Raw genomic sequence first — 144,179 nt, 5'->3', positions numbered from 1 at the left:
ACAGAGAGAGACTGACTAACAGAGAGAGAGAGACTGACTGACAGAGAGAGAGACTGACTGACAGAGAGAGTCACTGACTGACAGAGAGAGTCACTGACTGACAGAGAGAGAGACTGACTGAGAGAGACTGACAGAGGGAGAGAGAGACTGTCTGGAAGACTGACTGACAGAGAGAGAGAGACTGGGAGAGAGAGGCTGAGAGTGAGAGCCTGACAGAGAGACTGAGAGAGAGAGGGACTGACAGAGAGAGGGACTGACAGGGAGAGGGACTGACAGGGAGAGAGACTGACTCAGAGAGACTGCCAGAGAGAGGGACTAAAAGAGAGAGAGACTGACTAAGAGAGAGACTGACTGACTGAGAGAGACTGATTGAGAGAGAGAGACTGACTCAGAGAGAGACTGACTGATAGAGAGACTGACAGACAGAGGGACTGACAGACAGAGGGACTGACAGACAGAGGGACTGACAGACAGAGGGACTGACAGACAGAGGGACTGACAGGGAGAGAGACTGACAGAGAGAGACTGACTGAGAGAGAGACTGACTGAGAGAGACTGACTGAGAGACTGACAGAGAGAGGGACTGATAGAGCGAGAGAGACCGACTGACTGACGGAGAGAGAGAGAGAGAGACTGACTGACTGACAGACTGACTGACTGAGAGAGAGAGACTGACTGAATGAGAGAGACTAAATGACAGAGAGAGATAGACTGACTGACTGAGAGAGAGACTGACTGACAGACTGACAGAGAGAGAGAGACTGACTGACAGACTGACAGAGAGACTGAATGACAGAGAGAGATAGACTGACTGACTAAGAGTGAGACTAAGAGAGAGAGACTGACAGACTGACTGAGTGACTGACAGACTGACTGACAGAGAGACTGAATGACAGAGAGAGAGAGAGACTGACTCACTGAGCGAGAGAGAGACTGTGATGGAATTGGGGTCAAAGTGTGTATGAAGCTATGCAATGCCTCTTAAGATTGCTATTGTCTACTAATAAAAATGTATTATGAAAATGTGCTCTTTGTAGTTACATCTGCTTTTGAAATACTGCATTGTCGCATTGTCTAATGTTTTAAAACGAAAACGAGAAGGAGCAGTCGATGCACTTTTGTCAAAATGAGTTGGCCCGATGTTGTATATCATGGCAGGAGTCTGCATCAGGAAACCCACCTAACATTGGGCAAACTTCCCCGGTCTACCGATGGCAGGGACCCTGTAATGAATGGACCACCACCTATGATAGCCTGCGGGCAGACTAAGCCCAACCTTTGACTTCACCATCCAGTGTTACTTATAACGGGTGCATTGGTGACAGTGGCTTAACAATCGCCCCGCACCCCCTGCAGTATGGCGGGTCGCTGGCCTGTGAGCTCTAGACTGGCACGGAGGATGGGAGGGGGGCCCCGTCCATGTAGTTTGGAGGGGGGCCCCCTCAAGTTTCGTTACGCCACTGAGATAACCTTCAGCCGTCCAAGTTGAATCGAGGCAAGTGATAACATTGTCCCTTTAAGCTGCACACAAGGCAGAAACTAAAACTTGGTTGGATGTCAGCCTCAGTAAAACTCAGGAGTGCCTAAAAACCCTTCCCAGCTGGGGGATACAGGCATTAAACAGACCGACTGCCAACTTCCTTTCTGCATGTGTGTGGGGAGGGGGTATTTTGTGCTACCCAACCTGCCTGTCATCAGTTCGAAGGGCTGTGTTGAGAAAAAGAGTGTTATCAGCGCTCTGAAGTGTTGGTAGGACACAGGAATCCAGGCACACCTAGAACAGATCGTTCCCGGGTTCATATTTATATTAAACTTGCCTCAGAGAAGCAGAGTAAAGGCATAAAGCAATCACCTCATAAACTAGCTAACGCCTCATTTTCGCAACTCAGTTTATAAGCACAGGCTAAAAAAGGAGCACACTTTCATGTAAAAAGTGTCTTTAACATTAGATTGGGGTGAGGAAAAATACAGTAGTGTGAATGTTTTATTTCGGTGTAGCTGGTGCGCTGTGCTGTTTTGTAAAGTCGTCACTAGCAGACGTAATCATAGGCGAGAGTGGAAACATCGAGGTTTCTGTCCGAGTACTGAAGGGCATCTCGAGGTGAGGGCCACAACAATAAACCGCAATTTGATCTAGTTAACCAACAAACAAGAGGATTACAATTCTGATTCTGGCGTCCCTGCTTGACAAAAAGGAGTGACCCTGCCCATGCCGATTTATTTTCTATCCTCCGTGTCTTTATTCTGGCACCAGAAGGAGCCACTGGAAATAGTTTGTGCATTTATTTGGACCATTGATAAGCATGCACCTAGAAACACACTGAGCGAATGTTGAAGTGCTTAGAGCCGCTTTCTGGTGAATGTTTTCTCACTCACTTTTTAGGTCTTGGCCTGCGTAGGCTGCGCTTGCGTAGTCTTGCCGGCGACATCTTATGTTTTTCAGTGTGGGACTTGAACCCGCCGCTCTTCTCCATTGGCTGGCTTCCTAAACGGAGGCCAGCCATTGGAGAAGAGGGGCGTCTGTTCATTTAAGCCCCGTGTTTTTGGGATGGAGGGGCATGTTTCTTTAGGTTCTTTCTCTCCTCTTCCCAGTGGCTGGAATTTTACATTCCAGCCAATGGGAAGAGGAGAGAAAGAAAAATATGCCCCCGAATTCGAAAATGACGGGGCGTTTTGGAGATCCATTTCTGGCCTGCGAGCGGAGAGGGCGGTGCAGAGACTGCTGGCTCCGACTTTCCCCAGCTCGTGTACGTCCCTCCACCCTCACATTCCCGGACCCGCCATGGAGCGCTTGCATTTTTTATAATTGACTTCCCTTGCCGCTGCCGTCAGCCCCCCGAGGCCCGGGACCCGTCCTTGGCCTCTGCAGTGTCGCATGTGTACTGTAGCGTATCCCAGGGCTTTCAGTGCTCCCTCGCCGCCTCTAGATGCGCATGCTTCGCCCATTCCTCGGTGGCCACCCGAGAGCCCTGCCCTCCCCCTGGGCTCGGCACACACTGGCTTCAGAGCGAGGGCCGCCCGCCCATTGTGCCGCTCCGAGCCGTATTAAGGTCAGCGCTCCCCCCGCTGAGCGCTCCGAGCTGGGGCCGTCAGGGAGCAGCACACACCAGCGCCAGGAAGTGGAATCCCGCGGGAGGGGCAGGTGGGGGCGTCTGAAGGCCGGCCGACTCCGCTGTGTGCGAGGGAAGGTGCTGCTCACCCCAGCCCGCCTCCGAGCCGCCCTCCCCTCCGCTGGCACCTGGAGGTGAGAGGCTGCGGGGCTGGAGCGTGCGGGGTGCACCGCAACAACGGGGTCTGTCACTGGCAGGGCTCTGCTGCACTCCCGTGAACACCTGGCTTGCAAGTGACGCGCTTGGACCTAGTTTGGGTGATGTGTGGAGTTTCCTGTGAGCAGGAGGGCAGAGGGGCGCTCTGGATCCGTGACTGGCTCTACCAGGATGCTGCTTGTGTTCAACACCCGAGGGCACCGTCAATAACCCGCGCTCTCTCTTTGCCCAGATCTTCCAATGGCGACAGCTAGAAAACCTCTACTTCAGGGAAAAGAAGTTTTCGGTGGAAGTTCATGAACCGCGCAGATAAGAGATGCTGGAATTCCCATGCCGTGCGATGTTTGAGGGCTGGGGGAGGGGGTGCTGAGTGAGGTGAGGGGGTGCTGTGTGGGGTGAGGGGTGCTGTGTGAGGTGAGGGGGTGCTGTGTGGGGTGAGGGGGTGCTGTGTGGGGTGAGGGGTGCTCAGTGAGGTGAGGGGTTGCTGTGTGGGGTGAGGTGTGGGGGTGTTGTGTGGGGTGAGGTGAGGGGGTGCTGTGTTGGGTGAGGGGGTGCTGGTTGAGGTGAGCGGGTGCTGTGTGGGGTGGGGTGAGGTGAGGGGGTGCTGTATGGGGTGAGGGGGTGCTGTGTGAGGTGAGTCTGCATGTTTCCTGGTTGATGTATTCTGCACCGTGCGCTTCTGCGACAGAGTATGGAGAACAAACCGCCTCCGCCATTCATCCTTCTGGGGAGGATACTGAGTGTAGAGTGGGCAGTAATTACATTCCTCGAGTCCATTCTTCCTCGTTAATTCGTGGCTGGAAGAATGGAGCGAGGAAGTGAAGTTAGCATTTCCCACTTTTCACCAAGACACTGAGCCGCGATGGATGGTCCCACGGCTCCCAGATCTGGCCAGGCGTCCTGCTGTCTGTTCAGTGGGGCACTATGCTAAAGTGAGGAGCCTTGGAGTGATGAACAGACCCACAAAGTCTCAGTGGAACAGGAGTTCGAACACTTTGACTGCTTTGGGCGAGTCATTACAGGATGAGGATGTGACTGTCGTGGAGGTGAGGGATCTGGTGCAGGCCATCCTCTTGGAGGAAACGCGCAGACCCCGAGCCCTGGGCCGTGGAAGTTTTTGGATATCTCTCAGACGAGGGAGACACGTGAGTATATGGTGCCTTTTTAATATGGTGTTGTGTAACGCTTGCCTGTCCTCTCACTCACAGCGCAAGCTTCAACTTGGCACCCTCTGCTGCTACGATGGTTTCTGAGAAACAGTGGTGCGGGTGACACTATAGATAGTGGTGTTACTTATCTTGCGTGACTTAATACAGCTGTTATGGGCCGCATCTGTGCTATGGGCTGTACTTTCCTGTAGCACTGTACATATTGTTAGTTTAGAAACTTGCAAAGTGCACCCCCCCTCACAGACCCCTGCGATACTCCGGGTGAGGGCAGAAGAGGAGAGCCGCCACTCTTAACACCGGGAAGGTGAAACCGAAACTGTAGTAGAGCAGTGGAGGCCGCCATTTTAAGGAAAAATACATTAAAACTGAGGATGGGAGACTGTCCGTGCATCAGACAGAGACTACGCCCCTGAGCCGGTAAGTTTTCTTGCCTCTGTTCCCTGGCTGTGCTCGTGTTTTATTCGTCCCTCTGTTCCCTGGCTGTGCTCGTGTTTTCTTCTTGCCTCTGTTCCCTGGATGTGCTCTGTGTGTGTGTGTGGCTCTGTGTGTGTGTGTGTGGCTCTGTGTCTGTGTGTGTGTGTGGCTCTGTGTGTGTGTGTGGCTCTGTGTGTGTGTGTGGCTGTGTGTGTGTGTGTGTGTGTGTGTGGCTCTGTGTGTGTGGGTATGTGTGTTGCTCTCTCTGTGTGTGGCTCTGTGTGTGTGTATGTGTGTGTGTGGCTCTGTGTGTGTGGCTCTGTGTGTGTGTGTGTGTGTGTGGCTCTGTGTGTGTGTGTGTGTGGCTCTCTGTGTGTGTGGCTCTGTGTCCGCTAATACTCTCTACTACTCTCTAATGATCACCTATTGCCGTTGTAAATGACAATACCATTTATTTACGTTTTTTTAAAAACAAAAAATGAAAAAAATGGCTTTTGCAATGCCAATAGCTCTAACTTTAACAAAGCCGAGGCCATTGCATTGTAAATGCTTGTTATTGTTTACTTCTGTTTGGGGAAGAAGACAGCGTGTGGTCCCCCCTCCAAAAAGTCTGAACTGTCTGAGTAGTCACAGAATAACAGACCCTCCCTGTCCTCGGACACACAAGGGCTGCCCACACCTATAAAGTTGAAGAATGACAGCACACTTGGGGCCAGATGTAGGTAATTCCAATTTACCTACTCTTAAATACCGAATCATACCGAATCGGTATGTAAGAGTAGGTAAATTGGAAGGAGGCAGATGTAGGTAATTTTAATTTTACAATTACCGATTCTGTAAGAGTCGGTATTTACCGATTCTGTAAATACCGAATCGGTATTTCCCATTGATTCCTATGGGCCTTGTTAAAGATTACCGGGGACTGCTCACCCCTTGCTGCCAGCCAATGACTGAAAATGTTTTGATATCTGCTCACGACATACGTCTGACTATTGTTGCCTATATATTCAGAATATCACGTGCATAAAGTCTGCAGGATCACACATACTTTGGGTCTGGGGGCTCATTGGACTAGATCATCCACAACAGGATGCCCTGATGCAGGGGTTCGGTTACAGTGCTAAGCGGCTCCAGGCAGAAATATGGCTTCATTAAGGCAGGGCCGGAAGATCTATGTGAAGCGATGTGCACGCTAATCAAAACGTGTAAACTCGGCACTGCGGGGAGGCGCAAAAAGCAATCTTCACCTCGCTTTGATGTGGGAATTCTGAGGCCTGGATATGATTCCTGCTCGTTTCTTCTGTATTGCAGCTGCGAGAAACTGATCTCTATGAGGCCTCCGCGGCTTCCCTGTAATGAGTTCCAGCTAGAGTGCGTCCTCGTACAAGTATACACTGAGGCTATTTTTAGTGCAACTCTCAAACACGTGATATAGATCCACCCTCCTGTGGCAAGCGATTTGTGGTGGAATTGTGCCAAATCCCATGATTCAGTGGTCACTCCAGCTGTAGGTAAAGTAGGTGGAAGGAGGTAGGCTGGCCTACAAAGCAGCCACAGCACTAGCTATCAGACAAAGTGATTCCATAGTCTTAGGACATACCTTGACAGTACAAGTTCCACATTCCGTGGAATTTCTTTTAAACCGAACACAAACTCAGCACTTGACAATTGCACGTTTAACAGGTTATGAATTGACACTGTTCCAGCCACACATAGAAATCAGACGCTGCAACATCCTGAACCCTGCTACACTGTTACCATCAGTTACTCCGAATTCTGCCACACATGACTGTGTGGAAGTAGTTAACATTATGACCAAGCCAAGACAAGATCTGACAGATATTCCGTTACCAGACCCCGACCTGACACTTTATGTGGATGGTTCATGTATGAGAACAAGTACAGGAGAACTAGTCGCCGCGTATGCAGTGACTACTGACACTGAAGTTATTGAAACACACCGTATTGACACCCTGTCCGCTCAAGCAGCAGAGCTAGTTGCTCTGACACAAGCCTGCATACACGCCAAGAACTTGAAAGTTAATGTTTACACAGATTCACGCTACGCATTTGGAGTTGTACACGACTTCGGAGTGCTCTGGCAGGAGAGAGGTTTCATGACTTCTCATGGAACCAAGATTCAGCATGGTCTCCTTATTCAAGCTCTGTTAGATGCCATACATTTACCGACATCTATCGCTATCATGAAGTGCAAAGCACATACGAAAGTTACTGACACCATTTCTCAAGGTAACGATCTAGCAGATCGCACAGCCAAGCTTACAGCACAGACTCTAGACATTCCAGTTAACATGACACACACTCCAGATCCGATTACATGTATGACAGTTAAGGACCCTACACAAGATGTCATAGATATCCAGTTACATGCTACTCCCGAAGAAATCAAGAAATGGTCCGAACAAGGAGGGGTCCAGACAGATCAAGGATGGTTAACGAAGGGTAGAGCCACATGGTTTCTCCCCGACTCTATGGTTCAAGTCATTATTAATACCGCACATAGTCCAGCACATTTAGGAGAAAAAGCTATGTTAGACAGTATCCAGAACATTTGGTTCAACAAGCATTTACAAGCTGCAGCCAAACAGAAAGTCCGTACCTGTATGATATGTTGTCAGTTTAATCCAGGTAAATGTGTCCCGGTGGAACAAGGTGGATTCCAGCCCCCTGACCACCCTTTCGAAGTCCTCCAGATGGATTATATTCAGATGGAGCGATGTCGAGGTTTCAAGTATGTCCTTGTAGTTGTATGCGCTTTGTCCAGGTGGACAGAAGCATATCCAGTCCCAGATTACACCGCCGCGACCACTGCCAAGCAGTTGGTTCGTGAGTTCTTCCCCCGTTATGGACTCCCTAGAGTCGTATATTCTGACAACGGCCAGCCATTCTCATCTGAGTTGATGAAGCATGTTTCCCTTTTGTTGGGGTACCAGTGGAAGTTTCATTGTGTACGCCATCCTGAAGCAGCCGGTCTCGTAGAGAGACATAACCAGACTCTGAAAATCCGCATCGCCAAAGTGTGTAAAGAGAAAGGTGTGGACTGGCTAGTAGCTCTGCCAGTCGCTTTATTTTATATGCGCATGGTCGCACATTCCAGATCAGGTCTGTCCCCGTATGAGGTCGTTTTCGGCCGCCCCCCTAACATGTGGGGTACTCCTAGACCCCGAAGTATTACCGATGTTTCAAGTAATATGCTGACAGATTACCTAGCTTCCTTGATGTCTGCCCTCAACTCTTGTCGTTCACAGGTTGCCGCCGCATTTCCAGACAATACCGAGGTGGCACCGCATGAAATCGTTCCAGGATCCATGGTTCTTGTCCGCAATTTTGACCGCTCAAGTCCGCTGGAGCCACGCTGGAAGGAGCCCCGACAGGTCCTCCTCGCCACCCGTACAGCCGTGAAGTTGGAGGGTCGCAAAGGCTGGGTGCACCTTTCACATATAAAGAAGTTTTATGGACTGAAACCCGTCTCAAAGAACATTTCCCAGGATTTGAAGGATTGCCAAAATATTGTTCTCAAGGACTGTCCCGCAAAAGACATTGCTACAAACCCTCCCCTGTTAGAGAAAACTCCGCAACAGGAGTATAAGTTGAAACTTCGGTCTAGTAAAATAAGTCAGCCAGTTTGATTGTCTAAGTCCTCCCCTAGGTGAAACGGTTAGACTGTTTCTGACATGTATAAAATAGACCCCCATAGTGAGAGAGTTAGTCAAAACTCAATTCGATGTATCGTTTTTCTATGTTTCATATTGTTTCTCAGCATTATGATTTCCTGCACCAGTTATGCATTTTTCTTGTATTTCCCAGTTCTTCATGTAAATAAGTCTGCTAATGCTACAGTAGAGCACACGTTTAGTGATCTGCCTCCTCATGAACTCTCTTACCGCCTCGCTATGAAAAATAATTCTTTCATCCGCATGTTACATTACTCACATCAGACCAGCAATGCCACTAATTGTTGGGTGTGTGGTCGACTCCCCCCTTTCCAGATACCGAAGGGAGTTCTGCCACTTTTTCCTTATCCATTTTCACATAATGGTTCGTGTGGAGCATGGTCCACGTTAACGTCATCCTCAACAGATATGTCTTTTCTTAACAGTACATGTTTTCCAGACAAGCAAGGTCTCCCCCACAGAACCGGGTTAGATCTAGAAAATGAAGTGTATAATTTAGGTAACTATTCTTCGAATTTCATGGTCCTGAATGTTCAGTGTGATACTACTCCAGACTTACCTGCTATTTCAGTACTACCAGTTAAAGGCGAATTATGTGTCCGAAATAATGGTTCCGTACATGTAGGACATAGTGATTGTACTACTATTGTCAAGTATAGTGACAGTGGGAAATCCATTTTCAAAGCTTCACGTCATTCTTATTTTATTTGTGGTCAAACTGCATATGTTCGTCTGCCCCTCGATTGGGAGGGAACCTGTTACATTGCCTTCCTACTGCCACCAGTTTTCCTAGCCCCACCTGATTATCATAGAAACACACATCTAGTACACATTAGACATAGAAGGGAGTCCCCCATTGTCGATTATACTGAAACTGCTCTAGAACAGTATACAGATTTCAACAGAGGTTTCTTTTTCTTTATAGGACCTATCCAGAATAGTAAGCTAATCCGTAGGTTAACCAGAACCCTCGAAGCTGTAGTAAATGAGACTGCCTCTGCTTTAGGTAACTTAACCGAAGAGCAATCTGCTATGAGATTTGTCGTTTTACAGAATCGTCTCGTCCTTGACGTCATACTGGCCGATAGGGGCGGGGCCTGTAGAGTCATCGGATCTAGTTGCTGCATTTTCATTCCAAATAACGCACCGTCTGTTTATTCAGCTATAACCAGACTCCATAAAATTGCCCATCTGTTACACCAAGATCCAGGCACCTGGACATGGTCCGGTTGGTTCTGGAATATAATTTCCGCCTGGGGATGGAAAGTCTTGTCCTTTCTAGGTATTGCAGTAGCGATCATATTCAGCTGCTGCCTCTGTATACAATGTGGCCCTGCGATTTGCGGCATTTGTGCTACCTCTTGTATTCCTAGTCCCAAGCCCCGTTCTAAATCCCGTTCCAGGATAATTCGAGACGAGCAAATGATACTGTATGAAATGATAGATGGTATCATGAATATTGATGTTTCCTGATGGAAACGTAGTGACAAGGAGGGAATGTGGAAAAGTAAATTTTGCCATGTTCTGTGTCCCTACGTGTCATCCATCATATGTTATGTGTGCATGATTAAATATGCATATGCATTCCCTATGTTCGATTAATGACGCAATTACAGTTGTGTCCACCTCTAGTATGCCAGTTTCCAGTTCTCGTGAATACTACGAATATCAGGCCTATGTAAAGCTACGTTGCCACGTTTCTCAGTGTGCACGTTATTCTATTGAAAAGTCCCCGTTTCTAGGCCTCAAAAGGGCCTGGACACCAGATTCCGCTCCTGTCTCCTGAAGCCTCGCTGAGGAGCGATACAGCCCCCACCTGTATCCTCGACCCTTCACTTACTTCCTGCCTCGCAGTGCCCGGCTCACCCTGGCTCTGCCTCTGAGTCTGCCAAGAGTATGTTATGATTCCAGTTATCAGTTCAGTCCTCCTTCTCTGCATTCCTAAAGCTACTGAATCGCATCGATAGTTTTCGTCATTGTCTAGCCTTCACGTCTCCACGTTAGAGAAATACTGCATTTAATGGTCATTTAATATTCTTCATCACGCACTACATGTAGAATAATGCATGGTCCAGTCTTAGAATCAAGTTAGCCTTTCCCCTCCTGACTTCTAGTTTATATCAACATGTTCTCTAAACATCAGATACTAGATACTGTTTAGGTACATGTCGCCCTGACTCTCCAGACTTCAGTCTCTGCTCCTAGCACAGAGTTCATAGCCCCCAGCTTCTCCTAGTAACACGTCATTGCTAGTTTGCGCGCACCATCAGGTTAGAGGTCCCGGCTCCTCAGGTAGCCCCCTCCATGGTTTCCGCCCCATTCATGACATATTCTGTTACGTTTGCATCACATGTCTATGTATACGCCCTGTTACACCTCTTTTCACCCTTATCTTTCGCGACTGCTACGCGTCACGCCTTTTGCTCCACCCACTGCTACGCCTATTGCAATGTAATGCTATGTGTTTGCGTTATGTATATATGCTCATGCACTGTTATTAAAAAGTTATTCCCCTTGTCCCGATCCTGACCCCGGCAGCGCTGCTGGGCCTTGCCATCCTGTTCCTGTCCTTTATGCTGTAATAAACCTGCAAACTCCTACTACCTCGAATCTTGACTCTTATTTATTGAGCTATCTGTTATTCATTTATGCATTCAAAAATAGGGTATTATTTATTTATTTACCACAACAGCCAAAGAGAGCAGTCGCAAACAAGAAGAGTACAGCTTCACCTCGGTGAAAAACAAACCAACAGTGATATCTACTGGCATAAAAAGGTAATTAAATTCAAACCTAATATATCAACAGTGTTAGTTGTAGAAGAAAATGAACAAATTAATTTGAAAAGTAATATTTATAAATATATTGTATACTATTAGATTCCGACTATATACCCTAATAAGTCATGAATAATAAGCATCAACAAAAATAATTAAAAATATCTATTAAATATTAGAACATAAATCTTTTTAAAGGAATAAAATGTGTATGTTAGTCTGAATTTAAGAATAAATAAACAGAGGTAGATCACTGATTCGCTCTCAGCTACTTCATTCCCTTCATCCTCTTCCAAAAACAAAATCATTTTTTTAATTGTCAAAAATTAATATGTGTTAAAACATTAATGAATATTTTTTCATAAAAGAAAATGAGATATACTTCTGAGATAAACATTTGTTTGGATTAGCCAAAGAGTATAGAGACGTCCATACACAACAAAAATATTCCCTATTTTTTTTTTTATTCTTAACATATAATAAAACAAGTTTAAAAAAAATATCATCTTTTAAATTATTAATAAGAGAAAAAGGTATATTTTAACAATAGAAAATAATCATTTGAAAAATGAGGTGGTGGGTAATGAAACATGTATAAGATTTTTTTTTTTAAATATTGCAGAAATATTCCTCACTCTAACAAAACTGACAAGAAAATTGCACACCTTCAAAAAAAGAGATAAAACCCAGAGGAAAAAAAGGCACGGTAAGTTCTTTTAAATTACATTTCTCTTTTAAGTATAAAGGACAACACCAATCTGAAAACAATTCTCAATCAAAGAATATGGGCAGCAAGTCAAAAAACAATCCCCCATAAAAAATTTCATAGAGACAAAAGGTTGAACAAAGACTATGAACCAATCATATGAACCCGTAGCGGGCCCCCAGGGAATCTGGGGGGTGAGGGTTGCACGTGGAAGTACCTATGGTACCCCCCCTGCATTGTCATGGACATGGTGGCAGGCACCTCGCGGTGCCTGTCACCTTGTGCATGACAATGCAGGCAGTAAATTCCCAGCATTGTCGCAACAATGCTGAAATGGATGATGCCACCGCCACGGTGGCATCCTAATTGCCGGTACGGGTCCTCCGTACTTTTAAAATCCTTTCTTTTCAATTTACAGAAAACGAATCCTACAAAAAAAATGTTTTTCCTTCATTGAAACAACCAAGCAGCGGCCTATAGGAATCTTTAAAAAAAAACATATTACACAGTAAGGGGTCCATTAGGATGTCGGGCGGTGGCACCACCACGGTGGTGGCGGGGCAGAAAAACATATTTTTCCGCCCGCAAGCAGCAGAACTCACGTCCGCCACATTAGGATAGGTAAACATAGGTCATTTCCGTCCACCGCGGAGTGACGCGCACCGCCATCAAAGTGCGCCCGCCACCGCGGCGGCGGGAGCCAATCGAGACTCTCCGCCGTGCAGAATGACGTCCGCCCCGCTCGACAAATTAGGATGGCCAATACAAGCTGACGCACCGCAGCGGAGACACCGCCCAGCCTGAGCAGGCGGAAACTCGACAGCGGAGCGCGAACGCCGAGACCCGGTCCTGACCGCCATGAACCCAGCCCTCCATATGCATCCGGTGATGTTCCTCCTACAACACTATCGTCAGATGGGCCGCCGCGGACGCCGTCGCAGGTACGCAAATACACAAATGCAACACACAACACACAGGCAGACACAGGGTCCAATCACCACACAGACACCCTGCTGGGGTACACAACACATCCACACGGGCACCCACACATCACCCACCTCACAACAAGGCAACCCTCAGCATCCGGGACACACAGCGACCGACAACCAGCAGCAACGTCCCGGTGCCGGTCACGTCACCGCCGCGGTCAACACATGCGCACTATGTAGAAGGCAGGGCCACTCCAAGGCATGGGCAGGCCACAAACACCACAGGGACACACAGCCCCCAAACACACAGCAACACAGCCCACCAACCCACAGGCCATGTGCCCATCCCGTGCCCCCAAGCACACCAACAAGCACTGCAACAACAAGCACAATACACACCCTGCACCACACAACACACAACCAGGGAGACAGCCACTGCAGGAGTGGCTGACAAGGAACACACAACACCACTCTGCCACACACACTCAAGGCTCACAATACTTGCCAACACACACACACACACACACACCCTGGGTGTAGCCACAAACACCACACACAAACAGGGATGCCTCAACCGATGCCTGCACAAGAACAACACACAAACAATACAGGAACACATACAGAACTCAAACACAAACACACATACCCTGTCATCCAAAATGGCGAAAATCAATGGGAGCACAGAAACAATAGGAGTACACAACAACATCATCCAGGAAATAAACACACACACCATAACAGTAAACACACAAGAAGTGCATCTAGACCAACACACACAGCCACATCAAACCCATCACAGATGCACATGAAACCGCAATCAACAAACACCACAAGACAACAGGGGATGTACATTAGGCAATGCCAAGGCCACATACACACAGCACACAGCACCGCCTGCACGACAAGCATTGTCTGCATAACAGGCATGATTGACGCAACCGCATCACACACCACAAATCAGCATTGCACAAATACAACACCACACCCAGGAACTGCAGCTATACCACACCCTACATCCACACATCCAACACAACAACTACACAGGCATCACTCTGGGATACAACAGCAAAGCCACCTCCACCACAGCACTAGCCAGCACACACAGCTGAAGTGCACATGACCACCACAGAATGACCATTAGCACAAGGACAGCACACATAAACCTTTGGGGCAATGTCCAGAGCGGAACAACACATATGGCCCAAGAACAGCACCCCAAAGCACAAGCCCACATATGAAGTGATGGGGAGGCACACACATGGAAACCAAGGGGAAAGCTGACATCTAAGTTAAACAGCCTGCATGTCAGTTGCAGACATGTAAGGGGTGTACCACACATAAATAGAGGGACGGAACACCCACAATGGCCAAGCACAAGTGGCACACATTGGGGATGGCCTAAAACCACTCACACCATGCCATACATGAGTAGAAAAACCAACATATGCCTGCAATGCATGACAAACACAAACACAATGCCAGTGTGGAGCAGCAGGGCCACACAGTTCACACAAGAACACCCAAGACACATTGAGGACCAATCAAACACAACACTCACGTGCAACTCAAACACTTCGTACACTCCAAAGTGACAAACACAACAAGGAGGTGTCTCACATAACACCATGGATACACCTGCACACAGCACAGTGCACTACAAACAGCTCACACAACGGCATACAATCCTCTACCCCGGGCAAGACAAAAAAAACAACAGGCATACAACTCCTGGGTGACACATGTGTGTCTCACACAATACAGGGGTGCACACACCCCCGCTACAAACTGACACCCTTCACATTGCACACCTCTGCTACACCCAACACCGCGCATCTCATGTAGGCCATGGCACCAGGACCAAGGCCCAACACAAGATGACCATACACATACAAGGCTGGGCACACAGAAAGCAATCCACACTCATACTACATTACATATCACATCCAGCTTCGAAACATCTGCACAGCATCACACCCTGTGCTGGCAGTTTCCCCCAACCACATATGTGAACAGTGTAGGCAACAACAGCAAATCACTAACAAGATGACTGCATGCCAGGTAAAATAGCCATCACAGATCACACAATTTGCAAGCTCTGAATGGACTTAAGACCCTGTCACCCCTGCCCAAAATTATGATGGCTGCAAAGAGCCTTGCAATGTTGAAGTGATACATGGAGCATGGTGCACAGGCAATCAAATGCGAACACAAACAGAACTTTAATCAGCAAGGACACCGACAAAACACACACCAGAAGTAACTGTTTTTATTCACATATTGCACAGATGCAGCGGTGCAACAATAGTAGACAACAGCAAGGCTCAAAATGATGCAAACATGCTATATACCATGCACAGGTGAAACACAAACAGGAAGGCCAGTGTCCAAGGCAGTGGAGAGTACAGCAGAGCAACAGGCCCAGTGTCCAATACAGGGGAGAGTACAGCAGAGCAACAGGCCCAGTGTCCATGGCAGGGGAGAGTACCGCAGAGCAACAGGACAAGTGTCCAAGGCACAGGTGAGAGCATGACACAGCAGAGCAACAGGCCCAGTGTCCATGGCAGGGGAGAGTACAGCAGAGCAACAGGTCCAGTGTCCATGGCAGGGGAGAGTACAGCAGAGCAACAGGCCCAGTGTCCATGGCAGGGGAGAGTACAGCAGAGCAACAGGCCCAGTGTCCAAGGCACAGGTGAGAGCACGACACAGCAGAGCAACAGGCCCAGTGTCCATGGCAGGGGAGAGTACAGCAGAGCAACAGGCCCAGTGTCCAAGGCACAGGTGAGAGCACGACACAGCAGAGCAACAGGCCCAGTGTCCATGGTTGTAAACAATGGTCAGGACTAGCACACCTGTATGAGGCACAGGCGCATTAGGGGGATGTCACCTCACTCCTGGAAGTCATTCAGACTTGAACCTGGCTGTGTATTGGTGACAGCAGGCCCACTTAACTGGGGTGACAGAGCACCAGGTGCTGTGGGGCTAACAGTGGCTTGGCAAGCTGGAGGGCTGTGTGGACCAGGTGGCATAGTGGCACGTGGAGGTGGAGTCATGCAGACTTCTGACACAGTGTGGGTGGGAGAGGTTGGAGGGGTGCCCTTCCACTTTTTGGAAATATGAATTGGCTTCCCTGTCTTGGGGTTGATGGGAAGTGTTGATGGGCCAACAGGCACACACACCAACTGTCCCACATCAGGTGCAGACACTGGCACTACCTCTGGTGATGTGCTGGGTCCTGCGGAACGCTTGGTCTGGCTACGCCTCAGGTCCTCCTTCCCCTCTTTTCCTGGTGTACCCCCTACAGTGCCCTGCTTTGCCTTTTTCACAGGGGTGGTCTCCACAGTGCCCTGCTTTGCCTTTGTGCCAGGAGTGGTGTCTACAGTGCCCTGCTTTGCCTTTTTCACAGGGGTGGTCTCCACAGTGCCCTGCTTTGCCTTTGTGCCAGGAGTGGTGTCTACAGTGCCCTGCTTTGCCTTTGTGCTAGGAGTGGTGTCTACAGTGCCCTCCTCCACCTGCTTCTATGGACTCGGAATTGGGGTAGATGTGGTGGGTGGATGTGTCCCTGTGCTCTTCCAAGGTGTACCCCGGATATGCAACACCTCCTCAGTGGCCACAGACACTGCATGTGTAGGTTTGTGTGATATACTACGGACAGGAGAGTCTTGTGCTGGTGATGCCATTGCAGCATGTGAGGCTGATGTCTGCCTCATTGCTCTTCTGGCCTTGCTCGTCCCTGACTGGCTCTTGTCTGTGCATTCTGGGGTGGCCATGCTCTTCAGTGGGGATGGTGTCTGTGGGCGGGAGTGTTTGGGTTGTGTCTGTTGTGTGCTCCTGGTGCTGTACCTTTTCGCTGACGCAGGCGAACCGTGCACACTGTCATCTGATATGGCCACTGACTGGGGGGTGGACAAAGGCACCTGAGCTGCAATGGGAGCATGTGCTTGTTGAAGGGCTGACGTGACTGTGGATGACAATGCCTGGACGGTCCAGTGTAGCCCATCCACGTCTGAGTGTATGCCCTCCATGTATGCAACCACCTGGCCCAATTTCTTTTCATGGTACTGAAGGCATTGAGCAGGACGGTCTCACCCACACAAAGCTGGTGCAGGAGCTCAACACACTCTGCACTGAGGGCAGCAGGGGGGACAGGTGTAGGGGCAGCGGTGCCAGGTGTGAATGTGACTCGTCCCCTCTTAGTGACACGGATACGGGCAGCACCAGAGGAAGTGGATGGCAGGCTGGGCACTGGCCGCTGGGTGGTAGATGATGATGCAGACTCCCCATCCCCTGTCCCTGCCATCATGGATGCATCCCCGCTGGCATCTGATGATGTGTCTCTGGCACAGATTCCTCCTGCATACTTCTGTCCCCCTCAGATGCGCTGGTGGGCTCTGTGTCACTGGCCTCCGGTGCAGCTGTAGTGCTACTCTCGCCACCACTGGTGTCTGGCTCATGCTCCTCCGTGGTCTCTTGCGAATCAGCATGAGAGAGAGATACAGGGTTGTGTGAGTGTCATCATCTGGTCACACGTATTACAATCAATGCAGTATAGGAGATGCCCAAATCTACATGGTGACCGCCGCACCCTGCAATCACTGTGCAGCAACATACTACATAGACCACAACAGTGCCTGTAACGCACAAATTATGCCATGAATTAGCCATGTTCATGCAACACAGCACTACTCCCTGCCCGTAGATGGAGTGCCCCACCCCCCAACTTTCCCTGCCCTAGGGACATGATGTGGATACAACACTTATTACCAATGTCAGACCTTCAGGGAACAGGAGGGGACACCACACACATCTATTAGGTCATTACAGTCCACAATGCCAAGTAGGCCATAGAAAGCACCATGTGGTAACCTGGGGCACATTGTTGTCTGATGTGTGGGCCTCAATGATCATGGTGCATGCAAAGTAGGCATACCTGAAGTGACACTCATACCAATGAAGAATGACCATGTGGAGCCTAACCCATCTGGCAATGCGAAAGTACATCAGGGATTATCAGCTCAGTAAGGCCAGGGTGGGCCAATGCCTGATAGAACGACACATCACAGCAGCCACTCACATTACACAGCACATCACAGCACCGCAGCACATCACATGGGTCTCCGGTGCCACAGGCCCAGTACACATGCATCCACTCCACGCAAATGTCACCCTCCCCAGATACTCAACACCCCTGCCTTGCTGCCGATGCTCCCTCAGACATGCATCCAGGTCTGGATGAGTCACTGCCAAGATGCAGCCCATCAGTGGAGTCATGCTGCGCCGTGCCAAACGCCCTGTGCGTGGTAGCAACCCCAAGATCATCTCTGCCACTTGCTTTGCCAGCCGGCTGATGTCGTCCCACCTCTTGTGACAGTGGGTGCGTCGTCTGTTGGAAACCCCCAGGGCTCGCACCTTTTCTGCAACGCCCTCCACAAGGCCTTACGCTGGTGTACCTTGAGCTGCAGGTATGAGAGAAAAGAAGGGTAAATGTCCAGTTACACAATGTCATAGACCAACATCTATCAGAACAGTAGCAAGACAAAGACTCATGACTAATTGTAACCTCCCTCCCTACAAAACCGGGGGAACCCCTCACAAGGGCACTATGCATGGCCCAGACATTTGTGATTGCATGCACACATTGGGGCGTATATGCTCCATGATATTCCCACAAATGCATGATGCCACTACACAATATGCATAGACAGAAGTGTGTAGGTCTGCAGTAATCCAGGGCATAGATGGTGCATATCTATTATTCAGTGTGAAGGAACTGGAGCAAGGAGCATGTAAGTTTGGTGATGTATAATCGTTTTGGTGGGCAGGCACTGAATCTACTCTCTGGGTCACACTGACTCAGACTACAGGTGCACACAGAAATATTCAGACATGCAAATTCTGTCCTACATGCACCTACATGGCTATCAACTGTTGGCTCTGTATGTCTTACAACATAACACACAACACACACACATTCAAGTCCAGGCATATAAAAGAGTGACATTGTGACACACACACTCCCTTGCCCTGGAGACAGCTTTTCTGTCAGTGTTTCACACGACACCATGCCACCAGGCATATACTGCAGCTGCGCAACTACACGTCTGACACCCCCCTGCCCTGCAGCTACCTTCATGGTGACTTACCACTACATTGGGACCACCAAACAGCCTTGGGTACTGTGCCAGCACCTCGTCCACAAGGACCTCCAGCTCCTCACTTGTGAATGGACTGGCACGGATCTTCTCTGTCCTTGCCATCCCTGTGGACATGTAACACCTGTGGTGGTAGTGAGTGGTGAGGGGTCCCAGGCAGCAGGCTCTTCAGGCAGCAGCAGGAGAGGGTCCCAGGCAGCAGGCTCTTCAGGCAACAGCAGGAGAGGGTCCCAGGCAGCAGGCTCTTCAGGCAGCAGCAGGAGAGGGTCCCAGGCAGCAGGCTCTGTGAGCAGTGGAAATGCGAGGCTCACTCCCACAGATTTATAGCCCCCTGGGGTCGTGTGGAAGCTGCAAAGCAGCAACAATTGGTTGTCCAGGTCTGCCTCTTTCAAAAGTATCCAATGACTGCCTCCGCGGTGGCGGAGCACACCTTCCGTGACTTTCAAATCTGCATCATGCCACCGCGATCATCGCTCCCATTGGCTGTAGGCAATGCTCCATGGCGGTGATGCACCGCGGGTGCCCGGGTGCGCTACCGCGAAGGTGCATCATTCAAAAGTATCCAATGACTGCCTCTGCGGTGGCGGAGCACACCTTCCGCAACTTTCAAATCTGCATCATGCCACCGCGATCATCGCTCCCATTGGCTGTAGGCAATGCTTCATGACGGTGACGCACCGTGGTTGCCCGGGGTGTGCTACCGCGATGGTGCATCATTCAAAAGTATCCAATGACCGCCTCTGCGGTGGCAGAGCATGCCGATCACCATGTACACATGCCCATATGCCAATGGGTACCGCACTTGTGAAGGGGGTGGTGCTGGGGCACACCGCCGGGGACAGGCGGTAGGTACCACGATGTATGCAGCGGAGCATGCCCACTGCCATGTACACATACCCATATGCCAATGGCTACCGCACTTGTGAAGGGGGTGGTGCTGGGGCACACCGCCGGGGACAGACGGTAGGTACCGCGATGCATGCGGCGGAGCATGCCCACCGCCATGTACACATGCCCATATGCCAATGGCTACCGCACTTGTGAAGGGGTGGTGCTGGCGTCACACCGCCGGGGTCAGGCGGTAGGTACCACTATTTTCATGACCATTAATGGCTATGTCAATCCTGAAGAGTGTATCAATACACAGCAGCAACATGGTGAAGGGCACATCATTGTACACACAATGCCATACTTCCATGTCATCCACAGGTGGACGCACGTTCAATGTGACACACTTTGGTGTGTGGTCCCTGCCATGTTAGTTATGCATTTGATGGCTGATGATGCATGACACTCTTGAGCTGGTGTTAATGATGTAGTACAAATCAATTTGTTGTGGGTCAGTGAGGACCTTGACTAGGCTTGTGTCACTGCATTGTATCATATCAGACTGGTGCATTCACAACAGCTCATGCACACAACTGAAAGTTTTCCTGATATTGTGATCATTGTGTTGATGGATGTGTGCAGAGTTTACATGATGCATTGAGGTGTGACAGGTACAGCAGATGGGTATGATACAGACATGGTAATTTCAAAGACATTGGCGGATGTTGCAGCACCTTGCCTGCACATGTAAATTGTGTTCTCCAGTATGTGCGCATTCACATTCCCCAATGTGTTTGCGGCACTTGTGTATTGTCAGTGGAGAGGTGTGCCCTCTGTGTGTATCAAAAGGCCACCCATGTAACCTGGTGTGCCATGCATCTCTCAGGCAGTCTTTGTTTTCCCATGACCTCATTGATGGTATGTGCTGTGGCCATCTCATGATGGTTCTCACTGACATTTTCAATTTTACATCTCAACTAGGAGGATGCCAAATCTCCTACGTCACCTGACAGTGCTGGAGGACATGGAGAATGAGGCAATAATACGTAAATTCCGCCTGGATAGACCAACACTGAAGATCCTGTATGATCTATTGGAGCCCCACCTGCAGCCACGCCGTCACTATCCAATGGCATTCACACCCACATACAAGGTGATGGCAGCACTCCACTTTTTTGCAACAGGTTCCTTCCAGGAGACCGTGGCTAGCGCTGGAGGGATGTCGCAGCCCATGTTCAGCATGATGCTGAGGGATGTTCTTGCAGCCATGATACTGTATCGGAATCGCTACATCCATTTCCCTAGGGGAGGAGAATTGGCTGCTGTAAAGTGGGACTTCTATCCCCTTGGGCGCATCCCACATGTTGTTGGTGCCATCGATTGCACCCATGTAGGTATGGTGGCACCACAGGCGACGGAGCACATTTATCGGAACCGCAAACATTATCATTCCATCAATGTGCAGGTGGTGTGCCTTGCGGACATGACCATGTCTCATGTGTGTGCGAAGTATCCGGGCTCTGCGCATGATTCATACATCATGAGGAACAGCATGGTGCCACGGATGATGGAGAATCTGCATCCTGAGCGTGCTTGGATTGTGGGTGATTATGCCTACTGATATGGTGTGCTGTGTGTTACCTCATGCCTCTGGCTGTGCAACATTGCAATGGGTGTTTGTCATTCACAGGTAACTCAGCATATCCCAGTAGGCCATGGCTGTTGAGCCCCCTCAGGAATCCCAGAACACCGGCTGACATCCGCTACAATGAGGCCCATGGCAGGCCCCCAGACGGGTAATCAAACGGACTTTTGGTCTGCTGAAGTCAAGATTCCGCTGCCTTGACAGGACCGGAGGTGCACTGGCATACTCGCCTGGGAAGGTGTGCAAGATCGTTGTGGCATGCTGTATGCTGCACAACCTGGCCTTCCACAAGGGGGTCCCCCTGCTCCTGGACGATGGTGAGGAACCAAGGCCACCATCTGCTCAAGGACCTGAGTCCAGTGATGACAGTGGATAGGAGGAAGGAGTAGACCTGCGCCAGCAGCTCATCGACCGCTACTTCACTTGAAGGTGGGTGTCGAGGTACAACGTGTACATTGTCTGGTGTGGTTGCTGTTGTTGTGAAGGGCTATGCGCGGATGTAACTGACAGGCACACGTTCAGTCACCTGTGTGTGGTAAATGTGACATTGACGTTCCATATGGGGACATATGCTGGACCCTATTTGTTCACACCTGCAGCCCATTGTCTAGTATGCCTGTTGTGTGTTGTGTCTTGTGTATGTTTAGTGTAGTGTTCTGCCTGTGATGCCACAACAATGAGACCAGTGACTGTTGTTCTGTTGTGTCTCCCTAGGTGCTACAGAAGAATACTGCCCTATATACTGTACATCATTTGGACACATCATGGACATTGTCAACACTGTAAATATTGCACTAAAAATGATAATGCACAAAATCAGGTGCGTCAGGTATTTTTTTGGGGAAGTGGACATGTGAATTGTGCGGGAATATTTACATGAAGATGGGGAATGAGCAGTGAGTTGACAGTCATGGTCGATGAGATGCAAGAGTAGACACCACATGGATGTGGTGACCCAGTCCAACAGATAGGTGCCATTGCCAAGGCAATGTGGGAAAAGACAGTCCAAACAGTGTATGCAGTGGGGAAGAGGGTTGTCTTCACGGCTGGCTCCGTGACTGGCGTGTGGCAGGTGCTTTGCCTCCAGAGACTCCCAGGCTCTTCTTTGGACGCCCCTAGATCTTTTTGGTAGTGGGGGGCCTGCTGAATGGCCAGCGGCGTCAGAGGACTCGCTCCTCTCTGTTGGCGCAGGGGAGGATGGTGCACTGTTATCCTGCGGCACAACAGGAGTGGACGGAGGTGGTGGTTGGGACACAGGCCTGTCCCTCTGCAACGCCACTTGCTGGCCCATGAGGTCTACCATCTGTCCACGGCGGTTATCGATGGACCTCATCAGCAGGATGAGCTCCCTTAATAGTTCATCGGCCGGCCACTTTGTCCCTGGACCTCTTGGTAGGCCTGCACAACTCTGGTGAAGTAGTCCAGGGATGGTGTCCACTCCTCCCGAGGTTAGGTGGTGACCCTGGCCCTCCCACCTGCTCTGTTGCAACGGACCTCTTGCCTCGCCACTGTGGGTCCACGCACTCTCTCCCTGCCCTCCACAGTCGTTGCTGTGGGCTGGTCATCCCCTGGGACAGGGATGGTGCTGCAGGTGGTACTGGTGGTACTAGTGGTGGTGGTGGTGGCTGCGTTGGTGGCAGAGGCCGTGACAGCAGGGGTCTGCTGCGCTGTTGTTGCAGCAGACGTGGTGGTGGGGAGGATGGGGGCCTGGGACCTCTGGGTGTGTGGCACACCAAATGGGCTGGGCCGGAGCTCATCGTCCATATTGTCCTGGGAGTCCACATCTGAGAGTCCATGTGCCGGGGGTGGAGACTGGCTCTACTGGTCATTGGGGTGGTCCTCAGCAGTGAGTTCTTCATCACCTGTGGAGTAGATGGGGAATGGTCAGTGTTGGGCACTGTGCAAGTATTGTCTCATCTGCGTATCATCGACAGTCTGTACACTACACAATTATGAAGTCACCAGTAGTACAATTCATGGCAACACTGTGTGTAATATCATAGTGCAGAGGAACATCATTTACTCATACATGTTGAATGTCAATGCAATGCATGCAATTGTTGTTGCGTTTAGGGATTCAGGTCTACCACACACACACACATCAGGAAGAGTTAAGATAGCTACCTACCTGTTAGGTGAGGGTGAAGAGTGCAATGGCTGACACATGCTCCTGGGTGGGGAGGCCTCCATGCTGCTAGAGTGTGGGCCAGGGGGCATGCTGGGAGTAGTGATACAGGCCTCCCACCCCCAAACAGTGCTCCAATACAAGATGGCTACCTACCTGTAGGTCTGTATGGTGAAGAGTGCAATGGCTGGCACTTGCTCCTGGGTGGGCCAGGGGGCATGCAGGGGGTAGTGATACAGGCCTCCCACCCCAAACAGTGCTCCAATACAAGATGGCTACCTACCTGTACGTCTGTTTGGTGAAGAGTGCAATGGCTGACACTTGCTCCTAGGTGGGGGAGGCCTCCATGCTGCTGGAGTGTGGGCCAGGGGGCATGCTGGGAGTAGTGATACAGGCCTCCCACCCCCAAACAGTGCTCCAATACAAGATGGCTACCTACCTTTAAGTCTGTTTGGTGAAGAGTGCAATGGCTGACACTTGCTCCTGGGTGGGTGAGGCCTCCATGCTGCTGGAGTGTGGGCCAGGTGGCATGCAGGGTGTAGTGATACAGGCCTCCCACCCCCAAACAGTGCTCTAATACAAGATGGCTACCTACCTGTAAGTCTGTTTGGTGAAGAGTGCAATGGCTGACACTTGCTCCTGGGTGGGGGAGGCCACCATGCTGCTGGAGTGTGGGCCAGGGGGCATGCTGTGAGTAGTGATACAGGCCTCCCACCCCCAAACAGTGCTCCAATACAAGATGGCTACCTACCTGTAAGTCTGTTTGGTGAAGAGTGCAATGGCTGACACTTGCTCCTGGGTGGGTGAGGCCTCCATGCTGCTGGAGTGTGGGCCAGGGGGCATGCAGGGAGTAGTGATACAGGCCTCCTACCCCCAAACAGTGCTCCAATACAAGATGGCTACCTACCTGTAAGTCTGATTGATGAAGAGTGCAATGGCTGACACTTGCTCCTGGGTGGGGGAGGCCTCCATGCTGCTGGAGTGTGGGCCTGGGGGCATGCTGGGAGTAGTGATACAGGCCTCCCACCCCCAAACAGTGCTCCAATACAAGATGGCTACCTACCTGTAAGTCTGTTTGGTGAAGAGTGCAATGGCTGACACTTGCTCCTGGGTGGGTGAGGCCTCCATGCTGCTGGAGTTTAGGCCAGGGGGCATGCAGGGAGTAGTGATACAGGCCTCCCACCCCCAAACAGTGCTCCAATACAAGATGGCTACCTACCTGTAAGTCTGTTTGGTGAAGAGTGCAATGGCTGACACTTGCTCCTGGGTGGGGGAGGCCTCCATGCTGCTGGAGTGTGGGCCTGGGGGCATGCTGGGAGTAGTGATACAGGCCTCCCACCCCCAAACAGTGCTCCAATACAAGATGGCTACCTACCTGTAAGTCTGTTTGGTGAAGAGTGCAATGGCTGACACTTGCTCCTGGGTGGGGGAGGCCTGTATCCTGCTCAGCTTTAGGCCAGGGGGCATGGTGGGAGTGGTAGTGCAGGCCTCCCTCCCTCCCTCCCCCAAACAGGCCTCCTAAGCAAGATTGCTAGCTACCTGTTGGGTGAGGGTGAACAGTGTAATGGTGTTTAGGTATTGTAAGGAAGTACTTGTCAGTGTGTTGTTTGGCATTTGTTTGTACTTACCAGCCTCCGCTCCCCAGGCTACTCCTGTGAGACTCTCAGGAAGCAGTATGGCAAGCACCTTCTCCTCCCATGGTGTGAATGTTTTCGGTGGGATGGGAGGGCCACTGCCAGTCACATTCGCCAGCGCCAGTTCTTGCTCCTCCTCCTCCAACCCTCTTGAGATCATGCCACCGCTTCATGATCTCCTTCTTGGTTCTTGGGGTGGTCCCTACTGCATTCACACTTTGGACTATCCTTTCCCACATTTGTGTCCGCGTTGCTAATGGTGTCTGTTGGACCAGGCTACCAAACAGTTGTGGCTCTACTCTCACAATCTCATTGACCATGACTGTCAACTCATTCTCGGTGAATTTGGGCATTTTTTGTGCTGTCATGGTGTGTGGTGGTTGAGGTGTTTTTGGGTGCAGGGATGTGAGTGCAGGGGTGTGGTGTAGAGGTGTGAGGTGTTGTGTGCTGGGGGATTGTCTGTGCTGGTATAATGGTGATGGTGCTGGTAGTGGTGGATGTGTGTGTGTGCTGTGCTCTTTTGCCTCTCCTGTTAGATGTGGTGTATGGCCTTCTCTTCTGGAGTGTAGCAAATGATTGTGGTTAGTGAAGGGGGTGGCTTTATACTCAGCTGTGTGGGTGTGTCCAAGTGGAATTTTGGTGTCAGGTGTGTTGTGGGAGTTGTCCTGTGCTGTTTTATTTTTATTTGCATTTATTTGTTTAATTTGTATGTGTATTATGTATTTGGGGGGCATGGCTAATTTTATTTGTGCAATGTTTGGCATCACTGCGGTGTTTTGGCATCGTCCGCCATGTTTTTCATGTTCTGTCCGCTGTGGTGGCTATGCTGCAGCTCTTCCGCTATTTCTCCCATTCACTCCTATGTACGTCAGCTGCAGTCGGTAACAGCGGTTCCTACCACGACATCCTCGGGGATATCCTAATTTCCCGTGCGGTGTGTCCGCTGTCCTTGCGACGGGTTGTTGCTTTTCCGCAGCTTTTCCGACCGCTGCGGTCGGTTTTTGACCATCACCGCCCGCGTCGGACGGCTTTGCTTGGCCTGCTACTGCCGCGGTCGGTCTTTAGTGGCGGTTGATCCTAATGTGGCCGCCGGGGTATCTGCGGTAAAGGCGGGCGGTTGGTTTCCGCCTCCATGGCGGTCAGGGTGGTTTTACGCCCGCTATCCTAATGACCCCCTAAGTGTTATCTACTAAACCTCTCTAGGAGTTGTAGTCAGGGCCTTTGCTCTACAACAACTAAGTTCAGTAGAACTTAAGTATTTAAGACTTGATTTATATGTACCTCTAGGTACCTTAATGTGATCTTTCAAATGATATCTCAAGATAGTATGGTAAAACAATCAGCCAGCTCTGATCCCAACCGCTGCACACCAATGTGAGAAGTTGGCCTGGTATATGATGTCCACTATTCTAGTGGGCACCTTGCACCAGTCCAAACAACCCTTATGGTGATGGTTGTAAAGTCAACCTTATAGACCAGCTATCCTAGTAGTAGAATGGACAAAGCAGACTTAGGCTAAAACTTCAGAGAGCATGTGAAGTCAGCTGTTTTACCAATAATAATCCCTTGAATATCAAATGAAAGGACACCACACAAGGTATATATAAAATATATATGTATCTATTACGAACACAACCCCCCTGCACTCTTTATGAGGTCAGAGTTCGAGATACAGCACAAGTTACTCAATAAGCATACTATAAGTTACACAAATACAATTCTGCCCTAGGGGCCTCACGAACCATATACTGAGTAAGTGGTATAAGAACCACTTCAGGAAAGGTGAGTAGGCCTAGGGCCTAGGAAATCGCTGGGGCTACACTGAACAACCAAGGGATTGGAAGTATGAGGCCCACGGGAAGCGTGTGCAGTGTCTAATCACACACGCAAGTTACCATAGAGTTTCAATGGGAACGTAAAAGTCACAAAGTAATAGATTTCGGACACTTCCGGATGAACTACGGGAAAACCCTGTTAAACTAGGACACTTGGATAGTTAATACCCACGGGAGCACCTCACCCAGGGAAGCCGGGTGCATAGGTGTTCTTTCATGTCGGGTTTCGTCGCTGTTTCCTATGGAGAGCTGCCAAGAAAGTGCTGCAGGCGACCAGGAGAAAAGTGTCCGGGTGGATCCAAGGGTGGATTGGAGTAGTGAAGAACCTGAAAGCAGAGGGGACAGAGTCTGGGTCAAGAGGTGAAGCTTGTCTCTGCAGCCACAGGGACCAGGAGGTGTCGACGACAACCAGGAGCTGGAGTCGAGCTGTCCCACAACGGATCTAGCTGTTGGCGGTGTCGGTATCCGGATTGGACCCAACAAACCTTGGCAAATGCAATCCACGCAGAATGGGAAGATTGGCTTCAGGGGGTGTGGCTTGGACGCCGATGGAGCTGGCCGCTTGAGCGCCGAGCTCCGTGGTGACCCCACAATGATCCTGTTATATTGAGGCCCTTCAGAACCCCGAGGGTCCCAGAAGTCATGACCGATTGATGTACCTGTTTTGGTGCCTCCCCAGCGCTGCTCGTGGTGCGGTATGAGGGCTGCGGGAGGTTTCCTGGGTTGAGAACTTGCTGCGAGGTCGCTGCACAAACCGGCGGCGGTGCCGAGCTGAGGCGCCTGGATCCCCTTACTGAGGGGCAGCGGCGCTCGCTGAGGTGCGGACGATCGGCCGCCGGTGCTGCGGTGCGGCACGACGAACCGGACGGTTGGAGGAGTCTGGCTGGGCTGCATCGGAGCGCGACTGGTGGAGCGTTGGGCGATGGCGCGCCGCCCGGCTCTGGTGGGTTGGCGCCTTTGAGGGGAGAGTGCTTGGCAGATCAGGGCCCCCGCTGCGGCCTACTGCACATCGGGCCCAGCGCAGCGGTGGAGACCTACGGAGTGTGGAGCTACGGGACCTGACCCATTCCTACTTGTACCGGTGAGTGGGGCGCGGGCTGCTCTGCGGCCTTGGGCCGCAGAGGTGGTTGCGGGGCAGGGGGCAGCTGTGCCTTGCGAGCTGGGGCAGGGGGAGTGGGAGGTGCGACCGAGGAGTGAGGCCCTGGGATGGGTGATGGAACGGAGACCAATTGCCATATATTACCAAGGGGGCCCTGGAGCCCCGCCAGCCCACTGCGGAGGAGGAGTGGTCAAGAGACCGGGGAGCAGGAGGAAGGAGAGTGCAGTACCCCAAGGAGGCTGCCGGTGATACTGCAGAGCACGGTGTGGATGGTGAGCTGCGGGGCTGAAGCAGGGGGCAGCAATGCTGATAATGAAATCGCAATTGAACTGGTGCTCAAGGAGAAATGACCCCCAGGACTGGACTTTGCCCAGATGCTGAGTGGTGGAGTGCTGCTGGGTGTGGTGCACGGGGCGGCACAGCCAACCTAGCTCCCAGACGGGCGGGGCGGGGTTGTGTAGTGTTGGCACTTCGGCAGCTGGGATCCGCTGGTGCGAACTGGAAACTGAGGAGATCCGGCTCCAGGTGCACCACTGGCCAGTGTGGAGTCAACAGGGATGACCGGTTGGTAGGCTGACAGTCTGAGGCGTCAAAAGGGAGTCTTTTCTGGCTGGTGAGACTCCGGAACTATAGCTAGGCAGCGGAAGCCATGGGAGTGAACCTGGGAGTTTGAGCGCTAGCGGAAAGGACACCTGCATCTTATTGTTCATACTGCGCTTCAAATATGGGGAAGCCGAGAGGAAAGCCGGGGGGCACGGCCCAGCAGCCGGAGGGCTAGCAACAATTGCACGTGAAATCGGATGGAGTGGAGGAGGCCCAGGATCCTCAATTGCAAAGACAGTTCGACCATATACTAACAGCTATTGCGGATTCACGCACGGCTCTGCAGCAGGACATCGCGCAGGTGGCGATGGGACTGGGGCTGCTGAAGGCGGACCACTCTAAACTGGTGGATAGAGTGAAGCAGGCGGAAATGACTATCCAGGAAATAGCGCCGGCCCAAAAAGTGTTGGAGACAAAAGTGGTGGATGCGCTAGACCGCATACAAGCATTGGAGAAGTGGGCTGAAGATGCTGAAAGCCGCAACAGACGCAATAACATTTGTGTGGTGGGCCTACCGGAAAAAGTGGAAGGGCCAGATATGGTACAATACCTTGAACAATGGCTGAGGACTGTGGTTGCACCGGAGGGTCTCTATGTCTTCTCTTATATTGGAGCAGGCGCACAGGGTGCCTGCCAAGCCGCCGCAACCGGGTCGTCCGCCGCGACCGGTGGTAGTTAGGCTCTTGCATTACAAGGATAGGGACTTGCTGTTGCAAAGAGCGCGAACGGATGGGCCGTATCAGGTCAACAACGGAAAGGTAGCCATATTAACGGATTATACACTGGAAATTCAGCGCTGCCGTACCTCATTCCTAGCTGTGAAACGGGAGCTGAGATCAGAAGGCATCCAGTACTCGCTACTGTTCCCTGTGAAACTGAAAATAATGCTGGACGGTGGCACTCACTTCCATGTCACCCCGGACGATGCATTGGCATGGCTGGAAACATACAGAGCTGGTGCGGATCGGAAAGAACGGCGGTTGCAGGAGATGTCTGGTGGACTCCCCCAGCGCCAATCGCAATGCCTTCGACGCGGGAGGCGGGGTATGCAGAGGCCATCGCAGCCCCAGACAGAGTTAGAGAGACAGAATGCGCTGGAGGCAGTATCAGCGCTGTCTGGCAGTCAGACTCTATGGTCTCCGGGGAGCACGGAGGTGGAAAAGAACAAGTCACAGTCGGAATCGGAGATATCGGAAGTCGACAGTGTTCAGATGCCGCACGTCACCCCAGACACAGCAGATGGACTCATGGATGTGTGATGGTTTGTGTGGTTGAGTGCTTGGGGATGGGGGTCGGCTGGAGGACTATGTGCGGGCTGTGTATGGCGCGGTAGTGGTGCAATCGTACAACGTTGCGGATGGAGAATTTAATCTGGGGAGTGACTCTGGGGGAGGGTAACATCTTAATGTACAAAGCTTTGTTGGCTGGGGCAAGAGTGGAAGAGGTGGCTGTGTTTTCTTGGGGATCGGCGCTGGGTAACTGCATGAGCAGGAGCGGTCGCCGTTGGCGCTAAGCCCCCCCGTTGCCCTTAAGGCATGTCTGCAGTGGCTACTGCTGGGCTTAGGTATGTGTGGAGAGTTGGATTGGTTTGGATGGGGACTAACAATGTTGTTTTAGGACCTTTTCTGGAGAGGGTGGGGGGATGGGGGTGTTGGGAGATGGGTTGGGATTCGGGATTCACCGGTGTGTTCTTTGCTGCAAATGGGAGGGGAAAGTGGGCGCTTTGTTGTGATGGGGACTGCACCTGATTTACGATGTATTACCTGGAATGTGAGGGGACTGCACACGATGACGAGACGCCACAAGGTTCATGCGTATCTGGTTAGGAGGGGAGTGCACATAGCGTTACTCCAAGAAACACACCTTAACAAATCAGAGGGCCTAGCGCTGCAGCGTAGATGGAGGGGGCAGGTATTTAGCACATCATACTCGGCGTTTGCGAGGGGGGCATTGATTTGGATTAGGGCTGGGTCCCTTTTCAGATGCTTAAACAGACAATTGATGGAGAGGGCAGATTTGTAGCAGTTGAAGGGCGCCTATATTGCAGGGAGGTGACAATCTGTAGTATTTATGCCCCTAATGTAGATCAGGTGCGATTTCTGGACCGAATGTCTGGTACCTTGGCACAATTCCCAGCAGGCCCGATCATAGTGGGAGGGGATTTTAATTCCATTACAGAATCAATAATGGAAAGGTCTCACCCCCCCCCCCTTTGCCAGATTCCAATGTTCATCGATTATCCAAGCATAGGCTGGATTGGCAGGCTAGGTGGCATTTGATTGATGTATGGCGATCACATCACCCGAAGGTTAGGGATTACTCCTACTTCTCAGCGCTACATGAATTGCATGTTCAACTAGACACTGTGTTGTGTTCCCCACTAGTGGCGTCTGCTGTGACCTGTTCTGAATATCTCACTAGGACTTTGTCTGACCATAACCCACTGTTGCTCACCTTGGACGAAGGAAAGGGCGGAAATTTCCACATGGCGATTGCGCCCCGAAACCTTAGAGGATCCGGTATTTCGTCGGGAGGTGGAAGAAGGGATAGCACATTACTTTAGTGAGAATGCGGGATCTACACCTTCTAGGGCAGTGAAATGGGACGCCTTACAGGTGGTAATACGGGGACTATGTATAGGCAAATTTGCTGGAGTACGTAAGTCCCTGATGCAGGATGTGGAAAAGGCGGACAAACGATTGAGGGTGGCAGAACAAGCACGGCCTGAACATCTGGAGCATCAGAGGGAAGTGCTAGAGGCCAAGGAGATGCTGGCCACGGAAGTGGAGAGGTTGTGCTGCTTCGATTATCGGAAGTATGTCGAGAAGACACACGCAGAGGGAGACAAGGCAGGGACGTTGCTAGCTTGGCTGGCCAACCCTATACCGCGTAGCTCCCCGATCCTGGCACTAAGGCCGGCTGGGGGTCCAAGAGTATATACCCAAAGTGAGATCATGCATGGGTTCAGAGAATATTATGAGAGGCTTTACGGGAGTACGCTGACTGTGGACGAACCTGCTATTGGACCCTTGTTGGGGACTGTGAGGCTCCCACAGTTGGAAGAAGAACAGGCGCGACATCTTGGTCGCCCCATTTCCCTTGAAGAAATTAGGGGCGCCATCAAACAGATGGCAAGGAATAAGACGCTGGGGGTGGACGGATTGCCTGTGGAATTCTACATGCATTATGTAGACATATTAGCGCCACAGTTGCTGGAGGTCTATAGTGAAGCGCGGGAACTGGGGCAGCTGCCGGAATCTATGCGTGAGGCCCTCATTGTTCCACTTCTGAAACCAGGCCATGATAGTACGGATATAGCGGCGTATCGCCCATTGTCAATGCTCACCACTGACTATAAGATTCTTAGCAGGATCCTGGCATCGCGCTTGCAACAGCATATGCCCACCCTGATACATGAAGATCAGGCGGGATTTATCCCTACCATGAATACTTCCACCAATGTGCGCAGGTTAGTGAGGATCATGGGGGAGGCGGATATGGACTCACCTACGGCTGCAATTCTATCGGTGGATATAGAAAAGGCCTTTGATAGCCTGGAATGGCCATATTTGTACGCAATGATGGGGCAGTTTGGTCTGGCCGACGACTTCGTGGAGTGGACGACGGCGTTGTATACTTCGGCAGTGGCAAGAGTTCGAGTAGGGCAGATGATCTCTCCCCGGTATGTGGTGGCCCGTGGGACGCGACAGGGTTGTCCGCTCTCCCCATTGCTCTTTGCGCTTGCAATAGAGCCGTTGGCTGCGCGAGCTCGGCTGGGTCAATGGTATGAGGGCCTGGCCTTCAGGGGAGAGCAACAATATATATCATTATACGCAGATGATTTACTGTTATTCTTGGCGGACACGGGTGACGCATTGGCGGGGGCCGCGCGATTGTTGTCAGAGTTTAGAACGGTCTTGGGGCTAAAGGTCAATTGGAATAAAACCTGCCTGTTCCCAGGGCAGCCGGGGAGGGTAGCACCTAGGACACTGATGACTGTGAGGTGGGAACACTCTTGCTTAACGTACCTCGGAGTGCATATTTATCATGGAGCCGGCGACTTACTAGAGGGGAACATAGGGAGATGTATACGTGCCCTTAGGGGGAGTATGGCCTTTTGGAGTACCCTGCCACTCTCGGTGCTGGGCAGGATAGCTTTACTGAAGATGGTGGCGCTGCCTAGACTGCTGTACTTTTTTAGAGCGCTGCCTAAATGGGTGCCGTGCTCAGTGTTCACCAGCCTGAAATCTATGATTGTAGGATTTATCTGGGGATCGGGGAGGCGCAGAGTGGCGCTTAAGACATTAATGAGGCCTAAGGTGGAGGGAGGCTTGGCAGTCCCTGACCTAGAGTTGTATTATATAGCAGCGCAGTTGCAGGTCCTTACGCAGGCAGTGGCAAAGGAATTCAGGGGTCCGGAACAAGCAAGAGGAGGCAGGATCCCGAGGCATGTCCTATCTTTCATAGTGTTGCAACAAAAACTGGACCTGCGGAAAAGACTCTAAGGTTATGTTGGAATAGGAGCCAGCGAAGAGTTGGGGCAAGACGCCCTTATGCACCTGAGATCCCGCTGGGGATGTTGACAGCATTGCCGCATGGAGGAGATTGGTCGTCTTTGTGGGAGTGGGAGCAAGCGGGAGTCCAAATGATGGGGAACTTGTATGAGGATGGAGCACTGTTATCTTATCAGATATTACGAGAGGTTTGATCTTTTCTGATGCATGCGGCCCTGGTGCGAGCAATCCAAAAGCATTGGAAAGGGGGACTGCTGGAACCGGAAATGTCGCAAGCATGTCAATATGTGGTAATGGCAGCCGGTACCTTCAAAGCAGTTACATGCCTCTACTCACGAATGTTGAATGAAGGTCTGACACAGTTAGATACACTACGTCTGAAATGGGAAGTGAGCATCGGGACGCCCATCCCAGAGACCACATGGGGACACATCCTACGTAGGGTGTGGAAGGGCACCAGGAATGCACGATTCCAACTAGTACATTTCTTTATACTACATAGGGCGTATTTGACTCCAAGTAAAATTATGGAGTATTACATTGCTGAAGATGTGATGTGCCTTAGGTGCAATACAGTGGGCGCTGACTTAGACCATATGTTGTGAGGGTGCCAGACGTTGGGGAGATATTGGGGGGAAGTGGGAGACCTTCTAAACTTGGTTACGGAGCGCCAGGTGACCTTTGAGATGGCTACATGCATACTGCACTGGTTCCCTCACACTTCCAGAACGAAGATGACCAGCAAGTTTATAGATATGGGTCTAGTATTGGCGAAAAGGGAAATTACGATGCGCTGGAAGGCGAAGGAGGGTCCCAGTAGTAAACGGTGGAGAGATGAGTTGCTTAAGTGGGCTAGTGGGGAGGGGGACATTCGCTTGCGTCAGGCACAACGCCAGAACAACGAAAAGGCATTAGACACGGCAAGGATATGGGGAGAACTAGTTCAGACGCTGAAAAGCCAATCGACTGAAGAAAATGGGGACTAATGTGCTGTGGTGAGATGTGGTGCTGGGGCACCCATTACAATAACGTGTATACTGACTGTCGGTCCACTCAAGCTCTATACATTGCATTGTTGTACATAGTTTGAACACACCGGTGGGAGGGAGGGGGGTTGGAGGGAGGAGGGGGGGCTTCTTAAGGGTTAGGTTAATAGAAGGTACTGGACCACCAATGTTAGTTGTTTACCATGTATGTTGGTTAATACTATGGCGTGACTCCTCATTACACATGGGGAACACAAGACGTGAACATTATTTGTCAATAATGTGGGCATAAGTATAGTGTTGTGGATAACATTTGATGGGAAGAGGGATTTTTGATTATTGTGATGGCGATAGTTGATGGCTGTACTGAAAATCAATAAAAATATGTTTTTAAAAAAATGGGAAGATTGGCTTCAGTTCAGACCAGCAAGGTCTGGGGAGCTTCTCCTTCGCAGGGAAGCTGGAGCAAGCCGGGAGTAACCAGGCAAGTGGTGTAGTTTCACAAAGAAGTCTTCAGAGGGCTAACTAGCCATTGGGCTAGCAACCGCGAAGACGCGTTGAGCTGAAATGCAGGCGCAGGCCCCACGCAGCACTCGTGGAGTGTGGAGGGCTGTGCTTCTTTGCAAATGCTGCTCGGGTCTGGGGCTTCTCAAACCCCAATGCACAACTTCGAGGGTACCTCAGGAGTTACACAGGTAGCAAAAAGCAGGTAGTCCAGGATGTCCGGTCTCACGTCTCTCGTGTCCGCCACGGGTCTCAGCTTTGCTGTGGATGTGGGTCGGAGTCAGAGAAGTCTGGAAGTCCAGTTCTTGCATCGCTAAGTTTTCGGGTTCCAGCGGGAGCGTCGACAAAGCAAACTGGCAAGTTACTGATGGTGACTGTTTGCACAGGGTGGTCACTCCTTGACCACAAGGGAGATGTCTTCAGTCTTCCAGTCGATATGGAACGTCGAAGGTCCAAGAGTTTCATTTCAGAGTTTCTTTCCAGGATAATCTAATGTCTCTAGACACAGCTCCTATCTTTATACTAAACTAAGGGGCTGGATTACCTGCTAGGTCCCTCCTATGGGTGGAACATGAGAAGGGGGTGGTTACACCCCTTTCTCTTTGTCCAGTTTCACGCCAGAGCTGGTGCTGGAGTGCCCCAGCAACTGGTTTGAACTGGGCTATGCATGGAGCACCTTGTGTGCCCCAGGCAGTGTCTGGAAAAGCATCTTTTCATTGAACCCACCTAGCCCCAATCCACTACAGGCTGTCTGGGGAGGTGCTAGCACCTCCTTCGACAGGAAACCTATTGTCCAGGCCTCCCCTGCCGGAGTTCAGTCCAACAGCAGGAGGTCAGACTTGTGTCTGTGGCAGCAGCATCCATTTTGTGATGCTGAGACTCTGTTTAACTTTAACCGGGTAAAGCAGTAACTACATGTCTCCTCCCTCTAGAAGGGTGGAATGCTACCCCCCCCCCACCAGGACTGGCGGGGGGGTAGTATTCCAAAGTGTTTGACACCTTACACGACATGTTTTGATAAAGCCAAACCAAAGTTAGCATTAACCGCAAGGATTATAATGCACTTAAGAGTATATGTTATGTTATGTGATGTTCAATTCTCTTCTATAGCGCACGGCTGCCCCGAAGGGCGTCCCGGCGCTTTGGCAAACAGACATACAGCTAAGAGACACAACACAGCAGCTCTGGAGGTCCCATAAAGAAAAATTATACCGAGAAGAGCCAGGTCTTCAGCTCCTTTCTGAAAGCAAGAAGATTGTTTGACTTTCTTAAGGAGACAGGTAGCTCATTCCAGCAACGCGGGACCAGGTATCGAAAGGCACGCCCTCCGATCCGGGCCAATTTATTTGGATGAACGACAGCTTTGGCCAACAAAGCCGACCAAAGCGACCTCCTAGGAACATAAAAAGCCAGGCGCTTCTCCATATACTTAGGGCCAATTGAATGGAGGGCCTTGAATGCCAAGGTCAGCACCTTAAAGGTGATTCTTTTGGCGATGCGCAGCCAATGCAATCTCCTAAGAAGTTCAGAGGCTTTCGCCCTGCGTGGGAGACCAAAAATGGCTCTTGCAGCCGAGTTCTGCACAATCTGCAATCGGGCCAGCAGATATTTCGGCAGCCCGATATAAAGGGCGTTCGCGTAATCTAATCACGAGCCAATCAGAGACTGCACAATGATTTTTTATGCTGCAAAGACAGCAAGGGGAGAAACTTCCGAAGCATTTTCAAAATGCCGAAGCATTTCCCCGATAGACCGATGATTTGGGGTCTAAAAGAGAGGCTGTCATCACATTGCACCCCAAGGTTTTTAGCTTTCACAGAGGCCTCAACAGGCGGAGACATGTCTTGGGGCCACCAGGTATTCCAGTTAGGGTCAGGCGGGCAGCCAAAGAAGAGCAGCTCCAACTTGTCGGAGTTGCATTTCAGCCCGTGCAGCCGAAACCAGTCGAAGACCGCACCAAGGCACTCCCCGATCAAACCACCATCAAAAGCCTCTCCCTTTTTAGATGTAAAAAGGAGCTGGGTGTCGTCAGCGTAGGATATGATCCGGGCTATATCATAGAACAGCTATAAGGACATGGTTCCGAAAGCTGCAGACAGGCTCAGCTCATGCTAGAGCACCATCTCACATAAAACTAAGCACTCTGCCTTCAGGATTGTCAAGGCCTGCCATAGGAGTGACATATAGGTATATATGTATCTATATATAAGGGTAGATATAGGGATACTATATCTAAGCAAGGGGTGATTACCCGACCTTGCCCAAGCTGAGTGTTCAGCCTTTGGTGTCAGTTTGGATGGGCAGCCAGGGGTGGCACAATCCGTGCTGCAGCCCCTGGTAGGCCTTGGATGCACCTATGCCCTGGGTCCCTATGGTACACTCTACAGGGGCTCACAAAGGTGACCCAATACCCAATTAGGTATGTACCTAAAGTACATGGTATGAATTTAGAGAGATAACAGCTGGGCTGTGGGTCTGATTAGCAGACCCACAGCCACACTAAAGTCGAAAAACCAGAGTATCACAGCAAAAAGTGGGGGTGACCATAGAAAGCATACCTTACTCTCCTACAACATCATCCAGTGAATGTGGTTTGGTTTGATATTTAAATAAGTATTATATATATATAGGAATCTGTATTGAAGACTGAGTGGATGTATAAGTGTGCAGATGGAGAGTTTAGTAGCACTGTGATTGTCTGTGTAAGTGCCTAATTTAAAGTGTATCACTAAACATATGGGATAGTGATTAAACTGTGTGAATATCTGTATCACTTTGTCTCTTGTTGTGTAAACTACTGTATAAGTTGGTTACTACCTATGTGAAACTCTGTATTAGTTTTTAATTAGTTAAGTGAGTATTTGTATGGGAGAGTAAATGTTTGTTGGTTGAGGGAGGTGTGTGGCTGTCCAAAGATGTGTAAATAGTTGTTTTAGTAGGTATAGGATGTTAAGACTGCATGTGGGAACAGTTGTTAGAGTGACTGAATGTCTTTATGGGTGTGTTGATGAGTAAATATATTTCTCTATGATACATGTCCAATAATGTTGAAATATAAAAGGCACTGTATGTGACAGTTGGTGTGTATAAATAAGTATATATAAGAATCAGTGGTTGTCTGAATAACTGTATGGAAAACAGTATACATATAATAGTGATTTTACAGCACACAAAGTATGAGTTACTTTCTATAGAAATAAATAAAGTTATGTTTGTATAAGTGTGCAGCTGAGTAAATGTATGTATGGTCAATTGTTTGCATAAGTGAGTAGGATGACTGCATAAGTGAGTATATGTCCTGCTGTGTAATGTTGATATAGGTGTATAAGTATATTTAATATTGCTCTATTGATATTTGTCAGCATGTATTAGTGAATGTATAGGCAGGTGTTTACATGTGTGTGTAGATGTACAAATCAGTGAGCGTGTTTTTAGAAACGTGTGTTGGTGTGTCAATGGTTTCAAAAATGTTACTTTATATTTTAAAGTGAGTGATGAAAGGTAATACTAGTGTCTGATGAGGTGTATCTCATTGTCACGTGGATAATGTCATCAGTGATGTCATTTGAGATGTCATCAGTGATGTCACTGACCATGTCATGAATGATGTAATATGTGACATCATCAGCAGTGGATTGCGGGCGCGCGAGTTATAGTTAATACAACTAACTATAACGGAGGAATTTCAATGGTTTTGTACGAGTGAAATGTCCAGCTAACTATAACACTCCTAAAACCTATGTTTTTTCAGTGAATTTCTAAGGTTTTTTAAATGCTAATCCCTAACTATAACATGTCTGAAACCATATCGTTTTTTCAGTGCATTTGAAAGGTTTTTTAAATAATAATTCCTAACTATAACAGGTCTCAAACCTATGTTTTTTTCAGTGAATTTCAAAGTTTTTTCAATGATAATTTTTAAATGTATTTATTGTTATATATTTTTTCACATTCTTTAACTACATTTATTTTATCTATTTTTTTAGATATCTTATTTTTTAAATTACTTTACACATATTTAATAAAAATATATATTTAAAAAAAAAAAAAAATAATTATTATTTTATTTTCTTTTAAAAATATTTATATCTTTTTCTTTCTTGTTTTTGTTTTTTTCAATCTTTTTTGTGGAGTCACGCACCCAAAGCGCACCTTTCTCGATCACTGTGCGGAACCTAGCCGCCATTTTAGGATTGTTGTGTAGGAACCGCGTAGGGTGTGCGACGGGTACGAATTTTCCTACGCGATTGCCATGCGACTGGTACGCGACTTGTGGCGCATACGTGACATGTAAGAATTACGCTACACGACGGTCGCGTGGTTGCGCTTGTCGTCATATGTGTGTTGGACGCAGTGGGTGCGCGACTCCTGCAAAATGTTTTAATGTCTAAAAAGATATGTATATGTATTTAATATAAATATTAAGGCAAGACATTATCAGAGCTAATCATAAAAATAATATTCTTTTACTTTTAATAAAGTTAAATTACTTTTAAATGCAATTTCGCGAAGTCGCGCTGGGTGCGAGCTGCGTTCGCACACCCTTCGCGGATCCCATGTGACCTGGAAAAAAGAGATTTGATTGGTTCAAAACACTTCCTATTCTAACTATTGAAAAACCCCAACCATTTCAATCACTCTTCTTAGACCTTCCTTGAGAGAAGACCTGTCTTAGGAAGAACATTACATTTTTTTCATTGGAAACCTCACTTTGGTTCTTGGAGACAAAAATGGCTACACCAGTCGTAGAATCTTTTGAGTCTGGTCATTCTGGGGCAGAAAAATTTCTTCCAGAACCTCCCCCTCCTGAAAGAGATACCTCCATTGTTTGGAAATGTTTTACTTTCCCGGAAGGGGAAAAAAAAGTAAATGCTACAAAGGTGACGTGCAAGATTTGCAAAGCAGTGCTCTCCAGAGGAGATCCAAACAAGAAATACTCGTGTGGCACTGCTAGAATGAGGAAACACCTGCAAGCGCTGCATCCTGTAAACTATGCACACAAGGATTGCAGAAGACTACTTGGAAATGTTCCTGCACCACCGGCAATACCGAGCTCCTCTGGGGCATCACCATCGGCACCAGAGATACGTCCCCAATTTGGGAAAGTGAAAATGCATTGCGTGCAAAGCAACCGTTTAATTTGTTACGGGGAGCAGTCAGTGGACCTTGTTTGTCGCGCCATCGATGCTAGGGTTTTTTTTCCCTCAAAGTTTTTGGTTTTGTTCGTCCTGTTGACTTTTTCTTCCTGTTAAAAAAAAATAAAAAATCTTTCAAAAAAAGAAAAAAAACATAAAAATACAAAAAGAATTTTTTTTTTTTTCAGAACTAACTACTTCAATCAATCAATCAAGCAAATTTATATAGCACGCTACTCACCCGGGAGGGTCTCAAGGCGCTGGGGGCAGGGGTCCGTTACTGCTCGAAAAGCCAGATCTTGAGTTGCTTCCTGAAGGAGAGATGGTCCTGGGTCAGCCGTAGGTGGATGGGGAGGGAGTTCCATGTCTTGGCCGCCAGGCAGGAGAAGGATCTTCTTCCGGCAGTGGCTCTGCAAATGCGTGGTACGGTGGCGAGGGCGAGGCTGGTCGATCGCAGCTGGCGGGTGGGCGTGTAGAAGGTGAGGCAGTTGTTGAGATACTTGGGGCCCAGGTCGTGGAGAGCCTTGTGTGCGTGGGTGAGGAGTCTGAACGAGATCCTCTTGCTGACGGGGAGCCAGTGCCGGTCTCTCAGGTGGACGGAGATGTGGTTGTGGTGGGGGATGTCCAGGAAGAGCCGTGCAGGGGCGATCTGTATGCGCTGGAGTCTTTTCTGTAGTTTGGCAGTGGTTCCCGCGTAGAGGGTGTTCCCGTAGTCCAGTCGGCTGGTGACGAGGGCCTGGGTGACCGTCTTCCTGGTTTCGGTGGGGATCCATCGGAAGATCTTACGGAGCATGCGCAGGGTGTTGAAGCAGGATGACGAGACGGCGTTGACTTGTCTGGTCATCGAGAGGGAGGAGTCCAGGATGAAGCCCAGATCTTTTGACTGGGTGTGAGTGTTTGATTGGTTCAGATGCTCCGTCCATCACCACCCCCTTTTGTACCGCTTTTGGCCGCCATAAGTGTGGCAGGGTATGCTCAGATGTGAGTCCCTTGCTCACTTTGCCACTGGATTCAAGCAAGCTGGGCTGAAGACGGCTGTAATGCCAGAAACCGGTCCTCCAAAGCTTGTTTCCGGTCCAGGGAAGGCATTGCTTGGCAGTTCGGGCTGGACTGTTCCCATGAGGCACAGGGTCAGACTGATTTGCATATAGCCATGTCTGAACTGGGGTGGCAGAGTGGGCTAAAGAACGGTGATGGATTAAACCCAGATCTTTTGACTGGGTGTGAGTGTTTGATTGGTTCAGATGCTCCTTCCATCACCACCCCCTTTAGTACCGCTTTTGGTCACCATAAGTGTGGCAGGGTATGCTCAGACGTAAGTCCCTTGCTCACTTTGCCACTGGATTCAAGCAAGCCGGGCTGAAGACGGCTGTAATGCCAGAAACCGGTCCTCGGAAGCTTGTTTCCGGTCCAGGGAAGGCATGGCTTGGCAGTTCGGGCTGGACTGTTCCCATGAGGCACAGGGTCAGACTGATTTGCATATAGCCATGACTGAACTGGGGTGGCAGAGTGGGCTAAAGAACGGTGATGGATTAAACCCAGATCTTTTGACTGAGTGTTGGCGTTTGATTGGTTCAGATGCTCCGTCCATCACCACCCCCTTTTGTACCGATTTTGGCCGCCATAAGTGTGGCAGGGTATTCTCAGACGTGAGTCCCTTGCTCACTTTGCCACTGGATTCAAGCAAGCCGGGCTGAAGACGGATGTAATGCCAGAAACCGGTCCTCGGAAGCTTGTTTCCGTTCCAGGGAAGGCATGGCTTGGCAGTTCAGACTGGACTGTTCCCCTGAGGCACAGGGTCAGACTGATTTGCATACAGCCATGTCTGAACTGGGGTGGCAGAGTGGGCTAAAGAACGGTGATGGATTAAACCCAGATCTTTTAACTGGGTGTGAGTGTTTGATTGGTTCAGATGCTCCGTTCATCACCACCCCCTTTTGTACCGCTTCTGGCCACCATAAGTGTGGCAGGGTATGCTCAGACGTGAGTCCCTTGCTCACTTTGCCACTGGATTCAAGCAAGCCGGGCTGAAGACGGCTGTAATGCCAGAAACCGGTCCTCGGAAGCTTGTTTCCGGTCCAGGGTAGGCATGGCTTGGCAGTTCGGGCTGGACTGTTCCCATGAGGCACAGGGTCAGACTGATTTGCATATAGCCATGTCTGAACTGGGGTGGCAGAGTGGGCTAAAGAACGGTGATGGATTAAACCCAGATCTTTTGACTGGGTGTGAGTGTTTAATTGGTTCAGATGCTCCGTCCATCACCACCCCCTTTTGTACCGCTTTTGGCCGCCATAAGTATGGCAGGGTATGCTCAGACGTGAGTCCCTTGCTCACTTTGCCACTGGATTCAAGCAAGCCGGGCTGAAGACGACTGTAATGCCAGAAACCGGTCCTCGGAAGCTTGTTTCCGGTCCAGGGAAGGCATGGCTTGGCAGTTCGGGCTGGACTGTTCCCATGAGGCACAGGGTCAGACTGATTTGCATATAGCCATGTCTGAACTGGGGTGGCAGAGTGGGCTAAAGAACGGTGATGGATTAAACCCAGATCTTTTGACTGGGTGTGAGTGTTTGATTGGTTCAGATGCTCCGTCCATCACCACCCCCTTTTGTACCGCTTTTGGCCGCCATAAGTGTGGCAGGGTATGCTCAGACTTGAGTCCCTTCCTCACATTGCCACTGGATTCAAGCATGCCGGGCTGAAGACGGCTGTAATGCCAGAAACCGGTCCTCGGAAGCTTGTTTCCGGTCCAGGGAAGGCATGGCTTGGCAGTTCGGGCTGGACTGTTTCCATGAGGCACAGGGTCAGACTGATTTGCATATATCCATGTCTGAACTGGGGTGGCAGAGTGGGCTAAAGAACGGTGATGGATTAAACCCAGATCTTTTGACTGGGTGTGAGTGTTTCATTGGTTCAGATGCTCCGTCCATCACCACCCCCTTTTGTACCGCTTTTGGCCGCCATAAGTGTGGCAGGGTATGCTCAGACGTGAGTCCCTTGCTCACTTTGCCACTGGATTCAAGCAAGCCGGGCTGAAGACGGATGTAATGCCAGAAACCGGTCCTCGGAAGCTTGTTTCCGGTCCAGGGAAGGCATGGCTTGGCAGTTCGGGCTGGACTGTTCCCATGAGGCACAGGGTCAGACTGATTTGCATATAGCCATGTCTGAACTGGGGTGGCAGAGTGGGCTAAAGAACGGTGATGGATTAAACCCAGATCTTTTGACTGAGTGTTGGCGTTTGATTGGTTCAGATGCTCCGTCCATCACCACCCCCTTTTGTACCGATTTTGGCCGCCATAAGTGTGGCAGGGTATTCTCAGACGTGAGTCCCTTGCTCACTTTGCCACTGGATTCAAGCAAGCCGGGCTGAAGACGGATGTAATGCCAGAAACCGGTCCTCAGAAGCTTGTTTCCGGTCCAGGGAAGGCATGGCTTGGCAGTTCGGGCTCGACTGTTCCCCTGAGGCACAGGGTCAGACTGATTTGCATATAGCCATGTCTGAACTGGGGTGGCAGAGTGGGCTAAAGAACGGTGATGGATTAAACCCAGATCTTTTAACTGGGTGTGAGTGTTTGATTGGTTCAGATGCTCCGTCCATCACCACCCCCTTTTGTACCGCTTCTGGCCACCATAAGTGTGGCAGGGTATGCTCAGACGTGAGTCCCTTGCTCACTTTGCCACTGGATTCAAGCAAGCCGGGCTGAAGACGGCTGTAATGCCAGAAACCGGTCCTCGGAAGCTTGTTTCCGGTCCAGGGTAGGCATGGCTTGGCAGTTCGGGCTGGACTGTTCCCATGAGGCACAGGGTCAGACTGATTTGCATATAGCCATGTCTGAACTGGGTTGGCAGAGTGGGCTAAAGAACGGTGATGGATTAAACCCAGATCTTTTGACTGGGTGTGAGTGTTTAATTGGTTCAGATGCTCCGTCCATCACCACCCCCTTTTGTACCGCTTTTGGCCGCCATAAGTATGGCAGGGTATGCTCAGACGTGAGTCCCTTGCTCACTTTGCCACTGGATTCAAGCAAGCCGGGCTGAAGACGACTGTAATGCCAGAAACCGGTCCTCGGAAGCTTGTTTCCGGTCCAGGGAAGGCATGGCTTGGCAGTACGGGCTGGACTGTTCCCATGAGGCACAGGGTCAGACTGATTTGCATATAGCCATGTCTGAACTGGGGTGGCAGAGTGGGCTAAAGAACGGTGATGGATTAAACCCAGATCTTTTGACTGGGTGTGAGTGTTTGATTGGTTCAGATGCTCCGTCCATCACCACCCCCTTTTGTACCGCTTTTGGCCGCCATAAGTGTGGCAGGGTATGCTCAGACGTGAGTCCCTTGCTCACATTGCCACTGGATTCAAGCAAGCCGGGCTGAAGATGGCTGTAATGCCAGAAACCGGTCCTCGGAAGCTTGTTTCCGGTCCAAGGAAGGCATGGCTTGGCAGTTCGGGCTGGACTGTTCCCATGAGGCACAGGGTCAGACTGATTTGCATATAGCCATGTCTGAACTGGGGTGGCAGAGTGGGCTAAAGAACGGTGATGGATTAAACCCAGATCTTTTGACTGGGTGTGAGTGTTTGATTGGTTCAGATGCTCCGTCCATCACCACCCCCTTTTGTACCGCTTTTGGCCGCCATAAGTGTGGCAGGGTATGCTCAGACGTGAGTCCCTTGCTCACTTTGCCACTGGATTCAAGCAAGCCGGGCTGAAGACGGATGTAATGCCAGAAAACGGGCCTCGGAAGCTAGATTCCGGTCCAGGGAAGGCATGGCTTGGCAGTTCGGGTTGTACTGTTCCCATGAGGCACAGGGTCAGACTGATTTGCATATAACCATGTCTGAACTGGGGTGGCAGAGTGGGCTAAAGAACGGTGATGGATTAAACCCAGATCTTTTGACTGGGTGTGAGTGTTTGATTGGTTCAGATGCTCCGTCCATCACCACCCCCTTTTGTACCGCTTTTGGCCGCCATAAGTGTGGCAGGGTATGCTCAGACGTGAGTCCCTTGCTCACTTTGCCACTGGATTCAAGCAAGCCGGGCTGAAGACGGCTGTAATGCCAGAAACCGGTCCTCGGAAGCTTGTTTCCGGTCCAGGGAAGGCATGGCTTGGCAGTTCGGGCTGGACTGTTCCCATGAGGCACAGGGTCAGACTGATTTGCATATAGCCATGTCTGAACTGGGATGGCAGAGTGTGCTAAAGAACGGTGATGGATTAAACCCAGATCTTTTGACTGGGTGTGAGTGTTTGATTGGTTCAGATGCTCCGTCCATCACCACCCCCTTTTGTACCGCAGGTTTCGTGCGTGGTCCGTTGGCTTGGGGCTGGTGCCCAGGGCGGGGGGCCACCAGGAGTCGTCCCAGGCGGAGGGGGATGATCCCAGGATGAGGACTTCTGTCTTGTCTGAGTTCAGTTTCAGGTGGCTGGTCTTCATCCACTCTGCGACGTCTTTCATTCCTTCCTGGAGGTTGGCTCTGGCGGTGGCGGGGTCGTTGATGAGGGAGAGGATCAGCTGGGTGTCGTCGGCGTAGGAGATGATGTTCAGATTGTGTTGGCGTGCAATGGCTGCGAGGGGATCATGTAGACGTTGAAGAGGGTGGGGCTGAGTGAGGATCCTTGTGGTACGCCGCAGATGACTTCGGAGGCCGCAGATCTGAACGGGGGAGGCAGACTCTCTGGGTTCTTCCGGCAAGGAACGAGATGATCCACTCCAGTGCCTTCTCTTGGATTCGGATGTTGCTGAGGTGCTGTATTAGGGTGCGGTGGCAGACAGTGTCGAACGCTGCAGAGAGGTCCAGGAGGATGAGGGCAGCTGTTTCCCCGTTGTCGAGCAGGGATCTGATGTCGTCGGTGGCTGCGATGAGGGTGGTCTCGTGCTGTGGTGTGCTCGGAAACCGGACTGTGAGGGTCGAGGGATCCGTTTGTCTCGAGGAAGGCGGCGAGCTGTTTGTTGACGGTCTTCTCTGTGACTTTGACAGGAAAAGGGAGGAGCGAGATGGGGCGGAAGTTCTTGAGGTCGGTGGGGTCCGCTGTCGGTTTCTTCAGGAGGGCGCTGAGCTCGGCATGCTTCCAGCTCCCCGAGAAGGTGGCGGTGTTAAAGGAGAAGTTGATGATGTCCCGGAGTTGGGGTGCGATGATAGAGTCGGCCTTCTTGAAGACGTGGTGGGGGCAGGGGTTGGTTGGGGATCCGGAGTGGATGGTGTTCATTGTGCGGGTGGTGTCTTCGGTGCTGACCGGGATCCAGGTGCAGAGGGTGGTGGTGGGGGGCGATGGTTCGGTGGTTGGGTGCGTGGTTGGTGCGTCGAAGCTGTTGTGTATGTCGGCGATCTTGCGGTGGAAGAAGGAGGCGAGTGAGTCGCAGAGGACTTGCGAGAGAGTGATTTAGTTGTTTCCGGCGCTGGGGTTGGAGAGCTCTTTGACGATGCTGAAGAGTTCCTTGCTGTTGTGGGTGTTGTTGTCCAGTCGTTCTTTGAATGTTGTCGTTTTGGTGGTGCGGATCAGCTGGTGGTGTGTGCGGGTGGCGTTCTTGAGGGCAGTCATGTTTTCTGTAGTCTGGTCATGGCGCCAGGCTTTTTCAAGGGTGCGGCAGTTTTTCTTGGATGTTTTGAGTTCGTCGGTGAACCACGAGGCTTTCTTGCTGCCGGGTCTGCTGGGAGGGTTCTTCAGTGGTGCGAGGTCGTCGGTGCAGTTGGTGAGCCACTGTGTGAAGATGCGGGCTGCTTCGTTGGGGTCTGTTGCGCTGGCGGAAGGGTTCTGGCTGAGGGAGGTGGTGAGCTGGTCGGCGGTGATCTTGCTCCAGCTCCTGCGGGGAACCTGTTGCAGGTGGTGGTGGGTCGTGGTTCTCCTGAAGCTGAAGTGGACGCAGCTGTGATCAGTCCAATGAAGTCCGGTGGAGTGGCTGAAGGAGATGTGCTTGCTGGAGGAGAAGACTGGTCCAGCGTGTGGCCGGCGTAGTGGGTGGGGGTGTTGACCAGTTGCTTGAGTCTGAGGTTGGCGAGGTTGTCCAGCAGGGTGGTGGTGTTGCTGTCCTTGTTGTTCTCCAGGTGGAAGTTGAGGTCCCCTAGGAGGATGTAGTCGGAGGAGGTGAGGGCGTGCGGGCTGATGAAGTCTGCGATGGCTTCGCTGAATTGTGTCCCGGGGGTCTGTAGATGAGGGTGCCTCTGAGGGTGGTCTTGGGGTCGGTGTGTATCTGGAAGTGGAGGTGCTCGGCGGCGGTGAAGGTGTCGTCGGAGTTGGTCGTGATGCGGATGGTGTTCCTGTGGATGATGGTGATGCCTCCTCCGGTCTGGTTGACGCGATCCCTCCGGGTGATCTTGTATCCGTCCGGGATGGCTATGGCGATGTCGGGCGCTGAGGCGGCGTTCATCCAGGTTTCTGTGAGAAAGGCAATGTCTGGTGATGTTGTGTCGAGCAGGTTCCAGAGTTCGACGGCGTGTCTGTGGACGGAGCGGATGTTGAGCAGGATGCACTTGAGGTGGTTGTTGCTGGAGCCTGGTATTTCGGGTGAGGTGCAGGTCTGGAGCAGGTGAACTTGCAGGCTTGGCAGGTGAAGGGTCCGTGGGTGCGTTTCGGGGTGGCTCGGTAGCAGGCGAGGTTCCGGTCGGGTTTGAGTGCGTTGAGGGTGGCGGCGGCGTAGGTCCATCGTGTGGGCTGGCATCAACGGGGGCCAGGTGTCCTGGCACTGGGCGCGGTCCAGGCGCGGACGGGCGCAGACGGGCTTGCCTTTGGCGCGCCTTCGGCGCACAATCGGCGCGAGCACGCGGGCTCCATATGAGGCGAAGTGGGAGGGAGGAGCAGCTGGGAGGCGGGAGCAGGGCGGCCAATGGGTACAGAAAGAAAAGTGGGCGGGGCCACGAGGGAGCTGCGGCGGGAAGCGGGGGGCGGGGGGGACACCAGGGGTACTATACTAACGAATAACACAATAAAACGATAACAGGTAAAGAAAGTAAATTACAGAACAAAGCACGAACACTGAGGGCATCAGCGGTGAAAAAAACGAGCAGTAGCGAGGGGGTGCCGAGGTCAGGGGCGAACCTGTGGCCTCAGCTGGCGAGCCGTGCAGCGTGGGGGGTGTCCTGGGGTCTGGTCTGGTTAAAAAAGAGCTACATTTGTATGCTAGTGAGTGAAAGTTTACATGAATGTATGTCTAGTGGATAATTGACTGAAAGAATGCATTTGTGGTGTATTGTGAATGTATAAATGCAGAACTATAAGGAAGTACTGCAGCATGACACTGTAAAGTCTTTAGCTACAGCATGTTGTGGTACTTCTGAAGCACAGGGATGTAACATATGTACATAAATATGTTGCAAGTCTGTGCTTCCCTCTGCACTGCAGCCATGTGGTGACACAGGCACCCTTGCACCATGGTGCAGGGATATCTGTGTCATTTGAAATTTGTTTTTGTGCAAAAAGACACACCTTTCTGCACAAAAACAATTTGTAAAGGCACTTTTCTCCTTCAATGTATACTGTACATTTTAGCATATATTCAAAGAGAAAAAATTAGGAGAAATGAAAATAATTCTCCTTGTTGTGCCGTGTTTAAATATGGGCGAAATGTGCGAAAACGAATTCGCGATCTGCATAATCCGTGAATTCGTGCGAATTTGTGAATGGTTTTTTTGCGTGTTCAGGGTTTTTTTTACGTATTCGCGGACCGCTTGCAGCGCACAGACCGTGAAGTTGCCCATGCGGTCGTACATGGGCGCGACCATCTTGTGCGCATTGCGTATTTCCGTTTCCGGGCGCTATTGGCAATCTCGCGTTGTTTGCGGCACGCTATTACGAGTTCGCGCGTGTTTTTGCGTGCTCACGGGGGAAATATCGTGCGAACTTACCCACTCGGTCCTCAATGGGCGCGGCCATCTTGTTTTTCATTCATTGCTATGGTTCTGGGCCTGGCTTTTCTATCCTCTTGTAATCTTTCCAATCCTTTGTTTCTTTGAACTTTTTTTGCTCTTTTTTGCTCATTATCTATCTCTCTATTTGTCTAGATCTATATTTTGTGTTTTCTTCACCTTTTTGTTACTTTAATAACTACTTTTTTTGTTTTTTTCTTTCCCCCTATTCTTTTCTTCTTTTGGCCAGGACCATGGCAAAGGGAGCCGGCAAATCAAAGGGGAAGGGTTCCGCACCCCGTAGCCGGCTCCCTTGCGGGCGTTTGAGGGGAGTGGATGTAGTGGCCAGGGAGGTTTTTACCACGGTGGAGGTGGCCGCCCTGATATTTTTTGTTCAGCGCCACCTCCCTAAGACCGTGGCAGCAGGGGGCAGGCCCGGTCAAGGGTATGGCCTCCGGGAGCGTCGCCAGCGGTGGGATAAGGTGTGCCGGGCCATGCAGAGGGAGTCGGGGGTCCGGCGCATCTACGACCAAGCAACGCACCGGTGGGCCGACGTCCTTGACCTGGTTGGGGAGGCGCTCCACGCATGCACAGGCCGCAGCATCCCTTTCGAATGGCCCACGTATCTATTACTTTGAGTAGCAACAATTCCTAGGCAACTGAACACCTGTCTAAAATCAGGTTTGACACATACAGATTGATAAACAGAAACTCGGTGTACTGACAGACAAAAAAGTTGTAAAAGTTTTTTCGTTTTATTATGGCATGTATAAAAATCTGAGTTGTAAAACAATCACAATATCAAACACTTATCACAATCTGACAATACATATAAAATACATTTTTCATCAAATCATAATACAAAAAAAAGGACACATGAATGTCAACACCAAATGATAAAATAATACAAGGGTTGCTTAGTCTGAGTGGGTAAGATGACAATCTCTACGCACGTTTCAGCGTAACCAACGCCTTCTTCAGGAGAACCACTTCAATTTCTAGAGATATCATATACTTAAGAGCCACTGGGAGCTGGACAACGATCCCTAAATGTGTGAAGCGGCTGCTATCTGTTGCTTTAAAAGTGCTGCGCCGAGGATATACGACAAAGCGGAGTAATAAGATCAGGACTCCAAAATGAAAGATCTGATGACCCGATAATGTCCGGTACAACAGCCGAAAAGGTGAGTACACCGCCAAAGATGGGGGGCTTAGTCTGTTCAAGTGGAGAACTTTAAAAACCATTGAGTGTAACAAATAAAACTGGGCTTCAACTATAAAGATGTAGATCCCAGGTACTGAATGGACTACCGAATATATAGGTTTGATAAAAAACGTCAAAGGCGCCTGAGAAGTGATAATGGGCGGCCTCGCGTGTGAACATCTGACCGGAATCCGTAACCGAAAGCAGGAATCTATTACACCACTTTCGCAGAACCCCAGCCACAAAGGTTTCCTCCCGCTTCCTTGACCTGGGCTTAGTGGTGGCCAAACGACTATTGAACAAGAAGTGGAAAGCACAGGACCCCTCACACAAACGAGCATGGAGGCATTCACTACTGGCTTGGGCCAAAGCAGAGGGAAAAGCCATTCTAAGAGAGGAGACACTACGACTCCGGAAGACCCCCTATTGCGACACAGTGGGAGGGACTAATCGGGGCCTTGACACGGAGCATGGGGGACAGCCCAGAGAGGCGACCTGAATACGAGAGTGGCGCCATAGCAGAAAATGAGGGATAGCCCACCAGTGGACAATAGCGATGTCATACACACGCACACACGCACGTGCATTATCTGAAGCCAAGGGTGGACACAGCTGCGATTTCGGGGTGGCGGAGGGGACCTGCGGAGAACCAAGGGTCAGGACGGGGGGACATCGTGTCGAAAACACTCCCAAAAATCAGACTATGCTGCTGTTACTGGTTTTATGATTAGTTATTGAGTTTTATTTATAACATCTGTGCATTTACTTATGCTGTAGAACCTAAGAGGACTCTGTACGAAATTTGGAGTAATCTTGGTTGAAGTGTATTATTGGAATACTGAAGTTCATACAGCTGTGTAACTCGCTCGATGTCCTGCAAGGTGCGTGCCATAATTTTTCATGCGTTTACATATGGTGTGCAAATGGAACGGAGCACACACGAGTGCTGCACGCTAAACCTGATAAAAAGTAACAAGGAACCATAAGCATTAAACATGGGTGTGCGCCAGGATTATGTCTGCTGCACATTGTAGATCAGACATATTGTCTACATTGCACATACAAAGATTTGGATAATGTCTCATTTTAATGCTACAGCTTTGTAGACAGAAATTACATACTTCAAAGCAAGTCAAATATCTATTTCAAGAAGAACTTATAAAACACTGGCTATTATTTTTCATAAAGGAGCTAGTATAACATCTGGACAGTATACTGTGTTTTTAAAATGTAACAGCGGGTGGGCACATTACAATGATACCAACCTGAAATTCAAAGCGAGATAGCCTTCCCAGCTAGCTAATTCCTATATGTTATTTCTGCAGTCAAAGTTCCAAGAACATCATTCGGCCTATTGGGGGTGATGTTGTTAAAAAACAAAATGGATTGGATTCTTTTAGTGTTCATAATTAGTGTTTTTGTTAATATTTTGCTTAATGGAAGATTAACTTTAAAACTTTAAAAAGCAAGTAGGATATATATTTCTTTTCAGTACTGTACCAGGTATAATAGTAATAGTTAATCTTTGAATATCAATGTATGTTAAATAATTGAGTAAATATACATAAAACAAATGGTTAAGAAATTAAAGTGACTGTACAGCATAGTTACACATATTCATAATGATATACTATGCTCTTTGTTTTTTTTTTAATACAATCCATTCAATTGGTTTTTCCCCACTGTTTGATGATGATAACACATGTGAAGCTATATGAAATCTGAGAACAGAAAAAAGGGAAACTGATAGTGGTATCTAATTATAATACAATGTACTGTTTTTAAAAATGTGATAGTAATGTTTTTTTAACATAACATGGTAATATATTTGTTTTTCTTCATAGGAGTTCCAGAAGCACAGATGTCTTTGCTAGGCAGGCCTCATGGAAGCAGTTCAATACCCTGCTTCATACACGGTTGCCCTGTGTAAGGAGGAGAAAGTGATTCATGCAGCTTCTTATGCACACTTTTAAAAAGCATGTGGTGTGAAACAGGGGTAGTCTATTACCTATAGAAGTGTTTAAATGTATTATCTTGCCTCTAAAAAGTCACTGGCAAGGTCTTTAGAAAGATACTGACATTCAGAAGAGTAGCATGACAGGAGTTGGCCTATCATTTTGGTTTAGGCTTAGTAGTGCCACTTCTGCCTCTCTAATGAAACTGGTAGAGAAACATGAGGTGCAAAGTATGTTACCAGATGTATTAACCTCTATTCTAGTCCATATAACTCTCCACAAAGCTACACTTCAAGTAGGCCATAGATAGTGATGTCTGTGCTTTAAACTGAAAGCGTACTCTGTCAAGTTTGAATGTTTGACTGCTATAATGTCTCAGTTATGTCTGTACTTCTATGTGTAGTCTGACGTGTAGTGCAGCTGATGTCCCTAACTTCAGAACCTATACAGTTTATCATACCGCTGCACAAATCTTGCCAGAGCTACTTCACCATTCAGTCTCAGAAGAGCAGATCTCCTAGCTAGGCAAGCATCATGAAATCAATTGAACACACACCTTCATTCCCGGCTCCCATGTGTAATGAGCAAAAAGTGATTTATGTAGCTTCTTCTGCACCCATTTAGAAAGCATACGGTGTGAAACATTGGTAGTCTCGCACGTATAGGCTTGTGTGCATGTATTATCATGGCTCTAAAAAGGCACTGGCACAGGGATTTAGGTCTACAGAAAGATGCTGATATTCACAAGAGTGGCATGACAGGAGTTGGCTTTTTACTTTGGCTTAGGCCTGTCATTGCGACTTCTGCCTCTTTATTGAAACTGGCAGAGAAAAGTGAGATTTAAATCATGTTCCCAGATGTATTAACCTCTATTCTAGTCCATATAAGTCTCTGTATAGGTACACTGGAATTAGGCCACAGATAGTGAGGTGGGTGCTTTAAACTGAAAGCATACCCTGTCAAGTTTGAATGAGCAAATATTGACAGAGGTACTTCACCATTAGTTCCAAAACCACACATCTCTCTTTTAAGAAAGTCTTGTGATAAACTTCATACCCTGCTGGCCAGTATAATGAGCAGAAAGTCATCCATGCAGCTTATTCTAATTTGAATTTGAATTTGAATTTTTAGTTATTTGTAGAGCGCACGTTCACTGAGCAGTTTCTTGGCGCTATAGGATTTCAAACTGAGGGAGACACCGAGGGGTATGGGCTGAAAGCTTGCTGAAATAGGAAGGTCTTAAGAGCCTTGCGAAACTCCTCATAGGAGGGGGAGGATCTGAGAGGGGGGGTGAGGGAGTTCCAGAAGGTGGGTGCAAGTACCGAAAATTTCTGGCCACCGGATCGTTTTTTCTTGAACCGGGGGATGACTAACAGGGATTTGGCGGAGGAGCGGAGGCCTCTAGCAGGGCAGTAATTGATGATAGCGGAATTAATGAATGCTGGAGCAGTGCCTGCCCGGGCTTGGAAGGTGAACCAGCCAAGCTTAAAAAGGGCTCTCTGTTTGATTGGTAGCCAATGAAGGGCAATGAGCAATGTTCTACACACATTTACTAAGCATACGGTCTGAAACTGTGCTAGTCTAGAGTTTATACATTACTTTGCATGTGTCATCTCACCTCTAAAATCTACTGACATGCTCATTGAGGTCTCTGGAGAGATGCTGACACTAATAAGCGTAGTATGACAGGAGTCAGCCTTTCATTTTGGTTTAGGCCTAGGTATGTCAGGTCTGTTTCTCTACCAAACTGATCGACTAATGTGAGGTTTAAAATATGTTCCCAAGTGTATTAGCCAGTATCCTGTTCTATAAAACTCTGCAAACGTATATTGCAAGTAAGCCGTACATAGTGAAAAGTGTGCCTTAAACTGAAAGCATACTCTGTCAAGTTTCAATGTGTGACTGCTACCATGTCTAAGTTATGTCTGTACATCTCAAATGTGTGGTGCACCTGATGACTCTAACTTAGAAACTAAACCATCTATCGTACCCCTTGGCAAATATTGGCAGAGCTATTTTACCATACATCTGTTTCCTAAGCAGGCCTAGTGAAAGCACCTAAACACAAAGCTATTGTCTATAATAAGCTAAAGATCATTGATGCAGCTTCTTATACACACATGTATAGAGCATATGATTTGAAACAGATGTAGTTCAGTGTCTACAGGCTACTTTCCATATGCCATCCTACCACTAAAAGGCACTGACACACTCATTGAGTTCTCTGGAAAGATGCTAATACTAATAAGAGTGGCGGGACAGGAGTAGGGCTTTCATGTTATGCTATATCTGGCATTGTGAAATCTCAGTAATGAAACTGGTCAACAAATGTGAGGTTTAAAAGCATGTTCTCAGATATATTAAGCACTATCTTAGTCCATATAAGTCTCTGCGAAGGTACACTGCAAGTACTATCTACAAATTGATGTATATACTTTAAACATTCTGTCCAGTTTCAATCTCTAACCTCGTCCGTGTATCAGATATCTTTGTACTTTTGCATGTAGTATTAGACGTATGGTGTAGCCTATGATCATAAACTGAAAATTAAGCAATATATCATACCCCTCACCAAATATTGAGAGATACTTCACCTTTCAATCTCCGAACCACAGATCTCTTTTGTAAGCAGACCTGGTGAAAACAGTTAAACTGAAAGGTTCAAACCACACTGCCCCCTATAATGAGCAGAAATTCATCCATACATCTTCTTCTACACACATTTACAGAGCATGCAGTGTGAAACAGAGGTAGTCTACTGTTAATATGTAGTTTATATCTGTCATCTCACCTCTAAATGTCACTGATACCGTGATTGAAGTGTCTCGAGAGATGCTGAAACTAATAACAGTGGCATGAGAGGAGATGACCTTTCATTTTGGGTTAAGACTGGCTTTGCAAGCTTTACCTCTCCAATGAAACTGGTAGATAAAAGTGAGGTTCAAAACATGTTCCCAATGTATTAACCATTATCCTACTCCAGAGGTCTTCAAACTTTTTTACTCTGAGCCCCCCCTAAGCAAAATGTTTTGAGGTCGGGCCCCCCTCCAAAACTTGATGGCAAGGATTGGGGGAGCGGGAGGGACATTGCTGCGTGCAGGGAGCGGGGCTTTTGGGATGATTTCAGGAATACTTTTTCTATAGCTTATGAACCGCACCAAATATGAAACTTATAATACAGCAAATGCATCGAACAAAAACAGATAAACAAACTGCTCCCCATAATTGGGGTGTTGTGAGCCCCTCACACTCTTTGACCTCAATGCAACTATACCTGCTGCACTAATGATATTGCAGGCCTGAGTAGCAGGCTATCTCCTCTGCCTCTTACCTGGGCGCCTGTATGCTGCACAATGCCCAGCTCAGCCCCTACTTCGGCGGCCTCCACCCCTTCGGATGGCCGCAGCCCCGAGCCTGCAGTGTAAGTGGCACCGGGCTTTGGGTCCTGTTTCTGCTGAGGGTGGCGGGCGGGTGGATGTTTGTGAAGCGTGGCTCTCTGAGAGAGAGTGTGGGCTGGCTGAAGATGAGGTCTGCTAATGCCACCTGTGAGATGTGGGCAAGCATTAACACACCTCTGCCCTGAGGCACTTCTGGGGACTTGAGATTGTCTCCCTCCGGTGCAGGGATGGAACACGGTTCAGTGTGCATTGGCGACCAACACTACCCCCCCTACCGGGTGATAGATATGGACTTGAATATATCTCTTTTGGACACTGAATCAAAGGGTGGGGCAAGCTCCCACCCCAGGGTAACACAAAAGGACTGGGAATACCTCCTTTGGGAGCAGAAGTCGTGTTACGGGATGTTGCCCCTTCCACCCCATGCTGGCCGATATGGCCTACTACCTACTATGCCTTTGGGACATTGGAAACATAAGCTGTAGTATTGCCCCCCTGCTGCTCCCAGGTGACAAGATATGGGCTCAGGCTACTCCCTAGGTAAGGTGGGGTCATGCACTGCACTCTTGTCGCCTCTCCAACCCGCGGCTAAGGATTTGAACTGGGGTGACTCCATCTGGGAAGCTGAAAGTATGAGCTGGGGTATTGTACTATATTTGGGCAAGGATGTGGGCTGGCTCTATCTACCACAGTGTGCTCTGGTCACTTGACCCATGCTCGTTTAAAAGTAGCGCCCTTTAACCACTATGTGTGCCCCACGCTCAATTTGAATGAAGGGGGATAATAGGGCCTTAGAAACTGTGTTCAGAATGCTTCTGCACATCTAACTTTGCCAAAAAGATTTGTTTACATTTCAGTTCAAACAATATTTTAGTGTTGGTAGTGATTTGATCCTGTGTTAATGGACTGACAAAATGAGCAATGATATGATATTGGACATAACGACAAAATGAGCACGCCATAGGCTCTAATGCCTTGGTACAGGACACAAATGTCAATTAAAACAGATGGATTCATTCTTATTACTAGGACTATTTAGCCAGCACTAGTACTACACTGCTTGGTCTCCAGCTTTGACTTGGCTGGTGCATCCTGATTTCTATGCGGTGCATGTTGAATGTATTTTTTGGCTTAACCCTTTCTGCTGCCCGTGCATTCCCTTCCCTTGCTCTCGTTCTGCTTCGAGTATTGTGTCTGCCAGGCCTCCTTGGAGTCAGTGACTGTTTACTTCTTAATTGTGTCCCAGTACCTCTGCTCAAGCTAGCTCACTGCACTGCCTTAGTGTGCGGGTTTCACAGTGTTGCCAATCAGGGGCAGTGAGTGTACTTCGACATTCTTACTTTAAAGCTGTGGGCTTTTTTCGGTTAGTGATTGTTCTGGCATGGAGGAGGAGCTATGCAAAGTTTTCTGCATCTTTTCTTTCTCTGCCTGCTTGCTTGCAGGGGTCGATGGCTATTAACATGGAGATTTGACCCTGAACAGAACCGAGGGGATGCAGCTTTTGAAAAGAGGCACTGCAGGGAGAATCTCGGTTCTGGGGGAGAGGGGCACCTCTGCTGTGATGCTGTTTTGTGTGCCTTTGCCAGTCAGGGTTGTGAGTTTGGAGGAAGGGGACCCTGGCCAACAACCTGAATGAATAATGCAGCGCTACATCATATTTAGTTAGAATGTCTGCAGACCAGCATCTCGCATAGTGTGATTGCGCAGCTTTATTGCCAGTGTTTATATGAGATGTAAGGAATAGGCAGAGTGGGGCCCAGGGGGTAATGGAAAAAGAAAAAAAAACTAAGCCTCGATAAACAGTTTCCAATGGTATGCAAATGGTCTTTAAAGAGCTGTGAAAAACGTGCTGGAGTCTTAATAAGACTCCAGACACTGCCCAGCAGAGCCCCCAGCAGCACACCCACTGACCTCTGGCCCCAAGGCACTCTGAGGGCTTCGGAGTAAATTAAGACAGCCAGAAAATGCAGAAATAAACATCGCTGCACTTCCAGGCGTCTTCATTTATATGTACTTCCAGAGGCCTTTGCGCCCCCCTGGAACCCATCCATGCCCCCTAGGGGGGCGCGCCCCACAGTTTGAAGACCTGTGTCCTACTCTATATAACTGTGTGCAAAGGTGCACCAAAAGTAGGCCATTGATACTGATGTCTGTACTTAAAACATGAAAACATATTTTGTCACATTCAAATGTATGACCCCTTTCACATTTAACTATGTCTGAACTTGTACATGTGGTCTGACTTGTGTGGTGCACCTCATGATCCTAGTTTGAAAACTATACAGTTTATCATAACCCTTGTCATATACTGACACAGCTATTTCACCTTTCAGTCTCACTACATCACATCTCTTTTGCAAGGAGGCCTTGTGGAAGCAGTTGAACATATGTGTTCATACCTTGCTGTCTTGTATGAAAACCAGAAAGTGATTAATGCTGTTTAATCTAGAAAGATTTATGGAGCATGCGCTGTAAAGCAAAGGTACTCTAGTGTCTGTAGCCTACTTTACAAGTGCCATCTGACCCGTAAAAAGCACTAATATACTCATCGGTCTCTCGGGAGATATGTTGACAGTAATGTGAGTGCTATGATAGGAGTCAGCTTTTCATTTTAGGTTAGGCCTGGCACTGTCAGCTCTGTCTGTCTAATGAAACAGGTACAGAAATGTAAGATTTAAAACATGGTTCGAAGCGTATTAACCTCTATCCTAATACATATAACTCCCCACAAAGGTACACTGGAAGTGGGCCGTGGATAGGGATTTTTATGCTTCAAAGTGGAAGCATATTCTGTCAAGTTTGAATATATGAACTCTTCTGTATTTCAGCCATGTCTGTACTTGTGCATGTAATCTCACACGTGTGGTGTAACTGATAATCGTAACTTCAAAAGTAAATAGTCTATCGTATCCCTGAGCGAATATTGACAGAAATACTTCACCTTTCAGTCCAAGAACTACATATCTCTTTTTTCAGGAACGCTCATGAAAGCAGTTGAACATTCAGTTTTATGCCCTGCACTCATCTATTCACCCAGGCACTACCCATGTACACATCCATTCACTCAGGTACTACCCATGCACTCATCCAATCACCCTGAAAATACCCATGCATTTATCCATTCACTCAGGAATTATCCTTGCACTCATCCATTTACTCAGGGACTACCCATACACTCATCCTTTCACCCGGACACTACATATGCACATATCCAATCACCAAGTCACTACATTTGCACTCATTCGTTCACTCAAGCACTACCCATGCACTCATCCAATCACCCAGGCACTACTCATGTACTCATCCAATCACCAGGCACTACCCATGCACTTATCCAATCACTTAGGCACTATCCGTGTACTCAACCAATCACCCAGGCACTATCCATGCACTCACACAATCATCCCGGCACTACTCTTGCACTCACCCAATTACTCATGCACTATCCATACACTCATCCAATCACCCAGGTACTACCATTGCACTCATCCATTCACTCACGTAGTAACTATAAACTCATTCATTCACTCAGGTACTACCTATGCACTCATCCAATTACCCAGGCCCTACCCATACTCTCATCCAATCACTCAGGCACTACCCTTGTATTCCTCCATTCACTCAGGCACTACCCTTGCACTCATCCATTCACTCAGGCAGTACCTATGCACTCATCCAATTAAGCAGGCAGTACTGATGCACTCATCCAATGACCATAAAACTACCCTTGAACTGTTTCGTTTACTCAGGCACTACCCATTGTTATATTCCATATAGGTTCCCCAATATAGGTCCGGGTAACATCCCAACCTTTCACTTATATTTGTTTCTACACTACACACATAATGGGATGCTAGGACTGACCCTTTACCTAGTTACAGTACTGCCTACAGAACGTGGGGTTTTCCCTGAACAATAGCCTCATACATTATGCATGAGGATCCTTGGATTCTTGGAAACTCAGCAGGACCACCATCTCCGCATAATAACTATGTACAAGGTTCATTCCCGATGTCATCCTAAGTTCGACAGTGGCACAGCAAGGTGCCACCCATGGGGATACCTTTGGGTATATAAACATCACGTCTTGCTGAGATAGTCAGAGGAGATCACGACTTCCATGCCGACACACTGACGTGAGAAGCTGAGGTTCCTGCATGCAGATACTCCAGCTTGCAGTGGTCTGAACATCCCTTGCGGGGTGTCCAACTCGAGACCAAGACGGGGTCACACAGTCTCTCACTTCAAGTAATGGGGTTGTCTTAACCCTAGAGGGATTCTTAGCTTAACACCTACACGCATGCTAGGTACACTTGGGTACATCTAGTTAGGGTAGCATTGTAGGAGTACGCATTTTATTGTCATGTACTTTATATACTTGCCTGCATTCATAGTTATAGCAATATGGTAGAAACCTACCATCCTTTTACCTTCTTAGTGCTTCTAATCATTTATATCTGTTTCTGTCTAGTGGTTGTTTCGGCACACCAATTTTTCACTAAATGACGAATGTTCAATAAATGCTTACTGAAAAACGTCCATATTGTTTATTCTGTGAATCTCTCTGAGACTGATTGAGCATGAGTGACTAAGCAAAATGTATTGCACTGCTTCCACGATTTTCAGGGATCAAGGTTGTCATGTTCAATAGTTGCCAAATACTATTCTGCCCATGGTAAGAGGAGTGGCACTGTGAGCTAGCTGGTATACAGGCCAACATACCCAGTGGGGGTGTCTGGAATCAGTCTCAACACCAAACCCGCAGTGTACATTGTCTAAACGCACAGATCTTATATAGGTTTATAAGAACTACACAAACACCATGCAATCATACATTCACTCTGGCACTACCAGTGCACTCAAGCAATCACAGAGGCACTACTCATGCACTGATCCAATCACCCAGAGACTAAGCACTAATCCAATGGCCCAGGCACTACCCATATACACATCTAATCACCCAGGCACTACACATGCATACATCCATTGACTAAACACGGAAACATAGGACAAGGCTTATTTTTACCACTACTAGCATACATATAACAAAAATAATTTCTATCTTTAACCAGAATAGGCGGTTCTGGAAGAATCTCTTTTTTGCAACTCTTTTGGTTTTTTGGTATTTATTAACTATTTTGAGGGTTTTTGTGATTGTTTACTGTTTTTTAAAAAACTTTCAGACAATGTTTCTTCACACTGCAAAAAAAAGGCAAACACAAGACAAAACAAACACTTGTGATTCTTGATGAGTGTTATAGCAGCTGAGATAGACTGCTCTCCAAGACACAAGATAGTTTATCATGTGCGGCAATGTATCCCTGCATCTGCTAACTAAGGATGTATCACTGGTTGTAGTAAATTTTACTCCGACAGATAAAGTACCAGCTTCGCCTAATTTGCCACGTTGAGCTTGCTCTCTCTTCTCTTTAGCACACTGCTCTCTTGCAAGTCAGGTGGGATGAATAGTTTGAAGGTGCTTCATCACAGAAGACGTTCCACAGGAGTATTTTCGCTCCAACCCTCTGGAAAGTATTTTGCCAAAAAGCTAACAGGTGACTTGTCTGGCATTATCTCTTTTACCCCTTCAGATATATAAAAAAAAAATCCAGACTATACTCTCATTTTGTTTTTTTAAAGGTTTGTCTTGCTCTTCGATGTTTTCAAACTCCTCTGCCCTCTCCTCTCTTCCAGATGCCATGTTTTCTTTCAAAAGGAATGCAAAACACAGAGAAATACTCGAAATAGTGAGTCCAAATACAGAAAGTGTGAAGCTGTTGTGACATACACAAATGCGGAAAAAAGGGGTTGGGTCCTAGCTCATTAAGGATAGACAGTTTTCTGAACAAAACAAATCTCAATTTTTATGTCACATGTCGTCGCGACGGATTATAGTTATTTCTTCCATAAAACTGTTATTTTTGACACTTTCACTACATTGTATATTTGCACATATAATGCTTGTAAAAATCACATTGGTATTGTGTACACCGTGCACCCGGAAATACGGGCCGGCGTGGAAAGTGACGGTGTCACAACCCTGCAAAAACTATTAAAAACTGTTTTTAAATAATTATACTAATAACTATAGAAGCTGTAGTGCTTTCTCAGTAAACCTGGTCACTAAAATTCATTATTGAAAACCTTTAAATGTGTTCTTCACAATATTAAAACTACACAGAGCCCCGCCCACATCGCAAATCTGTAAGGAAGTTTCTACAAGATGCGCTACAGGTTCGCTGCTCTAACAAAGTTGTAGAAACACTTTAAAACTATTTTACATATATAGTAAAATTACTTTAAGAACCTTACTACTAAACAAGCTCCATTAAACAGTACATTACAATTCTATTATGGTGCATTTTAATCAATTTAAAATAGTTTAGGTATACGAACCCAAAGCAGCTATCCACGTTCCTAATTTTAGAAAAATATATCATAAACAGCATTTCTTCTATAGAAACAGTTATATTTACAAACAAATATATATATAGTTATACATATATAATATATTACCTACTGGCGGTCGCCAGTAGGTAGTTATAGTTAAAACCTAGTTTCCATAGGAAATCTGCAACATTCTATTTGGAATAACTTTGGCGCCGGTGGACGAATCTTCGTGAATTTCTTCAAGAAGATGGCCTCCTCCGCTCCGCTCCGTCCCTGAAAGTTTGGGGTTGATTCGTGAAGCGGGGGCCGAGAAAAAAGGGGGGTCCCAAAACGTGTTTTCCCCATGCAATTTCCCATTAGCCGGGGCTACAGCCCGAACGGCTGAAAGGAATTACACCAAACTTGGCAAAAAGTAGAGTTCTGTTCACAGATGGGCCTTTTTGTTAAATGGTGTAAATCCGTTCAGTAGTTCCTGAGGAAATCAAAAGTAAAATCATAGATATATATTGGAGGTGTTACAGTACGCGTACCCGTACGCGTACAGACCGCGAACCTTCCCGAGCACGAGCTGCATGCTGATTGGATGTCAACTGTCTGTCAACACTCCAAACCAGGAAGTGTTGGCAGCCATCTTGTTCCTCTGTAGAACCGAGGCACAAGAAAACAGAGAAACAAATGCGCAAAACACACAAAAATCGCGGGGTACGCGTATGTACGCGTACCCCGTGAAAAAACAAAAAAAAACTCGGTCTGTTTTTTTGAAAATTAGCCCCCGGGTACAAAATTTGGAAAGAAAGTGTGGGGGGGTTTCAAACCCCCCCACACTGCCCCGGGGACCGCCACCCCCGGGGCTTCCTTTTAAAATAAATAAATAATAATAATCCTGTGGGGGGTGTTTTCCCCCCCACTCTCACCGGGGACCGCCAACCCCCGGGGCTCTAATTTTGAAAATAGGGGGGTCCGTGATGGACCCCCAAGCTCCGGGGACCACCACCCCCCGGTGCTTTTCTATGTTGGGAGAGGGGCCCCTCCAGGAGCCTTTGATGGCCCTGGGGATCGCCACCTCCCCAGGGCCGGCTCCTGCAGTGTCCCGGGATGCCTACCCCCTGGACCCTGCTGTTTGCTATGGTAGGGTTGGAGCCTCGTGGCTCCCACCCTACCATAGCAAACTGTTTTTCGTCAGAGAGAGCAGCATGTCAGCTGCTGTCTCTGACGAAAAGCAATGCCGGCTCCCCAAGGATGTGGGGAGCCGGCTGGGACCGTGGGGGCTTTGGGGTTCCCCCACGGTCCCCAATGGTTTTTTTTAGCCCCGGGGATAGGGTCCCCGGGGATTATAAAAAATTTGTAATAGACGCTATTTTTTTTTTACGATAGATTTACCGTGCGCGTACGGTGCAAAGTCCGTAAGTCGTCCAGTACGCGTACCTAAGCAAGAAAAATAAAAATATTTTTAGATATTTATGAAGTGTAAGTATTTATGTGTTGTGTGGCTCTAAAAAGAGCCGTTGTGTTTATTGGTAGATGTTAGTACCTACAAGTAAGTACTGATGCAGAGTCTTAAGTTTATGAGGAAGACTCTGTTTCGCTCATCTGTAAAATGTACACCATCTCTCCTATAGATGTCATGCATATTGAAGCGTTGATTATTATTGTAAATGGAACCCATTCTATAGTCTCGGAGAAAGGCAGAAACAGATTTATTCACATGTTTCCTAGCTTTCTCAAACTGTGGACAATATTGGTTGGACCAGTTCCATTTCTGCCTTTGGCATATATTAGAATAGACAAAGGCAGTTTGGGGGAAAAGTGTCATCAGTTGTTGAAAGGTGTCCTTCATAAACATTTCCAGACCTACCCCAGTCAAAGTGCCTAGGTCATTGCCACCACAGTGCACAATTATGAGGTCAGGGTGTTGGAGATGCATAAAGGATTTCACCAATGGCATCAATTGGTGCCACTTTAACCCTCTCTGTCCAATCCATTTAATGTCTACATTTGATAAACCTAGGTCTTTGTGAGTTCCTTTCTGTTGTGCATACCTTTCACTCCAGAAAATATAGCTGTGTCCCACAATCCACACGTTAAACATCTTGAAGAGAGGTCTGGATGCACTCAGATGGTCTCTCTCTGTAAATGACAGGGCAGTTTGAAGGTTTTTTTCTAAAATGGTGGATAAGAGGACTTTTGAACTGATTGGTTGTTTGAAATATTATTAGCTACAAAACTAGGGTGCAATTTTCTGTTTTTTAAAAGCCTGTTATTTATTGGTTAAGTAAAAGTGATAGAAAAGAACACTACTTTAGATAAGCTAGTATATTGAGAAGTCAAGCACACTTGCTGTTTTGATTTGCAACAATGTATGATGAACTTTTCACCTGTGTGCTCAGTTAGGTGTTCCCTGAAGTGTTTCTATGGTAACTGGCAGAATGTGGAATGGGGGAAGGGATGAAAGTTTTGTCAGTTGGAAAGGGTTCAAAAGTTCAAGCAATAGAAAAGTGTATTTCATTTTGAATTTAATGTGGGAATAAATGTGATTTGTAATTAATTTGTGTATGTGTGTAGATTGAGTGTGTAGATTGATAGGAAAAGTTTGCTGTTTGGTATAGTACTTTTTTTATCTCCTAGGGTTGATTAGGGAGTTTTTCAATGATCCTCAATGTCAAAATCTTTTTTTTTCGTTTATTTTTACTTGCATAGGTAAGCTTCCGGGACAACTTACAGACTTCGCACCGTCCGCGTACGGTAAATCTATCGTAAAAAAAAAATAGCCTCTTTTACTCATTTTTAATAATCCCTGGGGACCCCATCCCCCGGGGCTCAGCCCCGGGGACCGCCACCCCCCGGGGCTCTAATATTGAAAAAAGAGGGTCCATGACGGACCCCTCAGCCCCGGGGACCACCACCCGAGGCTTTTCTATGTTGGGAGGGGGCCAGCTCCTGCAGTGTCCCGGGGTGCCTACCCCTGGGACAATGCTGTTTGCTATGGTAGGGTTGGAGCCTCGCGGCTCCCACCCTACCATAGCAAACTGCTTTTCGTCAGAGAAAACAGCATGTCAGCTGCTGTCTCTGATGAAAAGCAATGCCGGCTCCCAAAGGACGTGGGGAGCCGGCTGGGACCGTGGGGGCATTGGGGCTCCCCTCACAGTCCCCAACATTTTTTTTTAGCCCCAGGGGATGGGGTCCCCGGGTGTTATAAAAAATTTGTAATAGAAGCTATTTTTTTTTACGATAGATTTACCGTACGCGTACCATGCTCGTACGTACGACGTACCGTGTAAAGTCTGTAAGTCGTCCCGTAAGCGAACCAAACCAAGTAAAAATCAATTTAAAAAATACATTTTACAGATATCTTTCAATTTTATATGTTTATGTGTTGGTTGGTTCTAATGAAACCTTTTCTGTTTATTAGTACTTGTAAGTAAATACTTAACCATAGTCTAAAGTTATTGAGGAGCAGTGTTTTACAGTGTGTTGATTTATTTTGATTTGATTTGATTTATTGTGTGACGGAATTTGATTTGTTAATAATGAGTATATATGTGTAAATTGAGAGGGAAAATGTGCCATTTGTTGGTTCCTGCTGCAAGCACTAAAGCAGAGAGATTCTGTGTGAGACTATCTGCTGTGTGAGTGGCATTCTTCTTAATCTTCCAAACAATTTGAAAGGTGAGTTGATGACTTCAAAGGGATTGTATTTGGTGCATTTTATTTTTAGTAAGAGTAATGTGTTTATCCTTGTAAAGTTTGTAGAATCATATTCTGAGTTTGTCTGCTTTTGGATAACTATTGTCGTAAAATCATTTGGTAAGTTAATGTGTTTAGTTAGTCAGCTTTGTGGAATAAAGTGCAGTACTAATAAATGTAGAATGTGTGCAGTCACTTATATAATTCCTCAGTCAGTATACATAGACTGCTGCATACAGTCTTGTGTAAATGAAAGAATTATATTTGCACCTTTTTCTATAAACTCACCTGTCTCTCCTCACAGTCTACCTCTCTCTGCTTATACTGTCCTCTTTCTTCTGATATTGTGTCTCATGTTGGGATGTAATGCTGGCAAAAACGTAATGCTGCAAATTGGAAATGTACTTTGAAAATGACTCAGGTTTCTGCACTGTAATGTAGTGCTCATATACATGGGCTGTGTTCTGTCTCTTAAACGTTTTAGTGTGGTAAATGTGTTTTGGTAAAATGTATGGTTTTACAATTTTTGTCCAGGATCACACTGAGTGTCTGTGTAAATGAAAGAATTATATTTGCCCCTTTTTTTATAATCTCACCTGTCTCTCCTCACAGTCTACCTCTCTCTGCTTATACTGTCCTCTTTCTTCTGATATTGTGTCTCATGTTTGGATGTAATGCTGGTAAAAAAGTAATGCTGCAAATTGGAAATGTATTGGGAAAATGATTCAGGTTTCTGCACTGTAATGTAGTGCTCATATACATGGGCTTTGTTCTGTCTCTTAAACGTTTTAGTGTGGTAAATGTGTTTTGGTAAAATGTATGGTTTTAAAATTTTTGTCCAGGATCACACTGAGTGTCTGTGTAAATGAAAGAATTATATTTGCCCCTTTTTCTATAATCTCACCTGTCTGTCCTCACAGTCTACCTCTCTCTGCTTATAACGTCCTCTCTTTTCTGATATTTGCACTCTATCCTTATTTTCACTTGTCTTTCTTGATAGTGCTGTTTCTTTTTAAACTGCCTCCTGTGTTCTTAGTCTCCCTCTGTGGTCATGGTCTTTCCTGTCCCCTAATGTTCCCCCTTCTTGTTATACTCCCTCCTCTGCCCTCTTAATTCTCTCTGTTTTATCATACTTCCTCTACACTCTTGGGCAGATTTACAAGCACCTCGGGCCTCTTTCTTCTTGTATTGTGTCTCATGTTTGGATGTAATGCTGGCAAAAAACTAATGTTGCATATTGGAAATGTATTTTGAAAAGATTCAGGTTTCTGCACTGTAATGTAGTGCTCATATACATGGGTTGTGTTCAGTCTCTTAAACGTTTTAGGGCCAGATGTAGGTAACTCATTTTTACCGACTCTAAAATACCGATTTTTACCGAATCGGTATTTTAGAAAAGGGAAATGAGATGTAGCTCAAAAATCGGTTAAAAATACCGATTCTGTAAAATTCGGAAACCCCAACTCGGTATTTACCGAATCGGTATTGACCGATACGGCAAGTACCGAATCGGTAATTCACATGCAATCCTATAGGCCCGGAGGCCCATAGGAATGCATTGAATCTACCGAATTGGTATTTACCGAATCGGTAAATACCGATTCAGTAAATACCGAGTCGGGGATACAAAATATCAGGCAGTTGAAGTATCAACCAATCACGTGCCTCCACCCCGCCCCTCAGCCAACCAACAGAGCAATAGACCAATCCTGTGCATCCACCCCACCCCACAACCAGGAAGTGGCCACACCCATGCAGGTGCAGTGTACTTGATCACACAGGAGAGCAGTTACACAGAGACAGGCTGTTGTGAAGCAGAGCCCTGCAGGACAAACAAATGGATCCCCAAGACTCTCAGAGGGAAGGTGCAGAGAGGAAGAGGAAGATTAAGTTCAGCACTGGTGAACTTCAGGTGCTGGTGGAGGAGGTCGTCAAGCACTACCCAAAAATCTTTGGAAAGCAGTCCCTGCAGGTACCAGAGGCTGTCAAGAGGAACACCTGGCTGGGGATCCAGACCAAAGTAAACGCAATAGGAGTGACCACCAGGGAAGTGGGCGATCTCAAGAAGAGATGGTACGATCTAAGGATCATTACTAAGAAAAAACTGGCAGCAAGAAGTAAGGAGGCCAATGCTACAGGTGGAGGGAAGAACAGGGCACCTGCTCTCACGGACCTGGAAGAGCTTGTGGAGTCCACACTGGAGCCAGAGTGCGTTGTGGGGATTGGTGATGCAGACAGCTCAGCCCGAGCTGCAGCTAAGAAAGGTAAGGGACATGTCCATCATCCCACAACCCCTGCCTGTGTCCCTCCCCCAATGTGGCTATGTGTTGAGGAAATCCAGTACTGACTTCAGTATTCACCTGCAATGCATTATGGGAGTAGTAGTCATAAGAATACCCATATGAGCAGTCAACATGAAATGTTGTCAGGCATGCCACACAGTACGATCAGAGACATGGGAGGAGCAGGAAATAGTGATATAATAATGTGATTTAATAGTGAATTACACGGTGAAAGCACCACTAAGACACTGTCCATATCTGTCCACAGGGGAGACATCACGCAAGTCACTGCAGGTGAGGGAGAAGACACATCCCCAAAGGGATAGGAGTGAGCAAGAAGACAGGGATGCAGGGCCCAGCACTCCAAGACCTACAGCACCCTGCACACAAGCAGCTGACACACCAGAGGCAGACGACACCATGCAACTTGAAGCATCTCCAGTGCTCCTTGACTCACCACAACATGAGTCACAACAACCAGACACACCAGCAGACACAGAGGTGTCAGACATCTGCAGGCCCGTGAGGCATGAGGGTCCCCCGCAAAGGATCCTACAAACATCCTCCGATGAGGAAAGGGAGTATGAGGAGTCAATACAGTCAATGGCAGGAAATGCACACGGTCATACATCCACTCCTGTAAGCCGATCCGGAGGAACAAGACGTCGTAGGGTCCGGGAGTCAAGGGTCAGTGGCCGTGATGAGGATGTCTTCCGAGGCCTTGAGACCACAATGGTCAAGGTGCAGCGCCTGCAGGCAAAAGGTATAAGTGCAGTGCACAGACAAATGCGCCTTTTGAACACAAATTTCACTGACATGAACAAGGGAATAGCATCAATGGCAGACAGCATGAGGGACATGGCAGATGGAGCCAGGGACATGTCTCAGTGTGTGATGACACTCTGTGAGGAACTACGTGAGGACCGTGCACAAAGGCGCAGGGAGAGCCATCGAACGCACCAGCAGACAAGGGGCATGCGCCAACTTGCAACTGCGACTTCACTGATGTGTCGCCGTTCAGTTGCGATGCAGGAGGGGCTGGTGCACTGCTGTACTGATCTCACACGGGGGATGGGGAGAGTCACTACAGCAATGGAAGTGCTGCTGACAAACCAGTCAGCCACCACAGGAGCAGAAGGTGTCAGGGACATAGATACCACTAGTAGCAGGTGCAGCACCCCTGTCCCTGAAGTAAGGAGGAGCAGCAGACGCCAGAGTGCCGGCGCTGGCACAGCAGACTTGGAACTAAGCCAACCTCAGGCCTCACGTGGGGCTGTTCATGGGCGCAAGCAGTGAGTCTGCCATATTCAGATGGACATGTGAGGGTGAGGTAACCCCCGTCCACCCAGTAGTGCTAGGCACACTAGTATGTGTCATTTGTGGCTTATGTCATTTCAACGTGGTGCAAAATAAACTACGTGCATTGAAGTACAACACGTGCTTTGTCTCTATACTTACTCAGAAGTAGTTGTGTGTGATTTCTGCCTGTCTCTGTCTTCCGTCTGTGGGTGTTGGTACTCCTACTGTGTTGGCTGCTGGTAGTGCCTGCTCATCGTCATGGTCTTCATAGTCCTCCAATTCCACCTCTGTGCCCCTCTTATTTGCGAGGTTGTGCAACATTGCACAGGTTGCAATGATCTTACAGCATGTTACAGGTGAGTACTGCCGTGCCCCCCCACTTTTGTGGAGGCAGCGGAACCGGCTCTTCATGAGCCCAAAGGTGCGCTCAATGATGTTCCGTGTGGATTTATGTGCCACATTGTAACGTCTCTGGCTGGGGGTTGTGGGGTTGAGGTAGGGTGTCAGGACGAAGGAACGGAGTGCATATGCACTATCCCCTAATGTGAAAGAAAAAAGATACATTACTCAGAGGCACACATTGACATACGTCTGCTTCATCTATCAAGGGAGTGTCACCCATTTATTTACCTAGCAGGTATCCTTCCCCGAATTTACCCGCTGTCAGGCGGGTATAGATCCCACTGTTTTGGAATATGTATGAGTCGTGGGTGCTTCCTGGGTATCTGGCCACTATATCGGTGATAATGTACTTGGCATCACAGATTGCTTGTACATTAATTGTGTGTGATGACTTCCTGTTCCTGTATATGTGCTCAGTGGCAGCTGGGGGGTAAATGGGGATGTGGGTCCCATCAATGCAGTCAATCACGTGTGGGAAATTTGCCATGAGGTAAAAGTCAGTCTTGGACCTGAGCAAGTCCGCGTCAGTGTCTGGGAAGTGGATGTAGTGCTCCATTCTGTGCATCATGGCATCCAGGAACTTTCTGAAAAAACGCGACAGGCAGCTCTGGGACACCCCACCTACCACAGCAACAACACTCTGGTAGCTCCCAGATGCAAGGAGGTGTATGCTACAGAGCACCTGGACATGGGGTGGGATGGCGTGGGCCCTTGGTCTTGGGTGGTCCAGGAGTGGGTGCAGGTCCCTGATCAGGTCCATGATGGTTTGGGGGTGCAGTCTGTATCTTTGCAGTATCTCTGGCTCTGTCAATTGGAAGAGTGTAATCCTCTGCCTGTAGACCTGCTCCCCCCTTCTCCATTCCCTCTCACCTTCTGCCTGTAGCCTTAGCCGTCTTGCTATGACGTAGAAAACCGCCATTCTGGTTCCAGTGTTGCATTTTGGGGCCCTTTTTTATAGGCTGCACCTGATTACCACCTGCTTTCAATCCATGTTAAATACCGATTCATAAATACCGAATTTTGGTGAAATTCGGTAATTTATGGCTCACCTACATCTCGATGTTGTTGGTTTGTCCATTTCTTAATTTCTGATTCGGTAATGTTACCGATTCGGAACATTTACCGACTCGGTATATTTTCCGATTCGGTAATTTTACCGATTCGGAACATTTACCGACTCGGTATATTTTCCGATTCGGTAATTTTACTGATTCGGTAATATTACCGATTCGGATTATTTACCGAGCCGGTAATTTTACCGATTCGGTATTTTTTCCGATTCTGTAAATTTTGGGCGAGCTACATCTCAATGTCCAAATACCGGTCGGTAACGGCCTAAATTACCGATTTTCGGCCGTTACCGACCGGTATTAGGGTACCTACATCTGGCCCTTAGTGTGGTAAATGTGTTTTGGTAAAATGTATGGTTTTAAACTTTTTGTCCAGAATCAGACTGTGTCTGTGTAAATTAAAGAATTATATTTGCACCATTATCTATAATCTCCCCTGTCTCTCCTCACAGTCTACCTCTCTCTGCTTATACTGTCCTCTCTTTTCTGATATTTCCACTCTTTCCTTATTTTCATTTGTCTTTCTTGATAGTGCTGTTTCTTTTCAAACTACCTCCTGTGTACTTAGTCTCTCTCTGTCGTCATGGTCTTTCCTGTCCCCTAATGTTCCCCCTTCTTTTTATACTCCCTCCTCTGCCCTCTTAATTCTCTCTGTTTTATCATACCTCCTCTTAGCAATGCCCCACTCAATATAGATAGAGTGCTGCATACACTCTTGGGCAGATTTACAAGCACCTTGGGCCTCTTTCTTCTTGTATTATGTCTCATGTTTGGATGTAATGCTGGCAAAAAACTAATGCTGTATATTGGAAATGTATTTTGAAAATGAGTCAGGTTTCTGCACTGTAATGTAGTGCTCATATACATGGGCTGTGTTCTGTCTCTTAAACGTTTTAGTGTGGTAAATGTGTTTTGGTAAAATGTATGGTTTTAAACTTTTTGTCCAGGATCACACTGAGTGTCTGTGTAAATGAAAGAATTATATTTGCCCCTTTTTCTATAATCTCACCTGTCTGTCCTCACAGTCTACCTCTCTCTGCTTATAACGTCCTCTCTTTTCTGATATTTGCACTCTATCCTTATTTTCACTTGTCTTTCTTGATAGTGCTGTTTCTTTTTAAACTGCCTCCTGTGTTCTTAGTCTCCCTCTGTGGTCATGGTCTTTCCTGTCCCCTAATGTTCCCCCTTCTTGTTATACTCCCTCCTCTGCCCTCTTAATTCTCTCTGTTTTATCATACTTCCTCTACACTCTTGGGCAGATTTACAAGCACCTCGGGCCTCTTTCTTCTTGTATTGTGTCTCATGTTTGGATGTAATGCTGGCAAAAAACTAATGTTGCATATTGGAAATGTATTTTGAAAAGATTCAGGTTTCTGCACTGTAATGTAGTGCTCATATACATGGGTTGTGTTCAGTCTCTTAAACGTTTTAGGGCCAGATGTAGGTAACTCATTTTTACCGACTCTAAAATACCGATTTTTACCGAATCGGTATTTTAGAAAAGGGAAATGAGATGTAGCTCAAAAATCGGTTAAAAATACCGATTCTGTAAAATTCGGAAACCCCAACTCGGTATTTACCGAATCGGTATTGACCGATACGGCAAGTACCGAATCGGTAATTCACATGCAATCCTATAGGCCCGGAGGCCCATAGGAATGCATTGAATCTACCGAATTGGTATTTACCGAATCGGTAAATACCGATTCAGTAAATACCGAGTCGGGGATACAAAATATCAGGCAGTTGAAGTATCAACCAATCACGTGCCTCCACCCCGCCCCTCAGCCAACCAACAGAGCAATAGACCAATCCTGTGCATCCACCCCACCCCACAACCAGGAAGTGGCCACACCCATGCAGGTGCAGTGTACTTGATCACACAGGAGAGCAGTTACACAGAGACAGGCTGTTGTGAAGCAGAGCCCTGCAGGACAAACAAATGGATCCCCAAGACTCTCAGAGGGAAGGTGCAGAGAGGAAGAGGAAGATTAAGTTCAGCACTGGTGAACTTCAGGTGCTGGTGGAGGAGGTCGTCAAGCACTACCCAAAAATCTTTGGAAAGCAGTCCCTGCAGGTACCAGAGGCTGTCAAGAGGAACACCTGGCTGGGGATCCAGACCAAAGTAAACGCAATAGGAGTGACCACCAGGGAAGTGGGCGATCTCAAGAAGAGATGGTACGATCTAAGGATCATTACTAAGAAAAAACTGGCAGCAAGAAGTAAGGAGGCCAATGCTACAGGTGGAGGGAAGAACAGGGCACCTGCTCTCACGGACCTGGAAGAGCTTGTGGAGTCCACACTGGAGCCAGAGTGCGTTGTGGGGATTGGTGATGCAGACAGCTCAGCCCGAGCTGCAGCTAAGAAAGGTAAGGGACATGTCCATCATCCCACAACCCCTGCCTGTGTCCCTCCCCCAATGTGGCTATGTGTTGAGGAAATCCAGTACTGACTTCAGTATTCACCTGCAATGCATTATGGGAGTAGTAGTCATAAGAATACCCATATGAGCAGTCAACATGAAATGTTGTCAGGCATGCCACACAGTACGATCAGAGACATGGGAGGAGCAGGAAATAGTGATATAATAATGTGATTTAATAGTGAATTACACGGTGAAAGCACCACTAAGACACTGTCCATATCTGTCCACAGGGGAGACATCACGCAAGTCACTGCAGGTGAGGGAGAAGACACATCCCCAAAGGGATAGGAGTGAGCAAGAAGACAGGGATGCAGGGCCCAGCACTCCAAGACCTACAGCACCCTGCACACAAGCAGCTGACACACCAGAGGCAGACGACACCATGCAACTTGAAGCATCTCCAGTGCTCCTTGACTCACCACAACATGAGTCACAACAACCAGACACACCAGCAGACACAGAGGTGTCAGACATCTGCAGGCCCGTGAGGCATGAGGGTCCCCCGCAAAGGATCCTACAAACATCCTCCGATGAGGAAAGGGAGTATGAGGAGTCAATACAGTCAATGGCAGGAAATGCACACGGTCATACATCCACTCCTGTAAGCCGATCCGGAGGAACAAGACGTCGTAGGGTCCGGGAGTCAAGGGTCAGTGGCCGTGATGAGGATGTCTTCCGAGGCCTTGAGACCACAATGGTCAAGGTGCAGCGCCTGCAGGCAAAAGGTATAAGTGCAGTGCACAGACAAATGCGCCTTTTGAACACAAATTTCACTGACATGAACAAGGGAATAGCATCAATGGCAGACAGCATGAGGGACATGGCAGATGGAGCCAGGGACATGTCTCAGTGTGTGATGACACTCTGTGAGGAACTACGTGAGGACCGTGCACAAAGGCGCAGGGAGAGCCATCGAACGCACCAGCAGACAAGGGGCATGCGCCAACTTGCAACTGCGACTTCACTGATGTGTCGCCGTTCAGTTGCGATGCAGGAGGGGCTGGTGCACTGCTGTACTGATCTCACACGGGGGATGGGGAGAGTCACTACAGCAATGGAAGTGCTGCTGACAAACCAGTCAGCCACCACAGGAGCAGAAGGTGTCAGGGACATAGATACCACTAGTAGCAGGTGCAGCACCCCTGTCCCTGAAGTAAGGAGGAGCAGCAGACGCCAGAGTGCCGGCGCTGGCACAGCAGACTTGGAACTAAGCCAACCTCAGGCCTCACGTGGGGCTGTTCATGGGCGCAAGCAGTGAGTCTGCCATATTCAGATGGACATGTGAGGGTGAGGTAACCCCCGTCCACCCAGTAGTGCTAGGCACACTAGTATGTGTCATTTGTGGCTTATGTCATTTCAACGTGGTGCAAAATAAACTACGTGCATTGAAGTACAACACGTGCTTTGTCTCTATACTTACTCAGAAGTAGTTGTGTGTGATTTCTGCCTGTCTCTGTCTTCCGTCTGTGGGTGTTGGTACTCCTACTGTGTTGGCTGCTGGTAGTGCCTGCTCATCGTCATGGTCTTCATAGTCCTCCAATTCCACCTCTGTGCCCCTCTTATTTGCGAGGTTGTGCAACATTGCACAGGTTGCAATGATCTTACAGCATGTTACAGGTGAGTACTGCCGTGCCCCCCCACTTTTGTGGAGGCAGCGGAACCGGCTCTTCATGAGCCCAAAGGTGCGCTCAATGATGTTCCGTGTGGATTTATGTGCCACATTGTAACGTCTCTGGCTGGGGGTTGTGGGGTTGAGGTAGGGTGTCAGGACGAAGGAACGGAGTGCATATGCACTATCCCCTAATGTGAAGGAAAAAAGATACATTACTCAGAGGCACACATTGACATACGTCTGCTTCATCTATCAAGGGAGTGTCACCCATTTATTTACCTAGCAGGTATCCTTCCCCGAATTTACCCGCTGTCAGGCGGGTATAGATCCCACTGTTTTGGAATATGTATGAGTCGTGGGTGCTTCCTGGGTATCTGGCCACTATATCGGTGATAATGTACTTGGCATCACAGATTGCTTGTACATTAATTGTGTGTGATGACTTCCTGTTCCTGTATATGTGCTCAGTGGCAGCTGGGGGGTAAATGGGGATGTGGGTCCCATCAATGCAGTCAATCACGTGTGGGAAATTTGCCATGAGGTAAAAGTCAGTCTTGGACCTGAGCAAGTCCGCGTCAGTGTCTGGGAAGTGGATGTAGTGCTCCATTCTGTGCATCATGGCATCCAGGAACTTTCTGAAAAAACGCGACAGGCAGCTCTGGGACACCCCACCTACCACAGCAACAACACTCTGGTAGCTCCCAGATGCAAGGAGGTGTATGCTACAGAGCACCTGGACATGGGGTGGGATGGCCTGGGCCCTTGGTCTTGGGTGGTCCAGGAGTGGGTGCAGGTCCCTGATCAGGTCCATGATGGTTTGGGGGTGCAGTCTGTATCTTTGCAGTATCTCTGGCTCTGTCAATTGGAAGAGTGTAATCCTCTGCCTGTAGACCTGCTCCCCCCTTCTCCATTCCCTCTCACCTTCTGCCTGTAGCCTTAGCCGTCTTGCTATGACGTAGAAAACCGCCATTCTGGTTCCAGTGTTGCATTTTGGGGCCCTTTTTTATAGGCTGCACCTGATTACCACCTGCTTTCAATCCATGTTAAATACCGATTCATAAATACCGAATTTTGGTGAAATTCGGTAATTTATGGCTCACCTACATCTCGATGTTGTTGGTTTGTCCATTTCTTAATTTCTGATTCGGTAATTTTACCGATTCGGAACATTTACCGACTCGGTATATTTTCCGATTCGGTAATTTTACCGATTCGGAACATTTACCGACTCGGTATATTTTCCGATTCGGTAATTTTACTGATTCGGTAATATTACCGATTCGGATTATTTACCGAGCCGGTAATTTTACCGATTCGGTATTTTTTCCGATTCTGTAAATTTTGGGCGAGCTACATCTCAATGTCCAAATACCGGTCGGTAACGGCCTAAATTACCGATTTTCGGCCGTTACCGACCGGTATTAGGGTACCTACATCTGGCCCTTAGTGTGGTAAATGTGTTTTGGTAAAATGTATGGTTTTAAACTTTTTGTCCAGAATCAGACTGTGTCTGTGTAAATTAAAGAATTATATTTGCACCATTATCTATAATCTCCCCTGTCTCTCCTCACAGTCTACCTCTCTCTGCTTATACTGTCCTCTCTTTTCTGATATTTCCACTCTTTCCTTATTTTCATTTGTCTTTCTTGATAGTGCTGTTTCTTTTCAAACTACCTCCTGTGTACTTAGTCTCTCTCTGTCGTCATGGTCTTTCCTGTCCCCTAATGTTCCCCCTTCTTTTTATACTCCCTCCTCTGCCCTCTTAATTCTCTCTGTTTTATCATACCTCCTCTTAGCAATGCCCCACTCAATATAGATAGAGTGCTGCATACACTCTTGGGCAGATTTACAAGCACCTTGGGCCTCTTTCTTCTTGTATTATGTCTCATGTTTGGATGTAATGCTGGCAAAAAACTAATGCTGTATATTGGAAATGTATTTTGAAAATGAGTCAGGTTTCTGCACTGTAATGTAGTGCTCATATACATGGGCTGTGTTCTGTCTCTTAAACGTTTTAGTGTGGTAAATGTGTTTTGGTAAAATGTATGGTTTTAAACTTTTTGTCCAGGATCACACTGAGTGTCTGTTTAAATTAAAGAATTATATTTGCACCTTTTTCTATAATCTCCCCTGTCTCTCCTCACAGTCTACCTCTCTCTGCTTATACTGTCCTCTGTTTTCTGATATTTCCACTCTTTCCTTATTTTCACTTGTCTTTCTTGATAGTGCTGTTTCTTTTCAAACTGCCTCCTGTGTTCTTAGTCTTCCTCTGTCGTCATGGTCTTTCATGTCCCTTAATGTTCCGCATTCTTTTTATACTCCCTCCTCTGCCCTCTTAATTCTCTCTGTTTTATCATACGTCCTCTTAGCAATACCCCACTCAAAATAGATAGAGTGCTGCATACTCTTGGGCAGATTCACAAGCACCTTGGGCCTCTTTCTTCTTGTATTATGTCTCATGTTTGGATGTAATGCTGGCAAAAAAAGTAATGCTGCATATAGGAAATGTATTTTGAAAATTAGTCAGGTTTCTGCACTGTAATGTAGTGCTCATATACATGGGCTGTGTTCTGTCACTTAAACATTTTAGTGTGGTAAATGTGTTTTGGTAAAATGTATGGTTTTAAACTTTTTGTCCAGGAACACACTGAGTGTCTGTGTAAATTAAAGAATTATATTTGCACCTTTTTCTATAATCTCCCCTGTCTCTCCTCACAGTCTACCTCTCTCTGCTTATACTGTCCTCTCTTTTCTGATATTTCCACTCTTTCCTTATTTTCACTTGTCTTTCCTGATAGTGCTGTTTCTTTTCAAACTGCCTCCTGTGATCTTAGTCTCCCTCTTTCGTCATTATCTTTCCTGTTCCCTAATGTTACTCCTTATCTTTATACTCCCTCCTCTGCACTCTTAATTCTCTCTGTTTTATCATACCGACTCTTAGCAATGCCCCACTCAATATAGATAGAGTGCTACATACACTCTTGGGCAGATTTACAAGCACCTTGGGCCTTTTTCTTCCTGTATTGTGTCTCATGTTTGGATGTAATGCTGGCAAAAAACTAATGCTGCATATTGGAAATGTATTTTGAAAATGAGTCAGGTTTCTGCACTGTAATGTAGTGCTCATATACATGGGCTGTGTTCTGTCTCTTGAACGTTTTAGTGTGGTAAATGTGTTTTGGTAAAATGTATGGCTTTAAACTTTTTGTTCAGAATCACACTGAGTGTCTGTGTGAATTAAAGAATTATACTTGCACCTTTTTCTATAATCTCCCGTCTGTCCTCACAGTCTACCTCTCTCTGCATATACTGTCCTCTCTTTTCTGATATTTCCACTCTTTCCTTATTTTCACTTGTCTTTCTTGATAGTGCTGTTTCTTTTCAAACTGCCTCCTGTGTTCTTAGTATCCCTCTGTCGTCATTATCTTTCCTGTCCCTTAAAGTTCCCCCTTTTTTTATACTCCCTCCTCTGCCCTCTTTATTCTCTCTGTTTTATCATACCTCCTCTTAGCAATGCCCCACTCAATATAGATAGAGTGCTGCATACACTCTTGGGCAAATTTACAAGCACCTTGGGCCTCTTTCTTCTTGTATTGTGTCTCATGTTTGGATGTAATGCTGGCAAAAAAAGTAATGCTGCATATTGGAAATGTATTTTGAAAATCAGTCAGGTTTCTGCACTTTAATGTAGTGCTCATATACATGGGCTGTGTTCTGTCACTTAAACGTTTTAGTGTGGTAAATGTGTTTTGGTAAAATGTATGGTTTTAAACTTTTTGTCCAGGATCACACTGAGTGTCTGTGTAAATTAAAGAATTATATTTGCACCTTTTTCTATAATCTCCCCTGTCTCTCCTCACAGTCTACCTCTCTCTGCTTATACTGTCCTATCTTTTCTGGTATTTCCACCCTTACCTTATTTTCACTTGTCTTTCTTGATAGTGCTGTTTCTTTTCAAACTGCCTTCTGTGTTCTTAGTCTCCCTCTGTCGTTATGGTCTTTCCTGTCCTCTAATGTTCCCCCTTTTTTTTATACTCCCTCCTCAGCCCTCTTAATTCTCTCTGTTTTATCATACCTCCTCTTAGCAATGCCCCACTCAATATAGATAGAGTGCTGCATACACTCGGGCAGATTTACAAGCACTTTGGGCCTTTTTCTTCCTGTATTGTGTCTCATGTTTGGATATAATGCTGGCAAAAAACTAATGCTGCATATTGGAAATGTATTTTGAAAATGAGTCAGGTTTCTGCACTGTAATGTAGTGCTCATATAAATGGCTGTGTTCTGTCTCTTAAACGTTTTAGTGTAGTCTAATCTCTGCTCTCTTCTTAAGAGTAATATAATAGTGTGTTTTATACATTTATTTTTCAAAAGGGATATATCTTTTTAATACTAGAGTTTTTTTTCATCAATACTAAAAAAAGTCATCATACCTAGTAAGGCTAAGAAGACGAAACAACAAAAGAAAGCAGGTTATTTAAAGAGAAGTCATCTACAAGATTTACCTCAAGAAAAATGTATAAAGAAAACGCAAAAAGATCCTGGTAAGAGAACTAAAAGTTTTCTACGAAGATTGGTAAACAGTAAGAGTAGTGTGTACAAAGAAAAGAAAATTATCAGTGTTTCTGCTAGCAAGAGAAAAGACAAGAACCGTGTAGTATTATGTTCTGAAAAAAATGAGTATAGTACAAGGAGGAAAAATCTATACACGGAGATAAGGAAGAAGATGTACTATAATCGAGTTGTATCAAATTTGACTAAGATTGTAAAGAATTGTAAAAGAAAAAGAGCTTTTTACAACAAAAATGTATTGAAAATGTATTTGAGAAAGCTTTTGAATTGAAAAAAAGACTTTTTATTTTAGTAATCAATAGAATTCGATCATTAGATAAGACAATCCATTTAGTGAAGGCCAAAAGTAAGTGGAAAAGATTAACTAACAAAAGTAATTTTTCAGAGGTTTTTCTGGGTGAATGGAAACATAGTTCAAGTTCTGAGCCTTTTTTTTAATGAAGAAAGTTATCTGCAGAGTAATGATTTGTTGCATGCAGTTGACACTACTGGTCGTGCTTATGAGGTTACAAATGGTTGTCCTAATGAGAAAGAGAAAATTGTTCCTAGAAATGAGGAACAGTTGTTAGCTGATGAAATTTTAGGGAGATGTCCTAAAGCTCCAGTGTACACTTGGAATTGCAGTAGTATTTGTAGTGTACGGCAGGAGTCTATTGATTTTTTACGCAATTTCTTATGTAACTATACTAAGAAAAGTGTTAAACAAAAGATTAAGATGTTGCTAGGATTAGACCCTTGCAGAGAGAGACAAATTACTGGATTGCAAGGACATTCTTTAGCTTGTCTTTCTAAAAAAGTGTGTTGAAGTGTTTTTCACCATTTCAGGATGTTAGCAGTTCATCATACTCAAATGAGGAAATTAGTGAGAAGGTTGTAATATGCAAAAATTCCAGCATTAATGTTAAAAAAGTTGAACAGGTTTGTGATGAAATTGAGGTTAGTTATTTTGGTCCTCAAGAACACTTTGCAGAAATTGATCCGTTAATAGATGGAAATGTAGAAGAGAATATACAGCATTGTAGTACAGAAAAATTTGAGCAAGAAATTACTAAATTTGAGGTAATTTCTGGTGAAAGGCCAAATTATTCTTGTATCTGTTGTCTACGTACTCATTATAAAAATCAGACCAGGGCTGTTGATCTGTATGTAAAAAGTGAAAAAGAAAATAATAATGAGTGGAAGGATTTTGCAACTTATTTGTTGGTAGAGAATTGTTTTGATTTGGGTTCTGATCAGCGTATTTGTAAATATTGTTATAATAAAAGAGATGAGAATAAAATGCCTGCTAGAGCTGTGTATAATAATCTTGAGTTGGTAAATATTCCTTCTGAATTGATGGATTTAAGTAATTATGAGTCTAATCTTATTCAATGTGTTCATCCATTTCAAGCTATTGTTCGTATGGAGCCTAAGACGGGGAAATTGCCTCCTTCAGATTTACAGAGAGGGTTAAAGGAAAGAGTTGTATATTTGCCTCTAGATTTAAAGAAAAATGTTGAAACAATTGGTGTAGAAAATGTAGAAGATGAACCTTTAGTTATTTTAGTTAATGGTGTTCCTACTAAGAGTAAGAAAATCTGGCAGGAATTAGTGGATGTTAGGAAAGTTAAAAAGGCAAAGTTGTATCTGATAAAAAACAATCAGTATTATGAAAATGTGTTTCTGAGAGAGGATGAAATAACTGTAGAAGAAGACGGTGACTTGCCATCTGGACAAATTGAAAAAGTGGATGTGTCCAGAACAGAAGAAATCTACGAACATTATAGTGTTCATCCACTTCATTCTGAAGAAGTGATGGGGGATACTATAGAGTTGTTCCACATAAAAGAAGCAAAGGGAAATCCCATTAGTGTATGGGAAACAAGCTTGGAAGCTTGCTGCTTTCCTCAGTTGTTTCCAACAGGAAAAGGTGGACGATATGATGACTGACCTGTGCAGATTCCTGCATCTGGATACCGGACATCAAGATTGTATGCTGAAGATCCAAGATTTCTACAATGTATTCCAAATTTGTTTCATCTGTTATTTGAGAGTGACTTGTCTGGACTTTCTTATGCAGTAAATCATATATTGAAAACAGGTGTACATCTGCAAAATGTTTCAGCAAAGGAATTTATGGATAAAGTACACTTGAAAGATAATGTTTTGGAATCTCATCTGATTAATCTCATGGCATGTCAGCGTGGTACTAATGAGTATTGGTACCGTCGTCATGGAGAACTTAAATGTATGCTAAGGAACTTAGGAACTCCTACATGGTTCCTTACTCTAAGCTGTGCTGAATATGCTTGGGATGATTTACTTCAATTTATTCGAGAGGCAAATGCAAATATAGTAAATATTGAATACAAGACACCTGGAGAATTGTGTTCTTTGGATCCAGTTAATGTATGCAGGTATTTCAATCATAGATTTGAAGCTATGATGTCTTTTATCACCAATAAAAAAATCCACCTCTTGGAGAGGTTTTGGATTTCTTTTGGAGAAAGGAGTATCAAGCAAGAGGTGCTCCTCACATACATATGTTAATATGGATTAAAGATGCTCCCAAATTTGGAACAGACTCAGATGACACTGTATTGTCTTTCATTGAAGAATAGGCAACATGTGATATACCGAAAAGTTCAAAAGATAAGGACTTAAGAGAAAAAGTCTTCGATTTCAAAGTCATCGTTGTGGCAAATACTGTTGACGAAAGTACAAATCAAAGGATAAATTCTATACCAAATGTCGTTTTGGAATCCCACGTCCTGTGATATCAAAAGGAAGAGTGAACAATTTTATGTCATCTCTGCGACATAGTATCAGAAGAAAGTCTCCAAAAAATACCTACAACTTAAGAAGAAATGAAGAGTCGAAATATATAAATGATTACACCCAGTAATTTTGTCCATGTGGAATGCTAACATGGATATTCAATACGCTGCAGACAATTGGAGAAGTGTGGCTCAATGGTTAGAGCGGCAGACCCTGATGCAGAGGTCTAGCCCGGAACCAGGGTTCAATTCCCCGCCTCTGCGGGTCTTGGGCTCAAAATTCCACGGACCTGATAATTCTCGCCTCGGTACCTATTCCAATCATGGAGTCCCACTCTGCAACTCTGGGCAATAGCTTGCTTAATCTCCACAACGGCCCCCACAACGCTAAGGATGCCTGGCCTCCACCTTGGGGGTGCCCAGGAGTAGACACCTCACAGGGAAAGCCAGGATGGGTTCCACAGCGGTATTCGTACAAGCGCCTTGAGACCCTTGCGGGTGAGTGGTGCGCTATACAAGTATCAATTTACATTTACATTTATTCCATAGCTGTTGCTCGGTATGTAACATCTTACATAGCCAAATCAGAAAAGACAGAATTGAAGGAAATGTGGGAAGAGATTTCTCACGAGAAGAGTCTAAGTAAGAAATTATATACTTACAGGTTGAAGATGTTATCTCATCGAGAAATTGGAGCGTATGAATGTTCGGATCGCTTATCATCTGCAAGTCTTTACCCCAAATCTAGAAGAATCATTTGGGTGAGTCTTAGTCTTTCTGCAACACGAAACCGAGTACTTAAATCTGTACAGGAAATTGAATATTTAGCTGAAAAGGAGCCAGAAGTACAGATATTGTGAAAACAAATATGTTGGATACATATTATCCAAATAGAAGTCATCATCTTGAGAACATTTGTCTGTATGAAGTGTTGCAAAACTATATTTTTAAACGGAATATTACAGAAAACATCAATAATAGTATAAATGCCATGATTGGTTCTGAAGGATGTCTGGTGAAACAAAGAAAAGGACATTTGATTAATCATCGTAAACTGAGTTGCGAAACACCTGACAAAAGGAAATTTTACTATTTAGCTCTTTTGCAACTGTTCAAGCCATGGCGTTCAGAATTAGAATTACTTGGAGATTTCGAGAGCTATGAAGATTCCTTCAATGCTGCTAAAGACACTATAGAATATCCTGTTTTTGCTAATTACGTGAAGATGTTGAATGATGAAATTGAGCAAGAAGCTGCAATTGCAGCTGAGATTGCTAGAGACAGTTCTCAGGATAGTCAAACTTCTGCTTCAGTAAGTCAGGATCCATTAGGAGAACCAATTATTCAAAATGAAGCAGCAACTGCTATGGAAGAGGTAGAAACAGCAATGTATCAAGTTCTAGAAGATGTAAGAAACTTCGGAAGTTTGGAAGAACAACTAAATGTTGAGCAGAAAGAAATATATGGGCAAGTGAAAGAACAGATTAACCATGGATTACTTCATGAAAAGAAAGAGTGCTATTGCTCATCATTTGAACCTATCCGATTGTACGTGAGTGGACAAGCTGGAACAGGAAAAAGTTTTTAAATAAAAGTAATTTCAACTTATCTACACAAAAGAACTGACTCGTATTTGTCTTGTGTTGTCACTGCTCCAACGGGGTTGGCGGCACACAATATTAAAGGAATTACTTTACATCGTTTATTAATGCTACCAGTAGAGCATGAAAACAAATTGGAATACCACAAGCTATCTGTAGAAGCTTGTTTTGAAGTTTCAAGAGTCTTGAAGAAAATGAAAGTTCTCATTATTGATGGGGTAAGCATGGTATCAAACGTAATGCTTGCTTTTGTGCATTTGAGAATGCAGCAAGTTCTTAAAACAGAGTATGACATATTATTTGGAGGAAAACACGTCATAGTTTTTGGAGATCTACTAGAACTTACCCCAGCAAAAGGACAACCAGTGTTTAAAACACTGACACATGAAGATACCAAAAAGTCTTTGGGGAGTATTGGAAATGTTAACATTTGGTCATATGTTCAATATAAGGAACTTATTACAAATATGTGTCAGGCAAATGATGCAGATTATGGAAAAATTCTTCAAGATATAAGGATTGGAAAACTGACAGAACATGGCAAACAAGCTTTACAGAGACGATTACTTCCCAATTTGTTTCCAAATGAAAATATTTTTCCTGAGAAAATATATATGAAAATTTCAGAAAACAACTCTGTAATCTGTTTAATGCCAACACTACATGAATGTTCTATATTCAATGAAGAAATGTTAAAATTGGGAAATGAACAAATTATAAAATTGGAAGCTATTGATAAAATAGAACATGAAGGGATCACTATTATTTTGACTGAAAAATTGAAGAGGAAATTAGATTCTTTAGAGAAATCAATAAGTAAAACTGCTGGGTTAGAAAATAATTTATATGTATGTAAAAACTGTAGGGTAATTTTACTACGTAATTTGAATGTGGAAAAAGGTTTAGTAAATGGAGCAATGGGTAAAATTGTTGATTTTGTTAATTATGTAAATAGAGATGGGATTGAATTTTTGAAAATTAAATTTGATGAAATTGCTGAAGTACAACAACTTAGTCATTGTCCAGCTCGTTTTTTGCTTGTAAAAGATTTGTATGTACGCAGAAAACAGTTTCCTATTTGTTTGGTATTTGCGGTGACCATTCATAAATCTCAAGGTTTAAGTGTAGATAGTGCTTTAGTGAATATTGGAAGTACCGTGTTTAAAGAGGGTATGGCATATGTTGCTTTGTCGCGAGTTAGAACTTTATCTGGATTGTATTTGATTGATTTTGATGAGACAAAGGTTAGTGCAGATGCAAGTTGTGTGAAAAAATATAATAGATTAAGAAGAGAATATGCACCCAATTTAGGTCAATATCCAGTGTTTGAAAAGCGTGTGGTAGGTTGAAAAAGAAGATTAGAGAATATCTGTAGTGAAACTGTAGAGAAAGTTAAAAAACAAGATGAAGTTGCGCCTGCAAGCAAAAAGAAAAAGGATAGTGTTGAAGAAAATGTTGGATATCGGTTTGAAAATAGTTGTGGTGTCAACTGCTATGCTAATGTAGTTGTTAATGTTGGTTTTCTTCTTCAATGTTTGCAACAGCAAATTGCTGAAAATCGGGAGAAAAGATTCTCTTCATTGTTGTATTATATTTATGAGAAATGTAGTAGTGATAGAACTAAAATACAAAGGGGCATATTATCAAGGACAGGCGATACATTATCTCCGCTTTTATCGGCAGGAAACTGCTGATAAAGCGGCGATAATGGCCTTGATAATATGCTCTATGAGTTCCAATCGAAGCCCATGTTAGATGTGTTCACATCTTACATGGGCTTCGATTGGAATTCATAGAGCATATTAGCAAGGCCATTATCGCCGCTTTGTCGGCAATATCCTGCCGATAAAAGCGGCGATAATGTATCGCCTGTCCTTGATAATATGCCCCAAAGTGTTTCTGATATTCAAAATTTTTGGGACATATGTTCTTGTTCTACTCAATTTACGCAAAATATACAGCAAGATTGTCAGGAATTTTTAATGTTTATGCTTGGTGTATTGGAAGATGAAGGTATAGATATTGAAACCTTTTTTGGCCTTTCTTATAAATGGGAACATGAGTGTCAAAATTGTTTGTTTACATGTACCACTGACATAGACACTGAAAGATTTATATATTTGACTTTACCTGACTGTGAATCAGTGTCTTTTAATAATCTAGTTAGAGGAGCAACTCAAAACATGGAGTGTAGCAAATGTAAATCAGAAATGTCATCAACATTATTTATACATGATGAGGCAGCGCTGTTACTGCGTCAGGAGGGTGGTGGGAGGGGTACGATGCTGGGAAAGTGGGGATGCTGCTGGATAATGGCATGTTTGTTAGATGTTACTTTTTTTGCAGATTATTTATGTTGTTTTTTGGGGGATGGGGGGATGTAAAAAGAAAAGCAGATACACGGACAACTCATTGGGGGCCCACACTCGCTTCTGATTTTGTATTTCCAGCGTTCTACCGATATCTGCCGCCCGGCCTCCGGGTTGTGGGCTAAATGGCCGTGTGTTGCTATAGTTACTATACTGTGCACTGCGACTGATGACCAGCCGGAATACTGTTGGAATGATTGTAATCTCTGTGTGTCTGCAATAAAAATGTTATAAAAAAAACAAAAACATTATTTATACATAGTTATGGACAGTATGTTATTTTAATGCTGCAAAGTTGTAGAGCTGATGGAAGAAAATTGGAAACTTTAATTAAAAATTTTGTAGCTACTCAAGTTACAATATCAGAAATAACTTTTGTAGCTGTAGCAATTATTTTTCATGATGGACCTTCTACAACATCTGGACACTACAGTGTTTATTTAAGATGTCTGAAAGGTTGGATACATTGTAATGATACTCAATTAGTTTTTAAGCAACGTTTGCCTAAAGAGTTACGAAATTCTTACCTAATATTTTTAAAGCCAAAATTTTAAGAGCTAAAATTTAGCCTTTCATGATTACTGTTGTTAAGGTAGATTAGTTTGGTGTTGTAGAGTATTTTGTAAGGGAGGGTGAGGCTTTTGAAGGATAATCCTCATGTTGATGTTGAAGCAGTGTAGGTGTATGAGGTCGTGAGTAATGTGGCTGCAGCAGAGGATATTGAAGATCAGTCAGGTAGAGGTGTTTTGGATTTGTTGTAGTTGTTGTAGGTGTTTGCTTGATATTCCTATGTAGAGTGTGTTGCCACTGTGTAGTGTGTTGTTAATGAGGGCCTGTGTCACTGTTCTTCTTCTTTTAATTAGGCTGCACTTGTAAATGTTGCAGAGCATGTGGTGGGTGTTATAGCAATATGAGGAGATGCTGTAGACTTGCTTACACATGCAGAGGGAGGGCTTAAGGATGAATCATAGGTTGTGTACATGGTCGGTAGGTGTTCGTACTGTTAATAGTGTAGTTGGCCAGCAGAAGTCATCTGAAGCTGAGTAGGTGGGTTTGAGGATGAGTATCTTCATGTTGTGCAAGTTCAGATTGAGAGAGCTACTCCTTATCCACTTGGTGACATCTTTAATTACGTTGTGCAGGTTGTTTTTTATGGTATGTGGTTTCTTGGTGAGGAAGAGGATGAGCTGGGTATCGTCGACGTAAGAGATAATGTTGTGGTTGAGATGGCGGGCCACTTATTTGAGGGTGGCTATGAAGATGTTGAATAGCGTTGGGATGACAGATCAGCACTGGGGACGGTGCAAATGATATCAATGGTTTTAGATCAAAACACTGGAAGGCAAATGTTCAGAGTTACTATTGAACAACTTTCAAAGTAAGAATTTCACACATACTATTTGGCCATGGGGAAAGGTTTGTGAAACCTTTAATAACTTTTTTTCAAGTTTTGTCATGGAATAAAATCAATGATGGTGTTTTGTTATTTCAGGATTGTTTGACATACCTCATAGTTACGTAAGAAATTGGCCTTAGAAAAAAACATTTAAGATATGTTTTATTTCTATTTATTAGATTCTTAATGAGATTGTTGTTTGGTTTTTTTTTTAAGATAATCTTTTTGATTGTCTTTTTTTTGCCTGCTGTTATGTGATGAGTACTATTGAACTCACTGTTTCTAGTGAAATTCAATATATTCTGAAAACAGCAAAAAAGGCAAATGAAATGCTTCAGAAATTATTTTGTGTTGTAAAAGATAAATTGTAATTATATTTTTTCTTTGTCTTCTACAGATGCTAAATTTGCAATAATTATTATATTTTTAATTTATTATTTTGAAGGTAAGTATAACTAAGTATCAAAAATGATCAATGGGATGCACCTCTACAAAAGTGAAGTAATACAACGTCTATGGTGTATAAAAGTTTGTAAAGACGGTTTGTATCTTTGAAACACATTTGAAGAATTAAAAAAAATATATAGTGAGTGTACCTGTGTTCTTTGTATTCTACTACAACACATCAACTGCTTTGGAACTGGTAAGCTGAATAGATATTTTTTACTTTTTTTAGTACTGCATTTTATTATAATAGCCTTAGTTTATTTCTATAATGATAAACAGTGACTGGTTTCAAAATGTAAGGAGGACATTGTATAACCAAAAATTCATATAAGCAAATTTAATTGATATAATCATATAAAGTACTTGAGAAAGGTTTTTGCATAATATTTTTTAAATGGCAAAATGGTTGATAAAGCTAGTTTTTGTATTAGGTATTAGGGAAAATGATAAATTGAAGTGTTTATGTTTTTCTGCAAGGAACAACAACATAATACAATTCAATATGGAAGAAGAGCAGAAGAATATGGAAGAGAGATATGAAATTACTGACAGAGGAGTTTAAAATACGTTTCGTAGAGAGCGAGAATGAAGAAGAAAGTATTGGTGCAGGAGATATTACCTGCGATTTTTTAGATCAAAGTTTGGACAATGAGTTTAGTGAAGCATTAGACGACATTGAGTTTCATGATGAAGAGAACGAAATTTCAGATGAAGTGATGCTGGAAGTTCTATTAAATTATGAATTGTTAGAAGAATACATTTATAATTAAAAATTAAAAATGGTTTGAGAGACTCTTCTTGTAGAATTGTAATCATTCAGCAAGTATCCAAGTTCTCATAGAACAAAATGGGTCTTAGGGCATGGAGTACTTCACACCTTTATAAATTATTAATGCAATGTTCTATGCACCAGCAAAGTTGTGTTTTATAGTTTTTATTTCCAGGTGTATATCCTTTGACTTCCAGCAAAGTCTCTGTGATTGCTGGTCAAGTATTAAACAGAGCTATTCAACAGAATGTCCTTCTGTATGTAGTATGCTAAAAATGAGGCTATTTAAAATTCAGTAGGCAGTTTGCTTGCAGAACTGTAATCATCTAGGGCTAGATGTAGGTAATTCTATTTTACCACTTCTTAAATACCGAATTTTACCAATTCGGTATTTAAGAAGTGGTAAAATAGAGGGGGGGGGGTATGTAGGTGTTTCAGAATCGGTAAATACCGAATCGTTAAGATTCTGTATTTACCGATTCTGTAAATACCGATTCGGTAATGCCCATTGATTCCTATGGGCCTTGAAGCCCATAGGAATCAATGGGCAATACCGAATCGGTATTTACAGAATCGGTAAATACCGATTTCAGCAAGGGTGCAGGGGGTGTCACTTTGACACCCTCTAGCACCCCAAAGACGGGCATGTGTGCCATGTGGCACACAGACATGCCCTGAGGGCATGTCTGTCTGTCACATGGCTAGGTGTGCATGCACACATGTGCATGCACACCTGGATTCGGTATTTTACCACCCAATTGGATTGGGTGGTAAAATACCGAATCTGTAAGGCTTTAGGGACTCTGAAGAGTCCCACCTACATCTGGCCGTTACCGAATCGGTAAAAATACCGATTCAGTATTTTACAGAATCGGTAAATTTACCGATTCGGTAAATTTACCAAATCTGTAAAATGATGCCCCTACATCCCAAATACGCATTTACCGGTCGGTAACGGCCGAAATCGGCCGTTACCGGTCGGTAAATGGCCTCCTACATCTGGCCCCTAGTCAGTATCCAAATATTCATGGAGGACAGTACATCTTAGGCCGCGGACTGCTTTAAACCTGCATAGATTATCCTTGCAGTCTTCTATGTAACTACAAACTACTCTCTTCTATATTGAATTCTTCAGTGTGTATTATTACACTTTCAGCAATCATTCTCACTGTACTGTTTCAGTATTGTATTGAGCCATACAGCAGTATCTGCTTATCTATAAACTATTAGAATATTGGAATATTGGGCGCTCCACTGATAAAAAATGGAGTGCTCCGGGCTTATAGTGGCTGGTATAAGCTTGGAGCTCCAACATTTCAATGTTCCTTTGTTCACTGTTCTGCTGTGTATAAAGGCTTCAGGGAGTCTGAGGGGATTCCAATCCCCTCGCACTCCCTGAAGGCTTTGTTCTTTTTTGTTAGGACATTTTGCATTCTAATGACAGAATGTTCTAATAGCCTTATAGCCCTTCATAGCTGGGCTATACCAGCTATTAAAGTCCCTTTCCCTTGTTAAAGGTCCTTGCCTTCGACTCAGGCCTTTAACGCTGGAGAGGGTCTTTAATAGCTGGTATAGTCCTCTACGGCGAGCTATAAGGCTATATTCTAAAAATGAAGCTGCTATACATTCAACCAAATAGTTTCCTTGCAGGTTTCTAATCTTTCAGCCAGTACCAAAGTACTTATGAGGTAAAGTGGGCTTAGGGCATGGACTGTTGCAAACCTCTTTTGACTATGCTTGCACTGTTGTACGTACCAGCAAATTCATGTTTTATACCTTCAATTCCCCAGTCTTTCTCCTTATACTTGCAGCAAACACTCTGTCATTGCTGATTTAGTATTGTATTGAGGTATTCATTGAAATGCCCTTATGTATGCACTGTGGAAAAAAAGGAGCTCTTATAAATTCATTCATGCAGTCTCTTTGCAGAAGTGTAATTATACAGTCGGTACCCAAGTAATTATAGAGCAAAGTAGGCCTTAGGCCATGGAGTGCTTCAAAACTCCGATAGACTATGCATGCAGTCTTCTATGTACCAAAGTAGGCCTTAGGGCATGGACTGCTTCAAATCCGTATAGACTATGCATCCTCTATTCTACACAACAGTTGACTTGTCTTTTATACCTTCAATTCCCCAGTCTGTATCATTACACTTTCACCAAACAGTTTTACACTAGTGTTTCAGTATTATTGTGAATCATACAGTACTATGTGCTTATTTGTAGAATGTTCTAAAAGTAAAGTTGGTATACATTCACCTAGACAGTCTCCTTGCAGAATTGTAATTATTCACGGCCTGATTTATGGGACTTCTTGTGCCATTGGAACGTCACTTTTTGTGATGTTCTGTGGCACAGCTGTCAGCGTAATATTTATTATGTAGCACTAGGATACTTTTTTAGGTGTACTGTTGCCTTATAAATATCAGACCCTTTAATACAGTGTTCTGCATTAAAGGGGTGTGTAACGGTTGTTGGTGGGGGTGTTTCTAGCAACACCCATGGCCTTTTGACAATGTCCTACATTTACAATAAATTCTAAATCTGTGAAAAATGTATCCCTTCAAAGCAGAGGCATAAGGATGGTGCAACGGGAAAAAATTGTTTTATTTCTCCTTGTTTTTCTTTTTTCTATGTGTGTTGCTTTCTGCAGCACATGTAGAAAAAGGAAAAGTCTCTTGTGATTATTTTTCTACAGAAAGGTTTCCATACCTGTACAAAAATAATCGTCCTTGCAATGCAGACACGCTTGCTCCATTCTGCTAAGGTTTCTGCATTGGTGCAGACAGACCATTGTGCGCCGGTGTAAGGGAAAAGGATAGTAATATGCTATATCTTATAGATATGGGGTGTTCCTGTCTTTTTCTTTTGCCATAGGGAAGCGTAGCAGGAAGGCCTGCTGCACTTTCCTACGGCAAAATCTCATAAATGAGGCCTATGTGTGTAGTCAAGTACTCATGGTGCAAAGTGGGCGTTAGGGCATAGAGTACTTCAAACCCCTACAGACTATGCATACATTATTCTATGCACCTGCAAATTTGCTTTTTTATGTTGAATTTCGTAGTGTCTACCTTTTCACTTCCACCAAACACTCTGTTACTCTTGCAATAGTTTTCTAGTGACTCATTGATCAGAGTGTAGTAAAGCAATCACTACATTAAAACAGTAATTAGTAGATGTAGAATAAGTGGTAAATCCCCAGAGATATGACAGTTATTGTGCACTGTGACATCACCATCATGGATGCACCATATTTACAATGTTGTGCACAATGGGGCAAAAATGGCACAGATATGTGATGTATCTGTGCTGTGAAGATGGCACATTGCTTGACTTGCATTGCAAGCACAATGCAGCTCCAGCAATGTTCTTGGGGCTCTATGCTCACAATGCTGTGTCAAACCTTACACCTGCATCAAACAGGTGCAGGGTTTTGACGCAGTATAATCCCAAAAGTGACTGAATTAAATCTTATAGATTTCACTTAGTCACTTTTAGGAGGTGTTCCTGCGCCAGAACACCCCCCAACTGTGCAGGAAAGCCTCCTTTTGACGCACGCCTTTGCAATGTGATGCACCTTCCAATTACGTCAGATTGTAAATAGCATACATCATGGTACATCTTTTACACCACTGCTGCATCACAAATGTGATGCAATGGTTGTGTAAAAGAGACACAAGGGGATTGTAAAACCGTCCTTAATACATACAAATTAATCCACGCAGTTTCACCAATAGTGAAAATTGAAGCATAGACTTGTAACATATATAAGGGGTTCGGAGGTACTACAGTATACTATAGGTAAACACCCTATAGATTTATGCTGTAGCACATCCTTATAGTTTTGCACTTTCATATTCATTCATTCATTTATGAAGTACACATTTTTTCTGACAAACTTTTACAGACAAACATAGAAATATAGTTCTTTTTTATGACCAGTAGAGGTAGTTCTAAAATTAACTATTTTTTTCCTTTTTTCTTTTGTACTTTTTATGTAATTTTTTCAACAATTTTGAGGGTTTTTTTTGTTTTACTTTTTGTAGAAAGAAAAACTAGAAAAATAGAACTTTTGAAAACAAAAAACTGTGGACCTGCAACAGAAATTCCAATAAAAAATCAGTTTCTGGGGCATTGGTGCCGCTCCAGCCTCCTAACAATGAGGCCACTGACTGCTCCCCATAACATAAAAGTTAATTGCAATATATGCAGAGGAACTTTATTTTGGAAAATTGAGAAACAATCACATTTGTTGGAGTGGTTCCAGATGGTGGTGGCGGCGCACTTGAGGTGCTTGGCACTGCAGTTGGTGGAGCATCCTGCAGGCTGCAGGTTTTCTCCTTTGCATAATTATTGGGATGCAAGTTTTTAACATGTCGGTCCATGCATGCTGTTCCAAATGAATATTTCTTTGTTGGGTCCCCGCGAGATAGAACTACATCACAAAGTTTGCAGGTCACCTTTGGAGCGTTCACTTTCTTTTGGCCCTCAGGAATAGAAAAAAAATTCCAAATTAAAGCCTCCTTTTTTTTCCTCTGAGGAGGTTCTGCTAGGAAGGAGTTCTCATCAGAAGAATGCTCAGAAGGTGTTGTAGACCGAGCAGCCATAATAATCAAATAAAGTTCCAAAGGACTTCAGCTGTAAAGAAAGGGTCCTACTCCTCAAAAAGTCAAAGTAGAATGAACAAAATGGGAGGGGTCTTTCAACAATTGAAGTAGGAAGTATTATGAACCAATGAAATCTTTTCTTTTAATGTCACATGACTGTACGTACTCTTACGGTGTCCTTATGGAGCTCTTACGTTGCTCTTATGGTGCGTATACGCCGAACGTACGATCGCGATGTTCGTAATTTATAAAGTAATATACGGTTCTTAAAAATTAAAAAATATATATTTTCTTGATTATCCCAGATAATGTCTACCTTTAAAATGTACAAGAAATACATAAATATATCATTTTTAACATTATAAAACTTTCGGAGGTGCGCGTACGGGGGGGTCGTACAAACGTAGATGACGTCACACGGAAGCGCTGATGCGCCGCGTACCGTCAAAACGTACTTGTGACGTGTGCGTGCGCGCTGAGTACAATTTACAGTACAAATGACGGTGCGTTTACCGTACGGTGCGACTATCTAAAAAAAAAAAGGAATAATATCAAATTTTATTTTTATGTTTGTAAAAAAAAAATCATTAATACAAGAACATATTTTTATATTTAGTTTTATTATTATTTTACAATACAATATGCAATATCAATAAAACAAAATAATATGTATATATTTATTACAAAAATGAGGAAAATTAGTAACAAAAGAAATGTTTTTAGTAATTAATACATTTAAGAATTATCATTTACAAAACCTTTGAAATTTACTGAAAAAACCATAGGTTTCACCCACGTTATAGTTAAAAATTATCATTTAAAAAACCTTAGAAATTCACTGAAAAAACCATAGGTTTCACCTGCGTTATAGTTAAAAATTTGCATTTAAAAAACCTTAGAAATTCACTGAAAAAAACATTGGTTTCACACACATTATAGTTAACTGGACATTTCACTCATACAAAACCATTGAAATTCCCCCGTTATAGTTAACTATAACTCGCGCGCCCGCAATGCACTGCTGATGACGTCACATATTACATCACTCATGACATGGTCAGTGACATCACTCACGACATCACTCATGACATCTCAAGTGACATCACTGATGGCTCCCATGGGTCTTGACTCTCAAAGTGTCCTGAACTGAAGGGGTTTGTTCCTAGTCCAGTCCTAAGTGTCCTTAACCTTTAAAAATCCAACTGCAACTTTCTCCATAGAAGTGAATGGTGATTCGCTGCTGTATTTAGACACTGCACGCGTCCCCTGTGGGTCTCCTACGCCCCTACCTTGGGTGGTTCCTGGTTGACCCAGCGGTTCTACAGGGCCCTAGGCCTGGTTTATATGTCTCACGTGGTTCTTATACAACTTTCTTAGTATATGGTTTGTGAGGCTCCTAGGGCAAAACGTATACTGTGCTCATTTACTGTTGGCTAATTAAGTTCCTGTATTGTACTTTTGCCTCTAGCCTCATAAAGAGACTAGAGGATTGTGTTTAGAATAAATACATCTATTTTTATATATACCTGGTGTGGTTCTCCTTTCATTTGATCATTCATGAGATTATAGACTGGTAAAACAAGCTGCTTTACATTCCTTCAAGACTTAGCCTGAAGGCTGCTCTCCACAGCTACCACTAGGATAGCTTTCTATAAAGGTTGTCTTAAACCTACCATCAATAAGGGTCGTTTGGACTGGTGCAAGGTGCCCACTAGAATAGCGGACAGCATATGCCAGGCCAACTTCTCACAGCCCCACCAGTTCCGACCCCCACTTTGGGTGGGAGAATTGGCAGGAAAACCAAGGGGTTGATTATGATTGCGGTGAATCCGCATCCTCCGGGCTGGCAGAAGCCACCGCCGGCCCGGAGGATGCGGATTCACCACTGTGGTACATGAAAAGACCCCCTGCCACATTAGGATAGCTGGGGGGTCATCGGCGGACGGGAAGACTAACTATAACTGCTAAATGTCAATGGTTTTATGTGAGTGAAACCTAAACCTCACTATAACGTCTCTGTAACCTTTGGTTTTTTTCAGTGAATTTCTTAGGCTTTTTTTATTCCATTTCCTAACTATAATGTCACTGTAACCTTTGTTTTTTTCTGTGAATTTCTAAGGTTTTTTAAATGCTAATTTCTAGCTATAATGTCCCTGTAACCTTTATATACAAATTTGATAAAGTAAAAAAGTGAGTGTGAGTCTCACATTACTGTTGATCTTAGGTATAGTATGTTCATGTTAAGTTAGCTTTAGTTAATGTTGGCCTCAGTTTAATAAGTCAAACTAGAAATCATATTACGATATATCCTTTGAAGGCCATGCATTGGAATCATCTATTGTGTGGTGGCTGGGAAGAAGGGCAAAACCATAATATCCAGAAATTCAGGATCCTGATTGGTACCCGCAGCCTGGAAACTGTGGGGAGTGTTGCAGATTCCTTAGACTCCTTAGCAAATCCTTTCTCATTTAGCTAACTGAATCTTTATTTGATTCTGTTTTTAGAGACGTTGTTTGCTGACACGTTATGCTTGATTTCCCCTATTCACTAGTCTTCTTAGTTTAGCATGAGGGAACTTCTCTTAATGGAAACTGGATTTACTCAATTTGCTAATGATGACTTTAACAGTCAGCTTTTGTATTTGCTATATTTGAATCACTTTGAATTGTACTGACCATCACCATTTACCCGATGATTTATGATTTAGGACTAATTTGAATGATTTGAGTTTGTAACATTGCTAATCTGCTAATAAATCTTTATGGTCAAATGCGATTCACTGTTACTGATGCATTGTTAACGGTAAACCACAACCCTGGACTAAAGGCCCATCTGCTCAAGTGCAGCTTGCACTTGGGTTTGCACCAAGGATCTGCACAGCGGTGCAAATCCCATCCAGCTTCAACAATATTATGGTTAATTCGTCTAGTCCTGAGGATGACAGCCATTACCTTATGGGTGTGCTGAATCAGCAACATACTTACTTAGAGCATGAACCATTGAACATTTGTTTTAATTAATGTGATTTTGGTCTGACACGCATAACGTGATTCCTAAATGCTTAATGTCATTTCACTGTGTGTACCCTGTTCCTTTCTTTGAATTTTGTACTATATGTTTGTCAACCAATGAGCAAGTGACATGTTATAAGTATAGGCTTGTTTAGCTAGATTAACATGATGGCATATTCTTTCATTTGTAAACAAATGCATGTTCTGTATTTCATATCAATGAAATCATTTATTTATGAATATGCTTTTGCCTTTGTAAACGGTTGTTTGTGTCTGCGAGGCATATATTAAATATTGAACTCTTCCATTGTGTTATTTGTGCATTCCTTCCCAAACTGGTTCTAATGCGCAGTGAGAGGATATGGTTGCTGCGACCCTTAACACCCCTAGCACCCGCTCACTTGGTCCTACTGGGGTTCAGGGATTCGTGAGTACAGCGCATAAGCAGTATAAGGGCATGGCTGTAGCGAGACTGGCCTGAAGATTGAACAGGTGGATATGAACTCGGAAATATTATAAAACAAAGTGTACTAATCTACGAAGTGTTGGCAGTTGACAAGTTTATTTTGGTTAATAAAAATCAGAAATGTACACATCAAAAAACAATAGAATAAAAGGATTGACTGAAATATAAAACAATAACCTTTCAGGGCAGCAGCATCACCCCGTATTCTCTTGCTCTCTTGCTTCACATTGTATCTCTCTTATCTTACACTACCTCTTCCATAAAACCAGATATATAGAGCAAATGGCACAATTCAAGGTAACACGTAAGTCGGATTTACTATTTCAGTTCAGTCAAACAAGATGGGCAGAACATTCTAATGGCAAATTGAATTTAAGACGGTGGAAAATACACCACGTCTGTAGCTTCTACTGCTGGACGATTTTGAGGTGGTAGGGAAATGTGAATTTCCCAGGGAATTGCAGCAGGTGCCCTTTGTTAATTTTGAAAACACCAGGAAATACCCTCTTTGGCGGATATTCGCAGACATTTCAAATGGATTACCCACCTTAAATTCACAGAATAATTTAGTTTGAAAATGTTGGTAGAACGTTTTCGTTTAACGTGGCAAGCGTTTTGTCAAGGGGCGTTAGAGAAAGAATTTCTATATGTTGATTTTTTTTTCATGTGGAGAATGAGCAAAAAAGCGTGCGCATTTGTACATTCAACCTTAAATGTGCGGATTGTCCATAATCGACACAAGCGAGTATGACTATGGTGGTGACTACAGGAGCACGCCCGGAAATTCAAGCATCTACAAAAAAGGTTAATCTGTGTAAATCAGAGTCGCGACTCTAAAACGTGTGGACTTTTCCACACAGGAAGAGGAAATGAGGCAGATATACAGAAGAGCAGCGAAAAATACAGCCAGAACTTAAATAGAGGACTTCCATTGAAGAGTTACAAATTGGTGGAAGCCAGGTAACATAGTGTAAAACATTTGTAGATTTTGTACTGATATCTAAAGCGACTGACCGGCTACTATATATTGTGTATGCATTAAGGTGAGGGGCTGTCGCGCTCTCTTGTCTTGGGCGTCCTTCTCTCTTGTATAAAACTTTCAGAAATAAACAAATGCAGACAAATGTACCTTTTTATAAACTCGATTGCCATCTGACTGGCGAGTTCCGGGAGCTAAAGGTCACCTGGAATTGTTTGCATCCCAAAGGCGTTAGAGTGGTTGCCTCCCAGCCCCCTACGGCTTCTGGCCCCTCGGGCTGAAGACACCCGACATCTCAAGACTGAGCCTGCCTTCCATCTAACCCTCCCTGAGTGAATGAGAATACCCCCCACAGCTCGGGCCTGCTGGGAGCGTTAATCTCCGGCCCTGGGTGTGGATTAGGAGAGCAGGCAGACGGGACGGAGAGGCGGCGGGAGCGGGCAGGGCGCTGAGGGAACGCAGGTATGGCTGGCCCGAGGTTAACCTCGGGGGGAGTCACGCTGTAGGGGCGGAGTTTACTACACAAAACACGTCACGGCCTGCTAGACAGAGCTGTCCTGCGGGATTCAGAACAGACACTTACTGAGCCTCGAGCTGTGTATACTCCTGCCCTGAAACCCCTATCTGATGCCTAGAGCCTGAGTCTTTCTGCCCTTTCCTGAACGCCGGTGCCCTCCTCCGATCTTACTTTATATCTCTCTCCTTTTGCTGCCATCTGGTGCCCCCTGTCTTTTTCATTGCGCTCTCTCCACCCTTCCAGTAGCCTCGTCCTTCTTGTGTCGTGTACCCTTGTCTGCTGCCTCGCCTCGCCCCTGCCCCCGCTGGAGGAGCCTGCAATGCCTCGGGGCCGCGGTTAGAGGCGAACATGCAGCCGCCGGCGGGCATCGCAGCGGGCAGTGGAGGCTTGGACCGTGGACGCTTGGGGGAGAGGCTGCAAGCTGCCCTGGCTGGTCTGCGGGAGCTGCACCTGCTTCGAAGCCGGCAGCAGGCACTGGTGACCCGGGCACTTGCGATGGACCCGGTCGCAGGGGCCCCAGTCCAACTGGGGGGCAGCAGCGAGGAACGCGGGCTGGAGTGCACTCTAAGTGCCCTCAGGGAGCAGCTGGTGAGTACCCTGGAGAGGGGGGCTTGGGGCGCACATGTAAACTAGTGATCGGTCTATGTTTGTAAAGTAGAAACTATAATGTATTTATTTATTTATGCGATTTTATATAGCGCGAAATTTACCCGAAGGTGTCAGAGCGCTTTACATAAGAACCAGTTGAAAAACATAAGGATTTAGGATTACATGCGTTACATAAAGGATACACACAGAAAAAAAAAATTGCAAATGTACAAGATGTAAAGTCACACAGCCTTGTTCGGGGTTTTGCGGGCATTTCCCAGTGTGCTGGAGCTTTTGAGGCCGGTTTTAGGACGGGGTCAACTGCTGGCCCTTTCTCCAGCTTTCCTATGTCATTTAGAGGTGGCACACTAGTTGTTACCGGGAGGGGAGAAATAGAGAGGAAAGAACAGAAGCATGGTTAGTTTGAGCGTTTGTGTGTTTTTTGCCAGCAGTGCTTTCGGTTCCCAGTCGACCATGCACCTGTAACCGCTCTAGAAACGCCACACGGTCGATTACTATAGTCTATGCATCATTGGTTTCAGAGATGTCCTGGTTTCGCCACCGTGGTCCTGATAACAGAGAGGCAAGCGGCGCCCACAGTGGCTTCTGAGGCAATATCCATCTGGGGTCGGAGCCATCATACACTCATTATCCACCTGAAGCCGTTGCTGCTACTCCCGATCCTTTTACTGACTGTTCGGTATAAAGTGTTGTATGGGGCTGCTCAGGTATGTCAGTTCTTTCACCTCGAGCGATAACAATCATTGATTTATTCAGCCAGTGTTGAGGGCAGAATATTCAGTGCCCGTAAAAGCATTAAAGGAGGCTTTTCCCATGACCTAGTCACGTGAGGTTTATGTCGTAAGAAGTGGAGCGTTGCAATTCTGAAATAACTGAAGTGCGGAACGGTATTCAGGATATATTGGATAGCTTACTAAAACTAGTTGCCCAATGTGTGGGCGAGCAGGAGGTTAAGTGGCAGTAGGTTCTAGGCACTTCAGAGGCTCTTTGTACGCCAATTGTTGGTGTTTTTTGCTACCCCACCAGGGGGATAGTTTGCCCCTTTTCGTTAGTCCCACTAGGGCCCCTTAACAAGCATTCTACACTACTGACACCAGCATAGGTATAAGGATGTACAGACACCTATACACTACCCATACTGACTTTAGTACACACGAACACAATGTAATTTCACTGGGGGGGGGTTTCAAAAGTTCAGGGTTCAAGATATGAAGGGCCGATTGCACCCCAGTTATGGGTGTCTTCTACTGGCTTACCCGAAGAACCTGACTGGGACCATTCGTGCTACTTTTATTAGGGTCAATCGAATCTTTGCTGTGTCACTGTCTGTATACATCATGGCCAATACAATCCTGCCAGGCGCAGTATGTATGACCTTACTGGGGTTGAGGGGAGCATTGACTCACTCAGGAGTTTAAGTGGGATGAAAAACCTGGTAGTCTCTCAAAGGGGGGGGGGGGGGGGGCTACGTAATTAATGGCACGGCTTAAAAACACCTAAGCTAAAAATCTGTGCTTAGCATAGGGTGCCACCTGACTGGTATTTTGCTGTTTCTGTCATTGCTTTCAGATATATGATGCAACAAGTGACATCATACCTACAACAAGTCAGGACTATTTGCTTTGTCAATGGTTGTTAGTTGCATAAGATAAATGAGCAGCAATTATGGCGTGTATAAAATATTGAAAGAGCTTCCACTTAAAGCCCTGGTGAAACCACGAAAATGTTGCTGCTCCCGAGTTTCAAAAAGAGAAGGGAAATCCAGAGAGAACACGACTCTCTTTAAAGGATTTCCCTTCTCCTACAACGCTCATCTGTCATGACGTCATGCCATAAGTTCTGCACTAGTGAGAAGTGTGAGGTAAGCACGCGCGCAGCAACGTGCCGTCCGCCTGTGCCAGGGCACAAAACAGAGCCCGATAGATACACGTTTTGATGCCTCCTTTAAAAAAAAAAAACTGCCGTATCTCGGCACCGGTGAGACCCGGCCCACTTAAAGACCTCGACTCACTTATAATCACACGTGCATAACCCATTGCTCTCGTATAATCAGCGCACCCAAGATAACCGTATATCCGCTTCTCCCCTTCTTTTATGGGAAAACGTGTGGGGTTTTTATTACTGGCACTGAAAAAAGACATGCCGTGGAGATGGCAACCCGATTTCCACTTCAGAAGGGGCAGGACACACGAGATGATTAACCCGTACGTGGGTGGGGACGGTTTTTAAATTACAATCCGCACTCGTGGACTGAAAGATGAAAAGGGTTTTCGCTCACCAAAGGGACGAGGCGCAATCCATCGCCTTCACAATCCCCTGAGGATTTTTAGATGAAAAGCATGCTATCTTTGAATGTCCCTACATCCGAGCAGAGTGAAGTTACACTATTTTCAATTTAAATGACGATTGATTTGGGCTACGTGCAGCATAATTCAGGGCACCAGGTTTTAAACTCCCCCGCACTAGTAATTACACTCTCCAGTGACTTCCAGTTAATTCCCGACCCCCTCCCGCTGAGGGTGTTAGACAGGCCCCAGCTACCAATCAGGTGTGAAAATCCGGAGGATGTGAGTTTTACGGGAGAGCTTTCTCCCGTGGCTTTGTGGGTGGGACCAACCTCGAGCTTCAGCGCAAATCGGCTAAAATACGTGTGGGGCGTACATTTTGATAAGAGAGGGACTGGCCAAGGACATACACCGTCGCCAGCCGTCCATCTATTTAATATGTACTATGCACGCTCTGTAACAGAGAAGGAAGGCGGACACCATAAGCATGCGTCATTAGTAATTTAGCTTCCTATTGGGAGAAACTGTGACACAGTGATGAGACTTTCTGAAGTGCTTCTCCCTGTTGTTCTGGATAGGTATTTTTGCATTTGTAGAACTCGTGTAGTACTTAGCGGTAAACCTAAAGGGTCAGCGTAAACGGCGTTAAAAGTGTCCCTGGAAGGGATATTGAACAATGCCCGCCCACCCTGGAAGAGAATGGGTATGAAATGGAATATTGGAGCAAGTCCATATGCAGCTGCAGAATCTGGCTTTGCACAAAACATCAGCGAATCTCCTGGGGCAATACCCAGACAAAACCTTCACACACATTCAATCTAAAAAAATCCCATTAGGTTAGTCCAATGAAGTATAAACACAAGGTTAAAAAAAAAAAAATCGTTTATCACTGTCTATTTATAAACCACCAATAGTGAATAATGAATTAAATATATAGTTACATAAATGTGCGTGTAGTCATGACATAGAGCTTTTAAATTGTGTATGACACCATGTGTGGCTCTTCAGGAAACACCTGGATAAGTAAAACCACACCCACGGTCTACGTTGGCAAGGTTCCCGTTAAAGCGGAAGATCCCCCCCGCCCCCCCCCCTCTTCCAATCCACCCTCAGCAGTAGTCTTGATGGAAGCAGCAGAAAAACAGTAAAATAGCTCTAAGAGCCCTCTTTAGTTTTTTTGCATGTTTCCTCACTTCACAAGCAAACAGGAGGCTGTTGGGGAATCTTAGGGTTGCTGGAGGCCAACCTTGTTTGGTGTTATGTTACTTCTGCCATTAAAAAAAGAACAGGCGATAGATGCAATGCTGAAGAAATCAAACATTCACCCCCAGTCATAGATCTAGGTTAAATCCATTGTTTTTGGATTTAACATGGGGACAGTCCATTCAAGCTAGCCTGGCTGATGAGGGGTATACTCCGAAACCGGTCCCAGGATGCTTGTTTCTGGTCGGGGAGGACCTGGTCTGGCAGTTCAGGCTGGACTGTTCCCATGAGTAGCAGGGTCGAGATTGATTTGCACATGGCTAGGTCCAAACTGGGGTGTGATTGTGAATGCTTGATTTGTTCAGCTTTCCGTCCATCATCTGTTCTTTACACTTCTGCATTTGTAAACAAAATGATATCCATGCAATTTTGTTTCCAGATATGCTAATAATGTCGCCCCAATTTATCTCTGTTTTTACAGGCTGTCGTCCATGTGTTGTGTTGGTTCTTGCTGATTTTTCAGGGCGTTTAAGGTGACAGGCGAGGGGGCATTTTGGATTAACATATCGCCTCTAATGTGTGTTGAGCGCTTTGAAGCAAAACACACTCACAACACGCGCGCTTTAGACAGCAAATGTAAATGTAGTAGCCTCGAACATTTTGCTGAAAACTTCTAAAATATGAACGAATTCGAGTGTTTTTTTTAAATAAAATTTTAATGTATTTTTAGAATGCCAACTCTTCCTCGGATAACTGGTCTCATTAAAAAAAGTTCAACGATTTTTCAATGGCTTCTTTCATACAATTTGGGACGACCGGTCGTAAACCATTGCATTTCAGAGGAAGCGCTCTCGCCGCTCATTTGGAATGCGGTTTGGTTGACAAGGTCTTGAGCAAGGGTTGTTATTTTTCTAGCAGTTAACAAAAGTCTAAGACAAAAACTTTTTATGGCGACCACAGCGACGCTGTGGCAACCGGAGGGCCACAAATCGGCGCTTTTGGCCCTTCAATTTATGGCCTTTCTAGCATTACTCAGAAACTTTAGGGGTAGGTTCAAGACACGAAAACAAATAAACAATCCGTATTTCTGGCTCGGTGAATCTGAGGCGGTAGTAACTTGCATGGCCGAGTGCGCCCCACCCACGCCACTCTGTCTCCCACCTCCCCCAGTGAGCATAACAAACAAGAAAATGGCAAACAGTTACGAGTTGCGGGCACGTAATTAAACCAGAGAACAAAACGACTTTGTGTGTGGAATGTGTCCCCAGATATCGATTTGCGACAGAGTGATTAGAACGGCCCCTTGCCCGGCCCGAAAGCAGCCCGCAGGTGTTCACTCAGAATGCTTTTATGATTAACGGGGCTTACGACCCTCTCCCCACTTGTGCCAATAAACGGCAGCGTGTCTGCCGCCACCCGCTATGCCTGGCCTGCACACATGTTCTAACTTGTGCCACCTGCTTTCGGCGTTCAGGCGGTAAATGTAGACAGGGCACATCTCCTAGGCGTCACATTCAAGCCTTTTATGTTAAAAAGGCATTTGAAGTTAGTTATCTCCGTCCCCTTCATTATTGCAACTCATTTGTGAATACGATATGGAGTATCTCCAAAGCAAAATCCAATGCACGTCCATTCTTTGTGTGTATACATATATATATATGGAGCCACTAGACATTAACTGTTGCACTTGAAGCACTTGTCCGCTTTCAATTTTCATGCTACTGTGTTTGGCGCCATTGGGTGTTTTAAAGTTTTAAATTGCACTATTCAGCCTCACCGTTTGTCAAGTGAGCAAGGACACAGCCTCGTGTCCGAAACGCGTCTTGAGGCATGCACCGTTCCTTTGATTTAAAGCAATGAGAAAATAAAATCAGCAATGAGAAAATAAAATCTGATTTTGGCATATTACCGAGTCCGTGTACCTGTTTAAGTGCGCCCAGGCACTGGGAAGCTGTGGAGTCGATATATATATATATATATCCCAACAAACAGGTAAGCCCCAGAAAGAGTGACGCCTCTGGAAGATAGATGCAGCACGTCTTTTATTGAGACAACTTGCAAGCAGGTCAAAGGCCAGGCACAGGCATCACTGTTCAAAAATCTGCCACACGCGTTTCAGGAGTTATTCATAGCCTTTCTTCAGTGGCATTATTTCAGAAGAGGCAGAGCACGATTCACTGCGCACTTGTTTAAATTCCAATCACCTGCCACAGTGGGTGTAGCCCTCTGGGCGTTGTAGTGCGCTGCGGTGTTTCCCATGTGAGGCTGCTCATACTTTCTTCGATAATCAATTAAAATATTAATTCTCAAGTGGGTAGAAGCACTGTCCGGGCATAGAACCTGCCCCGCTTTCCAGAAGTCACAGCACGCATGTAGTCAGCACCACCCTGTACTGGCGCTGGACTTTCCTTCCCTCCGTGAACGCCAGCACCTGCATGACACCAGCACGGGCCCGCAGACAGGCGGTGGGCCTCACTCCACGGCCGGGCTAACAGTCGTATAAATCCCAACAAACAGGTAAGCCCCAGAAAGAGTGACGCCTCTGGAAGATAGATTCAGCACGTCTTTTATTGAGACAACTTGCAAGCAGGTCAATGGCCAGGCACAGGAATCAATGTTCATAAATCTGCCAGACGCCTTTCAGGAGTTATTCATATCCTTTCTTCAGTGGCATTATTTCAGAAGAGGCAGAGCACGGTTCACTGCACACTTGTTTAAATTCCAATCAACTTTCCTGTTTGTTGGGATATATATATATATATATCAAAACAAAACCCTTTCAGGCATAGAGTGACGCATAAATTATGCCAAAAAGAAGGCGAGAACTCTGGGTAGTTCTCAAGTTTAGGTGGAAAGCAGCCCCTGTTAGAGCACTCTCAACACCAGCGACACTCTAGATCTGCTCACCTCAAATGTCTGTTTTTCTATCAAAGTTTTTAAGCATAGGATTAGCACAGTGCTATCCACGCCGAGCTAGAAAATGACAATTTTTTTTGCAATTTATACAGCAAAGTCTTTAAGCATAGAACTAGTACGTTGCTGTCCTTGCCGAGCTGTAAAATTACAAAAGCAATTTATCACTCCAAGCACAATATTACAGCTTTGAATTAGTGAAATACCAACTCAAGCCAACCTGAAATGAGTAAAAGCAACCCCTGACACAGTGTTTCGCTCTAATTAGAGCTCTTCAGAGAGGTATAGCTTTGTCCAGACACAAGGGAGCACCCAGTATTAAGTCAAAACAAAACCCTTTCAGGCATAGAGTGACGCATAAATTATGCAAAAAAGAAGGAGAGAATTCTGGGTAGTTCTCAAGTTTAGGTGGAAAGCAGCCCCTGTTAGAGCACTCTCAACACCAGCGACACTCTAGATCTGCTCACCTAAAATGTCTGTTTTTCTATCAAAGTTTTTGCAAAAGACTTTGTCATTTTCTATCTTGGCGTGGATAGAACTGTGCTAATCCTATGCTTAAAAACTTTGATAGAAAAACAGGCATTTGAGGTGAGCAGATCTAGAGTGTCCACCATCCAAATCCAACCTCAAAAACCAAATCCAAATACACCCTCAAAATCCAACTCCACCCTCAAAATCCAAATCTACCCTCAAACTCCACCTTACAACTCCACCCTCCAAATCCACCATCCAACTCCAACTCCACCATCCAAAAACACCATCCAACTCCAAATCCTACATCCAAATACATATCTACCATCCAATTCTACCCTCCAACTCCACCCTCCAACTCCACCATCCAACTCCATCCTCCACCCTCCAACTCCACCCTCCACCTGCAAAAACAACCCTCCAACTCCACCCTCCAACTCCTCCACCCTCCAAATCCACCCTCCAAATCCACCCTCCAAATCCACCCTCCAAATCCACCCTCCAACTCCACCCTCCAACTCCACCCTCCAACTCCACCCTCAAACTCAAAATGCAACTCCACCCTCCAACTCCACCATCCAACTCCACCATCCACATCAAAATCCTACATCAAAATCCAAATCCACCATCCAACTCTACCCTCCAAATCCACTCTCCAAATGCAACTCCACCCCCCAACTCCACCCTCCAAATCATCCCTCCAACTCCACCCTCCAAATCATCCCTCCTACTCCACCCTCCAAATCCACCCTCCAACTCCACCCTCCAACTCCAACTCCACCCTCCAAATCAAAAGCCAACTCCACCCTCCAACTCCACCCTCAACTCCACCCTCCAACTACACCATCCAACTCCACCATCCAAATCAAAATCCTACATCCAAATCCAAATCCACCATCCAACTCTACCCTCCAAATCCACCCTCCAAATCCAACTCCACCCCCCAACTCCACCCTCCAACTCCACCCTCCAACTCCACCCTCCCAATCATCCCTCCAACTCCACCCTCCAACTCCACCCTCCAAATCATCCCTCCAACTCCACCCTCCAAATCATCCCTCCAACTCCACCCTCCAAATCATCCCTCCAAATCAAAAGTCAACTCCACCCTCCAAATCAAAAGCCAACTCCACCCTCAAAATTCACCCTCCAAATTCAAACCAGTGTTGTTTGTAATAGCAATACATGTAAGTCACATGAATTCAACACATATTGCATTACAAGGATGTGCGTTGTTACAACGCATGCTTTTACCACGCATGCTTTTACAACGCAGGTTTTTCAACGCAAGTCGTTACAACGACTTGCGTTGGGGGGTGCTGGATAGTAAATAGTTTAATTTACTATTCCAACTCCAGTCCCTGTGGATAGTAGGGAAGGTGTTGGATAGTAAATTAAACTATTACCTATCCTAGAGCGCCCCCCCCCAGCGCAATTCGTTGTAATGACTTGCGTTGTAAAGGCACTGCATGGTAAAAGTTGCGTCGTAAAGGATGTTTCCCGCATTACAAATGCTATAGGTGTCACATTTGCCAAAGCGTTTAACTATTAGCGTTGTAAATGACAAAGCAATTATTTTCACTATTTTCAACAACAAAACATTAAAAAAAATTGGTCTTTTACAATAGCAATAGCTCAAACTTTCCAAATGAGAAACATATTGCATTGCATTTTAACACCCTGTTAACTTCTGCTGATCTGATGCTCTCTTTCACCACACCTCCTTCTCTAACTCCCTATTCTATTCTCTTCTCCTGTGCTGATCTGCTGCTCTCTTCCACCCACCTCTTTCTTTAACTCCCTGTTATCTTCTGCTGTGCTGATCTGTTCCTCTCTTCCAACAAACTCCTTCTCTAACTCCCTGTTCTCTTCTCTTCTCCCGTGCAGAACTGCTGATCTCTTCCACCCTGCCTCCTTCTCTAACTCCCTGTTCTCTTCCCCTGTGCTGATCTGCTGGTCTCTTCCACCCGCCTCCTTCTTTAACTCCTTGTTTTCTTCTCCTGTGCTAATCTGCTGTTCTCTTCCACCAGCCTCTTTCACTAACTCCCTGTTTTCTTCTCCTGTGCCAATCTGCTGCTCTCTTCCACCCACCTACTTCTCTAACTCCCTGTTCACTTCTCTTCTCCTGAGCTGATCTGCAGCTCTCTTCAACCCGCCTCCTTCGCTACCTCCCTGTTCTCTTCTCCCATCCTGTTCTGCTGCTCTCTTCAACAACACCTCCTTCTTTAACTCCATGTTCTCTTCGCCTGTGCTAATCTGCTGCTCTCATCCACCCACCTCCTTCTGTAACTCCCTGTTCTCTTCTGCTGTGTTGATCTACTGCTCTCTTCCACCCACCTCCTTCTCTAACTCCCTGTTCTCTTCTGCTGTGCTGATCTGCTGCTCTCTTCCACCCCACCTCCTTCTTTAACTCCATGTTCTCTTCGCCTGTGCTAATCTGCTGCTCTCTTCCACCCACCTCCTTCTGTAACTCCCTGTTCTCTTCTCCTGTGCTGATCTGATGCTCTCTTCCACCCACCTCCTTCTCTAACTCCCTGTTCTCTTCTGCTCTGCTGATCTGCTGCTCTCTTCCACCCCACCTCCTTCTTTAACTCCATGTTCTCTTCGCCTGTGCTAATCTGCTGCTCTCTTCCACCCACCTCCTTCTGTAACTCCCTGTTCTCTTATGCTGTGCTGATCTGATGCTCTCTTCCACCCACCTCCTTCTCTAACTCCCTGTTCTCTTCTTTTAGCCCTCTGCTGACCTGCTGCTCTCTTCCACCGCCTCTTTCTCTAACTCCCTGTTCTCTTCTCCTGTGCCAATCTGCTGTTCTCTTCCACCATGCCTCCTTCTCTAACTCCCTGTTCTCTTCTCTTCTCCTGTGCTGATCTGCTGCTATCTTATACCCGCCTCCCTCTTTAACTCCCTGTTCTCTTCTACTGTACTAATCTGCTGCTCTCATCCACCCGCCTCAGTCTTCAACTCCCTGGTCTCTTCTCTTGTGCTGATCTGCTGCTCTCTTCCACCCCACCTCCTTCTTTAGCTCCCTGGCCTCTTCTCTTCTCCTGTGCTGATCTGCTGCTCTCGTCAACCCCAAATCATTTTTTAAATCCCGGTTCGCTTCTCTTCTCCTGTGCTGATCTGCTCCTCTCTTCCATCCCACCTCCTCCTTTAACTCCCTGTTTTTTTCTCCTTTGCTGATCTGCTGTTCCTTTCCACAACCTCCTTCTCTAACTGCCTGTTCTCTTCTCACATGTGGATCTGCTGCTCTCTTCCTCCAGCATCATTCACTAACTCCCTGTTCTCTAACTCCCAGTTGTTTTCTCCCGTGCTGATCTGCTGTTCTCTTTCACCCGCCTCCTTCTCTAACTCCCTTTTCTCTTCTCCTGTGCTAAACTGCTGTTCTCTTTCACCCCGCTCCCTTCTCTAACTCACTGTTCTCTTCTCCTGTGCTGATCTGCTGCTCTCTTCCACCCGCCTCCTTCTCTAACTCCCTTTTCTCTTCTCCTGTGCTAAACTGCTGTTCTCTTTCACCCCACCCCCTTCTCTAACTCACTGTTCTCTTCTCATGTGCTAATATGTTGTTCTCTTCCACCCGCTTCCTTACTTAACTCCCTGTTCTCTTCTCATGTGCTAATCTGCTGTTCTCTTACACCCCGCCTCCTTCTTTAACTCTGTTCTTTTCTCCTGTGCTGATCTGCTGTTCTCTTTCACCCGCCTCCTTCTCTAACTCCCTTTTCTCTTCTCTCGTGCTGATCTGCTGTTCTCTTTCTCCCGCCTCCTTCTCTAACTCCCTTTTCTCTTCTCTTGTGCTGATCTGCGGTTCTCTTCCACCCCAACTCCTTCTTTAAATCCCTGTTCTCTTCTCCCGTTCTGATCTTCTGTTCTCTTCCCCTACACATCCTTCTTTAACTCCATGTTCTCTTCACCTGTGCTGATCTGCTGCTCTCTTCCACTCGCCTCCTTCTTTAACTCCATGTTCTGTTCTCCCGTGCTGATCTGCTGCTCTCTTCCATCCGTCTCCTTCTCTAACTCCCTTTTCTCTTCTCAGGTACTGATCTGCTGTTCTCTTTCACCCCACCTCCTTCTCTAACTCCCTGTTCTCTTCTCCTGTGCTGATCTGCTGCTCTCTTCCACCCCGCCTCCTTCTGCAACTCCCTGCTCTCTTCTCCTGTGCTGATCTGCTATTCTATTCCACCACGCCTCCTTCTTTAACTCACTGTTCTCTTCTGCTGTGCTAATCTGCTGCTCTCTTCCACCTCATCTCCTTCTCTAACTCCCTGTTCTCTTCTCTTCTCCTGTGCTGATCTGCTGCTCTCTTCCACACTACCTCCTTCTTTAACTCCCTGTTCTCTTTTGCTGTGCTGATCTGATGCTCTCTTCCACCCACCTCCTTCTCTAATTCCCTGTTCTCTTCTATTCTCCCGTACTAATCTACTGCTCTATTACACCGCCTCATTCTCTAACTACCTGTTCTCTTCTGCTGTGCTGATCTGCTGCTCTCTTCCGCCTCACCTCCTTCTCTAACTCCCTGTTCTCTTCTCCGGTGCTGATCTGATGCTCTCTTCCACCCACCGCCTTCTCTAATTCCCTGTTCTCTTCTATTCTCCCGTACTAATCTACTGCTCTATTACACCGCCTCATTCTCTAACTCCCGGTTCTCTTCTCTTCTCCTGTGCTGATCTGCTGTTCTCTTCCACCCGCCTCCTTCTTTAACTACCTGTTCTCTTCTCCTGTGCTGATCTGCTTCTCTCTTCCACCCCACCTCCTTCTTTAACTCCCTGTTCTCTTCTCCTGTGCTGATCTGCTGTTCTCTTCCACCCACCTCCTTCTTTAACTCCCTGTTCTCTTCTCCTGTGCTGTTCTGCTGCTCTCTTCCACCCCGCCTCCTTCTTTAACTCCCTGTACTCTTCTCCTGTGCTGATCTGCTGCTCTCTAAAACCCGCCTCCTTCTTTAACTCCCTGTTCATTTCTCCTGTGCTGATCTTCTGCTCTCTTCCACCTGCCTCCTTCTTTAACTCCCTGTTCTCTTCTTCCGTGCTAATCTGCTGCTCTCTTCCACCCACCTCTTTCTCTAACTCCCTGTTGTCTTCTCCTGTGCCGATCTGCTGTTCTCTTCCACCCGCATCCTTCTTTAACTCCATGTTCTCTTCTCCTGTGATAATCTTTAAGCTATCTTCCATCCGCCTACTTCTCTAACTCCCTGTTCTCTTCTCCTGTGATAATCTTTAAGCTATCTTCCATCCGCCTACTTCTCTAACTCCCTGTTCTCTTCTCCTGTGCTGATCTGCTGTTCTCTTTCACCCGCCTCCTTCTCTAACTCCCTTTTCTCTTCTCCTGTGCTGATCTGCTGTTCTCTTTCACCCGCCTCCTTCTCTAACTCCCTTTTCTCTTCTTCTGTGCTAAACTGCTGTTCTCTTTCACCCCGCCCCCTTATCTAACTCACTGTTTTCTTCTCCTGTGCTAATATGTTGTTCTATTCCACCCGCTTCCTTACTTAACTCCCTGTTCTCTTCTCATGTGCTGATCTGCTCCTCTCTTCCACCCACCTCCTTATTTAACTCCATGTTCTCTTCTCCTGTGCTGATCTGCTGCTCTCTTCCACCCCGCCTCCTTCTTTAACTCCATGTTCTCTTCTCCTGTGCTGATCTGCTGCTCTCTTCCACCCCGCCTCCTTCTTTAACTCCATGTTTTCTTCTTCTGTGCTGATCTGCTGCTCTCTAAAACCCGCCTCCTTCTTTAACTCCATGTTCTCTTCTCCTGTGCTGATCTGCTGTTCTCTTCCACCCGCTTCCTTATTAAACTCCATGTTCTCTTCACCTGAGCTGATCTGCTGCTCTCAAACACCCCACCTCCTTCTTTAACTCTGTTCTTTTCTCCTGTGCTAATCTGCTGTTCTCTTCCACCCGCCTCCTTCTTTAACTCCCTGTTCTGTTCTCCCATCCTGATCTGCTGCTCTCTTCCACCCGCCCCCTTCTCCAAAACCATGTTCTCTTCTCCAGTGCTGATCTGCTGTTCCCTTCCACTGCCTACTTCTCTAACTCCCTGTTCTCTTCTCTTCTCCTGTGCTGATCTGCTGCTCTCTTCCACCTGCCTCCTTCTTTAACTCCCTGTTCGGTTCTACCATCCTGATCTGCTGCTCTCTTCCACCCCGCCCCCTTCTCCAAAACCCTGTTCTCTTCTTCTGTGCCGATCTGCTGTTCCCTTCCACCGCCTACTTCTCTAACTCCCTGTTCTCTTCTCCTGAGCTCATCTGCTGATCTCTTCAACACGCATCCTTCTTTAACTCCCTGTTCCATTATAATATGCTGATCTGCTGCTCTCTGCCACATACATCCTTCTGTAACCGCACACTCACATACATACAACCATGCACGCACACACATACAACACACATACAACCACACACACACAACCACACACATCTATCGCCCTCACTCTATCTATCGTCCTCACTCTATCTATCGCCCTCACTCTATCTATCTATCGCCCTCACTCCATCTATCTATCGCCCTCACTCCATCCATCTATCGCCCTCACTCCATCCATCTATCGCCCTCACTCTATCTATCTATCGCTCTCACTCTATCTATCTATCGCCCTCACTCTATCTATCTATCGCACAACAACAGCATCACTCAGGGGCACCACAGCATCACTCAGGGGCACCACAACATCACTATGCGCTACCACAGCATCACTGAACGCTACAGCATCACTTGTCGCCACCACAACATCACTCAGCACCACCACAGTATCAATCTGTGCAAACATTCAACAACAACTGGTTCAAATATGTTCTCACTATGTTTCAAGCTTTATTACAAATGTCACAAATTTTTTTGATATTTCACTTCTGTTCTTATATTTAAGTCATGATAAAATACACTGAACATAATCTTCACAAAAGTTATTTACAAAAGTTTAAGCTATTGCTATATAAATTACAATAACTTTTATTTCAGTATTAATTATTTTTAAAAAAACATTGTTATTTGTAAAATCAATACTTCTAAGTCACGTAAATACAAAACACGTTGCATTAAAAATACTATAGGTGTCATATTGTAAAAAAAAAAGTATTTGCATTGTAAATGACAAAGCTATTAATTTCACAATTTTCAAAAATAACACATAAATAGCACATTTGTCATGTACAGTACAAATAACTCAAACTTTCCTAATGCAAGACCTATTGCATTGCAAATGCTTGATCCTCTTGATGTCGCTGTGGTCTCTCCCACCCATCAATTCGATCCTTTATTAGCCTAAATATTCCCACTGTCCATTTTATTGCTCTCATCTGATCGGCTCCTGTCCATCTCTCCTTCTCCTTCCTTTCTCTCTCTCAGAACAGTTTTTCTCCCTCTACCAGATCCTTTCTACAACATGCTGTCCATTTTATCACGTTAGGCCAGTCTCTTCCTCTCTTAAACTCCCTTCCTGATACTTGTTTTACATTTAGCGCTTTGGCTGGAACCGAGAGCTGCCCTCTCTCTCACTCTCTCTCTCCCTCCCTCCGAGCAGGGAGAGAGGAAAGAAAGATGGGGGCTGCGGGAGGATGAAGTGCTGCATGGCAGCCACAGAAAGAGCCCCCGCTCCCCGAAAATAGCACCACATACCCCCCTGTCCCTCCCGAAAATCACCCATCTGCAACACCAAAAGCGACCCAAAGGACATTCTCACCAAAAACCCCGGTCATAGCGTGGAAAAATACAACTCCACCAAACAGATTCCATCAAGCTCAGAGAGGGGGGAAAACATGTTTTGGAGATTTTCTTGCTCAACTAGTTTTCTTCGCAAACTTGCTGCGAAGTAAACAACACCCGGGGGAAGAATACAGAGAGTGGGGTAATAATTGCCAACGCAGATAGGACACACCAAGAGCCGCGTGGTCTGTGGCTCTGTGTATGTGTGTGTGGTTCTGTGTGTGTGTGTGTGGCTCTGTGTGTGTGTGTGGCTCTGTGTGTGTGGCTCTGTGTGTGTGTGTGTGGCTCTCTGTGTGTGTGGCTGTGTGTGTGTGTGTGTGTGTGTGTGTGTGCGCAAATGCAATAGGTCTCGCATTTGCGAGAGATTAAGCTATTGGCATTGTAAATGACAATGCCATTTATTTCTCTGTTTTCAAAACCAACACATCAATAAAAAGTTTGTCATTTACAATGCCAATAGCTCTAACTTTTGCAAAGGCGAGACCGTTGCATTGTAAATGCTTGTTTTTATTGTTTTAAAGAGAGATACGTTGTTAAAAGCGGAACCATTTTTTGTTGTGTTCCTTTTATTATATACATAGTTTATTTGGCAGTTGATAATGTGTTCTTTGGTTCCTTTACATCTTACACTCAGGGCGGCTACGTTTGCAATATCAATAACTTTTTTCAATAGATGAACTCTTTGTAATATGCCATTGCCACCTTGTACATCCAATGTGACGTAGAATCACTGATAATTAATTGGCAATTGTAGTGACTTATAAGGCAGTGCAGCTTACTAAGTGTGGCCTTATAACACTGAAAGGGTATGAGAGTGGAGAAGATTGGGAGAAGATAAAGCGATCAGCAGAGATGGGATGACTGTAGCAAACAGCAAAGATCACATGTTCAGGGCTTTCCTACACTTAAGTCACATTTAAGTGCAAGTACATTGTTGGTTGTGGTGTATGGTATGCTGTAACCAAAATGGTTTTCAGTACAAATGTGCAGTTGTGTAGCTATGTATTGTTACTCTTTGTGTAGCTAATAATTGTCCTTCTTCATCTCCTCTCCCCTGATCATTAGTCACGTTTAAGGAGACAGGATGTCGGTCTGAAACGCCATCTTGATCAGCTGGATCAGCAAATCAGTGAACTGAAGTTAGATGTCAACAAGGCGTCCAGCGAACACATCGACAGTGACAGCAGACCGAGCTCGGGTAATGCTCTCCAAAAAATCCATATATCTGTTGGAAAACGCTAGTGTTGCTGAGGGATCTCAGCTACATCGTATACCATGTGAAGGTGCTTTGAGTAAAGCAGCATGACAAGTTAGATCTGAGATCCTGCCAGGTACAAATGAGCATACCATACATGTGTGCCCTTTAAGGCTAATGCAGGTTCCTCAAATTATAAATATTGTGTTGGGGACATTTGGTAAATAAAATGACGAGCTAAATTTAACCATTTCTTAAAAAAAAAAAATCCTGAGTACGTCAGTGTCCAGTATGCCTACAATCAGTTAGCTGATGCTTACACAGTACTTGCTCATCTGCTAAGTACATGAAAGGTTGTGAGTTGCATTTTCTTTTCCCAAAAGAATCAGTTGTCTCCTCATAATGGAGTTTTGCCAATTTGTCACAGAAACATAACAGATTTCTGTGGTTAAGCAGATCCGATATTGTCTGCCACAATATCCTCACCTCGAAGGTAGCTGCTTTTAAGAATTCTCCAAATAATCATCATACATAAATGTGCTAGTCCAGAAAGGTATTATACTTCTGTTTTCTGATGCTTCTGTGGAAGGTACACATTTGCAAATTGCCATAATTCATTCAGTTACCATTCCAACCTTTTTAGGTCTTTCCTGCTGCTTTAGCTATCAATTGTCAAAGACCGACCATGAGCAGAACAATATATAAAGTGGGCTTTAGGTGAACCCCTTACTCTGAGAGTATATCTTTCTTGTCTCTCTTACTTACTCTGCTTGTCTACTAATCTTTCTTGTCTCTCTTACTTACTCTGCTCCTGATTCAATAACTTTACTCGCTATTCGTGAGTTTGGACCACTGAAAGGAGCCTTTTGGTCTCAACGTGTTTTGATTGGATGGCACGCGTCCTTCCACCACTGACTTCAGACCTTGTATTGGAGTGCATATGGGGGCTCTCTCCCTCTGTATCACTTACCCTCTTCTAAATCCTACCCTCCTATCTTTAGTGAAAGCAATCCATTCTCTTCCCCGATGCTCACGTGCCCCCCATCACTCCAGCTTCCTCACACTCAAACAAGCATAGACAAAGCCAATACATTTCACAGACAAGACTTATTGTGCTTATTGGCTCTACCTCAATGCAAACCTTGAAGGGAATATAACTAAACATATATTAATAATATGCATCAGTGCAAGGAGTAAAAGTTTATTACTTTATCTAGTTAAATATATCTGAATAACGTACCTCTCAAAGAAGAAACATTTTTAAGCCTGAACGGTTTGCACATTCATGGCTTCATTCTTTTTTACTGTTCTGAGAAAAGATTGATCCAGAAATTATTGATATGAGTTAGACTTCTCTACTACTTTTCAAGTAGTTACATAAACAATGACAGGTCTAAGGGTTATTAGAACATTGGAATGCTGAGAGCTACATTGAAGACCATGGAGTGGCTCTGGGCTTATAATGGCTGGTATAAGCCTGGAGCTCCAACATTCCAATGTTTCTTTGTTCACAGCTCTGGCTACGAACAAAGGCTTCAGGGAGCCTGAGGGGATTCCAAACCCCTCACGCTTCCAAAAGGCTTTGTTTTTTTTGTTAGAACATTCTGCCCCCTAGTGACAGAATGTTCTAATAGCCTTATAGCCCTTCGTAGATGGGCTATACCGCTATTAAAGTCCCTCAGGGCCTTTAATAGCCAGTACAGCCCTCTATGGCGGGCTATAAGGCTATAAGAAATTAGGTATATTTCCTGAAACTGACTTCCATCCCATGTTGTCTGGAGCAAATGCAGTTGCCTGTTTCCTTAGCAATAACCTTCCTAATACTCATCTAAACCTCGCTTTATTGTTTCACACTTTGCACCTTCCTCATTTTTAGGTCGAGCCTAGCGTTGCGGCGCACCTCCGCTGCTCGCTCTGCGAGGCATGCAGTAGTAGATTATGGTCTGTAAGCCTTGCCTACTCTCTGCCCATACTTTTCATTGGCTGGTGTCATTGTCCTTGGTAAATGCGGGCTTCCGATTGATAATGAGGCTTGTTATTCCCACTTTGTTACCGCACTGTCACCATTTGTTACCACCCTTGGCAACTGGCCCTTTTACCTCAGATGTTACATGGACAATAAAGTAATAGATAAAATAAAGAAACAATACTGAAGAAAATGTGGTCTTGTGGCTAAACAAAATGGAAACCAGTGATCCTTGCAGTCATGATGCTGAATCTTTAAACCACAGCAGGGATGGTAGTAGGTAGCGCCAAGAGCACCCAGCTGTAGAACACACACACATCTTGTCATTAATAAAGTACTGTTAACCCGTTGGCTGCTTCTGTCGGCCAACGGCCATCGCGAGCACTACCTCGGTAGTGCTGCGCACGTCCGTTGGCAGATACGGCCCGCCCATTTCTTAGAATGTTCCGCACTGGCGCGGAATGTTCAGAGTAGCCAACGGGTTATAGACTGCTGTGAAAACAACCATTAAACAAGCAAATACCTTCAGAGTCATGTCAAAGAGAGGCACATGTATCAACATGAGTACTCGCAAATAAGGCCAAACAGCAAGCATTCAACAGCAAAATGAACACAAAACCTCCTTGAATAAACACTGTCAAATAAATTAACATTGTTTTTTAAACCAGTACGCTTAGACTGGTGATGTGTAGTGGAGAGCACAGCTGAACAGAAATAACAACATATTTTCAATACAGCACGCTTTAACCCCAGAAGGTTCAAGAAGAAGCCAACATCATATGTTCAGTTTCGCATGGCTTTTTGAATTCCATACCGTTAACCCATCAATTTAGCAGTATGTTTTAATCTTGTCAATTTTGTATAGTGGACTATACATGGCTTTGCCTCTTGTACAATGATTTAACGCTAAAGCTGTTATTTTTCTGATATTTGTACTCTCCACAGCATAACATCCATTCCCCTTAGTATAACTGATGTTAAGTCTAACCTTCCTTGGGTTTGTCACCCAAGTGCTCAATAATTAGTGGAAGATGAAATTTCTTACAAAGTTCTTCTGTCCCCTAACGTCTTTTCCCTTCTCTCTTAGGATTTTACGAGCTCAGCGATGGTGGTTCCTGTTCACTGTCCGCCTCCTGTACCTCTGTCTACAGTGATTCCGTGTCTTCCTCTCATGGGAGTCTTCACCCGTGTGCCCTGCAGCCGCGAACGAGACTGAGCATATTTGACTGCAGGCCCAGATCTGCAGATGAAACAAATGTGCATGCAGCAGTTGTCTCTACTAACCTCCAGAGGCATGGGTCACATATTAGGGATGGGTGCCGGATCAGAACCAGTGTGGAACATCTGAGTAACGGAACCAGGCCCCGACCAAGGCCAGTTTCAACAGGTAGATTTGAACATTTAAGCTTCCTTATTACTGTACTATCTTAAACGATTCCCTAATACAAAATAATTTCATCCCAATAATTGTTCTTTCCAGTTTTGCCACAAAGCATTAGATACAGTCACCTCTATAGGTAAGGTAAGGTAAAACCTTATTTGCATAGTTACTTAAAACCATTGCAATACATACAAAAAATAAAACCATATTTAAAATGTTCGTGCTCCCTCATGAGCGGCGCAGCGTGAACAGCTAAAAACATTTCTGCGTCATTACAGTTATAACGTCCCAAGTGATTGTGCTTTTGCGTCCTATAAGAAAGACACGATCCGCTGTGACAGTTAGTCGACCAATTAATAAGATTACCCCCGTAATCCAATACCCTGCAGATTAAGAATCAGTTTGGCAATTTTGCCCGAGCTGCTTTAAGGAATCTAACTAGCCTTGTGTTCAATTGTGGCGATGAGGGATCAAAGCATGCCAGAACTGCTTGTCTCCTTGTCCTGATCCCTCTTTGATTGAGGGGAATTTTTAGCAGCTGCCTCCTTTCTTGACACATCTTCGTGCAAGTGCAGATGATTTGTGTAATGTCGCCCTGATCCTTTTTGCACATGCTGCATAGAGTATAAGCCTGCACCCTTTTCCAGGGAGGGAGCTGCTGCGTGGTTGTTAACACTCCTAGGCGGAACTTTAAGAATTTTAATTTCAGTATTTTTGAATATCCCAAATTAAAGTAGTATTACGGGGCTAGGGACTTATATGTGGCCAAAGTCATCCAGGCGTGCGCTCTAACAGAGAAGGTCGCCTTGTCCTCTAGCAAAGAGTGTATCTTCAGCGTCTTTCACACCGTTTTTTTAAACGCTGAATGGAGGCAGTGTGTGTCCCATAAGGGGTAAAGGCCTGTGATTGTCAGAGCCTCCTGAAGATATTGACCTGCAGGTGAGTTCTGCCTCTGTTGGATCTCTTGCCAGAGGAGGTGGTTTAATGTGTTAGGGTTTGCAGACAATAATCTTGTGCCAGCAATTGATGAAAGCTCCGTAGCTGGCCCAGGTTTGCTTTATGAGACCAAATTCCAAACGAATTTGTGCCAGTGAGGTGTAGGTCGGGAGGCTGGACATTGTTGTATATGCTTTGACCAGTGTTTTATCCAGGAGGTTACTACTCTCCTGCACAGTGCCTCAGTACCGTAAGTAATCAGACCCTCCAGGATTTCGTGGTTGGCCGCAAATTCGGCACTTTTGTAAAAATGCCGCGATTTTTACAAAAGTGCATTTTTTTTTGGGTGGACCAGGTTTGATCGGTAAATAAAAAGGGGCAAAAGTATTTGAGAGTGTTGTTGCAGGCTGAAGCACTTAATACATGGCCCATTTTTGGAGTTGTCATGTATGCTGAGGCAATAAGGGGCAGATGTATCAAGATACCATTTTGCGATTCTCAAATAGCGATTTTTAAGGAATCGCTATTTGAGAAGTGCAAAATGGTATGTATGTAGAAATTCGCTATTTTTAGCGATTTCCTAAAATTCCTTAATTGCGATTAGCAAATTGCTAATCGCAATTAAGGAATAATTTCCCATTCATTTCTATGGGCCAGGAGGCCCATGTCTATGGGCCAAGAGGCCCATAGGAATGAATGTGAAATTATTCTCAATTTGCGATTAGCAATTTGCTAATCGCAAATTGAGAATAATTTCAAGGGTGCAAGGGTGTCTTAAGGACACCCTGCTGCACCCCTGAATTTGACATGTGTGCGCATATGGCGCACATACATGCCCTAAGGGCATGTATGAGCGTCATATGGCACCTTTAGAATTTTAAAAAAGTGCATTTTGAAAAGAATTCACCAATTATTTGCGAATTCTTTGTCAAAAATCGCAACACTGAAATGCTTAATACATTTCAAATAAGAAATCGCAATTTGCCATTTCTTAAAAGCCTCGCAATATTAAGGAATCGCAAAATTTGCGATTCCTTAATATTTGAGGCTTTTTGCATGATACATTCCAAATCCCGTTTTTTTTGTCGCAAACGCTGCTATTTTGCGAATCGCAGCGTTTGCGACAAAAAACCGGATGATACATCTGCCCCTAAGCAACAGAAACTCGGCATGTAGAATTTGCAGAAAGGGTGACTCTCCCTCGAGCCATTATGGGGACCTTGTCATTTCCAACACATCTACATTGCCGAAGTTCTTTCTCTTTCCTTTGTATTGCCCTTATATTTCCTATTTATTTCCTTATGCACTGTCATCAGTTTTCTTTTTTCGTATACATTGTTCTCACTTTTCCTTTTCCTCTTATCCTCTTTCTTCCTCATCCTCATGCACTGTCCTTGCTCTTTGTATTGTCTCATATGTTTCCCTTTGCCATGCATTGTTCTCACTTTTCCTCTTACCTATACTTTGCCATTGCTTTCCTCTTCCTTGTGCATTGCCCACAACTTCCCTTTTCCTATAGAATGCCTTCACTTTCTATACATTGCCTCGGTCTTCCTCTTCCCTTTGTACTATGTTTACTCTGCCTCATCATTACATATTGCCCTGACTCCTACCCTTCTCTCTGTACTGGCCTGAATCTTCCTCAGCTCTGCCTTGTTCTCCCCTTTCCTCTTACTGACACGTTATCCTCACTCTTCCGCTTTCCCGTACAGTGGCTCCACTTCCCTTCATGTGAGCCAGGTATTCTGCTCAGATCCACATGCAAATCAGATAAAAAGAGCTTTGTGGACTGATTAGTTCTCCTACTATTCAGTTTTATGCAGCTTAGAGGTCACTGGTTGTAAACCGCGTTCACCGCTGCAATCTCTCCTCTTTTTGCGGTGGGAACATTGAGTGCCACTGATTTGTGATAAGCTATAACATATTTAGTAAAGACCTAAAATGTAATTCAGTCCTGTGTGTAGGTTATTTAGGTAGTCCTATTCAGTATAGAGTTGTTTAATCCCCAGAGGGTAAGGCAGAGAAGGCAGGTAGCCTCTAGGGAAAGTGTAACTTATGGTTAAAGGATCAAAATGTACCTTTGCACCCTCAGAATGTGATATGTTAGGGACTGTGCACCTTAAGGTGCTTGTTCATACTGAAGTATCAGCCTTCACCAATGGAACAGTATTGTGCTACGTCTCCTTTCAACCTGTGCGGTTTGGGACACAGAAAGGGTAAAGTAGGCTCACTGTGGCACATCCTTTAATGTTCCCTTCACAAGTTCAACCTTCTGGATGCACAGATGCCCTTTCGGTCCCAGCTATATTGGCTGGAAGGTGCTATTTGCTCAAAGTGACTCATTGCTGGTGATGTCTTCCATGCAGGTCTTCAGTCTGCGGGATAAGGCTGTTTCCTTTACCTTGTCAGAGCATCTTGCACCACCGATCACTCCAAGGAATCACTGGTAGCCTGTCCCGGCTCCCCAAACATGTCACTTGATCTTTGAGGATGGCTGCAGAGATCCTTCATCAAAGACCTCATCAACTTTACAATATCCTTCTTGGGGTACACCGAACTGCACACTAAATTGGAAGACACAGACAAATATGCCTCTTTGAACCTGAGGAGTAAAAATCTAAAATCATCAGCTCTCTGGTACAAACAGACGTGAAACTCTAACCTACCACTAACCCCTCACACTCATGGGTCTTGGATACATTTGCAGAAAGATAGTCCCTCAGCAAAAGTCAGTCACTACCAAAAGAGAGGTGAGACACACTAAAGACGGCTCTATTCAAGGTAGACAAATCAATACAGCAACCACCAACCTTTTTGATATGTGATTTTGTCTGTATTCCTATTTGACACATGAACTGTAACTGTTACCTTCCTTTCCCCACAATTGTAAAGCGCTCTGATATCCCTCGTGATCTTGTTGGCGCTATATAAAACTTTATAAATAAATAAAATAAATGAAATAGGTAGTTAATTCAATTCAAGTTAATTCTTTCCATTTTTGGATTTAGTATTCATTTTATATTTGTATAAAATGGACCATAAATCCCAAAATGTAAACAAAAAAAAATCATGACCTGGATGAGCTACTTACAAAAAGGACCTGGAAAACCTGAGAACTCTAACTTTAAAGTGAGCCCTGTGGCAAGACCACTATTTATTTGTGGGTGAGGTAAGTATCTGTGCCCTCCCCCAATGTATGCAGACTGTGCGTGAATGAACATATTTAAAGTACCTTGGATAGTTTTGCAGCCAATTATTTCCACCTTTGTGTGCATGCACAATGCGAAAAGGGGTAAGTTAATGTTGCAGACTTAACCCAATGTGACAGTTCCGATTGAGTGTATTTTTAGAACCTTAGCATACAGAAGTGAACCATGTCGAGGGTAGTGAGCCAAAATCTGTTTTCTCTTTTCCATCTATTTCAGAATTCCTGCTATGTTTTTTTTTTTAAACAAAACCAGGAGCCACAATTTCCACACCTGCAGTAAGACACGTTCTAAGGGAGGAGTGAGATCATGATGCCTCTAAGAACGGATTAATGTAGAATAGGTAACACCATGAAGAAAGGCATGGATATAGAATAGTGGGAGAGCAGCAACACTGAGTATAACCGGGGACAAACTTGAGCTGAGTGAGGTCGCTGTGGGCTAAAACACCTCCCAGGATGTCAGACCCTCCAGGATTTCGCAAGAATGAATGATTATGAGTAAAATAAAGTGCAGCAAAAATGCTGCTAAATTTCCATATTTGTGCTGCTAAATTTCTATTTTTGTGCCGCTAAATTTGCTAATCCATGCCACTAAATTCTGGGGGGTCTGATTAATAGAAGGTAGTATTTTAGCCCGGGCTACCATCAAGAGTGGGCTCAGAGTGGGGCCGAGCAGTTTGGCTGATAATCCTTTCAAAGAAAGTGCAAGGATCATCCCTTTCCTTTTAATCTCCTCTTGCTGGCGACTGAATAAACCTTTTTTGTCTATGTAAATTCCCAGATACTTGTAAGCCTCTGCTGTTTCAATGTGTTTGTTGCCCAGGTACCATTGGTAGCTCTTTTTTGTTTCCTGTTGATTGTCATGGTCCTTGTTTTGCTTAAGTTTATTGAGAGACTGTTTTCTTCTACATAGACCTCAAGGCAATATATAAGATGTTGCAGGCCCACTGCCGTGTAGCTGAGTAGGACAACGTCGTCCGCGTAAAGTGAATTAGATATTGGGGATCCCCCTAATCTGGGTGCATGCGTATTACAGTTATTGAGTGCCAGGGTTAGGTCTGCCATGAATAGATTGAATAACATGGGGGCCAGCATGCAGCCCTGTTTGAGACCTTTCGATGTTTTGATTTTTCTTGAGAGATGCGTTCCTGAGCCCAGTTTGACTTGAACCCAGGTGTCGGAATGTAGGAGCATGATCATTGATAGAAGGTTGTTGGGGATGCCCCATCTGGCTAACTTAGACCATAGTTTGGGCCTCTCCACATTGTCAAACGCGGCACTATAGTCAATAAAGCAGACATGGAGCTGAGTTTTCCTGATTTTTGCCATGTCCATTAACAGTGAAATTGCCATGATATTAGTTATTGTGCCGGAGCTTTTTCGGAATCCTGTCTGGTTTAGCGGGATTCTTTTGTTGTTTTCTGACCAGATTGACAGCTCCTCCAGCAATGTGCCCGCGAAGTATTTGGTTTCATTATCGATCAGGGCTACTAACCGATAATTAGCTGGTAAATTCTTGCTGCCCGTTTTGTGGATTGGGACGATTGTCGACCCTTTCCCTGAATCTGGAATGATGCCCAGCTGTCGTACTTCCAGAAATAGTGAGTGGAGTATTTTTGCCCAGTCCTCTGTCTTTTCCTTAAACACTGCTGGTGGGATTCCGTTCGGCCCTGGCGCTCCCTCCTTTTTTCTCTTTTTTCCCTTCTTTTTTTTTCGTAACTTTTTATTATATAAAACAAAAGGAAACAACACATCTAACATACAATCAAGGCAATACAGCAATAATACAGCCATTAGGTCTGCGCTCAAGGCGGACGGGAGATATATGACAACAGGAGAAAAGATGTTTTGAATACAGATGAGGGTGGGTGCCAAAGGTAGAATTGCATATGAACAGCACAATATACCACAGCTAGAAGGAATGTAGGTCAGGGCGACTGGGAAGGACTAGGAATCTCAGTGAGTGGGGGCGTACAGATATCTCCACGGTATGAGTTCCACTGGTTCCAAATATTCCCCCATTTTTTGGATCTGCCTCTTGCCATATACACTGTCTTCTTTCTGAACATGCACCAGTCCAGACTCTCTTTCCAAGCAGTCACTGTAGGCGGCCTCAGGGACCCCCACAACTGTGCAATATCCCTCTTCGCAACCATATTGGCAAGAGTCACCCACCGAAGCTGCGACACATCATAATCATTCGGACCCCACACATTCAATAAACATTGTCGGGCTTCCGGCATCATCACACCACCCGTTACTTCATCCATCACCTCATGTATACGTTTCCAAAATCGCACCACCTCAGGGCATTCCCATATGATATGGAGATAGGTGCCAAGGAGACCACACCCACGCCTACACATGCCATCGGTGGAGTAGCCCATATGGATCAGACGGGGACCGGTGACATAGATTCTGTGGAGGATCTTGAGTTGGACCAGACGGAGGCGGCCGGAATCGCCACCTCCCTGGGAGAGGAGATCGCGGACTGCCAGTCCTCATCATCCAGTTCAATACCATCAGCAATCCAAGCTTCACGAAGGCGATCAAGCAGACTCGATCGGTCATTAATCATTTGCTTATAGAACAATGAGATAGTACTGTCTGGCACATAACCGTCTAGTGTACGATCTTCGAGGGGGGAGGATTCCGGAATATCACTACCCACTGGCAACACAGATTTCAGAGCATGGTGTACCTGGACATAACGAAATGTTTCCCTGTCACTCAGCTTATATTCTACTTGCAGATCCGAGAAGGTCTTCACCTCTCCCTTAACCCAGAGATCACGCACCTTACTAATACCGATCGTGTCCCATTTATCAAATCCCTTCGTCTTCCATAGGCCACCCAACTTCGCAGAGGCATAGAGCGGAGTTGCACCAGTTAGTTTATCACTCCAGCCCATAGCCGCCGTTGCGCTATGCCATACCCGCATGGCTATAGCGGTAGGTCCCGAGAGTTGTGAACGCGAGGGTCCCGAATAGAGCGTCCTGTAGTAATCACCACCCGGGAGCAGCCACTTATCCATTTCAAATGCTGGATTCAACGCCGGGCCATACATCCCGGGGTTGATGGCAGCAAGGTGGGAGGCCCAATAATACCTACGAATATCCGGGAGCGCTATACCGCCATCATACCAGGGAAGTGTCAATTTTGGAAGAGCGATGCGTGAACGTCCATCCCATATTAATTGCCTCTGCAACGATTCTACTTCCCGAAAATATTTCGACGGGATGACATCAAAACTATTCTGAAGTGCGTATAGGAACCGCGGTAAGGACATCATTTTAAAAAGGGCCGCATGCCCTAGGGGAGATAACGGTAATTTACGCCAACGCGCTACATCGGAGCGCAACCTTTGGAGTGGGGGGAGTAAATTGCGTTCATAGCGAACCGCCGGATCCAACGAGATAAACACACCCAAGTACTTAAAGCCAGACTGCGACAACTGGATGGGACAGCCCGGCGGCAAACGAGGGACATCACCCGCACGTACATAAATGTAGGATTTCGACCAATTAATGATAAGGCCCGGGTTCTTCCCGAAGGAGTTAAGTACGTCAAACAATACGTTGAGCGATTTTTGGGGAGACGTAAGGTACAATAAAATATCATCTGCGTATAAGGAAATGCGATCTTCAAATTCCGGCGTCCAGCGTATACCCTTCATCGAAGGTTCCCACCGTAGCCAAGCGGCGAGTGGCTCCAACGCCAAAGCAAAGAGGAGCGGGGACAACGGACAACCCTGCCGCGTGCCCCTCCCAAGAGTAAAAGCCACGGAGACACGGCGATTAACCACCACCTGTGCCAGTGGTGTTTCATACAGGAGTTTGACCCAACCAATAAAACCAGCGCCGAATCCAAATTTGGCGAGTACCGCCCAGAGATAAGACCATTCGATTGTATCAAAGGCCATCGTGGTGTCCAAGGACGCCAAGATGGCCGGTTCACGCAGCGTCGGGGCCCTCGCGAGAACACCATGCAAACGTCGTAAATTTAATGCCGTGTTACGGTGCGGGATAAAACCCGATTGATCCGGATGAATCTGGTCGCCAATAACCGTAATCAGACGATTAGCAAGCAGTTTGGCGAGGATCTTAGGCTCCGCATTTAATAGCGAAATGGGTCTATAAGACGAGCAGCGATCCCGTGGTTTACCCTCCTTATGGATCACCACAATAGTAGCAAGACGCTGATCTCTGGGGATGGAGCCACCGTCTCGCGCAGCTAAAAACATATCATGGAGATAGGGAGCTAGAGTATCAGGGCGTAATTTATACAGTTCAACAGGAAGGCCATTGGGACCCAGAGCCTTGCCGGAACGAATGGAGCGTAGCGCGAGAGCCACCTCATCCACCGAGGGCGTGGCATCCAAACAGTCCCGATCCGATTCCGACAAACATGGAAGTGCTATATCTCGAAGCAACAACTGCGAATCCTCCTCGGGCCTATCGGACACCGAGGTATAGACCTCTCGAAAATAATCAGCAAAGCGGTCAACAATTTCAACAGGGTCCGTTACACGCACACCACCGCATGTCTCAATCACCGGAACCACTCGACTCGCTCTCTCCCTTCTGTCCAGCCAGGCAATCAATTTTCCTGCCTTATCACCCACATCATATAGCCGTCCCTGCTGTTCCCTACTCATCATCTTTGCCGCATCAGTAACCAAAGTTTTATATTCTAATTGTTTAAGGCGGAGGACGTGTAACGCTTCTCGAGACACCTCTCGGTCCAATGCAGTCTCCAGGTCTGTGATTTCAGTCTCGAGCTGAACAATTGCCTCATTCTTACATTTCTTAGCACACCCCACCAAAGACAATGCCTGTCCCCTGATCACAGTCTTAAAAGCTTCCCATAACGAAACAGGCGAGGATACAGAACCAGCATTCTCAGTAAAATACAGATCAAATGATTTAATCAATTCAGAGTCTTAGGGTTAAGAAGATACCAGGGGTTAATCGGGGCCACCCTCCCTTCGGTGCCGATGCTAAGATTAAAATGAAACCAAATAGGGGAATGGTCTGATATACCCCGGGCTAAGTGTCTAATCTCTCCAATCGAAGGGGACAGGGCAGCCGGTATCAGGATATAATCCAATCTAGAAAGACTACCATGAGCTCCCGAATGGAAAGTAAACTGTGTTTGCTCTGGATGCATTAGTCTCCAGCAATCTATAAGTCCCAATGTTTCCAGGAAGTCACCCAACCAGGATTGCGCAGCAGGAAGATCTTGGGGCGGATAGCGGTCTATTCTGCCAGAAAAGACGGAGTTAAAATCCCCACCCAGTATCAAAACACCCTCCGGGAGACCCAGAACCATCCGCCCCAGGTCTGTAAATGTCATGGATTGTAAGCCCGGAGGGACATACACCGACACCAACGAAATTGGTTTTCCCTCCCACCGCCCAACAAGTGCAACATATCGACCCCTGGCATCAAGGATCACATCGTCAACCTCGAGGGGGAGGGAAACCCTAAGCAAAATACCCACTCCTCTAGAACTAGATGTAAATCCAGAATGGGCAGCAAGACGATAACCCCGTCTGTTAAGAGCGGGACAAGTATTTCCTATCAAGTGTGTCTCTTGTAGCAAAACGACATCAGGCGAAAGGCGCCGCAACAGCTGCATAACCACCCCTCTCTTTATCCGATCACCCAACCCATTCACATTCCAGCATAATACCCTCTACCCCCATCCAGATCTACAATGAACTCCCATCGCAAAACGAGCATCACACCAATGTCAAAGATAATGAAAGTACCTTGCCTTAAAAAAGAAAAAACAAACAATCCCATAACATGGCCCTCCCTCCCCCCAAGGTTCCCAACACAACTCCCCCCCCCCACCCTGCACCCCTGCACCGACTCAAAAGCCACCCCAATTTGCAGTGTGCCTGTCGCCCTAACAATTACAAACAAAGAACTAATCTACACAAAGAAAACCCCAGAAGAGGAAAGGGGTCCCGCCATCCCCGCTACCTCCCAAGATACGAATGGAATGATCAAGGAAGTCAGTGAGCCTCAGCTGGACACGTTGAATAGTGTTCCGGACACAGGCACCATAATCATTCTTGGTCCATCAGTCCCCCCTCAGCACCCCCAGCATGTTCTTGGCTGCACGGCGAGCCGGCAAAGTGTCCAACCAATCACTCGCTTCCTCAGACCTGACAAAGAAGAATGTTCGATTGTCATATTCAACACGCAGTCGGGCCGGAAATAACATAGCGTATTTTAGTTCCATGTCTCTTAGTCGCCGTTTCACCCCTTGAAATCCCATTCGTTGTTTCTGGACCGATTGAGAAAAGTCCGGATAAAAGTTCACAGCAGCGTTCTCGAACTGCGTAGGGCCGCTTGTCCGTGCCGCCTGCAGAATGGCGTCGCGATCTCTGAAGTTGAAGATCCGTGCAATAATCGGACGGGGGGAAAACCGGGCTTCGCCTGTCCCCCTGGCACTCTGTGCGCACGTTCTATGGCAAAGAATTTGCTCAGGCCCTTGGGTGCAAGATGATTAAGAATGAGGTCCTCCACTCGAAGATCAGTGGCGAGTGAACTAGAATCTTCTGGGACCCCAATAATACGCACGTTGTTGCGCCGTGCACATCCTTCAAAATCCTCCAAGCGACGAGCAAAAAAGCCATTAGCAGATCTAAGGTTGCGCACTTCTGTTTGCAAGTCGGACACATCTGTGGTAAGGCTGGATGTCTTTAGGTCCAATGACTTCACCTTCTCGTTCGTCTTGGCCAAATCAGTTCGAAGGAGGTTGACATCAATAGCCACCGTGTCCAACTTCAGAGCCAGGGCTTCATACTGTTGGCCAATAGAAGACTGAATACCAGCAATGGCGCCCATCACGTCCTGTAGCGTTAATTCCGCCAATACAGCAGGATCGTCGACAGCCTCCTCCCGGGCCTTAGGTGCGCCACCAGGGGATCCTTTAGAAAGTGTGTAGCGATCCATGACATTCGTCTGGGTTGAACCTCCACGGATAGTGGTCTTAACTTTCCGTTTTTCACCCTCAGGCTTGCCCGTCATGGCGAGCAGGGTGCCCTGGAGGGAGGCTTGGGATCTGGTCCAAATGGCTCCTTAAAATTCACACACAAGAATACAGTAGGCAAAGTCGGGTCAATTTGAGTCCACAGCCAAACAGTCGCCCTTTTTTCCCTTCTTGATCTGTTTTTTAATTGAGAGGTGTTCAGTGGCGGGTGAACATTTGTCGCTGTGTAGCTTTCCTCCAGCAGGTTGAGATGTACTGATTGCCTTTAAACATAAACCTGCTTAGGGGTTTACAGGAGGGGAGCTACCACTTTCCCTGCTCCAATTGATGGTATCAGCTGCATCCTTGGCTGTTTTGTTCTTCCCCGGCGTTAAATCAATGAAACTTTGGCTATTGAAGTGGGACTTTAAATAGCTTGCCCATGTTTCCTCTAATATGAAGGAGGTGAGGCCCCCATGGTTCGGGTGTACAGTCACCTCTATAGGAAATTTACAGTCTCCTGAATCAACTTAGCAATGTATGACCCTTCTATCCCATCCCTCACATGCTTACTATCACAATCTGGGAACCGCAAGCTCTTAACTAGCTAGGGATTACAATGTATAATATATAATATACAAATAGCAACTTCAGAAAGAATTGGTCTCTTTTGACACTCATGACAGCCATGTCCATACTCGTCTATAAGCCAAACTATGGAACTAATTCGTTAAGGCATATATGAGAGTGTGAAGTAGTACTGCAAGCGTTCTACTTCACATATTTTGTCAATTGTTCCGTTTATGCATTTAATTCTCATTTTATATGTGTTTAGCACTAACTACATGCATTTAGTTGCTCTACCTCTGTTTATTTTACCTGATCCAGTCATGGCCTCATTTACTACTTTGTTCTGCAATGCACAGTGCCTCTGAAACTAAGCTAATTTTACTACTAGGCATTTTACCCCAAGACCAACTTCCAAGTGTCATATTCTCTTTTCTTAACTCAGTACATACGCTATGAAGTGACTGGTTTAATTACTAGATTCTAAAAATCACAGTGCAGTCTTGAGTAGCAACTAAGATTTTTAATGGAAAATGTGTTTTTTATCTACAAGAATGTCCTTAGGTGCAGTCGCCACACTATAAAAGATTTATGGAAAGTATAGTACAATTCATAAAGCATACTCCTGCAATTGGATACGGAGACAGCATCACCTGCTAAGAACTACATTCGATTCCTAATGTAATCATTAATTTTTATGCCAGAGGTGAGCTCTGGAGGGTTGTAGGGGAGAGGTGTGGCGCCGCGGCCAGGGCGACTGACGCTGGAATCTGGGGATCAGGGTTCGATCCCCGGCTCCGGCGGCAGGTTAGCCCAGCACCATGTGACTCTGGGCAATAGCTTGCTTAATCTTCCCGACGGCCCCCAGCGCCTAGAGACCCTTACGGGTGATTGTGCGCTTTACAAATGTGGATTATTATTATTATTAGGACCTGGGGAGGGAGCAATCACATGGGTGTTAAGGGCTTTCACACTGTACTTTCCATGCATCATGCAAGGTGCGGGTCAGGGGGAGTGAATGGGTCTGTGACAAGGATCTGGGTCTCTATAGCTCATGCCCCCTTTTCAAAAACCATCTCCCAGAAAGATGGCTCTGTTGGGAGAGTTGGACTGGCCTGGATACCTGGAGCACACTCGCAGTAATGTTCAAACTAGCCCACACTGCAAGAGATTGTGAATACAATGGGGCCATCCAACTCTGAAAGCATCCCATAGCCTGCAGACTGCCTGGAAAATGCAGACTGGTAGATTGGCTAAGTCTGGCCATGCCCTACCTTTTGTCACAGTTTAACAGTCCATGGTAATGTTCAAACGGGCATCCCAGTAGGGGTGTAAAACGTACAAATTGACTTTGATTTTTTCCTACCCCAAAAACATTAAGAGTTGGAAAATTAATTGTCCAACTGGTGATGGGGTATGCAGTATTTGCGTTAGCATGCATGGTGGTGAAATATGACCCTGCAAGTCCTACATTATGCCATGCAAATGTTTTGTTCTTTTGAGAACTGAATTTTAATTTTACATTATTGGGTCCTATTTACAAAAAAAAGTTAAAAATACAGGTGTCTGTCTGTGGCTGAATGTAGTTTTACCTTTATTTTTTGGTATTCAGCAACTTTCTTAGTTATATACCTGAAAAGTTGTGGAAAGGCATGTTTCCAATCATACTACTGCGGATGTGAAGATACATGTCTTAAGAGCTCCTACTCACCTGAGCCAATGCACATTGTTCTTTCCCCCTGGAGAAAGTTGTTTCCCTAAATCACAGAACAAGCTTTGTGAGAGCTACTGGCTTTGGCAAGATGTTTTATCCATGCTGTACCCCCGTGTGGCTGCTGTTCAGCATGTCTAAAAGTTAGTGGCATAGAGGAGAGTGGTGTGAAGTGGAGGAAGTGGCATAGAGTTGAGTGGCATAGCATGGAGTAGAGTGGAGTAGAGTGCCACAGAGGGGAGTGGCTTAGATTGGAGAGACAGAGTAGCATAGAGTGCTGTGGCACAGAGTGCAGTAGAATGTTGTGGAGTGGAGTAGAGTTTCGTAGAGTGGAATGTCATAGAGTGGAGTGGACTAGAGTGGAATGTCACAGGGTGGAGTGGAGTGGTGTAGAATGGAATAGAGTTGAGTGTCGTAGAGTATCTATCTATCTATCGTCCTCCCTCACTCTATCTATCTATCGCCCTCCCTCACTCTATCTATCTATCTATCTATCTATCGCCCTCCCTCACTCTATCTATCTATCTTTCGCCCTCCCTCACTCTATCTATCTATCGCCCTCCCTCACTCTATCTATCTATCTATCTATCTATCTATCTATCTATCTATCGCCCTCCCTCACTCTATCTATCTATCGCCCTCCCTCACTCTATCTATCTATCTATCTATCTATCTATCTATCTATCGCCCTCCCTCACTCTATCTATCTATCTTTCGCCCTCCCTCACTCTATCTATCTATCGCCCTCCCTCACTCTATCTATCTATCTCTCTATCTATCTATCTATCTATCTATCTATCTATCTATCTATCTATCTATCTATCTATCTATCGCCCTCCCTCACTCTATCTATCTATCTATCGCCCTCCCTCACTCTATCTATCTATCGCCCTCACTCACTCTGTGTATCTATCTATCTATCACCCTCCCTCTATTTATCTATTGCCCTCCCTCCCTCTATCTATCCCCCTCCCTCTATCTATCTATCGCCCTCCCTCTATCGCCATCCCTTTATCGCCCTCCCTCCCTCTATCTATCGCCCTCCCTCTCTTCCACCCACCTCTTTCTCTAATTCCCTGTTCTCTTCTCCAGTGCTGATCTGCTGCTCTCTTCCACCATGCCTCCTTCTCTAACTCCCTGTTCTCTTCTCTTCTCCTGTGCTGATCTGCTGCTCTCTTCCACCTGCCTCCTTCCTTAACTCCCTGTTCTCTTCTCCTGTGCTGATCTGCTGCTCTCTTCCACCCCACCTCCTTCTTTAACTCCATGTTCTCTTCACCTGTGCTGATCTGCTGCTCTCTTCCACCCGCCTCCTTCTTTAACTCTGTTTGTTTCTCCTGTGCTAATCTGCTGTTCCCTTCCACCACCTCCTTCTCTAACTCCCTGTTCTCTTCTCCTGTGATGATCTCTCTGCTATCTTCCATCCGCCTCCTTCTCTAACTCCCTTTTCTCTTCTCCTGTGCTGATCTGCTGTTCTCTTTCACCCCGCCTCCTTCTCTAACTCCCTGTTCTCTTCTCCTGTGCTGATATGCTGTTCTCTTCCACCCCACCTCCTTCTTTAACTCTGTGTTCTCTTCATCTGTGCTGATCTGCTGCTCTCTTCCACCTGCCTCCTTCTTTAACTCCCTGTTCTCTTTTGCTGTGCTGATCTGCTGCTTTCTTCCACCCACCTCCTTCTCTAATTCCCTGCTCTCTTCTCTTCTCCCGTACTGATCTGCTGTTCTCTTCCACCCCTTCCTTCTCTAGCTCTCGGTTCTCTTCTCTTCTCCTGTGCCGATCTGCTGTTCTCTTCCACCCGCCTCCTTCTTTAACTCCCTGTTCTCTTCTCCTGTGCTGATGTGCTGCTCTGTTCCACCCCACCTCCTTCTTTAACTCCCTGTTCTCTTCTCCTGTGTTGATCTGCTGCTCTCTTCCACCTGCCTCCTTCTTTAACTCCCTGTTCTCTTCTCCTGTGCTAATCTGCTGTTCTCTTCCACCCGCCTCTTTCTCTAACTCCCTGTTCTCTTCTCCTGTGCCGATCTGCACATACAACCACACACACAACCACAAACACAACTCACACACAAACACAACTCACACACAACCACACACATCCACACACAACCACACACACACACATAACCACCCACCCCCACCCACAACCACCCTCACAACCACACACACAACCACACACACAACCGCAAACACACAACCACACACACAACCACAACCACACACACAGCCACACTTACAACCACACACACACATACAACCATACACACACACAATCACACCCAACCACACACACAACCACACCCAACCACACACACAACCACACACACACACAACCACACACACACACTACCACACACAACCACACACATCTATCTATTGCCCTCACTCTATCTATCTGTCACCCTCACTCTATCTATCTATCTATCTATCGCCCTCACTCTATCTATCGCCCTCACTCCATCTATCTATCGCCCTCACTCTCTATCTATCTATCAATCTATCTATTTATCTATCTGCCTCACTCTATCTATCTATCTATCTATCTATCTGTCTGTCTGTCTGTCTGTCTGTCTGTCTGTCTGTCTGTCTGTCTGTCTGTCTGTCTATCTATCGCCCTCACTCTATCTATCGCTATCTATCTATCTATCTATCTATCTATCTATCTATCTATCTATCTATCTATCGCCCTCTATCTATCTATCGCCCTCTATCTATCTATCGCGCTCACTCTATCTATCGCCCTCATCCTATCTATCTATCTATCTATCTATCTATCTATCTATCTATCGCCCTCACTCTATTTATCTATCGCCCTCTAGCTATCTATCGCCCTCACTCGATCTATCTATCTATCTATCTATCTATCTATCTATCTATCTATCTATCTATCTATCTATCTATCTATCGCCCTCACTCTATCTATCTTTCTATCTCCCTCACTCTATCTATCCATCGCCCTCACTCTATTTATCTGTCTATCTATCGCCCTCACTCTATCTATCTATCACCCTCACTCTATCTATCTGTCTATCGCCCTCACTCTATCTGTCTATCGCACTCACTCTATCTATCGCCATCATTCTATCTATCTATCTATCGATCGCCCTCACTCTATTTATCTATCTATCTATTGCCCTCACTCTCAGTCTTACTGTGTGCAGATGATGCAGTGCTTATAGCGCACACAGCAATGGATTTACAGGTTTTAATAGACATGTTTCTCTCTTTTATGGAAAGATTGAACCTGACAGTGAACTTCATAAAATCTCCTTCTGGAAGTTGGCCCTCGGTCAACTAGGTCTAAAACGTTTAAGGAGGGGAGACACACGCTTGCAAAGGTCCCTGCTTTTTCTTACCTGGGAGTGCTGTTGGACGCCAAACTGAACTGGAAGCCTTTGGTAGAGGGAAAGGTGTGCTAGATGAACAAGTAAATAGGGGCCCTAGCTAGCTATGTCAAGAGACTGGGTTCCTGGTCGCCAAGTGCGTTAGTAAACCTTTATCACTCTAAATGTCTTTCTAAGGATTTATATGGAAGTGAAGTGTTGGGGTACACTCTCATGCACAAGATACAGCTTGCACAAAACAAGTTCTTAAGGCGGATCTTGAGGGCACCCCAGAGCACTCCATCCTTTTCTGTACACGAAGACCTGGGCATCAAGTACATTGCTGACTTGATGGCTGTTAAGCTTTTGTTGTGTTGGGTTAAGATATGGTCCAAGGAAGGTGGCCAGCTAAATCGTCTGATATTGACCAACTGTTTGTCACTTGACAAAGCATATAAAAACCCCTGGATCTCTTATGTAAGTGTGTCATTTACCAGGTTAGGTAGGGTGGACATCTTTCACAACCATTACATGCTCAGTCCTTGCGAGCACAGGTATGTAAAGCGCCTTGTCTTTAAGCATGTCCTTTCTCATGGTGAAAGCGTTGAGCTTGTGAAGCCTGCAGTGAGGGGGTGCTTACTGCTGAAAACTGTGCAAGGTATGGAGAGTTACCTTTTTCAATGCAAACACAAGGAGATGATGGATGGAGCATTGGCACTTTTTAGGCACTCACCCTAATCACTGATCTGTGTTGAATTCATCATCGTTCTTAAGCTCACTTCGCCATCCTAGTTCAGACCCAGCCATATGCAAATCAGAATTGACCCTGTTCCTCATGGGAACAGTCCAACCCAAACTGCTCAGCCACGTCTTCCCTGGGCCACAAACAAGCATCCTGGGACCGATTTCAGGGTAACACCCCTCATCAGCCAGGCTAGCTTGAATCCCGTGGCAAAGTGAGCAAGGGACCCATGTCTGGGCATACCCTGCCAACTTATGGCAAACAAAACAAACACAAGAAGTTGATGGACGGAGCACTGAAACTATTTAGACACTCACCCCTAGTCACAGATCCGGGTTGAATCCGTCATCGTTCTTTAGCTCACTTCCTCATCCCAGTTCAGACCTACTCATATGCAAATCAGTCTTGCCCCTCTTCCTCATTGGAACAGTCCAGCCTGAACTGCCAAGTCAGGTCTTACTTGAACCGGAAACAAGCGTATTGGGACCGTTTTGAGGTAACACCTCTCATCAGCCTTTCTTTCCTTACAAGTGAAAGGGACAGGTTCCTGGTGGCCCAGTTTAACCAGCTCACCATCTCTTGCCCACCCCTTTTGGCTGTTCCCAAGCAAATTTGCAAGAGCCTTGTGCCTGCAACCGTTGGTCTCCACAGGACACCCTGCACTTTATGTTTTTTTGTAAATATTTTACCCGGCCTAGAAAGCCGTTCCTGCAGCCACCTTCCCCCCCCTGAAAGACTTGAATTTTATGCAAACCCGTGTGGCGCTCATGCATCTGCAGCTTTTGTCAAATGAGTACACCCTTTCTGCTGTAACCTCATTTCTCCGGTCAGCCCTGAGTCCAAGACAATCAAGAGCCGATTGATGTTCTGTGGACATGTTTCGCTGTATACTGTTTTAAAAGTGAAAGACATTTTTTACACAAGCCTGTGTGATGCTCATACATGAGTACACCCTTTCTGCTGTAACCTCCTTTCTTCGGACAGCCCTGAAGTTAAAACAATCAAGACCAGATTGATATTCTGTGGATATATTTTTACAGTATACTGTTTTAAACTTGATTTTATCTAATTCTTATTTGTATTTATTATGATATTGTATCTAAATAAATTGACTGTGATTTTATCTGTTATGGTTGTGACTGCGAACGAATAAAGATTGATTTCATTTGATCTTAAATAGCACTAAAACAACTGAAAAAGAAAGATACACAACTCTCAAGAAATCTGACATCAATTTATAAAAATAGGTTACATTTTTATGCATTTATGGACATCAAAACGAAAAAGATCTACTGGAGGGTTCCAGAGATATACCTTTTTACAGAAACAATAAATCAAGGCTTTTCACTTTTCATATATTTCACCTTGCCTTAGGACTCATGAGGTCTATTGGAGGGGTGACTTATATATGTTACAAAGGGAGGTTTGGGCTTTGCCATTTCCTTAAATGACAGAGTCGAGTTAGCAGATAAAACTGCTCTACCAGTCTGTAGTGGCAGTCTGGGAGACATGTTTACATTGTCATACTCATGGTGGCACAACTAGTGCTGCAGTCCACAAGTGACACTTTAACATACAGGCCCTGGGTACCCCTGGAAGACTTAGAAGTTGGTATGAGCCAATCAACCATGTACCATTTTAAGGGTCAGAGCACATACACTGAGTCCTGATTAGCAGGGCTCTGGGCATTTCAGCAGTGGTGGCTACTGCCAATACGACCTGGGCGGTGGGGGTGGGGGGCAGCGTGAGAAAAAAAATACACTTACCTTTCACTGTCGCCGTCGCGATCTTCTGCTCTCCTTCCGCACTGCTCGTCTGCTCCTGGCGCTCTAATCCTCAGAGCACAGGCTCCCAGACTCCTCACACGATTCCAACGCTGCCCTCATGCTATACTCCCAACATGAAAGCAGCGCTGGGATTGGGTCATTCTCACGCTCCAGCAGGGACTGTGAGCCGGTGCCCTTTTAGCACTGGGGATGACTCCAAGGAACAGCCTGGAGATATCCAAGTGCGCATGTCTGTTTGGCTAGCCACGGATGGCCAGCCAAACGGGCATGTGCTCTTTCAGTGCCTACAACTCGTCCTGCCCCTGCTGCTGATGCGACATGGCCCGCCCCTACCATAGCGGAGGAGCTGCCCCTGCATTTCAGAGCCATTACACCAGTGCCTTGTAGTCAGAATACGGGCAACGCATGCGCTGAAACCTGCAGAAAACCTGTTTCATCAAAACACCCGTGGCATGTTTCAATGGATTGGGGGGGGGGTATGTAGAAGGACATTCTATCAAAAGCACTGCTTTTTTCAATAGCACACCCAGTGCTTTTCCCGTCGTCACTTTTTTATGAGGTCATTCGAGGCATTCAATACATTTTTGTGAAAACCTTTTCCTGAGCCTCCTCCCAGCATCCCTTATTCTTGCCTCTAATTCGGGTGATTTTTTTTCAGCAGACGAATGCTTAACTTGTTTATTGAGTTCCTTACTACTGTAACCACAAGTCGACATGTTGTATATAAATGATGTCAATACCCAAACATAGTGTATATATGGTAAAATGCAATTGCTTATTAGTATAAAATAATATTGTTAGTTCATTTTGAGTTATCAAAAAAAGTCTTTCTATGCAACTTGTTATATTAATGTTGGCCGTCGTGACCTAATATAACCTCATCTTTTAACCCTCCGTAGGTGACGTGGAGAGAATAGTGGCAATGCAGCCAGGATTTCACAAGACTGTGGATCTGAAATCCGTGTCCTCCTTATGTCATGGGAGTGGCATTCAGCATCACGTAGTGGACCCAAAATACGAGAACGATTTAATTCCTAGGAGGGGTAGTGAGGTGTATCCGTACCCAAGTCCACTTCATGCTGTGGCACTTCAAAGCCCGCTCTTTTCTTTGATTGGAGAATCCTGGGATACTGACGACATTGCTGCAGTCAGCCCGCCTGCTCAGCCCAGTACATTCAAGGTAAACGGGACGCTTCGGATTAGGCCCCTCACTGAAACCAGGCCTGGGGGTTACATCAAGAAACTTCTGGAACTGCACAGGTACAAAACCACCGGCAACCAAGCAAATGCCTGCAGCAGTGGTCTGGACAGTACCCAAAGACGTGTGCAACATCAAAGACTTCCTATATACCCCACCGCCAATATGTTAAAGAGGGACAGCTGTTGCCAGTTGGCGAAACAGGGGGGGTCTTCTGAAGGAGACAAAGCAATCTACAATAATTTAAGACAAGAGAGGGTTGATGTGGAACCTGAAAATCAGCCAGAGTTTGCAACGTGCACAGACAGTGAAGAGCTTTTCAGTCTCCCCAGTACGCATATTAATAAATGTTTTGATGGAAGGTCAAAAATAAGTGGTTTTGTATCGAGGGAGCCTAGAGAGCATTTTTCTGAGCTAAGTTCTTCCTCCAGTTTACAGGCTTGTTCAGAGGAGTCCTGTCAGGACCCATCACCTTTACCAGCCAAAATTATTTTATCCAGGAGGAGCAACAAAAAAAACTGCATCTTAAAGCCTGCAAAGGTCGTTCAAGAACCTCAAGCACAAACTAACTTTGTGCATGCACAGTTTGTGCCCGCAAAATCCCAAAATCTAAAAGCTATAGTTTCAAGCTCTAAAGCGAAAGCCGTGAAGGTGAAACGAAGAAACAGCGGGAAATTGTTGAGTCCTACGAAACATTTGCCTGGCCTTGAAAGGCCAAAGGGACTCAAAGCAGTGACCAAGCTTACAGCTGCAAAGTGGACACCTGCCAGGAGGAATCATAGTGGTAAAAGCCTGGTCAGAAGACCCACGTATATTGGTGATGTATCAGCAAGGTCTCGTTCAGAGTCCAGTTTGTTACCTGTACATTTAAGAAGAGTCCCCCATGACATTCCTAAAGCGGAAGCCTATAGAGCGCCAGTTAATAAAATACATTTGCTTAAACCTACGCACATTGATAATACCACAAAGAGAAAGCCGCGTAAGTGGCAGTCCACATTTGAAATATCAACAAAAGCCGATGTTACCAACATTCAACATGGCTTTGCAGCTGGTTTAGGGCCACCAACGCAGTCTACCAGGAGAGCTGGTGGCCTCTACCCAGTAAGCTTCAGGGCAAGACCAAGCCTGCCCCACCCTAGTGCCTATGCAAAAAGTGAGTCTGAATTTTCAGCCGACTGTGCTTCTTTATTCCACTCCACCATCATCGAGACCAGCGAAGATGAGGTCAGCAAGTACACCACAAACCGGTTTGGGGACAGCGAGTCCAGTCAAAGTGAGTCTGATGTGGCCAGTAGCGGCAGCAGCCTCACGCTCGACTCTGATGACATTAATGAGTTGGTTTGGGCTGAGGCGCCTGCAAGACTGCCAGCAATTGCCCAGCCTACCACCAAGCCTCTCCCAGAACCAAAGATATATCGCATCAAAGCTTCAAAAGCTCTAAAGAAAAAGATTCGGAGATTTCAGCCTGCATCTTTGAAAGTTATGACAATGGTATGACAACTGGCTAGTGCCTGGGGCGAGAGATGTGGAGACCAAAAGAAAGACTGAGCAGCTGTTTGCCTGAGGACAGTGGGAGACATCATGCTGGCTTTGGTTTAGCAAAACAAAAGGACCGTCCTTTCAAGAAATTCACGTATTTGAATGCCCTGTAAATGCCCCCAAGTATTCACCAAGAGCTTTTTTCTTTGCTGATGTCTGCAAACCCGTGTTTGATTGTGTACTGCAAGATTTGTCTTTCTATTCGATTCAATTTAAGCTGTATTTCTTTCTCTTCGGCTTCACAGCAGTGTGATTGACATATAAAGCAAAAAGTGCTAATAAATATATGAATATTCTTATGGGGGTACTTATTGGGATTTTAATGCGATGTTTCCGTATGTTATTGTGGCATTATTGGAAATGGTTATTAATAATGCCTATACTGTTTTGGTAGTGACAGAAGCCTTTTCAAGCAAATATTCTTTACCCTCGCAAGATAAAACACGCATTTTTAGTTTTGTAAAACACCTTCAAGTTACAGAAGCAGAAGGCTTCCTTGGGATGGGCCACGCTCGTTGGGAGCAATGCCTTTGTGGCATCCTGGAACAAGTAGGCAGCCGACTTCTGGGTAAAAGAAAATAGTTTCATTGCATGCAAATAATCATGTTTATACGCTTTTATTTTCGAACTGAGTTGAGGTAATGTTGACTTCAGTGATTGCTGATTTGAACCCTGGGTTGGCCAGTTAGCTTGACAATCCCAGAGAGTAGTGAGAGAGAATCTTTACAGTAGTAGCATACCTTAAGGCAAAAGAGACACAGTTGATGATTTGTCAGTTGAATTTTACATATTTAGAGCTCACCACAGCAGTGCCCGGGAATGAGAATTTACAGAGAAACTCAATTTCGTCTATTGTTATTTCTCCCGTCTTTAATAAAAGGATTTTTTTCACATGTCTTTAATGAAAGAGTTTTCTTATGTTGACATCAAACATTGAGTAAGAGAGGAAAATGAAACAGAGAGTAACTGGCTAACAGAAAAAAGATATTTGTCTTCGGTAAATGAAGAATACAAGTAGCAGAACTCGTTTCCTAACGGCCAATTGGGCACCTTGACTGAGGATGTGCGTGGAGGACTCTAAAAATGCATCCAAGAACTCTAAGGAAAGAACAAATGAGGGAGAGAAGAGAGAGATAAAAAAAAACTAGACCAGATAACTGAGGAAACAGCAAAACATATGAAAACTGCACAACGCAAGAAGATCGGGGGCGAACTATGTGAAAAGCAAGAGAACACCACTAAATAGTGATTTCCTTTTTAGGCTTTACTCTATCCCTTCCTCTATTAATCCAGAACGTAAATGCAATGTCCAATAAGAAATGAAAGGCCCCTTAGGATTGCCATGCGCCTAGTTCCCTTTGCGAAGTGTCCCAAAGAAGTTGTGACTGCACATGCTCGCTACATCACCATGCCCATTCTTATGCTTTCTTCCTCTTTCCATGATAGTCTCCATGTGTTTAGAAGGACCTTTTCCCCATCATAAATACTGCATGTGAAACATACCACCAGGCATTGCCCTGTTGCCACAAGTACCAGTACCCCAACCCTCCATGAGCTTTTCCATCAAGAACAGCCGTCGGCAGTAAGTACTGGTGCAAGTCCCAGTGCAACTCTAAGAATCACGCGGAGTCCTGGCATTTATTAGGATTTGCGATGCCCCTCTATTTTTAGGTCTCATCTATTCCATCCGGTAGGGTTGGTAGGCGAGATTATAGTAAGGCTTCCGAAAAGTCTCCCCAAACAGCGGATTCAATACGGTTCATGTGAGCCAGGCGCGTGCACATCACATCACACCATTTGTTATCAGCTTGTGAGCCTCAGCATCAGACTTCAGAGGATCCGCTCCCCCGCCCCCCGCCCCATTAGACTTCAAAGGAATCCGCTCCGCTCCACCCCCCTCCCCCCACGCAATGCAGAGAGCTTCTTTTTCACTGCTCCGAGAGGCTTCTTGTATCAACCTGACTGCATGCTTGTTTAATGTGGTGGATACTCACTGCCATCTAGAGGCCATGTTTTATTGTGAAAAGCTTCAGCCTCCTGCCTGTCCCCGAGCCTCGTCCTCTCCGCACGTCCTCAAGCGCCATTGTTCCAGGGCTTCCATCCAAAGTACGTCAACAAAAAAAGGGGCATATGTTTGTTTAATCACAATGGGAAGGAGCCGCTCTCTTCCAATGCCCTCAGAGCTCGGCAGAAAGGCACCCACGGTCTCCAACTGGGCGATCACCATCAAAACAGGTTTTCACAAGAAACGAATCTACGCATCAACCACAACTGGACCACAAGTTTTAAAAACACCTGTCTGCATCCGCCTTCGAGGAGTGTACATAACACTAAACAATGCCGGGCAAAAAAGACGCCCGCCCGTCTTTTCTACAGCACATTGATCACAACACCAAACGACTGTAAAATGCTCCAGCAACATCGAGGATGACTTACGCTCTTAACGCCCCCAAAACACAGCCATGCACAAAGGCACCCTCTTCTCCGACCGCCCGCTGAACTAGAAACAAGGGCTTGAAAGGCTACAAACTACTGACCTTGTAAGGTCCTCAGGGAGTACTTATGTCGATGGCACAAATAACGGCCACCCAAACACGTGCACCCAGGGAACAAGTCTACAACTCCGCGAAACACTGGCATATATTTAGGCAGTACAGAAAAAACACCCTCACATCCCCTCACCCTCAGATCCCCTCACCCTCACATCCCCTCATCACATCCCTTCACCCTCACACACTCCCTCACCCACCCTCACACACCCTCTCACCCTCACACACCCTCACCCTCACACACCCCCTCACCCTCTCACACCCTCTCACCCTCACACACGCTCTCACCCAATCTCACCCACCCTCACACCCCCTCACCCTCACACCCTCACCCTCGCACACACCCCCTCCCCCTCACACCCCCTCCTCCTCACACCCCCACACCCCCTCACACCCCCTCACACTCACAACCTCACCCTCACCCTTACACACCCTCTCACCCTCACACACCCTCTCACCCTCACACACTCTCTCACCCTCACACTCTGTCTCACCCTCACACCCCCTCACTCACCCTCTCACCCTCACACACCCTCTCACCCTCACACGCCCTCTCACCCTCACTCCCTCACCCTCACACACCCTCTCACCCACCCTCACTCACGTCACACACCCTCACCCTCACACACCCTCACCCCCTCACACACCCCCTCACCCTCACACCTTCACACCCCCACACCCCCTCACCCTCACCCCCTCACCCTCACACCCTTACCCTCACACACCCCCTCACCCTCCCAGCCCCTCACCCTCACAGCCCCTCACCCTCACACCCCCTCACCCTCACACACCCTCGCGCCCTCACCCTCACACCCCCTCAACCTCACCCCTTCACACCCCAACACCCCCTCACACCCCCTCACCCTCACACCCTCACCCTCACACCCCCCCTCACCCTCACACCCCCTCACTCTCACACATCCTCACTCTCACACTCCCTCACCCTCACACACCCTCACACACCCCCTCACCCACCCTCTCACCCTCACACACCTCACCCTCACACACCCTCACATCCCCTCACCCTCACATCCCCTCATACTCACACCCCCTCACCCTCGCACATCCCTCACCCACCCTCTCACCCTCACAACCCCTCTCACCCCCACACACCCTCACATCCCCTCACCCTCAAATCCCCTCACACACACCCTCACCCACCCCCTCACACCCACCCTCTCACCCTCATATGCCCTCTCACACCCTCTCACCCCCACACACCCTTTCACCCTCTCACCCTCACACCCCCACACCCCCTCACACCCTCACACACCCACTCACTCTCACACCCCCTCACCCTCACACACCCTCACAATCACACACCCTCACTCACCCTCTCACCCTCACACACTCTCACACACCCTCACCCTCACACCCCCTCACCCTCACACCCCCTCACCCTCACACCCCCTCATCCCCTCACCCTCACACCCCCTCACACACCATTTCACCCCCTCACCCTCACATCCTCACCCTCACAACCCCTCACCCTCACACCCCCTCACCCTCTCACCCTCACACCCTCACATCCCCTCACCCCCTCACCCTCACACCCTCTCACCCTCACACCCTCACCCTCACACCCCCTCACCCTCACAACCCCACACCCTCGCACACTTTCACCCTCACACCCCCTCACCCTCACATCCCCTCACATTCACATCCCCTCACCCTCACATCCCTTCACCCTCACATCCCCTCACCCTCACACCCCCTGACCCTCACACCCTCTCACCCTCACACCCCCTGACCCTCACACCCTCACACTCACTCACCCTCACAACCCCACACCCCCACCCTCACACACCCTCACCCTCACACCCCCACACCCCCTCACCCACCCCCTCAACCTCACCCACCCCTTCACCCTCACACAC

At 46.0% G+C, this 144,179-nt stretch overlaps 1 protein-coding gene across 1 annotated transcript; it reads left to right on the top strand.

The window, feature by feature from the left end:
* Nucleotides 1-31,543: 31,543 nt before the first annotated feature.
* On the top strand, nt 31,544-140,610 carry DACT2 (dishevelled binding antagonist of beta catenin 2). The gene is made up of 6 exons (XM_078647861.1): nt 31,544-32,556; nt 97,894-97,911; nt 98,436-98,643; nt 114,291-114,423; nt 117,474-117,773; nt 137,916-140,610. Exons 1-6 carry the CDS (start codon nt 31,544-31,546, stop codon nt 139,709-139,711), a joined length of 3,468 nt encoding a protein of 1,155 aa, XP_078503987.1. The 3' UTR covers nt 139,712-140,610.
* The last annotated feature ends 3,569 nt before the right edge of the window (nt 140,611-144,179 follow it).

The sequence above is a fragment of the Lissotriton helveticus genome, chromosome 6 (genome assembly GCF_964261635.1).
Source record: "Lissotriton helveticus chromosome 6, aLisHel1.1, whole genome shotgun sequence".
Classification (NCBI taxonomy): domain Eukaryota; kingdom Metazoa; phylum Chordata; class Amphibia; order Caudata; family Salamandridae; genus Lissotriton; species Lissotriton helveticus.
Note: the sequence above shows the minus strand (reverse complement) of the source record. Positions and strands in the feature narration are given on the sequence as shown.

Bases quoted from the DNA above. Each gene is read 5' to 3' on its own strand.
- DACT2 (XM_078647861.1), top strand. From the start codon at position 31,544: ATGCAGGATGTGGAAAAGGCGGACAAACGATTGAGGGTGGCAGAACAA. The intron at 98,644-114,290 runs GTGAGTACCCTG...CCTGATCATTAG, and splicing joins GTGCCCTCAGGGAGCAGCTG to TCACGTTTAAGGAGACAGGA. The intron at 117,774-137,915 runs GTAGATTTGAAC...AACCCTCCGTAG, and splicing joins ACCAAGGCCAGTTTCAACAG to GTGACGTGGAGAGAATAGTG.